Source organism: Gossypium hirsutum, chromosome A03 (assembly GCF_007990345.1).
Source record: "Gossypium hirsutum isolate 1008001.06 chromosome A03, Gossypium_hirsutum_v2.1, whole genome shotgun sequence".
Lineage (NCBI taxonomy): Eukaryota > Viridiplantae > Streptophyta > Magnoliopsida > Malvales > Malvaceae > Gossypium > Gossypium hirsutum.
This window is the reverse complement of record NC_053426.1, coordinates 73353219-73497397: the sequence shown is the minus strand read 5'-3', so window position 1 is coordinate 73497397 and position 144179 is coordinate 73353219. Positions and strand designations below refer to the sequence as shown.

The 144179-nt window shown below is 34.1% G+C and overlaps 3 protein-coding genes and 2 non-coding genes across 9 annotated transcripts; 3 read left to right on the top strand and 2 right to left on the bottom strand.

The window, feature by feature from the left end:
* Window positions 1-52627: 52627 nt before the first annotated feature.
* On the bottom strand, window positions 52628-52733 carry LOC121226357 (small nucleolar RNA R71). Its single transcript, XR_005924196.1, has one exon. It is a non-coding gene; the product is annotated as a small nucleolar RNA R71 (small nucleolar RNA).
* A 40214-nt stretch (window positions 52734-92947) lies between these two features.
* LOC107886339 (uncharacterized) lies at window positions 92948-100028 on the bottom strand. Of its 4 annotated transcripts, XM_041099032.1 has the most exons (4): window positions 98110-100028; window positions 95026-97504; window positions 93893-93971; window positions 92952-93226 (listed from the first exon to the last, which is right to left on the bottom strand). In XM_041099032.1, exon 1 carries the CDS (start codon window positions 99893-99895, stop codon window positions 98975-98977), a length of 921 nt encoding a protein of 306 aa, XP_040954966.1. In that variant the 5' UTR covers window positions 99896-100028; the 3' UTR covers window positions 92952-93226; window positions 93893-93971; window positions 95026-97504; window positions 98110-98974. The 4 variants fall into 4 exon arrangements, with proteins under 4 accessions (XP_016665736.1, XP_016665737.1, XP_016665738.1 ...); XM_016810248.2 differs by lacking the exon at window positions 95026-97504 and having other exon boundaries at window positions 92950-93226; XM_016810247.2 differs by having other exon boundaries at window positions 92948-97504.
* Window positions 100029-106821: 6793 nt separating this feature from the next.
* On the top strand, window positions 106822-110973 carry LOC107886340 (alpha,alpha-trehalose-phosphate synthase [UDP-forming] 6). Of its 2 annotated transcripts, XM_016810250.2 has the most exons (4): window positions 106822-107101; window positions 107560-109633; window positions 109730-110003; window positions 110467-110973. In XM_016810250.2, the coding sequence occupies exons 2-4, from the start codon at window positions 107592-107594 to the stop codon at window positions 110758-110760; spliced, it is 2610 nt and encodes an 869-aa protein (XP_016665739.2). In that variant the 5' UTR covers window positions 106822-107101; window positions 107560-107591; the 3' UTR covers window positions 110761-110973. The 2 variants fall into 2 exon arrangements, with proteins under 2 accessions (XP_016665739.2, XP_040954957.1); XM_041099023.1 differs by having other exon boundaries at window positions 106834-109633.
* A 14434-nt stretch (window positions 110974-125407) lies between these two features.
* Window positions 125408-125512, top strand: LOC121225235 (small nucleolar RNA R71). Its single transcript, XR_005923140.1, has one exon. It is a non-coding gene; the product is annotated as a small nucleolar RNA R71 (small nucleolar RNA).
* Window positions 125513-135381: 9869 nt separating this feature from the next.
* LOC107887622 (MACPF domain-containing protein At1g14780) lies at window positions 135382-141461 on the top strand. Its single transcript, XM_016811868.2, has 8 exons — window positions 135382-135770; window positions 135847-136088; window positions 139313-139505; window positions 139634-139708; window positions 139848-140031; window positions 140135-140304; window positions 140443-140507; window positions 140600-141461. The coding sequence occupies exons 1-8, from the start codon at window positions 135534-135536 to the stop codon at window positions 141222-141224; spliced, it is 1791 nt and encodes a 596-aa protein (XP_016667357.2). The 5' UTR covers window positions 135382-135533; the 3' UTR covers window positions 141225-141461.
* The last annotated feature ends 2718 nt before the right edge of the window (window positions 141462-144179 follow it).

Below are 144179 nucleotides of genomic sequence, written 5' to 3'. Positions count from 1 at the left end.
TAGTTTGTGAAATTACCAAAATACCCTCAATTTGTAAAATTACCAAAATAACCCTGATTTACAAAATTATAGAAATACCCTTGACTTTCTAAAAATTATAAAAATACCATTGGTTTACAAAATTACTGAAATACCCTTGGTTTATAGATTTACCAAAACACCCTTGTAGGATGAAATGACTAAAATACCCCTAATAGGTAAAAAGACCGTAAAGCTCCTGTAAGGTAAAATGACCGTAATACCCTTGTATGGTAAAATGAGGAATATGCCCTTATGTTCCATATGACTGATGTGCTTAGGATTTACATATATTGATATTGGATTAGTTAAGTTTGAGTGACAGGTGGTGGTTATCGTAGGTGATTGATTATGGAAACGTTTCAACTTCAACCCATAACATGTGTGTACTAACCCTCGTAGTAGCTTAGATTAATATCTGCTGAGAAGCTGAAATGCTAAAATATCGGCATTTTGGGAACTTGTAATGTTGCGTGTGGGTATAGATGCGATAAATATGATAAGATCGGTGTTTGGATCGATGGAACGGGTAAGAACTCAATTTTGTGCACGATGGTAAGTTGGGCTCAATGGGCAGGAATTGGGCCAAATGGGCTTTTCGGCCCATTTGGGTAAAATTGATAGAAAATGGAATTTGGAAAAGTTGCATGTTAACACGGTTAGTATTGTTGTAAAATTTGGGTTAAGCAGGCTTAGTGGGCTAAATCAGCATTCATAGGGCCCATTAGGGGTTTTGGGCCCAAAAGCCCGAATTTGATAAGTGGGTTAAAGATCATTGTTTATACACTCGAAAATATTGACAATTGTAATGAACATGGAAAACCCTGATTTTTGGTAAAATTATGAAAATACCTTTATAATATGAAAAATGACTATTTTGCCCTTGTGGGCAAGTGACTGACTTGGACTGTGTGGTTGACGGATTTGATTGTGAATATATGTTGGTGATATGAATGACTTGACTGTGATTGTTTGATTCAAATATGGGCATGACATTCTGCATACATGACATATTGTATGGGATATGGGTTATATTGATGGAGGAAGTGCTAAACGGGCTCTACCCCAGTTTACCGAAAAGGGATTTGCCCCAGTTTATCAGAAAGGGCTTTGCCCCAGTTATTAAAAGAGGCTAGGCCTCCAGTTATATGATAAAGCAGCTATGCTACCAGTGGAGAGTTTGGTTGGGTGGGTTGAGTTATTCCCCACATGGAGAGCTTGGTTGGTACGGGTGGAGAGTAGCGGATGGTGGGTCGAGTAGTCTCCCCAAATGGGCTTGCATACATTCATTGACATTACATGTGATATTGAAATGGGCTTGCATACATTCATTGACATTACATGTAATATTGAAATGGGCTTGCATACATCCATTGACATTACATGTGATATTGAAATGGGCCTAAGGGCCATACCGTTTACAGTAACGGCTTCGGCCCAGTGATATGATTTATGAAAAGGCTTCGGCCCAGTGATATGATTTATGAAAAGGCTTCGGCCCAGTGATATGATTTATGGAAAGGCTTCGGCCCAGTATATGTCAAGACTAAATAGGGCTTTGGCTCAGATTGTACTGATACCGTGTTATTTACTGTTTGTTTGTTATTGGGGTTACACACTGAGTTTTTGTAAACTCACCCCATTTCTAACTGTGCAGGTAATCCCTAAGCTTAGATGGTTTGGAGCTGCGAGGGACTCAGAGATGGCCATACTACTGTTTCTGTTTCTTTTAATTGCAATAAGTAGCCGATTTATTTCTTTATAAGTTTTATCTTATTAATATTATTATTTGGTTTTGGGTTGTAATAAGGTCATTTTAATTATTTTTGTAGGATTATTTTATCTTATACCCTATATTTTTCTGATAACAATATGAGTTAGACCTAGGGTGCGTTTCCAAAATGATAATTGTTTTCAAAATAACGCAACGATACAATTAATCAGTTTATCAAAAATATCTACTTAAATGAAATCCAACTCATTTTTTCTCAAAACCTAACCTAGCACCAAAGTGTGGCAATGGTTGTAGGCATGTCTAGGATTGGATCCAATCAAGAGCTTGGTACTTAAGCAGCCTTCTAGGCTCACCTCCTCTGTTTTAGATACCTACCTGGTGCACAGCTTCCATTCACTTTATTAACTTAGCAAAGACTATCTTTTAAAACACTAAGAAAGACGTTGAAAGAGGCATGGGTTTCTTCAAAACTTCAATGTGACACGTCGGATCCGGCTATAACGTCTGGGCCGAGTTTGGGGTGTTACATAATGACTAAGGTTAAATTAGTAATTGGATAAATAAACTTAAATTAAAATAAGGAAAAGTTGGTATCATCCTCCCCAAGTGTTTTCACCACTGAAATTTGAAGAAAAGAGTAGCCATTTTAGGGCTTAAAGTTTTGGCTGGCATAAATACTAGCATGGTATGTGTTTGCAACCCCGTTTTCAATGATTTTTATATTTTTGAGTTTGTTTTAGCTTAATCTAGCTAGCCTAAGGGTTAATTTACAAATTTTTTAAAGGTTGAGTGTTATGCCATGGATGTTTTGAGTAGTTTTTGATGATTAATGATTGATTATGAGTCTTTGTAGAAAAATAAAGAAGTTTTGGTTTTTGATGAATTTTATAGTTAGGGACTAATTTGTTAAAGGTATAAATTCTAAGGGATTTATTGTGAAATGATGGTTAATATGTGTTTTTCAAGGTCCCTTACATGTTTGATTAACATGGATTTAGATTAAAATGGTTAGATTTTAAGTTATAAGCTTAAAGACTAAATTGTGAAATGGTTAAAATGTTAGAGGCAAATTGGTAATTTTACATAAATATGAAATGTGGATTAAATTGAATGCTAGAGGTATTTTATTGATTGAAATTGCCTATTTAGATCAAGATAAACCACATTTGGACTTAGATAAAAGAAAATCTAAAGCTTCGGACTAGCTCGATCATATTTCTATGCCTTAACTATCGAAGTAAGTTCGTATGAATTGTATTCGATGTAAAGTTGTTTAAATTGAATGCTTGTTGTATTATTTTCATGTAAATTGCTCAATATATCAACGTAATAATGAAATGATGAATTGAAGTTTATCGATTCCCTGTTCAACCTTAGGAATTCTTAGGATACAAATGATATGTCATTAAGGATTTCATGTTTCGGGTGCTGATCTTTAATGTCCTATCGATGGCTGAGGTCCTACATTTGTGGCGTATTCTCCACAACTCGTGTGCTGCGTGTAGCTTACATTTTGACCCACAACTAGTGTAAGCAGTCCCATTTCATAGCTCGTGTGAGCAATGATGTAAAGAAAACGTTACAGTTATGTAAAGACACACTTCGTGTGAGCTTTCCCGTATATCCGATGTAATTCTAAATTGTTCAACGGGCAAGAAAAAGAAAAGTAAAACATAAGTATATAAATGTAATGAATCAAGACATTGTGGTAACGTTGATGGTGTAAAAGGCTATGTTTCTACATGGTAAATGTAACACCCCTTACCCGTATTCCGAGCCTGGAATAGGGTACGAAGCATTACCGGACTTAAGACGATCAATCATGTAAAAACCGGCCATAAAATTTCATCTAAATTAAAAACTTTCATACATATGTTTAACGTCCCTTATATGGGCCTACGGGGCCCAAAACATACATTCGAGGTGGTTCGGGACCAAACCATAAACATATGAAACTTTTGCAACACTTAGAAAATTTTCACACTTTGGAGAGTCACACGCCAGTGAGAGTTGGCCGTGCGGGTTCACACGCCCGTGTCTCCAGCCCGTGTAACTCTCTGTTTATAACTTTATCACCAAAGCAAGGGCACATGGCCTAGGCACACGCCCGTGTCTCGAGGTCGCGTCCTTCACACGACTGAGAGACACAGCCATGTCTCAGCCCGTATGGCCAATTCGAAGCTAAAATACATGATGCAGGGGACATATGGCTGAATTACATGCCCATGTGGGAAGACCGTATGTCACACATGGTCTAGACACACTCCCGTGTGTCTACCCGTGCAGACAATTTTGAGGCTATTTTTCAAGCCATTGGTCACCCTCAATTTCATACACACATGCTTATTTTCATTGGCCATTAACATGGTACATTAGAGCACTTAATCAAACACAAATAAGACATGATCAAGGCAACTTCATATCCACTCATGCAACTCAACACTATGCTTTAACAAGATTAAGCATTTAAGACATCTTTATAATTCATCCACATCAACAACATGATCACATCCCATGAAGCATTTAATCATGCATACACATGCTTAGGCTTACAAGCCAATAACCAATATAAGCCACATCTAATGGCCAAATATAATTAATTCAATAAGGGCCAATAAATTTGGCTAATCATATTACCACATATCATAAAATCCTAGCCCTTATCCATGGCACTCAGTTGAACATGCGTAACATATATTCATATTCCAAAGGCGATGGTTTGATAGTGTGATGCGGCCTCTGACGATCTCCAACCCCAAGCTAACCTGAAAACACTAAAGGAAAAGAAAGGAAGGGAGTAAGCTTTATATCTTAGTAAGACCGTATGAAAATAATAAGCAATTTATCAACTTGCTTCTCATAGTAATACAACCCTATTTGCATTTTTACTCATGTTCCAGTCAAGCTATTTTCTTGAGTCACAGTCACTAAATTATTCATATCTAGAGTTACGGAACTCAAAATCTGATAATTTTCCCTAAAACTAGAATCACATATCTTCTTACTATAAAATTTTCATAATTTTTGGTTTAGCCAATTAGAACAGTTTATTCTGTAAAGTCACCCTTGATTCACTGCCCGATAGCTTCGACTAGTCTTTACTAAAAATTAATTATCTCCTCATATGGAACTTGAATGATGTTCCCATTTATTTATCTTAAAAATAGGCTCGTTAAGGAATCTATGCATATAAATTATAACCCATAATTATTTTTGTACAATTTTTGATGATTTTACCAAATCAGAACAGGGGATTTCAAAATCGTTCTGACTGTGTCTCACACAATTTCAAATATCTCATAATATCAAATTCTTTTCTTACACTGTTTCTTTTATGTGCAACTAGACTCAATAAGCTTCAATTCCATATTTTATTCAATCTCTAATTCACTTTCTGCTATTTTTGGTGTATTTTCAAAGTTGGACTACTGCTGCTGCCCAAAACTATTTTATTACTATATTTCACTCTTTCATGATCATTTTTAAATGGCGATTTATGCCAATCCATTTCTCCTTTCATGTTCATTAGGCCACCAAGTAAAGGAATATACATTTCATTTCTCAATTTAATGTGGCCTCAAAGTCTCACACATAATCATCAATCACATTTCAACCATCATGGTAAGAATACATATATGTACATCATAAACATAAAACCATAATCACAAGGTCACCACAATTTCATTTTCATAGGCATAACTTACTTATTTGTATCCTTACCCAAAGTGCGTAATTTCATGTTCTCAATAGCATTTAAGCTTCAAATACATACTTGTACCTTTTCTACATGCTCATATATTTACCTTCTCGCTTTCATCGCAAGCTTTGAACTATCCATTGAACCACTTGGAATACCAGAGGATAATCAGGAAATCTTACACATATCGATGCCGATGCCATATCCCAAATATGGTCTTACACTGGCTCTCACATATCTGTGCCGATGCATGTCTCAGGCATGTCTTACACTAGCACATCTCGTAGCGGATGCATGTCCCAGACATGTCTTACACTACCTTACATCTCGAGGCTGATGCATGTCCCAGACATGTCTTACACTAGCTCTCGTCTCAATGTCGATGCATGTCCCAGACATGCCTTACACTGGCTCACTTAACAGCAATGTCTTGATGCCCGTATCTTAGGAATTTCCAAAGGTCCAACCGAGATTTCTCAAGGGTCACATTGTAGCCAAGCTCGTTCGAAGAATTGATCATACAATTCACAAGGTTCGTCATCATAAGAACTTCCAGTTCATTTCATCATTCTATAATTTACTCATCCCAAAAAGATATCATATTTCATCAATTTCCAATATTTCATAAATACACAAAGTAAAATCGAGATATTAAGCTTTTGATTATTTCATAGGGTATAATATTTTCTCATACACCCTACCACTAACACATAATTCAATACAATAATAATAAGGAGATTTTCAAGTATAACATTAATAACGTGCTTATTAAATCACACAGACTTACCTCGAATACGAAAACGGCAATTTTACCATTAGTCCATAACCTTGTATTTTTTCGATTTAAACCCAAATCTCGATTTCCTTGATCTATCATTTCAAATATAGCCCATTTGGGACTCACATTATTCAAATTGACCCAAAAATCATATTTTGGAAAATTTACAATTTTGCCCCTAAACTTTACCAAATTTACGCTTTTTCCCCTAGGCTCATAATATGATTTTTATTCAATTTTATTACTCTTTAAGCCTAGCCGAACCATTTTCATAACTATAGCAACTCAATATTTCAATTATTACACACATTTACTCTCTATTTTACAAACTTTATAAAATGGTACTTTTAGGTGTTTTCATGCTAACACCTTTCACAAAAGTTGTTTATTTCACAACTAAGATTCATTTTCTTCCATAAAAATTCAGAAAAATACATAAATATTCACATTCCAAACCCTATACTTTCAGCCATTTTGCAAAATAATCCCCCCATTAGATAGCTCATGCCACAAGGTTTCCAAAAATACAAAAATTATCAAGAATGACTAAGAAAATCACTTACTTGCAAAGGGTTTAAGTTGCTGAAAACTTGAACTTCAAACCCCATTTTCTCTTTTGTTTTTCAGTGGAGAAAATATGGAGAAAAAAGATGATATCTTTTCTCTTTATTTTATTTTATTCTTAGTCAAATAAGTCACCAAACTCACCTAACAATTTTGACTTTTTAATATCCTTGTCTCATGGCCAGCCATCACTTATTTAATGGCCTATTTTCACTTTAAAAACCCCCAATTTTAATTCTCTAAGTATTTAACACATTTGGGTACTAAAACAAAACTTTTACCCTTTATGCGATTTAGTCCTTTTTCGCAATTAAGCATGCAATCGCTAAAATTATTTCACCAAAATTTTCATGCACTCATATAATCATGCCACAACACATAAAATAATAATAAAATAATTCTCTGAATCCAGATTTGTGGCCCCAAAACCACTGTTCTGTCTAGGCCCAAAATCGGGATGTTACAGTAAACCAAATATCTTATAGTTGATTTCATATATACATATGAACAAGTGTACTAACTTGTGAATTTGACAGTGTTATATAGGCTTATACTAAGCTTATGGATTTGGTTGATTTTATACTTAATCTTTATATTATGCAATCAAAATGGTAAGTTCTGTTTTGGTTTATACGAGCTTACAAAGCATTCATTGCTTACGTAGCTATTTTCCTCTATTTTATAGAATATCGGAAGCTCAATTTGGTTGGAAGCTCGTCAGAGATCTATCACACTATCCAACAGTAAATTCGGTAGTTTTTGAGTATTTTGGCCAAGGATTATAATGGCATGTATAGGGTGTTTGTAAACGGTATTTTTGATGAATGGGTAATGGTGATTTGGATGTTTATGTTTTGAAGTTTATTATGTTTTGTAATTTGCAATGTCCTACCAAAGTATGTCATTTGGACACTTATAAAGTGTATGTATATAAGGTTCTTTTGGTATGATTGTAATGCCTTGATAATGTTCTTTTATGGTATGATTTGAATGGTTTGAAAATGGTTAAATGAGGTATGTTTTAGTACCTAAATGGACTAGGATTGTATGCATAAACTTAGGAATGTGAACATGTTTTGGTAAGTAATGTTTAGACTTTGAATGGCATATTGATTAGGTGATCTAGGATGCTTGAAATGGTATGTTTATGCAAGCTTTAGATGGTGTTTGAATCTTTTGAAAGTGTGCTTAAATGGTTTGAAAGGTTATGCATGAAATGGTTTTGAGATAGCTTGATTTTAGGTCACACGGCCTGAGGCACGAGCGTGTGACTTAGCCACATGAGGCACACAACCATGTGTCATCTAAGGATTTCAAAGTGTACAAGTCAGCCAGTTACACAGCCTGGCACACGGGCTTGTGACATGGCTATGTGACCCTCTGAGTAGTTACACAGGTGAGGACTCAGGTTGGGACAGGGTCGTGTGTCCCTATTTCGAAAGTTCAACGGCCTAGGGCCTTGTCACACGACCGTGTGACCCCTGTTTCACAATTTTTGCATATTTTTCCTGAACTTTCTAATTTATTTCAAATTAGCCCTGAATTGCTTCTAAGTTATTTTTAGGGCCTTGAAGGCTCGATTTAGGGACAAAGTGCATGTGATTGGATGGATTATTATATGATTAGGCTATTTGAATGATATGATGTTTAAATGTTATAATTGTATGTTGATGCTCTGTAACCCTAATTCGGCAATGGAAACGGGTTAGGGATGTTACATAAAACCCAAAAATAGAAATTGAAAAGGGGGTAGACAGTGAGGGAGTCATTTTTGAAATGATAAATCCCTTAGACGAAAATAGAGGGTAGCAGTTGCGACAAGGATGGAGACGTAAAGGGGAAGATGAAGGCAGTCGCTCTTGGTCACCAGAAGAGATTTCGTAGCCGAAGTTGTGGGCTGGAAAGGCAAAAGCTATCTTCCTGACTTAGACCTTTAATTCGTTATTTTTTATTTCGTAATCTAATTTAAGAAAATGATGTTGATTACTATTTTGTATCCAGATTCTATTCACCAACCCATGAGCTAAATCTTATAGGGTTGAGATTACTTGATGAAACTTTTATTTCCATTATTGACCACAACTTAGATTAATTTTAATTTACTATTTCAATTAATGGTATTTATGAATAATGTGTGTGTAATCTCTAGACATAGGTAAATATGCAGCATGATTATAAAATTAATCTAATTTTGAAAAGGTTAGGTTAGTTAGATCAAAATTGAATGATATGAGCGAGTACTCGAAAGAATACTCGTATCAAACTCTAGACATAGAACAACGTTCTGTATGAAAAGGAGAAGAACAGTAGAGCAACGTTCTGTATGGAAAGGAGAAGAACAGTAGTAGGAACCAAACTCAAAGCCTATAGACATATAGTGCCCTAGGTGAGGTAACTCAATGCCTAGCTCTCGAAAGAAGCAGACCACAGTAAAACTATTCCGAGCAATAGAAAAAGATTGAACTTGCCGAGGCATTATTTGTTAATGAAGGTAGATTCTTGGTAATCCCTGCCTTACGATTCAACATCGTATATCCTTTAACATTTGCTATAGTATCTCTATTTTCACATCCTTAGTTGTTACTTGTTTACATATTATTCACGTAATCATTCTTGTAATTGCCATTGCATACTTACTCTTTTCTTGCCATAGCATTAAACACACTCCTTTATAATAACTTGACCAATTTATACCTAACTGATCCTTGTGGAGACAATCTCACTTATCACTTTATTACTTGATCTGACGTGTACACTTGAACAATTCGCTTAGCATATTCACACGCAACAATGGCCAACACAAGCCATCTCCCCAATTGGGCTTAATAGACGACATATTAGTCTTTTAATCAGTTTGCTCATTTCCAATTAGACTACGGACATTTTTAGGTTCGTCTACTAATACAAGTTGTCTTCCCATACCAAGATCCTACCACGTAATACTACTTAGTACTACTTAAACATTTAGACAACCAATAATCAATATTTGCTTCCATTTTTCTTTGAATGCAAAAACCATATGAGGACAATATATAGATTATTAATGTAATTTATGAATAATTTTATTAACCAATCTGTTCGAAAAAATTACAAGTGTACTTAGATGAAAATACTACACTTAGGGCACCAGATTCTACGGTGTGTAGTGGTGAGGTAGGACCTTTTTTTATAAAATCGTAACTGTATGAACACTATGAAAGCATGTTCATACAAACCTAGAATTTTTGAGATCACACGTATACATATATATTTGGATGAGTAACCTGTGAAATCAATATTCTGAAATTACTATTGTAAGTTTTGTGATATTATGATGGTAAATTTGAAAAACCCATACTTTGAACTGCTATTTGATTGTGATTATTCTGTGTGGTATTATTTAATATGCCTTACCAATTGTTTGCACTAATTTTATTGTTATTGAACTCACACTAAGCGACCTAGCTCACCCCCCCATTTTATTTACATTCTTACAGATAATCCATTAGGTTAGGACGTGAACATGGCATCTAGAGGGTCTCTGCTCCGCTTAATTATTAAAATAGTTATATTTAGTACTTGGCTTATATATATTATTTAGAGACTGATTTATTAAATTTTCATCTGTGGCATTGGAAACACAAAAATATACACACTTTTCCATGCCTTCTTAACTCAAATTCATGCAGTTTCGGTAAAATTCTTGTCAAAAAATATATAATAATTATAAAATAATTAAATTATACTTAAATTATTAACATGTTTAATTTTAATTAATTCCATAAAAAATTTTGATTATTTTTTATTATTTTCGACAGATTTGCACAAAGGGTGAAAAACGGCTCGGCAGACACTGCTAGAGGCGCAAAATCGAGAAGCAATTTGAAGCATCAGGGAGAAATAATTTTTTAGCATAAGACTGTCCAAATTATATTTATCAATTTATAGTATAATTAATTTAATTTTAATCCAATTTAATTTGAGTTAAATAATTTATTGTTAATTAATTATGAAAAGGGGCCCAGTTGGGCTGAACTGAGAAAATCGATCCAATCGAGCACTGGCCAGCCCAAAATCGTCCCACATGCTGACCCAATCAGCTTGTTTGGCTAATTATTTGGCTTGCTAAATGGCCCTTTAAGACTCCTTCAATTTGCATTCAAACCCCTCCACTATTCATGCCTTTCAAGATTTTCCTTTACCTAAAAATAGCTTGTTTGAAATCATCAAACATGCCACATGTGTGGCCAGCCATGGGAGGAGTCTTTGGCTTCTGATTTTGGCTATTTTTAGCAGCCTTATCAACCTATAAGTACCCCCCTTGGCTGCTCACTTCAAACACATCTAAAACCCATTAATTTCTTCACTTCTCTCTCACTTTTCTCTCTTCATTGCCTTCTGTTGTTCTTCATTTTCTTTGCCCATTCCCTTGAAGATTTCACATCATGAAAAAGAGTCCTTAAACCATCACTTGGAGAAGCATTCAAGTTTTTGTGGAAGCCTCGGTTCAACAAGAATAAGTAGAGAAGAAGAAGCGGAGCAAACTAGTCAAGCTCGGAGAAAAAACGGATTTGATTCTTGTTCCCTATCCTTTTAATTTTGTTGTTGTTATGATGAACATGTCTATGAATATTTATGATTTTGATATGTTTAATTTAATTAATATGGCTTGAATTTAATTCGTGTTAGGTTGATTGCATTTTTTCTTCTTGAGTTATTAAAATTAGGATTGTGTTGTTATAGGTCTCAATAAGATTTTTGATTAGGTAAAACCATGACTAAGTTATTCCTGCATTACAATTGTAAGGTAACTAAAGAATTAATTATTTAAACGGATTGAAATTGTAATTAATTGACACAATACTTCATCAGTTCATGTTTAATCATCTCAGGTAGCTGAGGGTTAAATTAGCAATGGTATCTAATGATACATTAGCCTTCCATAACTTGCAAGATTATTGTGATTAAATTGTTTCAAGGTAGAAATACATTGTTACCTCACGTAACCTTTTAGATGCTTATGAGATTGAATTAATTGTTTGAATTGGCATAGAGATATGTACAAGAGATTATTTTAATTTTATAAGTATGTATGTGCGTTAACACATTTTCTTATTAAAATTTGTTTAATCAGTTGAATTGACATAGAGATATAGTCAAGAGATAAATGGATTTTGGTAGGTGAGTATGTTCATAAGTTAGCAAATTACCGAGTTGTCGTGAATTTATTCGTAACAATATAAACATGAGTTTAATAATTCTATGTTAAGAAATGTAATTAATCTAACACAATTATGTCATCTTGATTAAAATCATCTTTTGAAATCATGCATTGGAACTTTTATTTTTTTTATTTATTTTACTTGGTTAAAATCCCAGTTTTTAATCACCTCCTCAAATCAAAATATTTTTCTTCACCAAAGTGTTTTTAAAATTGCATTCATAAATAGTTATTTTCACAGTCCCTCTGGGTACAATAACTTAACATTTACTGGTCACTTTATTACTTGTTGCGATTGTATACACTTGCACATTTTCGTTGTTGCAAGTTTTTAGCGCCATTACTAGGGAACTGTTTAAAAAATTCATTATTTGTGAATTTGTTAATTTTGCATTTTGGTTTATTTTTCTCATCAATTTTAACTTAATTAATTTTTCTGTGTTTGTTTCAAGTGTTTATGAGTATTGATTGAATCATCGATTTACGCTCCGTAGACCCTGAGATTGAAAGAACTTTTCGACAGCAGAGAAGACAAGCAAGTCAAAGAAGGACCGAAGAGATGAACTTTGAAAATCTGAATAAAGGAAATGAAGCAAACCCTGCTAAAGATCATATCCTTATTGTTGATGATAGTGTAATACCGCTAACCTGAATCCATTACCACAACAGGATTACGGATTATTATCGAAGTTTACAATTTAAACAGACAGAAAAATTCAAACATTCCATAACATATAGTATTCATGTCAGAAACCAGTCATAATCGTACATATTGTTCCTAATACGAGCCCTTGAGGCCCAAAACAAACATTAGAAACTATTCGGGACTAAATTAGAAACATATGAAATTTTTCAGAAAAAGTCAAAATTTTTCAAACTACAAGCGTCACACGCCCGTGTCGCCAGGCAGTGTAGGCATTCGAAATAGGGACACATAGTCGTGTCCATGCCTATGACTGTACCCGTGTAACTCACTGACTTGGGCCACATAGCTAAGCCACTCACCCGTGTGCCAGGCCATGTAACCCTTCGAAATAACCCCAGACGCCCGTGTCCCAAGCCGCGTAACAGCCTGACTTGCAACCCTTTTAAAGCTACAGGGGACACACGCCGTGTAGCTTGGCCATGTGTCATACACGGCTGAGACACATGCCCATGTCTCTGCCCTGTGTCTCAGCCCGAGTGGACAAAAAATAGGTCATTTCCAAGTCATTTTTCTCACCCAAACTCACAAATCATGCACAAGCCAATTGTACCTAAAATCAATCATTCAAAACTCACTTTGCATATGCATATACAAGCTTAATCAACCTAAAATTTAACCATTCAACCAATATGCCAAAATGGCACCTCAATTCAACAAAACACTTTTACTTAAACACCTAACCAATTCAATCCACAACTAAACTACTAATTAAATAAATTCACTAACACATTTGTCATAATGATCTTATACCAAAAGTTCATAAACAACCCGTGCAAAAATGACCATTTCTCACCTAACATTGCACCATACTAATATAGCCGAAGATGCTTACTCCCAAAATACCAAAACCTAACCATTTTCAACATTATGCCACATTCATTCCACATCAACCCTTAATTGCTACTATATCATTCCCATAAACATTTCCTTACCATTATCTTAACCAACACAAAATACCATATAATCATAATAACATACCAACTAATTTATCAACCAAAATAATATATATACAAGCCACACATAATGGCTAAATTCATTAAACAAGATACCTATACATGCCATTATGACCATAATTTAAAATCTTCAAAATATACCGATATAATCGATGGATAGTGTGACGGATCTCCAACAAGCTTCCAAACTACATGAACCTCCGTTTAACTAGAATCATAAGAGAAAATCACACAAGTAAGCATAAAATTCCTAGTAAGTTCATAAATCATTAACATTACTTACCATTTCATTATAAAAGTTTAAAAGTGAATGGTGAACATATCCAAAATTACTTGGCACAAGCCTAAGCACCAACAACAATTCTCGAGTATCATTAGCATATAAATTAATCAAACTCATTATACAACAAAGAGCTTCATTAAGCTTTCCATGTAAACATTCATTCTATTATAAACATACTAAAATCTTTAATCAATATCTTATTATACCTTTCCCATGCTTTCATGAAACTATAAGTCAATGCTTATACAATCCTTCACTTTTTGTATACCCTTTGAACCACTAGAATATTATCGGATACACGGGAATTTCGCACACTAAGTGTCCACATGTGGTCGAACCACTACTAACTCATATCTCATATTAGTGCTCTCTTTCGAGCCACAAATGGGTCTGCTCACACAAGTTGTTAGTCAAGAAGTAGGGACACGGTGCTACTCACACAAGATGTCAAGTGACCGCAACACATGCCGAAAACTCAGCCACCGGTAAGACATACAAGACCAGCACCCAAAACACGGTAACTCCTAATGACATGTTATTTGTATCCTATATATTCCTAAGGTTCAAACGGGATCCAAAAGTCGCAAAAACTTTGTTGGATATTTCTGTAGAGTCATAATATCAAGAATATAACTTAAAAGCATTTAAATCAAATATAATTTAAAGCTAATTAAATATAAGAACTTACCTCAATCACGTACGGAGAAAAATAATCGATTAATCCAATAATTTATCTTTTCCCTGATCAAAATCCATACGTTTCTTTTCTTGATCTATATAATCAAATTTAACTAATTCAAACTTCATTCTATTAAATTTAATCCAAAAATCATGTTTTGGCAAAATTACACTTTTGCCCCAAGAATTTTGAATTCAATACAATTTAGTCCCTAGATCATAAAATTCATGCAATTTAATCCATACCCATGCCAGCCAAATATTAATTTAGTCCATAGCAATCCCTACATTTCCTTTATTTCACAATTTAACCATTAATATTTTTCTATTTTTCAATTTAACCCCTAATTGACAAATTCATCAAAATTTCTTTTACAAAAGTTCTTCAACTATCACCAAACTTTCATTTTCATCCATCAAGCATCAAAAACAACTAACTTAAATTCATGGTAAAACCCTAAAATTTTGACAATTTCGCAAATTAGCCCCTGGGCTAGTTAGATTAAGCTACAACGACTCCAAAAACATAAAAATCATTAAAAACGGGATAAAAATACTTACATGCACAAGAACAAAGGTTGGTCGAATGTTGAATGTTCAACAATAGTGGTTTCCTCCTCAAAGTTTCGGCTAGGAGAAGACGGACAAGGTAATTTGGTTTTTGTTTTATTTGTTTTCTTATTTAATTATTTATTTACTTATATAACCTTACTAAATCCCATTAATGATGTCCAAACTTGTCCACTACTAATTTTAATGGTCTATTTACCACTTAAAGCCTCTCATGGTTCAATTCCATATCAAATTGACACTTTTTTCCTAATAGAACACCAGTTTTTCTCTTTACGCGATTCAGTCCTTTTTTATCAAATTAAGCATGCACATGATAAAATTTGTTCACAAAACTTTTATACAACACTACTAACCTACTGCATACCATAAAATAATAATAAAATAAAATTCTCTATGTCAGATTTGTGGTCTCGAAACCACTATTCCAATTTCACTGAAAACAGGCTGTTACAACTCTCCCCCTTAAGAAATTTTTATCCTCGAAAATCTTACCCGAAAATAGATGAGGATATTGTTTTCTCATAGCTTCCTCGGGTTCCCAGGTAGCCTCCTCTATCCCATGACATTGCCAAAAAAACCTTCACTAAAGCTATACTGTTGTTTCTTAACTCCTTAATTTCTCGCGCCAAAATTCTGATTGGTTCTTCGTTATACGACATGTCGAGATGAATCTCAATATCTGCTAGAGAATTATATGTGAAGCTTCTAATCAGTACCATCGTAGCATGGACACATGAAACACATTATGCATCTTTCTAACTCTGATGGTAAAGCTAATCGATACGCCATTGGCCCTATTCTCTCGATAATCTTATGCGACCTGATAAATTGCGGACAAAGCTTCACTTTTCGATCGAAACAAAAAAATCCTCTTCCAAGGTAGTGCTTTCAAAAACACTCTGTTGCCGATCTGAAATTCAATATCTTTACATTTCAAAATTGCATACGATTTCTATCGATCTGAAGCTGCTTTCAAACTGTCACGAATTACTTTCACTTTTTCTTTAGTCTCTCTGATGAAATCAACTCCGTGAATCTTTTTCTCACTGAGCTCGACCTAATACAAAGGAGTTTAGCATTTACGACCATATAAAGCTTCATACAGTGCCATCTTTATACTTGACTGATAACTGTTATTTTATACAAATTCAACCAATTATAAATATTTCTCCCAGTTACCTTCGAATTCTAGTACGCAACAACAAAGCATATCTTTGAGTATCTGAACTACTCGTTTCGATTGACCATCTTTCTGTGGATGAAATACGGTACTAAAATTTAACCACAAACCTAAAGCTTCCTTAAATTTACTCCAAAATCATGACGTAAACCGAGGATCTCTTTCTGAAATAATTGAAACAGGCACCCCATTCAATCTGATAATCTCAGAGATGTATAACTCAGCTAATTTCTCAAGGGAGTAATCTGCACGTACTGGAATAAAATGTGTTGGCTTCGATAGACGATTAACAACAACCCAAACAACATCTTTTTTTATGGAGATAAGGATAGGCCCAATACAAAATCCATAGTAACACGCTCCCATTTCCACTTCGGTATCATCACTGGCTGTAACAAACCAGAAGGTACCTGATGTTTGACTTTTACTTGCTGACATACTAAACATCTCGATATGAAATTTAAAATCTCACACTTCATTCCTGGCCACCAATACATTTGTTGCAAATCATTGTACATTTCAGTGCTACCCGGATGAATGGACAATCTATCACAACGAGCTAAGTACAAAATCCTCTGAATGAATCTCTCGGTAGACAAACTCTGCCTCTGAATAGAAAGAAATCATTAAACCCATTTTGAAAATTTAAATCAAGAGACATCTCACATAATTTCCATTTAGCTATCAACGTATCATCGCATTTCTGAGCGTGACAAATCTGTTGTAGAAATAATAGTTTACCTTTTAACTCAGCTAAAATCGTACCATCAACGGACAATGACAACTGTGTCTTCAAAGCTCGCGAAGCAAACAGAGATTTTGTAACACCTTCACCCGTATTCAACTTCAATATAGTGTTACGGAGCATTACCAGAACTATAACACATTTAAACATATTTTTCATATACATTTTATCAAATCATATAATCATCATTCAATCTCAATCAATTTGTCCCTAATACGAGCCTACAAGGCTCTAAACATGCATTGGGAGTGGTTCAAGACTAAACCGATAACTTAAGGAACTTTCACAAACATTCAAAATTTTTATCAAAACAAGGGACACACGCCCGTGTGGCCAGGCCGTGTGTCTCACACGGCCACCAGACACGCCTGAGTCACAGGCTGTGTGAACATTCTAAATAGGAGCACATGGCTGTGTCCCAACTCATGTCTGACCCTGTGTAACTCTCTGACTTGGGTCAATGGCCAACACACACGTTTGTGTGCTTAGCCTGTGTGCTTTAATAACGGCCACACACGCCCGTGTGCCAAGCTGTGTGCTAGGTTACCTAAACCTATAGGGTATACTAACTTATGCCACACGGCCAAGTCACACACCCGTGTATGAGGCCGTGCGGAGCATACTGACTTGATTTTAATTTCAACACCAGGGGACACATGGCCGTGTGCTTGACCGTGTGTTACACAGGGCTGAGACACACACCCGTGTCTCTGCCCATGTTGACAAAAATAGGCTATTTACCTAGCCAATTTGCCACCCAAAACTGTACTTACCTACATCAATTCAATTACACCAATATATAGCATCAATAGGCATTTTAAAACATTCAATTCAAGCCTAATTCATGCATGATCTAAACCACTTTTCTCAATACACAAACTGTCCAAATACACCATATCATTTGTACTAAAATTACATATACAATTCAACTAGCTAAACCTTTTTCAAACATACATAATTTTGCACCAATTCACAAACACAACTCATCAACCATTAGCTACTTTAAATGTTGCATGCAACAAGCTATTCTCAAGCAAACATGAACCACATCACTAGAAGGCATTAATACATATATATACATCACATAATAGCCAAAATAAGCCAACTTATATGGCTAACAGAAAACCAAATACTTATTATTTACAACCCAACACAAATGATCAAAATCATGCTACATATACCAAAATGACTCAAAGTCCCTGTACATGCCATATACTGAAAATACCAAAGTTCATAGCTACCGAATGATAGGTGGATACTGTGAAACGATCTCTGACGATCCCTGAATCTGAGCTAGGTTGATAACATTATAAAACACGAGACAAATAAACAAAGTAAGCTATAAAGCTTAGTAAGCTCATATGACATAAATTTGATATAATCATAAACACATAATTCAACAATTGATTATAAGTATAAGAATTCACATCAACTAACCAACCTCTCAATTACTCATTCACAAAACTATATACTTTCTTCACCATTTCTTTGATTTAAAGCTAATATAGTTTATGCACATACCTTTACTATCTCGTACTAATCTCATACACATTCCTGTCTTCCATTTACCCATTGAACCATTTAGAATAGAATTTGGATACTCAAGGGTCTCACACGATAAGTACCTATACCATGGCCCGTAGCCGAATCATGGTAACTTATCTCCAAAGTACTGATATCATGGCCCGAAGCCAAATCAACCTATATACATGGCTCGAAGCCAAATTGGTATAACTCGCACCCGAAGTGCTATATCAAAGCCTGAAGCCAACTCAATGTATCCCCTAATAACATGTGACTAACATCCTAATCTATTCCAAAGGTTCAACGGGGATTTCAAATGTTGAATCACTATCATTCATATCCACAATCTCGTATTCACTATTTATGCAATATCAAAGCATATGAAATACATTATTATTAAAATTTATCAAATACGAACTTACCTCGAATGTGGAAATGATGAAATAAGCCGATTAGTCAATAACTTTAGTTTTCTCCCAATCTAGATTCGAATTCTACTTTTGTTGATCTTAATATATTCAAAATTAACTTATTTAATCATCTATTTATTCAATTCAATCCAAAATATACATTAGGGCTATTTTACATATTTTCCCCTAAACTTTCACATTTTTACTATTTAGTCCTTATTTCATAAAATCACAGATTAGTGCAATTCAATACTAACCCATGCTAGCCGATTTACCAATTAGCCCCTAGTAGCCCATATTTTTCAAATTTTCACACATTTAACCACACATTTTCACATTTTAACAAATAAATCCCTATTTTGCATTTTTACTCAAAATCAATTTACAAAATATGTAAATAAAACAACAAAACTTCATATTATATCATCACACATCAAAGAACACATATCTTCATCAATGACAACTTTCAAAATCTTTAACAGTTTTGCAAAATAGTCCCTGGGCTAGCTAGTACTAGATGTAGAAATCATTAAAAACCGAGTCAAAAATCACTTACATGCTTAATATAAGTATATTGCCGAACCTTCCAAAGAATAAAAATGGTTTTTTTCCTCCCTTATTTTTGGCTAGAAGAAGATGAAAGCACCCAAAATTTGTTTTTGTTTTACTTTTTAACTTAATTACATGAATTACTAAATTATCCTTTAATTAAAACATTAAAAATTCACTTATATATGTCCATCTTTGTCCACTTACAAACCAAATGGTCTAATTACAACATAAGGACCTTAACTTTAAGGTTCTATAGCTATTAGAACTCAAGTTTTACGCTTTACACGATTTAGTCCTTTTTATCAAATTGACCAATCAAACGATAAAATTTCTTAATGAAATTTTCACACAATCATCATATCATGTTATAAACATTAAAATAATAATAAAATAAATATTTTGACTTTATATTTGTGGTCTCAAAACCACTATTTTGATTTGACCGAAAACGAGCTATATAGATTTTCTACTCAGAGCATCAGCCACTACATTTGCTTTACCCAGATGATAATCAATAATCAGATCATAATCTTTCAGCAACTCAAGCCATCTGTGCTATCTCAGATTCCAGTCTTTCTGCAACATTAAATACTTCAAACTCTTATGATTAGTATAAATGTGACATTTTTTTGCCATACAAATAATGTTGCCAAATTTTCAATGCAAACACAATTGCTTCCAATTCTAAATGATGTGTCAGATAGTTTTTTTCACGCAAATTTAACTTTCTAGAAGCATAAACTATCACTTTACTTCCCTGTATCAAAATATAGCCTAAATGATTCAAAGATGCATCACTAAAAATTACAAATTCTTTACCCGACTCAGGCTGAACTAAAACTATTGCCTCGGTCAACAGTGCTTTCAACTGATTGAAACTTTACTGACATTTCTCAGAGCATTCGAACGTCAAATCTTTTTGTAATAAACATGTCATCGAAGTAGCTATCTGTAACACCCCTAACCTGTATCCATCGTCGGAATAGGGTTACAGAGCATTACCGAACTTATCACTTAAATAATCATACATTTCTTAAACATTTCTTATGTCCAAACAAAAGTCATCTAAATTCAATCATATAGCCCCTAACACGAGCCCACGAGGCCCAACACAAACATTAAAAACAATTTGGGACTCAATTGATATCTCATGGAAATTTTGGGAAAATATTGAAAATTTTCGAAGTGCAGGGGATACACACCCGTGTGGCCAGGCCATGTGAGAAGTGACACACCCGTGTAACAGGCCGTATGGACATTCGAAATACTATCACATGGCCAAGTCCCAGCCTGTGTCTGACCTTATGTAACTCACTCACTTGAGTCACAAAGCTAACCACACGCCCGTGTCACTAGCCCATGTACCATTTGAAATGGCCTCACACACTCGTGTACCAGGGCATGTGAAAACTGGAGGGTATACTAACTTGTTCCACACGGCCAAGCCATACGCCCGTGTGCTAGGCCGCGTGAAGCTACTGACTTGGTTTCTAATTAAGTACCAAGGGACACACGACCGTATGTGTTACACACGCCCATGTCTCTACCCTTGTGGACAAAAAATAAGCTCTATTCCAAGCCACATTTCTCACCCAATTTTGCATCAACCTAAACACATCAAATAGAATATGACCTATCTTCAATAAGCTTTAAACTAACCAAAATTCAAGCCTATATCATGTACTATCCACACAAACAACATGATATACATAAACACATATCAAAGATCACTTTGCAACATAACAAATATGCCTCCAAAGTATACCTAAATGATCAAACTCACTTAATAGACTTTGTACCTAATTCAACATGCATACCACATCTGAAATTCAAACATTTGGTACTCAAAATATGAATTACACAATTAAGGCATTCACCAAGCAGCTATACATCTCATACCAAAAGATCATCTATACATTTTTATGTAACCAAGTATATCAAAATAAGCCAAATCACATGGCTAAACACATATATATACAAAACAACACAGACCAAACCAAGCCATATTAAATGACTAATTACATAACCAAAACATACAGCTGGATAGTGTAATGAGATCTCCGACAACTTCCAATCCAAGCAAGTTTCGAAATCACTATAAAATACAGAAAAGTAAATAGAGTAAGCTATTAAGCTTAGTAAGCTCATATGGCTAATAAGTACAACTTACCATTCATTCACAATTTAAAGAAGCATAAGTAAACATAGGAAAGTTTCAATCAATCCAAAGGTTAGCACATAATCATAACCATGTTAGCCATTTATGAATACATCAACTATAAATTACTTGTCATACTTCTCACAAATAACTGAATTGGTTCGTATCATAGCTTACATCCTCGCACCATCATCTTTGCTCGTTGAACCATTTTGAATACTATCGGATACTTAGGAATCTCACACACTAAGTGCCAATACATGGTCGAAACCATCTCTATCTCATATCTCGTATTAATGCTCACTCTCGAGCTATCACTGGTTCTGCTCACACAAGCTGACGGTCAAGACGTAGCTACACGATACTGCTCACACAAGCTGATGAGTAACCTCAACACATGCCCAAAAACTCAGCCACTAGTACAACGTACGGGACCAGCACCGAGAACATGGTAACCCCTAATGACATGTCATTTATATCCTATCTATTCCTAAGGTTCAACTGAGATATCACACATCTCTAAATCTTCGTCGATTATTTTCGTGAAGTCATATTCATCAAGAATACAATAATAAAACATTTAACATAAAATTATTTAATGCTTATTAACATACGAACTTACCTCAAATTAATACGGAGAAAATCAAGCGATCGATCCACTACTTTGTTCTTCCCCCGATCTAATTTTGAACGAGCCTTTTCTTGATCTATATAATGAAATTTAACTTATTTAAATATCATTCTATTCAATTTAATCCAAAATTCATATTATGGAAAAATTACTATTTTGCCACTAAACTTATGACTTCTTTACAATTTAGCCCCTAACTCACCAAAATGCAAATTCATGCAATTTAATCCACATCCATGCTAGCTGAATTTCATTATAGCTTTTATAGCTACCCACACATTTCATTAATTCACACATTTCACCACATAATTTTCATATTTTACAAATAAATCCTTATTTGACATTTTCAACCAAAATTACTTTACAAAACTTGTTTATCTATCAACAACCATTCATTTTCTATCATCAAATATCAAAACACATACACATTCTTCAATGGTAAAACCCTAGAATTTTACAAATTTTGCAAATTAATCCCTGGACTAGCTAGATTAAGCTACAACGACTTCAAAAACATAGAAATCATTAAAAATGGGATGTAAAATGTAACAACCTGGTTTAAACCCTAGTCAAAATAGTGGTTTTAAGACCACAAATCCGTGTCAAAAAAAAGTATTTTTAATATTAATTTTCGTGTTTACAACATGATATATGATGTGTGTGAAAATTTTGTATGAAAATTTTACCATTTGTGTGTTCGATTTCATAAAAAAGACCTAATTGCAAAATTTGTAAAAGTGGCTTGCTATTTGTTAAAGTGTCAAATTGCTATGTCTTATTAAGTGTGAGGTGCTTATGTTGTTATTAAACCATGTGATTAATGGATGGACAAAAATGGGCTTATATTAGTGGGTTTTTAATGTTTTAATGATGGTTAATTTGGTAATTGTTAAATATGTGTTAATTAAAGAAAAATAAAAGCCATAATATTCATTATTCTTTGTTCATCAACCAAAAATACAAAGAAAAAGAAAAGAATTAGGGTTCGTCAAGCTCAAGCATCAATTAGGTATGTGTTTTTTTATCTATTTTCGATAATTTTTACGCTTTTGAGATTGATGTTTTGAATCTGTAAAGCCCATGTCTCAATTTCTAAATTTGATGATGAATTTGAGTTATGATATTGATGAAATTGTAAGCTTTTTTATTTTAGTTGATGGAAAATGAAATATATGTGTTGGGTTAATATGTTTTGTCTTTGAATTTTTGATGAATTTGAGTATTTTGAACTAATTTGTCAAAATGAGAAATTAGAGGGCTAAAATGTGAAATAAATGATATATATGGGCTTATATGAGTTAAAGGAAAATTCGGCTAAGCATGTGTATATGGAAATTTTGTATATTTTGTGATTTTTTGATTAAGGACTAAAGTGTTAAAATGTAAAAATATAAGGGATAATTTGTAAAATGCCCTAAATAATATTATATGGATTGAATTGAATGATTTGGTGAATAAATGAGTTAAATTTGAATTTATATAGATCAAGAACCAAAGAAAACGGAATTAGATCGAGGAAAGTCGAAAGCCATTGATTAGCCGATTTCATCTGTTTGAATAAGTACGAGGTAAGTCGATATACAAATAAATGTGTTTGAATTGAATTATTACTGCTTATATGTTAATGAATAGTGATGAATGGCTATTTGAGTTGAATATGAGAAATCTGAGAAAGTTTTAATAATGTGACGACATCCGAAAAGTCCCAAACGAACCATAGGAATAGTTAGGATACATATGTCATGACATAGGATTCCGATATGTGATTTCGTGTAAGACCACGTCTGAGATATTGGCATCAATTTGAGATTTACGTGTAAGACCATGTCTGGGACATCGGCATTCTATTTGAGTTCATGTAAGACCCTGTCTGGGACAGTGGCATCGATATTTGATTACATGTAAGACCACATCTAGGACGTTGGCATTGTACGAGCTTTCCGAGCTATCCGCGTATCCTATTTCATTTCGTACAGTTCAACAGGCACTCTGAGAAATGAATGAATATATGAAATGTGTATCTGATTTAGGTATGTTTATAATGTGTGTAAAGTTGAGAATGAGAAGTAAGTATATGTTTAATTATGATTAAAAGATAATATGTGATATTCATGAAAGTGAAATATACTATATGTGTAAGTGAAGTGAATTGGGTTTATATGATTTGTATATGAACAAATGAGTATGATGTGCTTCATAAAATGTCTATGTGAAATGGTTATGAGTCCTAAATGAATGTATTAAATTATACTTGATTCATGAGTTGTATTTATTTGTATATGGCTTACTAAGCTTTGGAAAGCTTACTCTGTGTGTTTTTCAATTGTTCTCTAGATTATCAGAGCTACTGCGAGCTCGGGGATCATTAAAGATCATCGTCACACTATCAAATGATATTTTGGTACTTTTAAAGTTATAAATATGAAAGTATGGCATGTATAGGCTAGTGAGTAAATGATATGTTTTGTGTTAAGATTATAGCCATGAGATTTGGCTTATTTTTGGTTGGAAATGTTGCTATGTTTTAGCCATTTAAGTTGGCTTATGATATGTGTAACATCCTGATTTTCGGACGTATTCGCGGTTTTCAATATTTTGTAAAGATTTTAAAATTTTGTATTTGGATGTGAAATTAATATTTTGAGTAGGTAAATGGGCTTATAGAAGGCCCATGTGTTGGCCAAAACCCAGTTGAATTTTTGAATTTTTGGACTTAAAAGGTGAGGGGTTCTGGCTAGATGGCCCTTGTATAGAGTTATGGGTAAATGGCATCACAAAAAGAGCCTTAGTAGAGTGGCAAGGGTGACGCCACTAGGCTCCTAAAAAGGTGGCGTGTGGAGCATTGGGGAAGGCATGGGATCGATTCCCAGTGTTGTCAAATAGATGCATTTATTTTTAAGTGCAGGAGGGGTAAGTGTTGGAGTCCAGGTGGATTCTGCTAGAGGAGAGTTTGGATCAGTCCAAACGCTTGGATTAAGGAGTGATAAGGGGAGAGATTTAAGGGATATGGAAAGGGGCTGAGAGTTGGTCGAATTTAGGGAATTGAAGAGGGAAAATTCGGCAGAGGGTTTAGGTAAAATTTCGGCACCTAGGGCTTTGTGAGGTGCCGTTTTCTTCTGCTTAAACACCTTAAGGTTTTTCTTTTCTCTCTTTTCCTCTCTAGCCGAAACTACCACCTCCCCTATTCTTCTTTTTTCTATTTTGCTTCTTCAAAACCATTCATCAATTCTGCTGTTCATCAATACTTTTTCCGAATCCATAAAAGCCGAAATCATGTGATCACTGCTTGTGCCGATTTCTTCAAAGCCAGGTCCTTCTATATTCTTTTGTTTTTATTAATCCACGATTATCTTTTCTTAATCCTAGATATCTGACGGCAATTTTACTTCAAGGTTATAGTTTCATATTGTTATCTTCTTCATCACCCAAAAGCCGAAAAACCATAGATTTGGGGGCTTATAGCCGAAACTTCAAGACTTTGGGAGTGGAGTTCTACCATCGTTTGATAGATAAATCTACACCAGATTGCGTGGAGATCAAAAAGGAGTAAGGGGTAAGTGTTCATCATCTCAGATCTGGTCATATGTTACAAAGTTAGGAAAAGCTGAAATCCCTAAAATCTAGGGAGGCTATCGATTTGGGCATGTGGCTCAAAGGGTTTTTAACTGACATTTTCTGTCAATGATTAGTGTCTTCTTAAGTGTTGGATTGAAGGCGTGGGTGGTTGGAGCAATTGGATTCGGAGCTAGCTATCGATTTTGGCAAAAAGGTAAGGTTTCAAAGGCTTTTAGGGACATGGTTTGAGCATGGATGAGTAAGTTTTGGGGTTTAGTAATTATGGTTTGTAAATAAGAACTGTGCTAATCAATTGTAGGACATCAAAAGTGATCTCAGTAGCAGTCGTTGCGAATCAGGTGTGTACCGAACACCCTTTCTTAGTTCAATTCGGCAAAAGCCGAAATGCCGAAATTCCGGCATTTCATAGGCTTGTGAGTATGCGAATGCTCTCAAGATATAGAGTAATTGTTAGACCTAGCACCGCAAAGTGGTAAGTAAGTTCATCTGACATTTTAGCGTACTTCAGAAAAAGGGGCCAGATGGGCCAAAAACTGGGCCCAATGGGCTTACGGACCAATATGGGTAAGAGATGGGCAAAGTAGCATGTTAGTTAGATGGTGGAGCCAAATTGCATAAAACGGCTAAAAATTTCTGAAATAACGTGTGTAGTTGCGTAAGTACGAAATTACCCCTAAAGAGCATAATTACCGGAATACCCCTAGGGTTTAAATTGGCTAAACTGCATGATTGATTAATACTGTATTGTACATGATATGCTTTATTAATATCTATTGCATGGGATTGGGGTATTGATGGAGGAAGTATTGAAAGTGGTTTATCCACGTACTGGAGGCTTTGCCTCAACTCACTGATATTTAAGCAGCGTTGCTGCAACTGTGAAGTGTAGGGTTGGGTGGGTTGAGATATTCCCCACATGGAGTGTAGGGCTGGTACGGGGCAGTGTAGCGGTTGGTGGTTTGAGTAGTCTCCCCAGATGGGTTTGCATGCATTACTACTGTTGTTACTTATGTTACTGAACTGGGCCTATGGGCCACACTGTTATTAAAAAAGGGGCTAAGGCCTTGCTACTGTATTCTGAAAAGGGCTTCGGTCCACTGTGTACTGTTATCTGGATAGGGCTTAGGCCCAATGGGCTTGAGCTGATTTGGGCTTTGGATGAGTTTCTGTATACACTGAGTTTTCCCAAACTCAACCCCTTTTCCTTCCATCCTTGCAGGTGAGCCCTAGTTGGTGGACTTGGAGCTGGGCGGGATTCAGAGTGGCCATGAAGATGGATTGCCGATTTTAAATAAGTTTAGCATTTAATTTGGATTATTTTTATTATGCTTAAAGTTGTAATAAGGCTGCTCTTTTTAATTAATTTTATTTTGGGAATTATTAAACTGGTTAGCACTAGGGTTCGTTTTATAAAAACTACTCGTTTTTAAAAGATCACGATGACGCACAAAGTTTCCGCAAAGTAGATGTTTTTCCAAGAAAATAAATACTTTAAGCAAACGTTTTTCAACCTTAATCATTTTCTTAAGATGGACATAACCAAACGGTTTTCTCAAAATTATACGAGATGTTAAAGTGTGGCAATGGTGGTGTGCATGTCTAGGATTGGATCCGAAGGGAGCTTGGTACTTAAGCAGTCCGATGGACTCACCTCTTCTCCTTCCTGGTTTCCTACCTGGTGCACAGCTTCCATTCACTTTAACCTACTTTTAAAAGTGTCTTTTACAACACCAACTAAGTTTTTCCAACCTCAGTAATATGGAATGTTTTGAACGCTTTGATGTGGCGCATCAGATCCGGTCATAACGTCTAGGCCGGGTTTGGGGTGTTACATTTAGTGGTATCAGAGCCAGGTTGCAACAACTCGGCTGTGGGTCGGGTCCGAAAATCTTTAAAAAAAAGTTTTTTTATAAGTTTTTCAAAGATGTTCAAAGTTTTTCTATTGAACGAGGTTAAATCAATAGTTTAAAATAAAAGTGTTTTCAAATCAAATCCTTTTATTTTCGGTAAACAAAAACATGGTTTTTAATTTTTTTATGGACTGATAAAGAAGTGGCACACTGAATCCCCGGCACCAATTCTGTAAGTGTTCTTTTTCTGCTTTAAATATTTATATGAAACTGGACTGGAAATAATACTATAGATAGTACTGAGCCTTAAAGATAGTGCTATTGATAATGTAGTATTAGGGCTACAAAACTGAGACCGTAGCTAAATTGTGATTGCGCGAAAATAACTCTGAAACTCTATCTGTTCATAAGACATTCTGTAATAAACAGTGAAACCAGTAAACTAATGTCATAAAATTCGTAATCAGATAAATCGTTATGAGTACAAGGGTTACTCGGGGAAGAGGCCGTGGTCGAGGCTGAGGTAGCACTCAAGCTGGATCTGCGTCATCTGAACACATGCCAGCTGGCGAGGCACATCCACCACCGGTTAATGAAAATAGGCCGTATGACCGGGCCGCAGGGGATGACGCTTTGTCTCAGGCCATGTTGAGGGTTCTGGAAAAAGTGGCCGGAGCTAACATCGGGCCCATGAATAGGGGGTCCATTTCTGAACGACTTCAGGCCAACGGAGCTGAGATTTTTAGGGGCATATCTGGAGTGGCCCCAAATGTGGCTGAGTACTGGTTGGAAGCCACAGAGCGGATCATGGATGACCTAGACTGCTCAGTAGAACAGAAGTTGAAAGGGGTGGTATCGTTGCTGCGGGATGAAGCGTATCAGTGGTGGATTACTGTGAGAGAGGGTACCTCAGCTGAGAGAGTAACATGGGAGCTGTTCAAACAGACCTTTAAGGCAAAATATGTTGGAGCTAGCTATGTGGATGCACGCAGAAAGGAGTTCTTGAATCTGACTCAGGGAAATAAGACCATTGCTGAGTATGAGGCGGAGTTTCTACGATTGAGTCGGTATGCTAATGGCATTGTTTCCACTGAATACGAGTGCAGCGTTCGTTTTGAGGATGGCCTCAGAGATGAGTTAAGGGTGCTCATAGCTCCGCAGAGAGAGCGAGATTTCGCTGCACTGGTAGAGAAGGCTAAGATAGCCGAGGAGGTGAAACAAACCGAACGAAAGAATCGTGATAGGGATCGGAATCGGTTTAGGAGGGATGCTGGACCAGCAGGTGCTGCAAATCGAAATGTTAAGAGAGCTAGGATGGAGGAACCGGTTCGAGCAGTTCCGGTGAACACAGGTAGACCACAAGCTTTTGGGGATTGCGGCAAAACGCACCAAGGAGAGTGCTGGAAGCATTCTGGGGCTTGTCTTCATTGTGGGTCTAAGGAACATAGGATTAAGGATTGTCTTAGGAGGGCCACTCAGGCTCAGGGGGCCGAGCAAGGGGCTGTGCGACCAACTCAACCTGTGAGGGATGGACCGCCACTGCCAAGAGGTCGTGGACAAGGTCGCGGTGGTAATGACTGTGGACGTAGGGCACCCGGCAGGGGTATTGGTAATGCGGATGCTCGTCAGCCAGCTTTGGTGTATGCTGCTCGTCACCGCGAGGAGGGTGACGTACCTGATGTCATAATTGGTACGTTTTTTATCTATGGTGTACCTTATACTGCTCTGATTGATGTGGGATCAACCCATTCATATGTCGCATATAACATTTTTGGGGCACTGGGTGTGCACTTCGAGGAGACTGTGTGTGGGGTGTCTGTGATAAGTCCTTTAGGTCATTCGGTTAAGGAAGAGAAACTCTTCAAGGAGGTGCCTCTGGAGATTCAAGGCAGGGTTTTCTGTGGGGATTTGATGGAGTTACCATTTGAAGAATTCGATTTGATACTAGGGATGGATTGGTTGACCAAGCATAAGGCAACTTTAGATTGTGCAGCTAAGAGGATGGTGTTAAGGACTGTCAATGATGAAGAGGTAATGATTATTGGAGAATGAAGGGATTACTTATCCAATGTAGTATCGGCGTTGAGGGCTGAGAAACTGATGCGCAAGGGATGCGAGGCATATCTGGCTTTGGTAAGCCAAGCTGAAACTGAGGATCTGACCGTGGAGACCATCAGAACTGTTAGGGAATTCCGGGATGTTTTTTCGGAAGAGCTTCCTGGATTACCTCCGAATCGGGAAGTTGAGTTTGGAATCAATTTGTTGCCTGGAACAGCTCCAGTATCTATTGCACCCTATAGGGTGGCACCGAAGGAGTTAGTGGAACTGAAGGCTCAAATTCAAGAGTTGTTAAATAGAGGCTTCATTAGGCCTAGTGTGTCTCCTTGGGGAGCACCGGTCCTGTTTGTGAAGAAAAAGGACGAAACGATGCGCATGTGCATCGATTATCGCCAGTTGAAAAAACTGACGATTAAGAATAAGTATCCACTACCAAGAATTGACGATCTGTTTGATCAGCTTAGGGGAGCTTCGGTATTCTCCAAAATCGATCTTTGTTCTAGATACCATCAGCTAAGGGTAAAAGAAGGGGATATTCATAAGACAGCATTTCGAACTCGATATGGACATTATGAGTTTGTGGTCATGCCGTTTGGGCTGACGAACGCACCTGCAGCTTTTATGGATCTGATGAATCGAGTATTCCAACCTTACTTGGACCGGTTCGTAGTCGTCCTTATCGACGATATCCTGGTATACTCTGAAACGGAGACGAAACATGATGAGCATCTCCGTATTGTGCTGCAAGTGTTAAGGGAAAAGGAGCTCTATGTGAAATTCAGCAAGTGTGAATTCTGGTTGAAGGAGGTAACCTTCCTTGGGCATGTGGTCTCTGCCGAGGGGATTAAGGTGGATCCTCGTAAAATTGAAGCAATTCTGGAATGGAAGCCACCTAGGTCAGTATCGGAAATTCAGAGTTTCCTAGGGTTGGCAGGTTACTACAGAAGGTTTGTGGAAGGTTTCTCGGTGATGGCGGCACCCTTGACAAAACTCATAAGGAAAGGAGTACCATTTGTCTGGACCGAGAAACAACAAAAAGCTTTTGATCGGTTGAAAAGGGTATTGACCGAAGCGCCAGTGTTGATTCAACCGGTGTCTGGGAAGGACTTTACTTTATATAGCGATGCGTCGCATGTGGGGTTAGGTTGCGTACTGATGCAAGAGGGAAAGGTGGTCGCGTATGCATCGTGACAGCTTAAGGCTCATGAGGTGAATTACCCTACGCATGATTTGGAGCTAGCAGCGGTGATTTTTGCGTTAAAAATTTGGAGACATTACTTATATGGGGAAAAGTGCATCATATACACAGATCATAAGAGCCTAAAGTATTTGTTGACTCAGAAGGAGTTGAACCTTAGGCAACGAAGACGGGTGGAGTTGCTTAAGGATTACGACTGTTCGATAGAGTACCACCCAGGAAAAGCTAATGTGGTGGGGGATGCGTTGAGTCAAAGGGTTGTTACTGATTTGAGAGCCTTGTCCGCACGTTTAAGTCTGTACGACGATGGAAGCTTGTTGGCAGAACTGCAAGTAAGATGTGCTTGGACTGAGCAGATTAAGGAAAAACAGTTGAAGGACGATTCATTAGCTCTTCGGTTCCAGCAAGTTAAGAATGGTGAGAACGAGGATTTTGGGTTGAACACTGAAGGAGTTCTGTACTTTCGTGGAAGGGTTTGTATTCCAAAGGACCCTGAATTGAGGCAATTAATTCTAAAAGAGGCTCATGGTGGACTCTGTGCCATGCATCCTGGAGGGAATAAGTTATATCAAGACTTGCGAGAAGTGTACTGGTGGCCCGGATTAAAATGAGAGGTGACTGAATTTGTTGGGAAATGTCTGACGTGCCAGCAAGTTAAGGCTGAGCACCAATTTCCTTCGGGATTATTGCAACCTGTGAAAATTCCGTTATGGAAGTGGGAAAGAGTAACACTGGACTTTGTGAGTAGGTTACCTTTGACACCCACCAAGAAAGATTCGGTGTGGGTGGTTGTGGATAGGTTAACAAAATCTGCTCATTTCATACCTGTTCGTACCGACTACTCACTGCAAAAGTTGGCCAAGTTATATGTGGCGGAGGTAGTGCGACTACATGGGGTGCCAGTGTCGATAATTTCTGATCAAGACCCTAGGTTTACATCTCGATTTTGGCGGAAGTTGCAGGAAGCGTTGGGTACAAGATTGGATTTTAGCACTGCTTTTCACCCACAGACAGATGGACAGTCAGAAAGGGTTATCCAGGTTCTGGAGGATATGTTGAGAGGTTGTATCATTGATTTTCGTGGAAGTTGGGAGGACTACTTGCCATTGGCGGAGTTTGCCTACAATAACAGCTATCAAGCAAGTATTCAGATGGCTCCATATGAAGCGCTTTATGGGCGAAGATGTCGTACGCCGACGTGTTGGACAGAGTTGGGTGAACGACGAGTACTTGGACCGGAATTGGTGGCAGACACTGAAAGCAAGGTTAGGCTGATAAGGGATCGGTTAAAGGAGGCATCCGATAGACAGAAGTCGTATGCGGATCTGAAGCGCAAGGAGATTGAGTTCGCTGTTGGGGATATGGTTTTCTTGAAGGTTTCCCCTTGGAAGAAAATTTTGAGATTTGGTAAGATGGGTAAGTTGAGCCCACGGTTTATTGGGCCTTACCGAATTGTTAAGCGGGTTGGGCCAATGGCTTATCAGCTAGAGTTACCACCAGAACTGCATCGTATCCACGACGTTTTTCATGTATCCATGCTGAGGCAGTATCGATCTGACCCAACTCATATCATACCAGTTACAGAGATCGAGGTACAGTCAGATTTAACTTTCGAAGAGGAACCTATACAAATACTTCATCGTGACGTCAAGGTGTTGAGAAGGAAATTAGTTCCACTAGTGAAAGTACTTTGGAGAAACCATGGCAAAGAAGAAGCTACTTGGGAGACTGAGGAGGCTATGCGTCAACAGTACCCTCAACTATTCTAATAAGGTAAAATTTCGAGGTCAAAATGTCTTTAAGGAGGGTAGAGTTGTAACATCCTGATTTTTGGATGTATTCGCGGTTTTCAATATTTTGTAAAGATTTTAAAATTTTGTATTTGGATGTGAAATTAATATTTTGAGTAGGTAAATGGGCTTATAGAAGGCCCATGTGTTGGCCAAAATCCAGTTGAATTTTTGAATTTTTGAACTTAAAAGGTGAGGGGTTCTGGCTAGATGGCCCTTGTATAGAGTTATGGGTTAATGGCATCACAAAAAGAGCCTTAGTAGAGTGGCAAGGGTGACTCCACTAGGCTCCTAAAAAGGTGGCGTGTGGAGCACTGGGGAAGGCACGGGATCGATTCCCAGTGTTGTCAAATAGATGCATTTATTTTTAAGTGCAGGAGGGGTAAGTGTTGGAGTCTAGGTGGATTCTGCTAGAGGAGAGTTTGGATCAGTCCAAACGCTTGGATTAAGGAGTGATAAGGGGAGAGATTTAAGGGATATGGAGAGGGGCTAAGAGTTTACCAAATTTAGGGAATTGAAGAGGGAAAATTCGGTAGAGAGTTTAGGTAAAATTTCGGCACTTAGGGCTTTGTGAGGTGCCGTTTTCTTCTGCTTAAACACCTTAAGGTTTTTCTTTTCTCTCTTTTCCTCTCTAGCCGAAACTACCACCTCCCATATTCTTCTTTTTTCTATTTTGCTTCTTCAAAACCATTCATCAATTCTGCTGTTCATCAATACTTTTCCCGAATCCATAAAAGCCGAAATCCTGTGATCACTACTTGTGCCGATTTCTTCAAAGCCAGGTCCTTCTATATTCTTTTGTTTTTATTAATCCACGATTATCTTTTCTTAATCTTAGATATCTGACGGTAATTTTACTTCAAGGTTATAGTTTCATATTGTCATCTTCTTCATCGCCCAAAAGCCGAAAAACCATAGATTTGGGGGCTTATAGTCGAAACTTCAAGACTTTGGGAGTCGAGTTCTACCGTCGTTTGATAGATAAATCTACACCAGATTGCGTGGAGATCAAAAAGGAGTAAGGGGTAAGTGTTAATCATCTCAGATCTGGTCATATGTTACAAAGTTAGGAAAAGCCGAAGTCCCTAAAATCTAGGGAGGCTGTCGATTTGGGCATGTGGCTCAAAGGGTTTTAACTGACGTTTTTTGTCAATGATTAGTGTCTTCTTAAGTGTTGGATTGAAGGCGTGGGTGGTTGGAGCAATTGGATTCGGAGCTAGCTATCGATTTTGGCAAAAAGGTAAGGTTTTAAAGGCTTTTAGGGACATGGTTTGAGAATGGATGAGTAAGTTTTTGGGTTTAGTGATTATGGTTTGTAAATAAGAACTATGCTAATCAATTGTAGGACATCGAAAGATCTCAGTAGCAGTCATTGCGAATCAGGTGTGTACCGAACACCCTTTCTTAGTTCAATTCGGCAAAAGCCGAAATGCCGAAATTTCGGCATTTCATAGGCTTGTGAGTATGCGAATGCTCTCAAGACATAGAGTAATTTTAGATCTAACACCGCAAAGTGGTAAGTAAGTTCGTGTGACATTTTAGCGTACTTCGAAAAAAGGGGCCAGATGGGCCAAAAACTGGGCCCAATGGGCTTACGGACCAATATGGGTAAGAGATGGGCAAAGTAGCATGTTAGTTAGATGGTGGAACCAAATTGCATAAAACGGCTAAAAATTTCTGAAATAACGTGTGTAGTTGCATAAGTACGAAATTACCCCTAAAGAGCATAATTACCGAAATACCCTTAGGGTTTAAATTGGCTAAACTGCATGATTGATTAATACTGTATTGTACATGATATGCTTTATTAATATCTGTTGCATGGGATTGGGGTATTGATGGAGGAAGTATTGAAAGTGGTTTATCCACGTACTGGAGGCTTTGCCTCAACTCACTGATATTTAAGCAGCGTTGCTGCAACTGTGAAGTGTAGGGTTGGGTGGGTTGAGATATTCCCCACATGGAGTGTAGGGCTGGTACGGGGCAGTGTAGCGGTTGGTGGTTTGAGTAGTCTCCCCAGATGGGTTTGCATGCATTACTACTGTTGTTACTTATGTTACTGAACTGGGCCTATGGGCCACACTGTTATTAAAAAAGGGGCTAAGGCCTTGCTACTGTATTCTGAAAAGGGCTTCGGTCCACTGTGTACTGTTATCTGGATAGGGCTTAGGCCCAATGGGCTTGAGCTGATTTGGGCTTTGGATGAGTTTCTGTATACACTGAGTTTTCCCAAACTCAACCCCTTTTCCTTCCATCCTTGCAGGTGAGCCCTAGTTGGTGGACTTGGAGCTGGGCGGGATTCAGAGTGGCCATGAAGATGGATTGCCGATTTTAAATAAGTTTAGCATTTAATTTGGATTATTTTTATTATGCTTAAAGTTGTAATAAGGCCGCTCTTTTTAATTAATTTTATTTTGGGAATTATTAAACTGGTTAGCACTAGGGTTCGTTTTATAAAAACTACTCGTTTTTAAAAGATCACGATGACGCGCAAAGTTTCCGCAAAGTAGATGTTTTTCCAAGAAAATAAATATTTTAAGCAAACGTTTTTCAACCTTAATCATTTTCTTAAGATGGACATAACCAAACAGTTTTCTCAAAATTATACGAGATGTTAAAGTGTGGCAATGGTGGTGTGCATGTCTAGGATTGGATCCGAAGGGAGCTTGGTACTTAAGTAGTCCGACGGACTCACCTCCTCTCCTTCCTGGTTTCCTACCTGGTGCACAGCTTCCATTCACTTTAACCTACTTTTAACATTGTCTTTTACAACACCAACTAAGTTTTTCCAAACTAAGTAATACGGAATGTTTTGAACGCTTCGATGTGGCGCATCAGATCCGGTCATAAATTCTAGGTCGGGTTTGGGGTGTTACAATATGTGCCTGAAAGGTTAATAATGTGATGTATTTGATGTCTTATGTGTGGCTTGTTTATGTGATGTTGAAATGGTTGTGTTTAGATGGCATGATATATGTATGTTTTGGTGAATTTGGCTGCCTATAAGTGTATTGAAATGATCTTATTTTGGTTGTTTTGTGTGCTTGGGATTAGGGTGGCAAATTGGCTTTGCAAATGGCCTATTTTTGTCCACAAGGGTATGTGTCTCAGCCGTGTGTGACACACGGTCATGTTACACGACCGTGTGTCCCCTGGGGTAGTCCTACAATTAAAAGTCAGTCTTGAGCATGACTTAGACACACGGGCGTGTCTGGTGGCCGTGTGAGGCACACAACCTTGGCATATAGGCGTATGTGGCCATTTCGAAGGGTACATAGGCTAGACACACGGGCGTCTGGTTAGCTGTGTGACCCAAGTTAGTTTCGACCATGGCCGAGGCACACGGGCATGTCTCCGGCCATGTGGTACAAGTCAGTATGTATGCCCTATTTTCACACGGCCTATGACATGGGCATGTTTGGTAATCGTGTAAGTCACACGGCCTGTTCACACGGGCGTGTGACCTGTGATTGCATAATTTTTATAAGTGTCAGGAAGCTTTTATATGTGATTGGTTTAGTCCTGAATCACTCTTAAGCATGTTTTAAGGTTTTGTGTAACCTTGTAAGGGATAAAGTGAATGTTTTTGAATAGTTACGATAACAAATGCACAAATGTATGTGAATGACGTGTAACATCTAGTAATTTATCGTAACCCTATTCTGGCAACAGATACGGGTTAAGGGTGTTACATAAAATACTTACATGTAAGTGAATAAAGGTTGGCCAAAAGTTAAGCTTTAAAAATGGCTATTATTCTTCCAACTTTCGATGGTGTAGCTCAAGTGAGAAGATGATACCATCTTTTCATTATTTTGATTTAATATGTATTTATGAAATTACCAAATTAATTTTACTTATAACTTTAAAATTCACCTATTAATTGTCTATTTTTCTCCAGTCAAACAAACAATGGTCTATTTACCTCATAAATGTAACACCCCTTACCCGTATTCTACGCCGGAACAGGGTACGAGGCATTATCGGACTTACCACACAAATAATCATACAATTTCGAGTCATAAATTTGCATCCAAATTAAAACCATTCACATTCTAGAGCTATCAACGAGCCTGCTCACACAAGCTATCAGTCAAGATGTAACTACGCAGTGCTGCTCACACAAGCTGTCAAGTATCCACAATATATGCTAGTACTCAGCCGCCAGTAGGGCGTACAAGACCAGTAATCAGATCACATAATCACATAACACATACTAACCCTAATGACATGTCACTTATATCCTACCCTATTCCTAAGGTTCAACGGGTTTTCTCGCTTGCTGATTCATCTTCGGACTCGTTCAAAAGAGTAAGCTCATCCACATTATCAAACATATAATTCATGCAATATTAAAGCAATAAAATACAATCATATTAAACCTTATTTTTAACATACGAACTTACCTCAGTACAAAATGACTAATTGTTCGATTTAGTCCACAACTTTGTTCTTTCCCCGGTCTAGGTCAGAACCTCGTCTTTCTTGATCTACAATATCAAATTTAACTCATTCAATTATCACATTATTCATTTTAATCCCAAAAACACCTTATGGCAAAATTTACATTTTTGCCCCTAACTTTTCAACTTTTTACATTTTAGTCCCTAGGCTTGTAAAATGCTTTTCATCCAATTTTTTCATTACCCAAGCCTAGCTGAATCTTTTTTGTGCTCATAATAGCCAACAGTTTTCATTTATTCACATTTTAACACACATTTTACAACTTTTACAAAAATCACTTGGTAAATGTTGTTTACCTAACATCAAACATTCATTTTCTACCATTAGACATCAAAATACACAAACATTATACATGGGTAAAATTTTAGACTTTGATTTTATTTCAAATTAGTCCTTGAAATAGCTAGATTAGGTTACACCGATCTCAAAAACATAAAAATCATTAAAAATGGGATAAGAACGGACTTATAATCGAGCTTGGAAGTTGGCCAAACCCTAGCTATGGAGACCTTGAAAAATTCAGCTATGGGGGGGACTAATTTGAGAAGATGAACACTTTTATTTTAGCTTTATTTGTCTTTATTTACCAAATGACCAAAATGTCCTTAATGCCTAACTTCAAAATTTTACCATCCATGTCCATTTTTGTCCAACTTAAATTATAATGTTCTAATTTCCATTTAAGGACCTCCAATTTCAAATTTCATTTCAATTAGACACTTCTAGCATCTAAAACACACATTTTGCACTTATTTCAATTTATTCCTATTAGTCAAATTAGACACTCCATCGATAAAATTTCTTAACGAAATTTTTACATAATCACTCAATCATACTGTAGACCATAAAGAAATAATAAAGTAAATATTTCTACTTTGGATTCGTGGTCCTGAAACCACTTTTCTGACCTAACCCTAAAACAGGTTGTTACAACTCTCCCCCTTTAGGGATTTTCGTTCCCGAAAATCTTACTAGAAAAGAGGTTTGAGTACTATTTTTTCATAGCTTCCTCGGGTTCCCACGTAGCCTCTTCGACCACATGTCTTTACTACAAAACATTCACTAGGGCTATACTTTTATTTTTCAATTGTTTAACCTCCCGAGCTAAAATCTTGATCAGTTCTTCACCATAAGTCATATTTGGTCAAATCTCAACCTCTATTGATGAAATCACATGTGATAGATCTGATCGATATCTTCGCAACATAGGCACATGAAACACATTATGGGTCATTTCCAATTCTGACAGCAAAGCTAGTCGATACGCCACTAGTCTTATTCTTTCAATAACCTCATACAAACCAATAAAATGCAGAATCAGTTTACCCTTGCGACCGAATCTAAGAATTTTCTTCCACGGAGACACTTTCAGAAATACCTTATCACCGACTTGAAATTCAATCTCCTTTCGTTTCAAATCCGCGTACGATTTCTGTCTATACGAAGCTGCTTTCAGACAATCACGAATCATTTTCACTTTTTCTTTGGTATCTCTAACTAGATCAATCCTGTGAATCTGTCTCTCACTGAGCTCGGTGCAGTACAACGGAGTTCGACACTTGCGACCATACAATGCCTCATATGGTGTCATCTTTATACTCGACTGAAAACTGTTGTTATAAGCAAATTCGACTAAAGGTAGATATTTTTCCCAACTACCTTTGAACTCTAATACACAACAACGAAGCATATCTTTGTGAACTTGTATTGTTCTTTCTGATTGACTGTCAGTTTGCGAATGAAATGTGGTACTAAAATTCAACTTTGTGCCTAAAGCTTCTTGCAACTTCTTCCAAAAATGTGAAGTAAATCTCAAACCTCTACCCGACATAATAGAAATAGGCACTCTGTGCAATCTAACAATTTCAGCTATGTACAACTCAGCTAGCTTATCAAGTGAATAGTCAGTAGGTACCGGAATAAAGTCAGCCGATTTCGTCAATCTATCAACAATGACCCAAACAGCATCTTCCTTCTTCGAAGTCAGAGGTAATCCAATTACAAAATCCATCGTAATTTTGTCTCATTTCCACTCTAGAATCATAACAGGTTGAAGTAAACCTAAAGGTACTTAAAGTTCGGCCTTTACTTGTTGGCAAATCGAACATCTCGATACAAATTTAGATATATCTCTTTTCATACCTGACCACCAATACAACTTCTTCAAATCATTGTACATCTTCGTACTTCCCAGATGAACAGATAGACAACCACTGTGTGCCTCATGAAGAATTTTTTGAATAAGCTCAGTATCTCTCGGTACACAAATCCTACACCAGAACATCACACATCCATCGGTCTCAATTTGATAGTCTAAATCACTAGTCGATTCGCACTTAACTCTTTTAGCTTGGAGTTCTTTATCACATTTCTGAGCTTTCTTAAATTTACTGAAGAAATATCGGTCAAGCGTTCAACTCAGTTTGAATCGAACCATCATCAAATAAAGTCAATCGCGTGTTCATTGCTCTAAAAGCAAACAAATATTTCCTACTCAAAGCATCAGCGACTACATTTGCCTTTCCCAAATGATAATCCATTACTAACTCATAGTCCTTCAACAACTCGAGCCATCTCCGTTGTCACAAATTCAAATCCTTCTGAGTCATCAAATACTTTAAACTCTTGTGGTAGGTAAAGATATGGCACTTCTTACCGAATAAATGATGTTGCCAAATCTTTAACGCAAACATAATGGCAACCAATTCTAAGTCATGCGTCAAATAATTCTTTTCGTACGGTTTCAATTGTCCCGAGGCATAAGCTGTCACTTTGCCATCATACATCAACACACATCCAAGACCGTTCAATGATTCATCACTAAAAATTACAAACTCTTTTCCTAATCAGGTTGCACTAATATTGGTGCCTCAGTCAACAATGCTTTCAACTGTTCAAAACTCTTTCGGCATTTCTCTGACTACTCAAACTTAACATTTTTCTGTAACAATCTTGTCATAGGTGTTGCAATCATCGAAAATCCTTTCACAAATCGTCGATAATACCTGGCTAAGCCCAAAAAGCTTCTAACCTCGGATACATTCCTCAGTGGTTTCCAATCAGCAATCCAGAATTTTACTCGGATCAACTCTTATAACTTCCGCTGAAACGATATGCGCCAAAAATCTAACTTCACGGAGCCAAAACTCGCTTTTGCTTCATTTAGCAAAAAATTTCTTATCTATCAAAGTCTGCAATACAATTCTTAAATATTCGACATGCTCAGCCTCATCTCGAGAATAAATCAAAATGTCATCAATGAACACAATCACAAACTTATCTAAATACGCTCAGAAAATCCGATTCATCAAATCCATAAAAATGGCAGGAGCATTAGTTAATCCAAAAGGCATAACAAGAAATTCATAATACCCATACCTTGTTCTGAACGCGGTTTTCGACACATCCGAGTCTTTAACTCTCAGCTGATAGTAACCAGATCTCAAATCTATCTTCGAGACTACTGTTGCCCTTTTCAACTAGTTAAACAAATCATCAATCCTCGGTATAGGATACTTGTTCTTTATCGTAACCTTGTTGAGTTGACGATAATCAATACAAAGTCTCATGGATCTGTCTTTCTTCTTAATGAATAATATCGGTGCACCCTAGGGAGAAAAACTTGTCTCACAAAACCCTTATTTGTGAACTCGTGCAACTGAGATTTCAATTATTTCAACTCGATTAGAGCCATTCGATATGGAGCTATCGATATTGGTGCAGTCCCCGGTGTTAAATCAATAGCAAAATCCAACTCTCTGGCCGGTGGTAACCCTAGTAATTCTTCTGGGAACACATGCAGATATTCACAAACTACCAGCACAGATTCGATCTTCAATTCAGACACCTTAGTATTCAGTACATACGCAAGAAATGCTTCACAACCTTTTATTGCATACCTCTGAGCAGACATCGATGTAATCACAATAGGCAATTCACATGACTTATCCGAATCAACTTGAGAGTTTCATTGTTTTGACATTTCAATTCAATAACCTTTTGTCTACAATTACCTACGCCGTCATGCAAAGTCAACCAATCCATTCCATGTATCACATCAAACTCATCAAATGGTAGAAACATTAAGTCAGCTGAAAAACAGTAACCCTGAATCATTAAAGGATAACTCTTGCAAACTTTATCAACTAAAACATGTTTGCCTAAAGGGTTCAACACCTTAATTACAAACTCAGTAGACTCAACAGACAAACTGTTACTAGATACCAAATTCATGCAAATATAAGAATCAGTCGATCCAGGATCAATTAATGCAACTACATTAGTATCATAATGAGAAAATGTACCAGTGACCACATCAAGAGAGGACGCATCCTCGCGAGTACGAATGGCATAAACTCTCGTAGGTGCTCTAGCTTCCAATCTCACAGTTGAATCTTTGGATACACCTCTGCTACTAGTCCCATTTCCCGTATTTCTCACTGGCCTCCCTCTAGCAGTAGTATTACTCGATATTGCACTCAGAAAATTATCATTTTCGGTTATTTTAGGGTAATACCGGATAAAGTGATCTTGGGAGCCACATCTAAAGAAAGCCCAGTTACTCATCCTACATTCATAGGGATGTCATCTACCATAATGTTGGCATTCAAGCTTATTAGACCTAGCATTTTCAATGCTCGCTATGGATGTAGTTTGGGCATTCGAACCTGAATATAGCTTCCAACAATCTTGGTTGAGATACCGAGTAGAAGCATTGGAGCGAGCATACAAGACCCTCGATTTCTTTGATGAGGATTGAAACCGCTTATTCATTAGCCTCTTCCTTGAATCTCTAGTCTCAAACTCAACTTTTCTCTTTTCTTTGCTCAAATTTTCTGCTTTGCAAGCTCGTTCAACTAGCACAACAAATTCCTTCAGCTCTAAAATCCCAACTAACAGTCTGATGTCTTCATTCAACCCATCTTCAAATATTTTACACATAATAGCCTCTATCGAGACACATTCCTGAGCATACTTACTGAGCCTAACAAACTCTTACTCGTATTCAGTCATAATCCTAAGGCCCTGTTTCAGCTCTCAAAACTCTTTATGTTTCTGATCAATGAACTGTTGACTGATGTACTTCTTTCTGAATTCCTCTAGGAAGAAATCCCAAGCGACCCTTTCCCTTAGTACCACAGATATAAGAGTGTTCCACCACTGATATGTCGTATCCCTTAAAAGTGACACAGTACATTTCAAGCACTCATCTGGTGTGCAAAAGAGCTCGTCAAATACCCAGATAGAATTATCAAGCTAGAATTCTGCTCTTTCAATATCATCATAGACATTTGCTCTAAATTCTTTAGCCCCTTGTTTCCTAAACTTATTGACTAGAGGCTTGTTTAGTATTACCAAATCCACATCTTGGGGAGCTATGGTAATCGATTAAGGGTTAGGTGGGGGTGGAGGATGTCGGGTAGTCGAATTTGTTTAAAAAAAATCGGCATACCACTCATTCATCCTTTGGAAGAAGGCTTCCCTAGCCTCTCCTCCCTGACTTATCGTCACAGGTCTACTTTCAGACGGCGTGGTCTCAGCGCATTACTTTCAATGTCATCAGCCACTTCTCGGTTAGGATCCATTTATTATATTAAAACACAATTTTAGTTGTCAAGAGTCGTCACAATATCAAAATTATATATGGCGTGTATAGCTAGAATCTTACACATGCTAAGTTAGTCGAGAACCGACTAAACCATAACTCTGATACCACTAAATATAACACTTCTTACCCATATTCGATATCAGAATAGGGTACGAGGCATTACTAGGCTTACCACACAAACAATCATACAATTCCGAGTCATAAATTTGTGTCCAAATTAAAACCATTCACATTCAATCATAAAGTCCGTAGCACGGGCCTACGAGGCCCAAAACAATCTTTGGAAGTGGTTCGGGACTAAACCGAGAACTTTAAAAAATTTTACAAAACCTAGAAATTTTATCCACTAAACAGGGGTCACACGCCAGCGAGGATATGGGACAAGCCCGTGTGGGCAGGCCGTGTGGTCACACACGCCCATGTCTCGACCCCGTGAAACTCTCTGGCTTGTAACCCATGAACAAATTAAGATCACACGCCTGTGTGCTAGGCCGTGTGAAAAATTAATTTTCATAAAATAGGTGCAGACTTTACACAGCCAAGGCACACGCCCGTGTTTGAGGCTGTGCCGTCCGCACAGCTAAGACACACACCCGTGTCTCTGCCCATGTGCTCAATTCTAAGCATTCTGTTTCTCAAAATTAAGGCGTAGGGGACACACATCCAGAACACACGCCCATGGGGCAGACCGTGTGTCCCACACGACCTAAACACACGCCCGTGTGTCTACCTGTGTGGAAAAAATAGGGGTTATTTACCAAGCCATTTGCCACCCTTATTAGCACAAATACATGGCACACTTAGGCAGCCAAACATCCACAATCATGGCTAAAGCATATCAATACAATACCATCCACTATCATACTCACAACATTTATCATGACCTAAATTAATCATGCTAATTTAACATATACAAATTATCATTAAACTACTTTCATGTCACCTATTTGTGCAAAAGATTATCATCTCACCAATAAATAACATTTCCAATACAACACATTCATGCTATGAATCTCATTCCATTATTCACCAAACATACCATGATCATATTACCAAAGACATTGGCACATATATTAATATACTTAGGCTTACAACCATGTTAGCCAAAATAAGCGAATTGCATGACTAAATACCAAATCAACTTAAACAAATATAAGCCAATACATTTGGCCAAATCAAATGACACATATAACAAAATGACCAAGTCCCTATACATGCCATACTTTCAAAATACTAGGATCATCAAATACCCAAAATAACAATTTTGATAGTGTGAGGCGATTCTCCGACGATCTCCGATCTGAGCTAGCAATATAGCTTAGAAAGCTTGTGTGGAAGAAATAAGCGACCTTACCATGCATATAACATTCAAATAATATAACATAATTAAATGTGAATTTATCATAGTCTCATGATTATAATTCATTCCAACACCAAACTTACCTCATTATAATCTTTTCAAGCAATTAATACACATGATCTTTACATACGTACTTGAACCATCTCCAAATGAACTTACACATATTCTCGTCTTTGACATACCTGTGAACCACTCAGAATAATAATGTCGGATACTCGGGATTCTTGCACACTAAGTGCCACATATGTAGCCAATGCTACCTCAAATATCATATCACAGAGTTGCTCACTCTCGAGCTATCAACGAGCCTGCTCATACAAGCTGTCAGTCAAGACATAGCTACGCAGTGCTACTCACACAAGCTGTCAAGTATCCGCAACATATGTCAGTATAATCAGCCGCCAGTAGGATGTACAAGACCAACACTTGGATCACATAATCACATAACACATACTAACCCTAATGACATCTTACCCTATTCCTAAGGTTTAACGGGATTTTTTGCTTGCCGATTCATCTTCGGACTCGTTCATAAGATTAAGCTCATCCATATTATCAAACATATAATTCATGCAATATTAAAGCAATAAAATACAATCATATTAAAGCTTGTTTTTAACATACGAATTTACTATAAACTGAAAAATATATAGGATTTTTCCTGTAGAATTTGTCACCTTTTTACTTAAATTTGTTTTTAAAACCAAATAATTGTTTAATAAGTTAATGAAATATATGAAAATATGAAATTGGGACATCGAAATTATTAAAATATGATTTTATACTTTATTATATAGTTTTCATATAGAAAATGGCTTCATTTATATTAATTTGAGCATATTATATTTTTAAGCTATAAAGTGGGCCATGCATGATTAACTTAAATAATAAAATGTAAAGTTATATTTAATAATTTATTTTAATATATTTAATTAATAAATTGGGTTTTAATTAATTAAGTAAATTGATTAATTAAAGTGGTTTAATTATGTTCTTTGGTCCTCTAAATTATCTACTATTTTTGGACAGTTTGAGAACTTTCTGTTGATTATAAAACCATCCAAATGGAGGACCAAGTCAACCCAAAATTAGGCTGCATATGAATGTTCATAAATCAAATTTTGGTTTAATTATACAAGGTCCTTGAAGAGTTGAAGAAATCGGAGATTTACCCGAAGATTTGCAATTGACCGAGTCCTGATCTTGATGATGTTGTGGCACTTAAATCAAGTAAAAATCAGCCACACTCCCACAAATCATGGCCGGCCACTCTTGGATGAAATTTCAAACGATGGACACTCTTATTTTTAGCAAACTAGCTCCTTTGCCTCACCTATAAATAAGACCCCATTTCTCACTTATCCATCATCCGTCACTCATTCATCATTCTCTCCTCTCTTAACTCTTTTAGCTTTCTTTCCCCCTCACGCCCATAATCATCTTTGCATAAGGATTTTTAGCAAATTAGCCTTTTAAAGAGCCCTTGGTTGGCCACCTTGGAGAGCCATTATCAAAGGAGCAAAGTGAAGGAACGAATGAGCCCTAGTCAGTCAAAGTTTTGGGTGACAGCCACTTTGATTTGGGTTTAATCTTTCTTTTCTTTAACTTAATTCAAGAATGTTTGCTATGTGTTTACTGTTCCTGTTTACAAAAATGATAGCTTAATTTTATTTAAGTTAGGATGATTGCTTTGATTAAATAATAATTATTTGATTCGAGCTTATAATGTTTGTGCCTCAATCGATCATGTTTTCAATTAAAATCAAGTCTATATTTCGCTCATACGTGATTGAAATGCACTTAAATTAGCTGAGCGATCCTAACCAAACGACGGCTAATGGACACATAATTGAAATGTGCATGCTCAATTTAGATCCTAACCCGATTAAATTGCAGGTTACATAACAACCCTAACCAGGCTCTATTATCTACATAGTTTTTAGATTTGTGTGATTAAACTGTTTCAAGCCTAACACGTCCCTATTACCTTGCACGAATACTAAGAAACCCTTAGTAAATAATGATCAGTAAAATGCTTATTTACTAAGTAAAGGATTCCGAAAGGACCTAATATGGTTTCCAAACTCATGAAAGATCGAGTTGCCATGGAATGTTTTTACGAATATTGATAAGCATGTTGATAATAATTTGAGTTTAATCAAAGTAATTGTCCTAGATTATTTATGTTATAATTGTTGCTTATTGTGTTAATTCTGCTAAAATCTATTTCATTCATATAATTTGCATACTTAGGATAAATTGCATTAGGGATCATTGCATTTAGTTTCATATACTTAATGTTTCATCACTTCTCACTTATATTGTTTTTATTTATCAAATTGTTAATATAATTTTACAAATTAAGTGACTTAGCACAAATACAATCCCTGTGGAGACAATAACTCAATACTTACTTATTACTTGATAACAACTGTGTACACTTGCACAAACCCAAGCGTTACACTTACCTTGGTACAAAATGGATAATTGTTTGATTTAGTCCACAGCTTTGTTCTTTCCCCGATCTAGGTCAGAACCTCGTCTTTCTTGATCTATAATATCAAATTTAACTCATTCAATTATCACATTATTCATTTTAATCCCAAAAACAACTTATAGCAAAAATTACATTTTTGCCCCTAAATTTTCAACTTTGTACATTTTAGACCCTAGGCTCATAAAATGATTTTCATCCAATTTCTTCATTACCCAACCCTAGCTGAATCTTTTTCGTGCTCATAACATCCCATATTTTTCAATTATTCACATTTTAACACACATTTTACAACTTTTACAAATAAGTCCCTATTTGACATTTTTATCAAAAATCACTTGGTAAATGTTGTTTGCCTAACATCAAACATACATTTTCTACTATTAGACATCAAAACACACAAATATTCTACATGGGTAAAATTTTAAACTTTGATTTTCTTTTAAATTAGTCCTTGAAATAGCTAGATTAGGCTACATCTAACTCAAAAATATAAAAATCATTAAAAACAGGACAAGAACGGACTTACAATCGAGCTTGGAAGTTGGCCAAACCCTAGCTATGGTGACCTTGAAATTTTTGGCTATAGGGGGGACTAATTTTAGAAGATGAACACTTTTATTTTAGTTTTATTTGTCTTTCTTTACCAAATGAGTAAAATGCCCTTAATGCCTAACTTCAAAATTTTACCCATCTATGTCCATTTTTGTCCAACTTAAAGTATAATGGTCTAATTACCATTTAAGGACCTCTACTTTCACATTTCATTTCAATTAGACACCTCTAGCATCTAGAACACACATTTTTCACTTATTGCAATTTAGTCCTACTAGTCAAATTGGACACTCTATTGATAAAATTTCTTAACAAAATTTCCACACAATCATTCAATCAAATTGTAGACCTTAAAAAAATAATAAAATAAATATTTCTACTTAGGATTCGTGGTCCCGAAACCACTGTTCTGACCTGACCCTAAACCAAGTTGTTACAATAAACCCCTTATTAATTAATTTCATAGCCATTTGATACTTTTAACTAACAGAACACAAGTTTTGCACCATATGCGATTTAATCCTTTTTTATCAAATTAAGCCTGCAAACCATAAAATTTATTAACGAAATTTTCATATGACTCTACTATCATGCTGTAGATATTAAAATAATAATAAAATAAATATTTTGACCTCAGATTTCTGGTCTCAAAATCACTGTTCCACTTTCACTGAAATCGGGCTGTTACACTATCATCAAGAATCCTTTGACAGCTCCTCTGTAATAACCAGCTAATCCCAAAAAACTTCTAACCTCCAATACATTTTTCAAAGGTTTCCAATCAAAAACTACTAAAATTTTACTCGGATCCACTATGATTCCTTCAGTTGATACTATATGTCCTAGAAAACTGACTTCCTAAAGCCAAAATACGCATTTACTAAATTTGGCAAACAAATGCTTCTCACACAGGGTCTCCAATACAATTCTCAAATGCTAAGCATGCTGAGGCTCATCTTGAAAATAAATCAGAATATCATCAATAAAAACCACTACAAATCGGTCTAAATACGGTCTTAAAATTTTGTCCATTAAATCCATAAATACTGCAAGTGTGCTAGTTAACCCAAATGGCATCTCAAGAAACTCATAGTGTCCGTACCTGGTGCTGAAAGCAGTTTTTGGCACATCCGAATCTTTAATTCGTAGCTGATAATAGCCAAAATGAATATCAATCTTTTGAGAACTCTGTAGCACCTTTCAAATGGTCAAACAAATTGTCAATGTGAGTGGATATTTGTTCTTGATTGTAACTTTGTTGAGCTGACGATAGTCAATGCATAATCTCATCTATCCGTCATTTTTCTTAACAAACAGAACTGATGCACCCCAAGGTGAAAAACTAGGTCTAGCAAAACCCCTATCAGTCAACTCTTGCAACTGTGCTTTCAACTCTTTTAACTTTGTAGGCGCCATTCTATAAGGTGCTATTGATATCAATGTTGTTCCCAGTACAAGTTTTATAGCAAATTTCACTTCTCTAACCAGGGGTAATCCAAATAACTCCTTTGGAAACACATTAGAATATTCGTAAACCACTGGCACTAATTCAAACTTCGATTTAGACACTTTGGTATCCAATACATAAGAAAAGTAAGCATTGCAACCTTGTCTCGTATATTTCTGCACTGACATAGCTAATATAACAATAGGCAACCCACTCGAATTATCTGATTCAATACGAAGCTTCTCACCATTCTGACATTTTAATATAATAAGCTTTCATCTACAATTTACCACAACACTGCATAAAGTTAGCTAATCCATACCCAAAATCACATCAAATTCATTAAACGGTAATAGCATCAAATCAGCTGAAAAATTGTAACCCCGAGTCATCAACAGAGAGTTTTGCAAACCATATCAACTAGCACATACTGGCATAGGGGGTTCGATACTTTAACCACGAATTTAATGGACTCAACAGGTAAATTCTTACTTGACACTAAATCCGTACAAACATATCAATTGGTCAATCCGGGATCAATCAAAGTAATTACATCAGTATCATAGAGAGAGAAAGTACCAGTAACAACATCTGGCACAGAAGCATTTTCGCGTGCACGAATAGCATAAGCCGTAGCTGGTGCTCGTGCCTCAGATTTCACAACAAAGTCTTTCGTTACACGACAGCTACCACTCACACTTCCAGGATTACGAGGCTTATAGAATATTATCAAAGTTTACAATTTAAAAAGACAGAAAAATTCAAACATTTCCTAACATATAGCATTCCTGTCAAAAACCAATCATAATCATGCATATTGTTCCTAATACGAGTGCTCGAGGCTCAAAATAGACATTGAAAACTATTCAGGACTAAATTAGAAACATATGAAATTTTTCAGAAAAAGTTCAAATTTTTCAAACTACAAAGGTCACACGGCCGTATGGCCAGTCACACGGCCAAAATACATGCCTGTGTCTTAAGTCGTGTGGCCTTTCGAAATAAGGATACACGGTCATGTCCCTGCCCGTGTTTGTACACGTGTAACTCATTGACTTGGGCCACACGACCAAGCCATGTGTGCCAAGCCATGTACCTTTTGAAATAACCCCACACACCCCTATGCCACGCCGTGTGCTAGATCGTGTAACAGCCTGACTTGCAACCCTTTTAAAGCTACAGGGGACACACGGCTGTGTCGCATGGCGACACACACCCATGTCTCTCCCCGTGTGGATGAAAAATAGGCCATTTCCAAGTCATTTTTCTCACCCAAACTCACAAATCATACACAAGCCAATTGTACCTAAAATCAATCATTCAAAACTCACTTTGCATATGCAGATCCAAGCTTAATTAACCTAAAATTTAACCATTCAACCAATATGCCAAAATGGCACCTTAATGCAACAAAAAAAATTTACTTAAACACCTAACCAATTCAAAAAAATTTTACTTAAACACCTAACCAATTCAATCCACAACAAAACTACTAATTAAATAAATTCACTAACACATTTGTCATAATGATCTTATACCAAAAGTTCATAAATAACCCATGCACAAATGACCATTTCTGACCTAACATTGCAACATACGAATATGGCCAAAGATGTTTACTTCCAAAATACCAAAAACTAACCATTTTCAACATTATGCCACATTCATTCCACATCAACCCTTAATTGCTACTATATTATTCCCATCAACATTTCCTTACCATTATCTTAACCAACACAAAATACCATATAATCATAATAAAATACCAACTAATTTATCAACCAAAATAAAATATATACAAGCCACACATAATGGCTAAATTAATTAAACAAGACACTTATACATGCCATTACGACCATGATTCAAAATCTTCAAAATATACCAATATAACCGATGGATAGTGTGATGGATCACTGACAAGCTTCCAAACTGCACAAACCTCTAATTAACTAAAATCATAAGAGAAAACCACACAAGTAAGCATAAAATGCGTAGTAAGTTCATAAATCATTAACATTACTTACCATTTCACTATAAAAGTTTAAAAGTGAATGGTGAACATATCTAATATTGCTTGGCACAAGCCTAAGCACCAACAACAATTCTCGAGTATCATTAGCATATAAATTAACCAAACCCATTTTACAACTGAGAGCTTTATTAAGCTTTCCATGTAAACATTCATTCTATTATAAACATACTAAAATCTTTAATCAATATCTTATCTTTCCTTTCCTATTATTTCATGACATTATAAGTCAATGCTTATACCGATCCTTCACTTTTCGTATACCCGTTGAACCACTAGAATATTATCAGATACGCGAGAATTTCGCACACTAAGTGCCCACATGTGGTCGAACCACTACTAACTCATCTCTCATATCAATGCTCTATTTCGAGCCATAAATGGGTCTACTCACACAAGCTGTCAATCAAGACATAGCTACACGGTGCTACTCACAAAAGTTGTCAAGTAAACGCAACACATGTAGGAAACTCAGCCACAGGTAAGACATACGAGACTAGCACCCAAAACACAGTAACTCCTAACGACATGTCATTTGTATCCTATATATTCCTAAGGTTCGAACGGGATCCAAAAGTCACCAAAACTTTGTTCAAAATTTTTGTAGAATCATAATATCAAGAATATAATTTAAAAGCATTTAAATCAAACATAATTTAATAGTAATTAAATATACGAACTTACCTCAAACACGTACGGAGAAAAACGATCTATTAATCCATTACTTTTTCTTTTACCCAATCTAAATCCGTACCTTCCTTTTCTTGATCTACATACTCAAATTTAACTAATTCAAACTTCACTATATTCAATTTAATCCAAAATCATGTTTTGGCAAAATTAAACTTTTGCCCCAAGAATTTTGAATTCGATACAATTTACTCCCTAGCTCATAAAAATGCAAATTCATGCAATTTAATCCATACCCATGCCAGCCGAATGTTAACTTAGTCCATAGCAATCCCTACATTTCCTTTATTTCACAATTTAACCATGAATATTTTTCTATTTTTCAATTTAACCCCAATTTGACAAATTCATCAAAATTTCTTTTACAAAAGTTCTTCAACTATCACCAAACTTTCATTTTTCATCCATCAAGCATCAAAAATAACTAACATACATTCATGGTGAAACCCTAGACTTTTAAAAATTTTGCAAATTAGCCCCTGGGCTAGTTAGATTAAGCTTCAACGACTCCAAATACATAGAAATCATTAAAAACGGGATGAAAAATACTTACATGAACAATAACAAAGTTGGCCAAATGTTGAATGTTCAAAAATGGTGGTTTCTTCCTCAAAGTTTCGGCTAGGAGAAGATGGACAAGGTAATTTGGTTTTTATTTTATTTGTTTTGTTATTTAATTATTTATTTACTTATATAACCTTTCCAAATCCCATTAATGATGTCCAAACTTGTCCACTACTAATTTTAATGGTCTATTTACCACTTAAAGCCTCTCATGTTTCAATTTCATATCAAATTGACACTTTTTTCGAATAGAACACCAGTTTTACACTTTACGCGATTTAGTATTTTTTATCAAATTAAGCATGCAAATGATAAAATTTCCTCATGAATTTTTTTATACAACACTACTAACCTGCTGCATGCCATAAAATAATAATAAAATAATTTTTTTGATGTCATATGTGCGGTCTCGAAACCACTATTTTGATTTTACTGAAAATGGGTTGTTACAGATAGGGATAGCTTTAAGGCAGTATGCCGTTTTTCATGATCTTAAGTTGGGTATTAGGTGCCCCGAAATCTAGGCACAACAATTCAAGCTGAAGCCAGTCATGATCTTAAGCTAGGAACGAGATCACTACTTTCCAACAAATGGATGATGAGTCCTTGTATGAGGCATGGGAAAGGTCTAAAGAATTATTGCAGAAGTGCCTTTTTCACAGAATCCCACATTGCATCCAACTTGAGGTGTTTTATAATGGTCTCAATGCTCACACGTGGATGGTAGTGGACGCTTCTGATAATTGTGCTCTCCTTTCTAAGCTTTATAATGAGGCTTATAAAATCATTAAGAAGATTACCAACAGCAATTACCAATGGCCAACCAATCGAGCAGCATCAGGAAGACGAGTCACTGGAATACCAGAATTAGACGCTCTCACTTCACTCGCATCTTAGGTATCCTCGATTTCCTCAATGCTTAAAATTTTTACCACCAATAGGTTTAATAGTTTTACAGCATAGTCATCGAATCAATTTGAAAATCTATCCTGTGTCTATCATGGGGAAGGACATTTGTTCAAAGAATGTCCATCAAACCTAGAATTTGTATATTACATGGGTAACCAGAACCAAAACTGAGCAAGGCAAGGACTACAATCCAATTCTTATAACCCATCGTGGCGAAACCACCCTAATTTCTCCTGGAGTAACTAAAGGGCTGGACCCAGAAACATATACGCCCAACCTAAACCGACCCAGCCACCTATTTTTACCCAAGAGTTCAGAAACAACCTCAAGTTCAACCATCCAAGGGCTTAGAAAACTTGTTGAAGGCATACATAGCCAAGAATGATGTTTTAAACCAAAGCTAAGTAGCTTTATTGAAAAACCTAGAAAACCAAATGGGCCAGCTTGCAACTGAACTCAGAAACCAACCACAGGCCTCAAAATTTAACTTTCATATATATGCTCATATAACTTAACATTTATCATTCTCATGTACTATAAAACATTTATCCGTACCTTTTCAAATTTTATTTCATCATAAGTAACATTCTACTCAGATACTTGAGTATCTATTTCAGAATCATTGGAATTAGCTCAATTGGAAAGCATCTCTGTCTATTTGTGAACCAATTTTCATCAGAATTTGGAGATATCACTCTATCACAGGTTATATAATGGCATGTATTTCTAGACTTCAGATATGCTACGTTCAGCCCGAGAATCGACTAAACTGTAACTCTGATACCACTAAATGAAATACATTTAACCTGTATCTATTGTCGAAACAAGGTTTCGGAACATCATCGAAACTTTCAAAACATTTTACAAATAATTTACAATAAGTATTATTCACTTTTCGAAATTATTTAACGTCCTTTAATTGGACCATTGAGACCCAATATGAGCATTAGAATCAAATCGGGACTTCATCAGGAACTCTAAGAATTTTTCGCGAAATTACAAAATTTTTCCAAGGTGTAGGGTTCACACGCTCATGTTGTCCAAGGGACACGCCCGTGTGACCCTGGGACATGCCCATGCTGCAGGCCGTGTTCGACCCCATGTAACTCTCTGACTTATGCAGACGGCCATGCCATACGCCCATGTGTTAGGTCGTGTGGTTAATTAAATTCTTTCGAAATTAGGTGTAGGTGATACATGATACTCGTGACAGGTTTTAAAAATTTATAATTAATAGCTCTTGAAACTAACTATTATCACGATGAAGGCAAATGTACCTATCGAACTGTAGTATAGCTTTAGTAAAACCGGATTGTCGAACCCAAAGAAACCAAGAGTACTACTAATTACTTTCTTTTTATTATCTAGCCTAAAAATTAAGGGATTTGTTTATATAAACTAATTAATTAAACTAAGGGTGCACAGAGAGAAAATTGGCGAAAAGCATTTTGGAAAACTTGATTGATGAAGACAATACCCAAGGAAAAATCCACCTAAACTTCACTTGTTATTTGACTCTGAATCAGAAGATTTATTCATTTGACTTGATCCGTAGAAATCCCTAAGTTATATTATTATCTCTCTCGAGACTAATAACGTCTAACCCTAGGTTAGTTAATTAAAATCTCTTTCTAATTAACACCCTAGTGTTGCATTAACTCGATCTATGGACTCCCTTATTAGGTTTCACCCTAATCCGGCAAAATCTTGTCACCCTATCTCTAGGCATGCAATCAACTCCGCTTAATTACGACAAACTTACTCTTAGACAGGGACTTTTGCTCCTCTGAATAAGCGCATTAACTTGAATCAATATCCTGGAATATTAAAACAAGAATTACGAACACATAATTAAGAACAAGTCAAATATTTATCATACAATTCAGATAATAATAATAATAACAAGATCCATCTTAGGTTTCATTCCCCTTAGGTATTTGGGGGTTTTAGTTCATAATTATGAAAGAAAACATCTCAAAAGAGTAAAGATAACAAAACATAAAGAAAACCCAAAGCTCCTGAAGGAAATTGAAGGGAGATATTCAGTCTTGATGATGAATCTGGCTTTTGAGATGGATCAATCGGCTTTCCTTTAGTAATTCCTTGCCTCCTACTCTGTGTCCCCCTAAGCACCTCCTCATGTGTTTAAATAGGCTTCAGAATGCCTAAGAGCCCTCAAAAGTGGCCTTTTCCCAATAGGACTATACTTGGGCTTGATAGGGACACGCTCGGGTGCGATTGCTTCAGACCGTGGTCAAGGTTGTTAAATAGGCACGGGCGTGTGGTCTACCCGTGTAAGTTGTGCTTCGATTCTACCAAATGGACATGGCCGTGTGGACTACCTGTGTAAGGAAGTCCAGGCCGTGTTGATTTCTCATGTTGATCCATTTTCTCCGTTTTCGTCCCTTTTCTCGCTCTTTTTACTCTCATATGCTCACCTAAGTATAAAACATGAAAATAAAGGATTAGGAGCATTGAATTCATCAAATCTAAGGAGAAATCATCCATAAATGTGCTAAGCATGGGATAAAAATATGTATAAATTACAGTTTATCAGCAAGTTTCACACGACCAAGACACACGCCCGTGTTCTAGGCCGCTTAGCACACATGGTTGAGACACCTGCCCGTATCTCTGCCTGTGTGCTCAATTCTGAGCATTCTATTTCCTCAAATTTAAGGTGCAGGGGACACACGGCCTAACCACACGCCCATGCACCAGGCCATGTGTCACACACGATCTAGACACACACCCGTGTGGACAAAATAAAGTCATTCCTAGCTTCATTTCCCACCCAAAATCACACCAAATTCCTACACCAAACTTACATCCAAATACCAACCAATCCAAGCATTGAATTCAAGCAATTTATAACATCTAACATGATATATTGTTTCATGCATTCATGCTTAAATCTTGCCTTTCTAAATCAATCAATAATAATCACTTATGTTATCTACATAAAGTAAACTTAAATACATATATGTACATGTACCAAAACATAATCATCACTAGCCATTCCAATGGCTAGGTTACAATAATCATTTAAATTTACATGCCAATATGACCAATATAACCTATAATGCCATTGTAACCATAATTGCTTTACCATATTGTACCGACATGTGCTGACGGATAATGTGAGTGATCTCCGCCAAGCTTCCAATTCGACGAGCTTCTGATTTACTTTAAAACAGGGAAATAAAACTAAGTAAGCATAAAATGCTTAGTAAGTTCATATAACATGGTACTTAACTTACCATTCATTCTATTTCGAAGTAACTATGTAAGCCATATTCAATCAATTTTACCTCAAGCCCTACACACATCCTCATTACCCTTGTTAATCATATATTCCATAATAACATCAAAACATATATGGGCTCAAGAACAATCAAGTTTCCAAGCACATATGCTTTCCACAACATGTATTCATTCAACATGCATAATTCATCTCATTATTACAAGTATAATATCATAATTGTTCATTTCAAGTTCAGATCATTTCATATCAAAACTTTACTCATATTACTCGGAATATCAAGGTCACGATTAGTACACCCAAGGTGTACAAGTCCATAGTCAAGAATAAACATATATTCATCAAATAAAGTCCATGTACAAATATCATCATCTCATGTTTTCATATATCATTTGTCATGTATCATCATTTTCTTGCATTTCAGACAGATACGTGTAATAACACATTTTATCATTCATATCTTCTCATATCTGGAATTTTCACCCTTTGGATTTATTCGGAATATCAACGGATACGCAGCAAGGTGTACAAATCATGATCCATTAATTCATGTCCAATGGTACCATAAGGTACTATCTCAGAGAGTGCACTCTCGAGCCATACATGTATACAATAGGATTACCAGTCCAGGCTAAATCATTTTTATGACGTATGCTCTAAGCAGCTTGATCTAGATTACCCGTCCGGACTAAATCCAATCCACAACATATGCTCGGGAGGACTTATATCAGGATTACCCATCCAGATTAAATCCTTTCTGTAATGAGGTCAATAGGATTACTCGTCTGAGTTAAATCTCGTCAGTAACAAATGCAAGACCTCATTCATTTCGGGAAATTACATATCCATCGATTTTCCATTTATTCAACTGGGATTTAAACATTTTTCTCAAGCATTATCGGGCATGTGATTATTTCTTACATCCATAACATTCATATTATTCAAATAAACACATTCTATATTCATTTCAAGCATATAAGTAAGATTCTCATCGTTTATCCTTTATCATCTATCGGGCATTATCAATTAATTTAAACATTTTTGTTTATCGAGCTTGATCGAATATGTAATCATTTCACATATTTATGACATTTATACAATTTACATAAACATAATTAATGCAAGCATGTAAATAAACACAATTTAGTTACACGAACTTACCTAGACAAATGTTCGTGTACGAAAAATCTACTAATCTGACATTTTCCTCTTTTCCTTGTTCTAGCTCTGAATTTGATCTAGATCTATACGAGTAAATTTAACATCAATTTATCATATTTCATATTCAAGTGGACTCATTTTTCAACCAAGGTAAAATTACCATTTTGCCCCTAACTTTTCCATAAATTTTCATTTTGTCCCTAGGCTCAAAAAATGAAACTTATAAGCCTAACCAAAATTCCATCACAAAATTTACAGCACATGTATTCATAAAAATTCAAAAGTTCTCATCAAATTTCACAACTTCACATTTTAGTCCCTAAATCATATTTTCATCAAAAATCACTTTGTAAAAGTTGTTTATCTATCAACAACTTTTCATTTTCTACCTTAAATTTCTAATTTTTAGCATATACATCTATGACCTAATTTTCATACCTTGATAAATTTTCAAATTAATCCCCCAAATAGATAGATTAAGCTATCCCGATTTTAAAAATATCAAAATTACAAAAAACGGGACAAGAAAACTTACCCAATTTGGCCAAGAAAGCTTGCTTTCTCTTTCCTAGGGTTTCCATGTATTATTTTAGGGAAGAAGATGATAAAAATGATCTTTATTTCTATTTAATTAATTTATCATCTTTAATAATTTTGGTTTCCAATTTTTCCCTTAGCCTTTTTCTAATTTTCCATGGATGAATCATCCAAAAATATCTACTAACTTTTCATTAATGGTCTAATTACCATATAAGGACATCTAGTTTTGAATTCCATAACTATTTGATCCTTCTAGCTACTAGAATTGAACTTTCGCATTTTATGCAATTTAGTCTTTGTCGTAATTAAACACTTAATCAATAAAATTTTCGTATCAAAATTTTCACACGACATGTCAATAATAATACGGACCATATAATAAAATAAAATTAAACTTTACTTTCGGATCGGATTTATGGTCCAAAAATTACTGTTCTGATTTCACTGAAATTTGGGTTGTTACACTACATTTCAAAGATATATGATGTCTATTTTTACTGACATGGTTGAGAAGTAATTGAAAGTATTTATGGATTATTTTCAGTGTTTGGAGACACTTATGATGATTGCTTAGCCAATCTAGCCAAGGTACTAAGGCAATGCGAAGAAACAAACCTTGTACATAATTGGGAAAAGTATCATTTCATGGTACGAGAAGGTATTGGTCTAGGGCATCAGATAACAAGACATGGAATCGAGGTAGATATGGAAAAGGTAGACATTATTGAGAAACTCCCACCTCCAACATCTGTAAAGAGTGTTAGGACCTCTTTGGGCCATGCCGGTTTCTATCGAAGATTCATCAAGGATTTCTCCAAAATTACTAAACCTTTATGCAAATTATTGGAGAAAGACATGATGTTCAAATTTTATGAGGAGTGTTTAAAAGCTTTTAATGATTTGAAAAGCTGGTTAGTTTCAGCACCAATTATAGTCACACCGGACTGGGATTTACCATTTGGACTGATGTGTGATGCAAGTGACTTTGCGATAGGAGCTATCATGGGCCAATGAAAGAATAAATTTTTTCATCCCATCTACTACGCAAGTCGGACTCTGACAGGAGGTCAACTGAATTATACGGTAACAGAGAAAGAACTACTTGCTATTGTGTTTGCTTTTGACAAGTTTCGATCTTATCTTGTAGGTACCAAAGTAACTGTCTATACAAATAATTTTGCAATTAAGTATTTACTTGCCAAGAAAGACGCTAAGCCGAGACTGATCCAATGGGTACTTCTACTTTAAGAGTTTGATCTAGAAATTCAAGATCAAAAAGGGGAAGAAAACCAAGTAGCAGACCACTTGTCCAGATTGGAGCCGTAAGAAGGGAATTCTTCACTTATACCTATTCAGGAGACATTTCTAGATGAACAAATACTGAAGGTGAATCATGTCTATAATACCCCTTGGTTTGCTGATATTGTTAACTATTTAGCTTGTGGTTTGTTCCCTATTGATAAGACGTATAATCAAAATAAAAAGTTTCTTCACAATGTGAAGTACTATTTCTGGGAAGAACCATACTTGTTTAAAAATTATGCAGATCAAATGATCAGGAGATTCATGGTAGAAGACAAAGTAAATAAGATTCTATATCATTGCCACTCAGCTCCAAGTGGGGGACACTTCGGAGGTACACGTACTACGGCCAAAATATTGCAAACCAAATTCTTTTGGCTAACACTATTTAAAGACGTGTATGCTTACTCAAGGAGCTATATCGATGTCAAAGGGTTGGAAACCTTACCAACAAAAATGATAGGCTTCAAAGAAACATCATTAAGGTATAATTATTCAATGTTTGGGGTATTGACTTTCTCAGTCCCTACGTCTTTTGGTCACAAGTACATATTGGTAGCAGTAGACTACGTGTCTAAGTGGGTTGAGGCCGAGGCATATCCGACGAATGATTCAAAGGTTGTGATGAAGTTTTTACAGAAGCATGTGTCCATAAGGTTTGGAACCCCAAGAGCTATCATCAGTGATAAAAGGTCCTATTTTGTGAATAAATGGTTGAAATGGCTACTCGACAAACATGGAGTAAAGCACAAAGTTGTCACAGCTTACCATCCGCAGAAAAATGGGCAAACTAAACTAGCAAACAAAGAGATCAAAGGTATACTCGAGAAGGTAGTTTGCCCGAACCGACGAGATTGGTCCAAAAGACCAGACAATGCTTTATGGGCCTATAGGACAGCATACAAGACACCTTTAAAGATGTCACCCTATAGGCTGGTCTTTGGGAAAGCCTGTCATCTACCCTTGGAATTAAAGCACAAAGCTTATTGGGTTCTCCAACAACTCAACTTGGATCTTAAGCTTGTTAAAGAGAAATAGATGCTCTAACTCAATGAGTTAGAAGAATTTCGAATGTTCTCATACGAGAATGCCAAATTACTCAAGGAAAGACTTAAGAGATGGCATGACAAGCACATTCAAATTCGAGAATTTGAAGCAGATCAGCAAGTCTTATTATTCAATTCCAGATTAAGGTCCTTTCTAGATAAGTTAAAATCATCCAGTCCATTTACAATTCACCAAGTTTATCCATATGGAGTTGTCGAACTTCAAAGTAAAGGAGGTAATTTTCGAGTCAATGCTCAGCGCTTAAAACATTACTAGGGAGATAAAATTGAACGGGATCAAATCTCATTCATTTTATCAAATATTTAAGTTTTCTTGTTTTTCTTTTTAAATAAATGATTTAGTGTATATTTTTTGGATTAGTATGTTTAAATAAATTCTAGCTAGGAGATTGGAGCTTAAGCAAGACCGTTTGTGACCCCTCCAATCTTTCCTAGGAATTAATTTAAACATAATCTGCCGAGAAATTATTCCCTAAATGGAAAAATAAATTTTTAGTTTTTTAAATAAAAGGGTCAATTTTGATCCAAATCTTAATTGCAACTCAATTTCAAATTTTCCTTAAGTCTAGGTACTTAATTGAATTATTTTCAAATTTTGGTTACTCTTTTTGTAAATATTAAAAATTAGATGTCTCTTTTTGTAAATATTTTTAGAAGCATCTAGAATAAATTTTTTTAATTTGATTTAGTAAGTAAGATGATAATAACTAGTATATAATTATATTTATTATAATATATATTAATTATTATCAACTTTGCGTAGAATTAGGATTGGTTTAAATTTGATCATATTTTATAGTTTTTCAATAAATTAAAAGCAAATAATAATTTAATATACATTATATTAATTATTAATCGTTGTTAACTTTGCGTAGAATTAAAACTTAGAATATTTTACCTATTAAATTGTTCTAAGAATTCTAATTAAACTCCTACCCTTTTTCCTATAAATTCCACCAACCTTCTCCATCATTCATCACTCATCAAACCAACCTTCATTCACCCGTTCCACCATCAATCCTAGCATCAAGGTGAAATTATTTTTCAACCTAAGACGGTCCAAATAATGTATATTAATTCATAATATAATTTATTTTAATTTTAATCCAATTTAATTGGGTTAAATAAATTATTGTTAATTAATTATGAAAAGGGGGCCAGTTGAGCTGAGCCGAGAAAACCGATCCAACCTAGCATTGGGCAGCCCAAAACCGTCCCACATGCTGACCCAATCAGCTTGTTTGGTAGATTATTTTGCTTGCAAAATGGCCCTTGAAGACTCCTTCAATTTGCATTCAAACCCCTCCACTATTCATGCCTTTCAAGATTTGCCCCTACTTAAAAATAGCATGTTTGAAATCTTCAAACATGCCACATGTGTGGCTGGCCATGGGGGGAGTCTTTGGCTTCTGATTTTGGATATTTTTTTAGTAGCCTTCTCAACCTATAAATACCCCATTGGTTGCTCACTTCAAACATATCTCAGACCCATTTATTTCTTCATTCCTCTCTCACTTTTATCTCTTCATTCCCTTCCATTGTTCTTCATTTTCTTCCCCCATTCCCTTGCCGATTTCACCTCTTGAAAAAGATTCCGTCAACTATCAGTTGGAGTAGCATTCAAGTGTTCGTGAAAGCCTCGGTTCAACAAGAACAAGTGGAGAAGAAGGAGCTGAGCAAACTTGTCAAGCCTCGGAGAAACGCCGGATTTGAATTTTGTTCCCTATCCTTTTAATTTTGTTGTTGTTATGATGAACATGTCTATGAATATTTGTGATGTTGATATGTTTAATTTAATTAATATGCATCTTAAATTTAATTCGTGTTAGGTTAATTGCATTTCATCTACTTGAGTTATTAAAATTGTGTTTGCATTGTTATAGGTCTCGGTAAGATGTTTGATTTAGTAAAACCATGACTAAGTTATTCTTGCATTACAATTGTAAGGTAACTAATGAATTAATTATTTAAATGGATTGAAATTGTAATTAATTGACACGATACTTAATCAATGCATGTTTAATCATCTAAGGTAGCTGAGGGCTAAATTAGTAACAGTATCTAACGATACATTAGCCTTGCATAACTTGCAAGATTATTGTGATTAAATTGTTTCAAAGTAGAAATACATTGTTACCTCATGTAATCTTTTATGTGCTTATGAGATTGAATTAATTGTTTGAATTGGCATAGAGATATGTACAAGAGATTATTTTAATTTCATAAGTATATATGTGCATTAACACATTTGCTTATTAAAATTTGTTTAATCAGTTGAATTGATATAGAGATTTAGTCAATAGATAAATGGGTTTTGGTAGGTAAGTATGTTCGTAAGTTAGCAAATTTCTGAGTTACCGTAAATTTATTCATAACAACATAAACATGAGTTTAACAATTCTAAGTTAAGAAATGTAATTAGTCTAATACAATTATGTCATCTTGATTAAAATCATCTTCTGAAATCATGCATTGAAACTTTTATTTTATTTTTATTTATTTTACTTAGTTAAAATCCTAGTTTTTAATCACCTCCTCAAATCAAAATATTTTTCTTCACTAAAGTGTTTTTAAAATTGTATTCATAAATAATTCTTTTCACGGTCCCTGTAGGTACGATAACTCGACATTTACTTGTCACTTTATTACTTGTTGAAATTGTGTACACTTGCACATTTCCGTCGTTCCAGGCATGGGACGTAATTTTTTGTTTTCCTATATATAGCCTGCATGAAATTTATGGTGTTTTAGGATATCGAAATATAATTATGAATTAGTTATGCATGAACCCCGGTCTCTACTTAATATATATGTAAATATCACTTTTTTGCTGCTAAAGTATATTTAAAATTTTGAGTTGTAAATAAATCAGTAATTAACTAAGTTTTCTTCCAAAGATAACAAATATTTTAAAACGATTGTTTTCAAAACCTTCTATAGCTTATTGGGTCATTTCTGTGGCTAATGTAATTTTCCAAATTCGGGTCTAACATCTAGACCAGGATTGAGAAAGTTAAAAGTAGGTGCATAACTATTTGAAAATATTAAGTTAATTTTATTTTTTAAAAATTATATTGAAAAAAAAATTAAAATGAAAGATTTAAATAATAATATAATTTTATCCAAAATTATTCAAAATAATATAAAATTATTATATTAATAAGATTAAATTTATGAAAAACATAAATATTTTTGTACTTTTTTTATTAATATATCAAACAATTTTGTAAATTTAGTATCTATAATTTTTTTCATACTTAATTTTTTAATTTATCTTAATTTATCATATGACACCTTAATTTTGCAATAATTGTCTAAGTCGAGTTTCAAAAAAATGTGAAATTTTAATTTATTATTTAAAATAAATAAAATGTTTAAACATAATTGTTTACTAATATTTTTATATTTTTATTACTAACAATCAGGTTCTGCATGATATAACTTAATTTAAAATCTTGAAATAAAATGAATTCATGCTTATTCTATGAAAGAATATGTAACCAATTTTTTTTCCTACTGCATGTATTTCTACTATATTTTAAAGTTAAGTAAAAAAATATAAATGTATCATGAGTTAGAATGCTAATTTTCAATCAAGGATAACTTAAGGAACTTTCTTTATTGTTGGTATATTATTAGTCTATATGTTTTTAAGGATTGTTATGATTGGCTTAATCGGGGTGAATTCCCGACTACTATTAATGATACTATTATTGTTCTAATTTTGAAGACGCAAAATCCTACACTCGTGAAAGAACTTCATCCAATAGCTCCATGTAATAGTGTGTACAAGTTGGCTGGGAAAGTTTTGGCTAATTGATTAAAGCTTTTGTTGCCGAGACTTATCTCACAATCTCAATCTACTTTTGTATCAAGGTGGCTTATCATAGATAATGTTATGGCCGCGTTTGAGCTTATTCACCATATGAAAAACAAGAGTCGTGGTTCTTAGGCGAATGTAACAGCCCGATTTTGGGGTTAGTCAGAATAGTGACTTCCAAACCACTAAATCGAGGTTGAGGAATTTATTTTAAATATCATTTTATGTATTGTAGCATGATTAGATAAGTACATGAAAATTTTGGTGAGCTAATTTTAGCGATTGCTTACCTAATTGTAAAAAAAGACTAAATCGCTCAAAGTGCAAAAGTCCTATTTTGTTAGATTAGAGTGTCAATTAGCTAAAGAACCTAAATTTGGGGGCCTTAAAGAGCAATTAGACCCTTAGAGAATAGGGTGGCCTGCCATAGGGGGACAAATTGATGGGAAAGTTAAAATTAAGTAGTGTTTTGGTCACCAATTTTGACTAGTTTTAAATAAAATAAAACAACAAATTCTTCATCTTTTTATTTCTTCTTCTTTAACCGATTTTCATCTTCAAAAAGGGCGTTTTGAGAGCTCAAAATATTAGCCATTAACATCTCTTACAAGTAAGTGATTTATAAGGTTATTCTTGATGATTTTTTTATTTTTGGACTCCTTGTAACATAAGCTTTCTATGAAGGGGATTATTTTGCAAAATGGTTGAGAGATTAGGGTTTTGCCATGAAAGCATATATGTAGTTTTTTGAAATTTTATGGAAGAATATGAGTATTAGATGTGTAATAAACAACTTTTATGAAGGGATTTTTCATGAAAACCCTAATAGGGACTATTTTGTATAAGTTGGAAATTTGCTGACAAATGTGAGAAATAATGGAAATTTTGGATTGCTTCTAGTATAAAAAGTAATTACCTAGGCTTATAATATGAATAAATTCGATAAAAATCAATTTTCAAAAATAAGGGTAAAATGGTCATTTTGTGAAAGTCTAGAAGCAAAATAGTCATTTTCCCCAATTATGAACTTTCAGGCGCCTAAATTGATATGCTGATGAAATAAATAAATTTTATTAATTTAGATCAACAGAAACGTGATTCGAGTCTCGATTGGGGTGAAAACAAAGTTTATGAGGATTAAGCTCGTCTTCATCATTTTGTATCGAGGTAAGTACATATGTAAATAATGTGTTATTGAAGCTTACTTTGGTATATTTTAATAGCATACATATGTAATTAGCTTATTGTTGTTATGTATCTAAATTCTAATTGTTGCCATAAATGTTTAAATGACATGTTATGCGAGTAAATTACAATGTGAGCAAATGCGATGCTATTCGATTAGCTATGAAGCCCCATTGAACCATAGACATAGCATAAGATACAAAGGGGCATGTTATGAAAATTATGTGGTCTGAACTCATGAGTTGAGTCTGAGTTCATGAGATAAATGTTGTAGGTAACGTGGGTCCGGGTACTGACTTTGTGTACAGACCCGTGAGTGGCTCAATGAGCATACGTTACATGATAGCTATGGGTCCGGGTCCTGACTTGATAAACAGGCCCGTGAGTAGCTCAAATGTGAGTGTTTCATAGCATGAGGTAGCCCTAATTTCTTATATGGCATTTAGACGCAAATTCCTTGCGTATCCATATGTATTTTGAGAGTCCAACGGGTAACTCGAAGATTTAGTTGGTGAACACTTTGATGAGGTATGTATACCAAACTCATGGTTAAAACCTGAGTAAAGAACTAGGTGTATTAAGTATACATGAATGAAAAGAAGAGTAAGATAGAGACGTTAAGTGATTTATATCTTTTAAGCATGACAAGCTACTTTTGGATGAATGTGATTTTCTTATAATTACACTTTATTTGTATATATGTACTTACTAAGCTCCCACGCTTACCCTCCTTTCTTTTCTTTTCTTATAGTACAGTCAAGCTAGCATAAGGGATCCAGTGACATCAAAAGCTTCGATCACACTATCACTCAAGATCTTGGTATAGCTAGTTTCATTGTTTTATTTTCTGGCATGTATAGGGACTCGAGTCTTTGTTTAGTGTTTTGTTAGTTAGCCATAATGTGCTGGCGCATATGGTGAATATGGTACTCATTTTGTATAAGGCCATAGATGATGGTCAATACTCATTCTGATTTATAAATAGAAGATGATATTTTCATGGATAAATAAATTGCATAAATGAAATGTTCTCCATTGCGGTTATTTTGGCTATGTGATGTGCCCTTATGTTAGAATAGAGTGATTTTTATGCAGGTTACATAAGTAAAGGTGACAAAAAAGCTTGGTAAATAGCCTTATTTTGTCTACATGGGTAGGCACACGGGCATGTGTCTAGGTCATGTGTGATACACGGTTTACCACATGGGCATGTGATATGGCCGTGTGTCCCCTATACGTAAGAATTGTAAGTCAGTATGCATGGAAATAAACACACGAGCAGAAACACGGCTGTGTATCTTAGCCATGTGAAGCGCACGGCCTAGCACACGGGCGTGTGCCTTAGACGTGTGGCCCTTAAGGATTGCTAACGTCAGAAACAGAATGTCCAAGTTTTTACACACGGGCTAGGACACGGGCGTGTCATGGCCGTGTAAAAGACACGGGCCAGAGACACGGGCGTGTTCCAGGCTGTGTGAAAACCCCTATAGGTGTACATTTAAAATTAATTCCAACACGGGTATAAGTTACGAGCATGTCCCTGTATTGCTTAAGCTGTGTGAGCCACACGGGCCAATAGCGCGACCATGTTGAAATGTCAGACAGGCGTGTTGCCCCTCCCACACGGGCATGTGCCCCTGTGTTAAGAGTTATTTTCAGAGCTCTTTAAAGGACTCAGATTGTTTCTGAATGGGTTCCAATGGATGTTTTGGGCTTATTAGTCTATTATTAAGGAGTTTATAAATAAAATTGAAAAAGTTTTAATTTGACCATGTTTTAGTGTTATGAAAATGTCTATATGCATAAGTTTAAGTTAGGTAATGCCTCATATTCTGACCCGGTTGGGGCACGAGTGTGGGATTTTATAGTGAAGTTTCTCTGAAGATCGAAATTAGGCATATGATAGGGTGGATTGTTCTTTCTTGAGATTTATCATGGATCGCATGGGTTTTCATAGTAGATGGGTGGAATAGATGATGCTTTGTGTCTCTTCAGTTAGTTATGTTATTTTTTTTAATGGTAATGAGGTTAGACCTATTGTTCCTCATAGAGGTTTTCGTCAAAGCGATCCCCTTTTGCCATACTTCTTTATTTTGTACACTGAAAGATTCAGTTATCTAATATGAATGGCTGAAATGAGAGGGATTTTGAATGAAATCTCTATTTGCTGAGGAAGTCCGACAATTTCACATTTGCTATTTGTTAATGATAGTTTTCTTTTCTTTCGGGCTAGTGAATCAGAGCCTAAGGTTGTCAAAAATATTTTACTTCAGTACGAGGAAACATCTGGGCAAGGCATAAATTTCACTAAATTTGGCATCATGTTTAGTTCCAATTGTAACATCTCGAATTAGGGTCTAGTCAGAATAGTGGTTTCGAGACTACAAATTTGAAGTAGAAATAATTAATTTACTATTATTATGACGTCTATGATATAATTTCATGCTTATGTTAAAATTTCATGAAGAAATTTTATGGAAAAAGTGTCCAATTTGACATTTAGGACTAAATTGCAAAAGTTACAAAATGTGAGTTCTAGAAGCTTTAAGTATGAAATTGCCATGGATTGTTAATTAGAGGTCCTTAAATAGCAATTTTCCTAATTTCTATTTTTATGGACAAAAATGGGCATGAATAGGAAAAATTTGAAAGAAAAGCCTTAAGGTCATTTTTGTCATTTGGTTAATAAAAGAATTAAAAAGGAAAATGAAGTAAAAATCTTGTCCATCTTCTCCATCAAGTGCCGAAAATTTTAGAAGCCATAGCTAGGGTTTTTCTTCAACTTTCAGGCCCGATTGCAAGTATGTCTTAGCCCCGTTTTTAATGTTCTTTATGTTTTGAGATCTTTGAAGCATGATCTAGCTATTTCTACCATTATTTTGAGCTAGATTTCGTGTTCAAAAACTTACCCATGTGTAATATGCATGTATTTTGATGTTTAATAGAGGAATATGAAAGTTTGATGCATGATAAACATCTTTTACTAAGTGGTTTTTCATGAAAACATCTAAAAAGGACCTTTTTGTAAAAGTTGTAAAATAGGTGCTTAAAAATATAATTTGAAAGTAAATGTGGGCTGATATAAGTATGATATAAGTTCGACTAGTCTTGGGTATAAAAGAAAATTAACACATTTCATTGTACGAGCCTAAGGGGTAAGTTGTAATTATGTTAAAGTTTAGGGGCAAAATTATAATTTTTCCAAAGTATGATTTATGGACTATTTTGAACAATGTGATAATTAATAAGTGAAATTTGCTATTATAGATCAAGAAAAACGGAGTCCTAACCTAAACCGAAGAAAGAACAAGGTTGTGGACTAAATTGAATAGTAGTCATATTTTGGGTACCGAGGTAAGTTCGTGTGTAAATAATTCAACATTATGTTGTTATGTATCTAATGCTTTAATATTGTATAAAATGTATATTTGTTTCTATGGATTTGATTAATGATGACTTGATGACAACTCGACGAAAAATTGATACTTTGAAACCCCGATTGAACATTAGGAATAGTTAGGATACAAATGTCATGACATTAGGTTCATGTACGATCCCATGTAAGACCATGTCTGGGACATGGCTTTGGCATCGATATATAATTTCGTGTAAGACTATAGCTGGGCTATCGGCATCAATATGTGATCTTATGGAAGACAGTGTTTGGGACATGGCATTGGCATTGATCTATGGTCCCATGTAAGACCATGTCTAGGACATGGCATTGGCATCGATATGTGATCCCATGTAAGACTATATCCGGGATATGGTATTGTCATCCTACCATGTGTATGAGAGTTCCCGAGTATCCTTTAGTAATTCTGAGTGGTTCAACAGGTAATCCAAAGACTATGTCAGAGAGATGACAAGGTATGATCATGTTGAAAGGGTACAGGTACATACACAAAGCTCATAAATATTGAGATTATGAATCGATGAGACCTCGGTAAGATGTGAATGAATGAATTATGATCATAAGTCTTATTGTACATTATGCAAATGACATGACTTAAAATGTAACTATGATACTTGATGACATTATGATAAATATTATTATGTTATGTGTATAATAATGTATGGCTGATGTTGTTAATTATTTACATGCAAACTTACTAAGCTTTATGCTTACTCCCTTTCCTTTTCCATTTCCTTATAGTGTCGCCAAGCTAGCTCGGAGATCGAAGGACGTCAAAGTTTGATTCACACTATCAAACTAATCTTTTGGGTATAGTGAATTTAAGTATTTTGAGTATGTCATGTATAGGGACTTGGTCTTTTTGTTATATGATATATTGGTTTAGCCAAACATGTTGGATTATGATGATATTGATTCATTTTGTATAAGGCCATGAGATGTGGCTCATATTGATTATTGGGTTGTAAACCTACTCATATATGCATGCATATGCCTATGCAATTGTGATATGGTTGGTTGTTATGAGAATGGGATGAGATGTGTTATGGCTATAATTGTTTATTGATGGAATTGTGATTGAATGACATGGTGACAACTAAGGCATGAGTATGTTAAATAAAAGTAATCTACATCTCTTAGTGCATACAAATTTATAAAAATTGGCTTGACCAAGTATGAAGTTTTATGCATGTTTTACTAAAGATGAAATGATCATGATCATGTCTTGTTTATGTAAGTTTAAGTGCTCAATTATGCCATGTTTAATTGCCTTTGAAGTCATGTATGTGTTTGTGTAAATAAGGGTGGCAATTGGCTAGGAAAATAGCCTCAAAGTTTCCCACACGAATAGACACGCAGGCGTTTGTCTAGGCCGTGTGTGACACACGGTCTGCCCCATGGGTGTGTGATCCGACCGTGTGTCCCCTGCACCCTAATTAGGTAAAACAGAATGATCTGTAGTAAACGCACGAGTAGAGACACGGCCATGTGTCTCAGCCGTGTGAAGGACACTATCGTAGGACAGGGATGTGTGCCCAGGCCGTGTGAAGTCTACACTTAATTTTGGAGTTTAATTCGCTATACGGCCTACGCACACGGGCGTGTGTCTTGGCCGTGTGACCCTAATTGTATTGATGACGTCATAAACAGAGAGTTACGTGGGCGTGTCCCAAGCCACACAAGCGTGTGACCCTGTTTTCATGAAATTTTTTCTAAGTCTTCCAAGTATTTTCCAAAGTTCTCGGTTTAGTCCCGAACCATACCCAATGTATGTTTTGGGCCTGTGGGCCTGTATAAGGGGCGATATGAATGTGAATGAAAAGTTTTAAATTTGGACGGAAATTCATATCTCAGTTTTGTATGATTGTGTGAATTTATGTCTGGTAACGTCTCGTACCCTGTTTTGGCGTCAAATACGGATAAAGGGTATTACACCAATACTAAACAGTAAGTTCGATAGTCTATTTTTGCAATTACTAGCGTCACCACACCTCTTAATCATGGGAGGTACTTGGGTCTTCTATCTTTGATTGGTCGTAATAAAAAGTAGGTCTCTGCATTTATAAAGGTATGTTTGACAAAATGTATCCTTAGTTGGAAGAATATATTTCTTTTAAGGGCACGAAAGGAAGTGGTTATTAATGCAGTGGCTCAAGCTATTCATGTTTATAATATGAGTGAATACTTGTGATGATCTGCAAAAATTGATGAACTTATTCTGGTGGGGTTCGAATGATGGTCGAAAAAGAATTCATTAGGTGGCTTGAAATAGGTTGTGTGTTCCAAAAAAGTTTGGCGGGTTGGGTTTCTACAGTCTCTATTGTTTCAATTTGGCACTACTAACTAAACAAGGGTAGAGGTTCTTCATCTAGCCTAAATCTCTTTCTTTTAGGATTTTCAAAGCTAAATACTTCTCGACTAATGATTTTCTTGGTTCAATAAAGGGTGCTTCTCCCTCTTTTATTTGGAATAGTATTCATATGGCTAAAACGATGCTCCTTGAAGGTACTTGATGGAAAATAAGAAAAGGTAACATGGTTAATACTTTTAATGATCCATAGATTAATGATGATGATAATTTTTTTGTTGACTCTGTTCCTCTGGATAGGTGTGCCCATATTAGAGTATGTGATTTAATTCATCCTAATCGAGGCTCGTAAGATAGGGATATGGTGGAAGGATTGCTTGTATTGTATGACAGCGAGTGGGTTTTATGTATGTCGTTAAGTTGGTATCCTATGGAGGATATTTATACATGGCATTTTGGTTCTAATAGATCCTATTTTTTCAAGTTTGGCTATCAGGTGGCTCTTCACTTATTTTCTAACACTATTGATTTTCATGTCAATGGCCTTTGGCAAACTCTATGGAATGAGGCTTTGTCGTTGAAAATAAAAGAATTCTTATGACGATTGTTACGAGGGTTTGTGCCTTGTAAAAGTAAGCTTTTAGCTCGATAGGCAAATATTGGTCCTTTTTGCCTGAAATGTTGTCAAGTCAATGAGGATTTAGAGTATATTTTTTTTCTGTCCTTGCGCAATTGTTGTGTGGCATGAGTTAGGACACACACTAGTTGTTTCAGTAGAGGATTTTTTCATTTAGATTTTGGCTGAACAACAAGAGGAAAACAGATGGCGTGTGTTGGGGATAATTTGGGTATTTGGTATAGTAGGAATGAAGTGGTGTGGAAGCAAAGGGTTATGACGACAAACCAACTTGTGTAATATGCTGACAAATTTTTACAATTTTGGAAAGGGGCTTGGTTGGTTCATTCTTCTCAATCAATTATGTGTGTTATGGTTAAAGGTGGGGATATTTGTTGGCACAAATCAGTATTAGGGAAGTTAAAATGTAATGTTGATGGAGCCATTTTCACAGATAATGGGTGCATGGGATGGTCAACAGTTTTGCGAAATAATGAAGTGATTTTTTTCAATGCATTTCAGGTTTTATGAAGATCACTCTTGGTCCTTTTTTTTTGTTAGAAATTATTGTTGTTCGAGAGGCTCTCTCTTGGCTCAAGTCCTTGCATGTAGAAAATGTTATAATAGAGACTTATAGTTAGCATCTTTGGCAAGCCTTTTATCATGATTATGAGGATGCCTTGGACACAGGTTTAGTTCTTAAAGACTGTGTTGCTATTGCCTTTGCTTTTTAATCATTTTCATTGTGTTGGATTTGTAAGAACGCTAATAAGATTGTTCATGTTTTGGAAACAGGAGTTTTATTGAGAGTGAACTATATGGATTGCACTTTTGTCCTTTTATTATTTGTATTGTAAATGCTGAGAAATTGTCTACATTGGATGTTAATAAGGGGAGCTAAGTTTGGATGTATTGGGTAAACCTGATGGCTTGGAGTTGGGTACTCTCTTTGTTATATCCTTTTCCGCTTTAATTAATTTTTCTATTAATAAATTTAATTTCTTAAAAAAATACTTTTCTATCTTTCACCTAATTTTTCCTTTCTAATAAATAAATGTTTTAAGTGACATTTGAGTTCACATAAATTCTTCAATTTAAACCCCAACCCCACACCCCAAAAAAATGTGGCTCAAATCAAAATATCTCGTTAGGAGGATTTTGATTAAATGTTGGTCACTTTTTACATTAAATTATGAAAGAAAAAAAAAATTATTCAGTCAAGACTTTGAATTGAAATAAGAAAAAAAGAACCTTTAAAAATGTATTAATAATTGATATATTGTTAATATAAAATTTTAATTCTTAAATATTATCACATGTTTTTAAAAATACTTTAAGCAAGTAAATGCAACCTGCCGGTGAAGTTTTAAAATTTTATTAATAAATAATGAAATAATTTTCTTGAAAATAATAGAGTTTTTAAACTCCATTGATGATAGATAATGAGATATCAGTTAATTTTGCAGATGAAAAATAATTGAAGTGGGGGAAAGAACGATTCTGTTTCAAAGTATAAATATCATTAAAACTATAATAAAAGTTTGTAAGCATAAGAGAAATGATGGATCACCTAACTTTATCCAATCCGGAGGCTCTCGACATCAAAAATGAAAAAGAAAACAAAGGTAATGGACTTAATTATATGTTCTGCCAACTTTAATTAATTCTTGGATGGAAAGGTGACTTCAATTTTACTTTATCATTCCAATTGTGTCAAATTCACTGCACGCCGCGACATGAAAACGCCTCAAATCATAATAAACGGTCATCATGGAGTAAAATATATCTCCTCGAATTATGATAAACATTCACTATTATTCTTTTTTTTTTTAAGTAAAGCTGACCATGTTTTTTTATTCAAATATTGTAATATCTAATTTTTTGTTGATTAATAAAAAAATATAAAAAATAAAAATAAAAACATTTTATAATATTATATTTTTTTAGTTAAATTTGATTATTAATATTTTAAAGAGAGACAATTTTTCTAATAGAAATGTTTATTAAAATATTAATTTTTAATGACGTTGGCATGATAATCTATGTATATTTTATGTTGACATGACATTATTTGCCTTATGTATCACCTCATCGAAAATTTTAAAATTATAAAAATTATAGGGGAAAAATTTTAGACCAAACAGAATCCATCATATATCTTTATTGTTTATCTCTAATTAGATTAATTTAAATTAAATTAATAAGTAAATAAATAAATAAAAATTAAATCCTTTTAGAACTCTTTTATAAACAAACCATACTCTTTAGGAATTATTTTATCTCTAATTAATGAAATTAATAAGAGATGAATAATAAATAAAAAAATTTAGTTCTTGTAGAAAATGCAAATGAAGAAGTTAAGTTCTCTCTTTTATTCAAATATCTGACACTATAAAAGGAGATCACCTCCAAATCATTTAAAACACATAGACAAGTTCAAGAAATTTAAAAATTCTCAACAAAAATTTCTTAAGAAACTAAAGAACTTGAAGTCCTGATGAACGTCATATCAATTCTAAAGAAAAGCTACCTTCCGATCTTGTTCAACCAATAAAAGGATGTCAAAATTTGTTCTTGAAGAAAGTCATATTTCGATCTGATTCAATTGAAAAAAGGGGGTCTAAACCTATTTCAGAGCAAGTCAACACGACACTTGAAATCACTCGCATCCATCCAAGATCAAGCTTAGATGACTCTAGGATCAAAGCATAACCGAAGAAAAGAATAAAAGAAGTTTTCTTCATAAAGAAATCCAAAGATTGTAACTTCTTTTCAAAGTTATAAAGAAAATTTTACTCCAATTTTTCAAGTCAATATTCGACTTGAAATTTGTATATGCAAAAATTTTCAAAAAATTATAAATACATGTAAAGTTCATAAAAATTTTAAAAAATGAAATACATGTGGATTGTTAGGTGTGCTACTATATTTAAAAATTTAACATTGTAGGTAGTATTTTCATTAAAAAAAACAATTCCACATTTTTTTAGAAGTTGATGGTCAAATTTGAATCTTTTTAAAAAGTTGAAGGCTAAATTTAGCTAAAACAATAAGGGTCATTGATAAAAATGTAAACATTAAAGGCTAAATTTATCATTACGTAATACTATAACTTACTTTTAAAAAATAAGTTTTTTTATGAAAAGAAATTGAATAAAATCAACTACATAAGACAACCATTGTCTTTATCTTCTTGTAACAAATCAATTATTTCCTTGGGAGCCTCATTAAAAACTTGTAAGCTAGATTTCCAATTCAGACTAAGTTTGGCAAGATGGTCTGCCACCAAATTCTGAGTTCTTGGAATATGTATAATCTTCCACACTCCTTCCGCCCTCATAATGCGTTCAGCCCTTTGGAGAACAGTGATTCCGGAATCTTCCAAATCCAAGTTAGACATAGTTTGAACAACTTCCAAATTATCAAACAAGATCAAAATTCGCCTGTATCCCTTATTAAGTAAAATGAGAATTCCATCAAGAATGCCCCAGACTTCGCTTCAAACGGAGAACATACGCCTAAAAATTGGGTGAATCCCATAATCCAATTTTCTTCATGGTCACAAGCCATGCCTCTTGAAGCAGCATATCCAGAGTCACTGGCCACAGCTCTGTCCGTGGATAGAGTAACCCACGTAATATCCTAGAGATTAGCAGTATTCGAACTGTATTTGTTCCTTTTATTGGTTTCCATGCATGCTTCATATTGTCGCACTCAGCAACTAGAGCTCTTAACCACATCATTTGCTATCCAGGAAAGGTTTTGGAAGATAAAAAGATTTTTATTCTTCCAGATGGGCCACGCAATTAATCCAAATAAACATGGCCAAGAGAGTCCACTACCCTGTAGTCTTTCAGGAAAACAAAGATTAAGAGAAAACCAATTAGGAAAAGGGGAAGAAAAGAACCTTTGTTTAAGTTGTTCTAGAAGAGCAAGCATCCACGCATCCTTTGCAAAGGAACAATCCAGGAGAACATGAGACATATCTTCAATCGCATAACCACACATCGTACAAGAAGAACTGCGCCCAATCCCCCTTCTTACACGCTTCGAATTAGTAAGGAGTCTTTGCTAAGAAGCCAACCAGAGAAAGACTTTAACTCTCTATGGTCCTGGATATTTCCAAATAGTCTTCCATAGTTCAGCTGGAGGATTCCAATTAGGCTCTTTTAAGGCCAAATAAACATTCGAATAGAAAAAGTTCTTAAAGTTGACCGAGCCCAGACTGCCCTATCAGGTTCAGAAGCTGGATTCGGAGGGGGAATACTAATAATCCTGCAAATAACATCTTCAGGTAGCCTGTAACACCTCTTACCCGAGTCTGAGGTCGGGACTGGACGCGAGGTATTACCATACTTAACCACATGCATATAATCATTTTCGAGTCACCAAGACTTGATCAAATTTAAAACTTTTTCAAACCTTGTTTAAACTCTTTAATGTGGGCCGATGAGGCCTAAAACTCTTATTGGAAACAATTCGTAATCATCTCGAATCTTTAAATCGACTTAATAAAATGACTCTTGAAACAGGGTACACGCCTATGTGTTCATTATAACACAACCGTGCAGATGGCCCATGTGACACATACGGACTAAGCCTCTAAGGACACACTCGTGTCCCACGCTCGTGTGAATTAAATTCTAAATTTTAACCTACAGGCTTTTCACACGGCCTGACACACGCCCATGTCCATGGCCCGTGTCCCTCACACGGCCATGACACGCCCGTGTCCTAGCCCGTGTCTAAAAATCTTGACATTCAGTTTCTGACGCCAATAATCCTTAAGGGTCACACAGCCAAGGCACACGCCCGTGTGCTAGACCGTGTCCTTCCCACGACTGAGACACACGGCCGTGTCTCTGCCCGTGTGTTTATTACCATGCATACTGACTTGAAATTTTTACGTGCAGGGGACACACGGCAGGACAACACGACCATGGGCTGGCCGTGTGTCACACACGGCCTAGACACACGTCCTTTGTGTCTACCCGTGTGGACAACATAGGGCTATTTACTAAGCACTTTGCCACCCTGAAACATAAAATAACAACATCCATCATGTTAAAGATCATCATAATATGATTCTTCCAATCTAACAACCACATCTAAGGCCTTTACACATTTCATATTCACTAAAACAACCAACAAATTGCCCATTCATGAAATAACCTCTTGTATTCATATAACAACTTTCAACTTTAGCCATTTCTGTGGCCTTATACAAAATGAATCAAAATGCTAAAATAAGACAACACATTTGGCCGATTAACAATGACACAAAATTCTAAAGTTAGGATCTTATACATGCCATAATCAAAATAAATAAATCTAACTATACCAAGTGCTTCGATTAATAGTGTGTTCGATGCCTCTGACGTCTGTTGGTCTACGAGCTAATTAGGCGGCACTATAAGAAAATGGAAAGAAATAGGGTAAGCATAAAGCTTAGTAAGTTGCATGAAAATAAATATAATGACAACTTTACCAATGTTCATCATACTCATGATACAAAAATAGGTATAAGCACAACTTACTCATCACTATCCAATACCATTCACATAGCATATACAAAGTTCACATCTCATACATTTCAAATAGGTACCTGTACCATCAACAACATGGTTATACTTTTCTCGTTTAACTTAAACTGTAACTCTCGCCGTTGAACCATTTGAAATACTATTGGATATTCACTAAGCCTCAAACACAAGATATAGTGCCGATGCCATGTATTAGACACAGTCTTACACTGGCTCATCCATCAAGTCGATGCCATGTCCTAGACATGGTCTTACACTGACTCTCACATATCCGTGCCGATGCCATGTCCGAGACATGGTCTTACATTGACACATTTTCTAGCGGAAAGACATGTCTTACACTGGCTTACATCTCGAGGCCGATGCATGTCCCAGACATGTCTTACACTAGCTCTTGTCTCAATGTTGATGCCATGTCCCAGACATGGTCTTACACTAGCACACAAATGACCCGAGTGTCAGGCATGAATAACTGATTTATTTCCTATGGTTCAACGGGAGTTCTACTATCTCAATATTCATCATACATAATTATTTCCACAAACAAACGATTTATGCCATATCAAATTAAACATAAATAATAACAATATAGTTGTATTATTTACATACAACTTACCTCGGTATACCAAATGTAGACTACTTGTTCAACTTAGTCCACTTACTTTGCTTTTCCCCGGTCTAGGCCCGAATGTTGCAATTCTTGATCTATAATGATAAAATTCACAAATTTAATCATTTTAATAATCTAGGTACTCAACAATTTATAATTGGGCAAAATGACCATTTTTTCCCTATACTTTTACAAAACGACCATTTTACCCCTAGTTCTGAAAATTAATTTTTATCAAATCTCTTCATATCTTAAGCCTAGTTGAACCCTTTTTACTCTTATAGTAACCCAAAATTCCTATTATTTCTTACATTTATCATCTAATTTTTCAACTTATGCAAAATGGTTCCTAATTAGGGCTTCTATGAAAATTTCTTCACAAAAGTTATTTATTTCACAACCATGACTCATATTCTTCCATAAAATTTCAGAAAACAACATGTCTAATATCATGAAAAAACCCTAGACTTTCAACTATTTTGCAAAATAGTCCCCTTGTTAGAAAGCTCATGCTACAAAGACCTCAAAAGTACAAAAATATTTAAGAAAAGCCTCTAAAATCACTTACTTGCAAAGGTTTTAAGTTGCTGAAATTTTGAAGCTCCAAGAAATCTATAATGGCTGATATTTTCTATGGTGAAGAGAGGAAATTGAGAAAGATGATAGCTATCTTTAGGTTTATTATTATTTTATCCCTTTTTTTTGTCACCTAACATTTGACCATCCCTTAATTTAAGGCTCCATGTCCAGCCACTAATATATTATTGGTCTATTTTCTCAATAAAGACCTCTAATTTAATGTTCCAAGACTATTTGACACTTTTAGCTATCTAAATAGGACTTTTGCACTTTATGCGATTTAGCCCTTTTTTCGCAATTAGGCTCACAAATGTTAAAATTACTTCACCAAATTTTTCATGCACTAATATAAACATGTTATAACTCTAAAATAATAATAAAATATTTTCTTCGAATTCATATCAGTGATCTCAAAACCACTGTTCCGACTAAGCTCAAAATCAGGCTGTTACAATTCTCTCCCCTTAGGGATTTTCGTCCCCTAAAATCTTACCGGTGAATAAGTTCGGATATTGGTCTCTCATGGTCTCCTCGGGTTCCCATTTGGATTCCTTGACTCCATGTCTATGCCACAAAATTTCACGAGTGCTATACTTTTATTCCTCAATTATTTGACCTCCCGAGCCAAAATTTTAACTGGCTCTTCGCCATAAGTCATGTCTGAGCTAATCTTAACCTCTGTTGGCGCGGTCACATGTGAAGGATCCGATCTACCTTGACGAAACATGGACACATGAAACATGTCGTGAATCTTTTCTAATTCTGAGGGCAAGGCCAATCGATATGCTACAAGTCCAATTCTCTCGGTCACCACATAAGGTCCAATAAACTATAGACTTAGTTTACCCTTCCTTTCGAATCGAATGACCTTCTTCCACGGGGATGCTTTCAAAAATACTTTATCCCTGACTTGAAACTCGATCTCTTTCCGTTTCAAATCCACGTAGGATTTCTGTCTATCCGAAGTGGCCTTCAGACAGTCGCAAATCATCTTAACTTTTTTTCGGTCTCTTTAACTAAGATAACCCCGTGTATTTGATTCTCTCTTAACTCGGTCCAATACAAGGGTGTTCGACACTTACGCTCATACAAATCTTCATAAGGCGCCATTTTCAGACTTGACTGATAACTGTTGTTATAGGCGAATTCAACTAGCGGCAAATACTTTTCCCAGCTGTCTTGGAACTCAAGAACACAACATCGCAACATATCTTCTAAGATCTAAATGACTCTCTCCTACTGACCGTCGATTTGTAGGTGAAATGCTGTACTAAAATTCAATTTCATTCCCAGTGCTTCTTGCAACTTCTTCCAAAAGCTCGAGGTAAACCTCGGATCCCTATTCGAGATAATCGAAAAGGGCACCCCGTGAAGTCTCACTATCTCCGAAACATACAAAACAGCCAATTTCTCAAGGGAGTAGTCGGTACGCACCGGTATAAAATGTGCTGACTTGGTAAGTCTATCAACAACGACCCAAATGGAATCTTTTTTCTTTGGCATCAAAGACAGCCCTGACACAAAATCCATGGTTACTCCGTCCCATTTCCACTCGGGAACCATCACAGGTTGAAGCAAACCTAAAAGTAATTGGTGTTCAGCCTTCACTTACTAACAAACTAGACACTTAGAAACAAATTCAGAAACGTCTCTTTTCATCTCCGACCACCAGTACATTTTCTTCAAGTCGTTATACATTTTCACACTACCTGGATGGATAGACGAACAACTATTATGTGCCTCTCGTAAAATCTTCTGAATAAGCTCACTATCCTTGGGTACACAAATTCTGTTTTGGAACATCATGCAACCGTCAGTACTACTACTAAACTCTGATTTATTTCCCGTTTCACACTGAGCCATCTTAGCCTGCAATTCCTTATCTCTTTTATGAGCTTCACAAATCTCTTGCAGGAACATCGGTCTAATTGTCAACTCTTCCAGTACCGAACCATCACTAGTTATGGCCAACTGAGCATTCATAACCCTCAGGGCGAATAATGACTTCCTACTCAAAGCGTCGGTGACTACATTGGCCTTCACCGGGCGGTAGTCTATTATTAACTCATAGTCTTTTATCAACTCCAACCATATCCTTTGTAGTAAATTCAGCTCCATCTGAGTCATCAAATACTTTAGACTTTTATGGTCGGTGAATATCTGACATCTCTCACCATACAAATGGTGTCTCTAAATCTCTAATGCGAATACTATCGTTGCTAGCTCCAAATCATGGGTCGGGTAATTTCTCTCATGCGGCTTAAGTTGTCTCGAGGCATATGCAATCACTTTACCTTCTTGCATGAGCACACACCCCAATCCTTTTAAGGAGGTGTCGCTATATACCACAAATTCTTTCCCCGATTCTAGTTGCACTAAATTGGGGCCCCGGTCAACAAAGCCTTTAATTTCTCAAAACTCTGCTGGCACTTCTTTGTCCATTCAAACTTGACATCCTTTTGTAACAATCTTATCATCGGAGTAGCTATCATAGAGAATCCATTCACGAATCTTCTGTAGTACCCAATTAAACACAGAAAGCTTCGAATCTCTATCACATTACTCAGCAGTTTCCACTCAACAATAGTCAAGATTTTATTCGGGTCAACTCTAATTCCATCTTCTGACACGATGTGTCCTAGGAATCCGATCTTCTTAAGCTAAAATTCACTCTTACTGAACTTTGCATACAACTGCTTATCTCTCAAGGTTTGTAAAATCGTTCTCAGATGCTCTGCATGTTCATTCTCATCACGCGAGTAAATCAGTATATCGTCGATAAATACCACTACGAACTTATCCCAATACGGTCAAAAAATGCGATTCATCAAATCCATAAACACCGCAGTGCCATTCGTTAAACCAAAGGGCATAACAAGAAACTTATAGTGCCCATACCTTATCCTAAACGCGGTTTTCGGTACATCTTGCTCCTTAACCCTTAGCTGATAATAGCCCGACCTTAAGTCTATCTTAAAAAACACGGTGGCTCCTCTCAACTGATCGAAAAGATCATTGATCCTTGGTAAGAGATACTTATTTTTCACGATTACCTTGTTGATGTAACGCCCCGTACCCGAGACCGTTTCCGGAGTCAAACACGAGGTGTTAACGGACTTAATTCATTACTTAAACAGCTCATACAATTCATTTTAAAATTTCCAGACAAGCTGGCTAACTGCATCACAGTTGCTTTAAAAATCATATCTTGAGTTTCGAAACTCGAAATCCAATTCCGTAAATTTTTACTGAAACTAGACTCATATATATATCTACTAATTTTTTTATAGAATTTTTGGTCAGGCCAATTAGTACAGTTTATTAGTTAAAGTCTCCCCTGTTTCAGGGTTCAACAACTCTGACCTCTGGGTATTACGAATCAGATATCTCCCTGTACAGAGCTTAAATAACTATTCCGTTTGTCTCTATTAAAACTAGACTCAATAAGGAATCTGTACATATAAATCATGACTTCTAATTATCTTTTTAAAATTTATGGTGAATTTCCAAAGTCAGAACAGGGGATCCAGAAATCGCTCTGGCCCTGTTTCACAAAAATTTAAACATCTCATAAAATATAGCTCATATACCTGTTTCGCTTCTTCCATATGAAAATAGACTCATCAAGCTTCAATTCCATAACTTATTCATTATTTAATTCCATTTCTACTATTTTTAGTGATTTTTCAAATTCACGTCACTACTGCTGTCTGAATCCATTTTATGGTAAATTTTACCTATTTCATGGTTTCCATGGATTAGCTAGCAAATTTGACATACATAACACCAAATATGATCATGATTAGCCATTCCAATGGCTAATCATTACCAAGCATTTCCATACCACTCAATAACCATATCATAAGACCATATATACAAAATGATTATAATACTATACATGCCATACTCAAAATATACAGGCCATTATGCCAAGATGATATACGGATAGCGTGAGCGAGCCTCCGACTGTTCCCGATTTCCGAGCTGGCTTGTCAAAACTACAAGGAATGAAAATGAGGGAGTAAGCATAAATGCTTGGTAAGTTCACATGCAAATAGCAAGTAACATAACTATATAAGCAAACATAAAACATCATTTACATAATCATCACCGAGACATTCATATCACATTTTCTAAATATCATTCATCATCTTACGATCTTACCGTTGTTGTATCTATTTCCAACCCAAGGGTTAAGAACATACCTGTCTAAAGTGTCCATTTCACAACACTTACCAATACGTCCCTTTCATCTCGAGTATTCCTCCGCTTGTGTAGAATTTTACCCGTTGAACACATCGGAATATAATTCGGATACATGGAAAGTTTGACACATAAGTGCCACATATGTAGCCAAGCTACCATGTAACCCGCCCATAAGCGAACTCGGACTCAACTCAACGAGCTCGGGCGTTCGCATTCATAAGTGAACTTGGACTCAACTCAACGAGTTCGGATGCCTAGTTACATCTCTCGAACTCGGACTCAACTCAACGAGTTCGGACATTTGCATCGATAAGTGAACTCGGACTCAACTCAACGAGTTCGGACATTCGCATCCATAAGTGAACTCGGACTCAACTCAACGAGTTCGGATGCTCAACCATCCTAGTGACATGTCACTTGTATCCTAATCTATTCCTAAGGTTCAAACGGGCTTTTTCCTCGAACACTTATCCTTGCCGTCTTCCGTAGAATGCCGAAATCAATACTCGGTAACAATTATATTTAACAAGTAGTTCACATAATTTACATATTATTTGAAATTAACTACAAAGCATACATTTCATAATAAAATTCAGCATAACATATAATTAACATCAATAACTTAAAAATAACCATTATGCTACATTATTTACACATGAACTTACCTCATATGCGAAAATGGCTACTTTTACCATTTCGTCCACAACTTGGTATTTTCCCCATTTTAGCCCGAATTTCAGTTTTCCTTGCTCTATCATTTAAAATATAGTCTAATTAGGACTCACATTATTCATTGACCCAAAATCATATTTTGGAAAAATTACAATTTTGTCCCTAAATTTTTACATATTTACACTTTTGCCCCAAAGCTCGTAAATTAAACTTCAGCCTATTTTCTTATGTTTTATGACATGCTGATCATTTTTCCCTTCTATGGCAACATCAAATTCTCACTCTAACATGTACTTATGACTATTAGGTATTTTTACCGATTAAGCCCTTTTGCTCGTTTTCGCTTAAAACCGAGTAGTACAAGTTGTCTAACATAATTTAAAACCTCATATTCTATCATAAAACACCAAAATACACAAATTTCACCTATGGGTATTTTTATGAACTCTAGGTTGAATTTTTGCTAACATAAGCTTAATCGAGCTACCGGGACTCCAAAAACGTAAAAATCATTAAAAATGAGGCTAGAACGGACTTACAATCGAGCTTGGAAGCTTGAAAAACCCTAGCCATGGTTTCTCCTTGCTATATTCGGCCATGGGGTTGAAGATGAGCAAAATTGGCTTTTAATTTTGTATTTTAATTCATTTTACCCCTAAATGACCAAAATGCCCTTACTACTAAACTTTCCAAAAATTCCATCCATGTCCAATTTTTGTCCATAGACTTAGAAATTGGTAAAATTGCTATTTAAAACCTCCTAATTAATATTTCAAAACAATTTCATACTAGAAACTTCTAGAATGCAAGTTTTGCAAATTATTCGATTTAGTCCCTAATTTCAATTTAAGCACTTTATGCATAAAATTTCTTCACGAAATTTTCACACAATCATGCAATCATATCATAGACCTTAAAATAATCATAAAATAATTATTTCTATCTCAGATTTTGTGGTCACGAAACCACTATTCCGACTAGGCCCAAAATTAGGATATTACAACTCTCCCCCCCTTCAGGGATTTTCGTCCCCGAAAATCTTACCAGAAAAGTGGTCTTCACTTTTAATCTCATATTCGGAGCCGAAGAACTTGCGCTTAGACTGTACCTCCAATACATCTCTTCAATTTCTCATATGATCTAAAAGCTTACAGTCTCAACTCTCAACTGTTCTTAAACTTTCAACCCTTCTCAGTTTCCCATGATATCATGACATAAAACCCGGATCTCAACTTGATTTAATGGAGACCGGAATTCCAAGAAATCCAACAATCAAAGAGACCTGAAATTCCATGAATCTGATAAGTAGGAATTCATTCAATATAGATATGATTTATAGATCTCGCCAAACATTTAACAATAGGATACATCACATTTTCCTCTTTCCGCTATGGAAATAATTCTGATATGGCCTCAAGAATAATCCTTCTCATTTCCATCCCAATATCAACACTGATAAGGATAATTTTGATAGATCCCAATGCTCGGCTTTATCCCTTTAACAACTCCGATTTTATGTAACATCGAATGCTCTAAACTATCACATTACCTCACTGTCTTGAAACACATCACAATTCATACAACAGTACATTACTGAAAGTCAGGAAGTCTTTGCTCAATGTAGACTAGTCTAGTTCAGACGCTTCGGTTACCAATATTCTCATCTATCCGAACTCTGTCAACATGTAATAAACTTTTCAGCTTTCACAAGATGGAAACCTTATCATTCGTAGTGACTTAAACTAATATCCAACTCTTTTCTAATAAATATACACTTCTCGTTCAAACTATTTACTCTTTTATCCGTACAAAATGAAATTCTATTATCAGACTTGGGAAAAATAATCCTGACATAATTGTCACATGAAATCTTTCAAAAAAATAATTTACCATACCGACTGAAACTCGCGCTTTTATCACCTATGCCTTTACTGATGTCAAATCCTTACACAGAAATTAGAAAAAATCCCAATACTAAAATCACCACATTACTAAGATCAAATTAGAAGTATAGTCATATTTTACATGATTATCACGAGTTGAAGAACCCACTTCGAACATGAGTCATAATTGACAAATTATGGAACAAAGATAACAAGAAAACCGAATAAAGAAATCCAAGATAGAGAAACCCGGAATAAAGAAATCCAGAATAAAGAGATCCAGGATAAAGAAAACCAAGATACGATACTATGCCGGAGAATCGAAAACCAAACTCATAGAGAAAATACGGAATACCCCGATAATTCTTCAAAGAAAGAAAGTCCAGAAGAAAACATCATTTAATCCCACTGAAATCAAATATAACAAGATCAATATATCTTCCCATACATATATATCAGATGAAGCATCAAGTAGAAGAAACAGAATCATAATATCATACGTATTCTCTCATCAATTCTTATCAGACGAAATGAAATAGAATACCCGATGAAATAGAGCAATATAAATTATAAACCAGTCAGACTACCAATGCTTTCATCCAACACCAGAATTAGAAGACATTCCCATATAACAAGAATTTCTTCAGAAGATCAATAGCCATAGAAATATTTCTGAGAACGGGTAAACACATAGAACATCTCAAAAGAGACTGCTAAATCTGTCCAGTCATAATTGTCACACTCAGATAGTTCACATTTCACTTATCATTTCCCCAACTAGTTCTGCCGTCACAAATTTCATATTAAACCATTCACTAAAGAAGGCCAGTTTTGAATAAATTTCGATTTACACTTTTCTCGACCTTGCACCTGAGTAATTCGGTTTACCAAGGAGAATTCCGTTTCTAACTGGGACAGTGCATAACTCCAATAATTTTTACGTCAATCCGATACTTTACTGGCTCTGACTTTACTTATCAGCTCATTTTCAATCTCTAATCATACTTATAATTATTCTATCACTGTACTCTTTGGGTTCTCAACCGGAAACTTATTCAATACAAATCTCATGAAATTCCATTATAAGTACCACTTCGGTAAGGGGGAGGGGTTGTAGGACCTCTGACTCGACTTTCTTATACATACACATATGACACAACTTCCATCATCATAGTAACATCATCAAAATCATGTCATTCATTCATGTTGGCTTACACCAATTTTCCTATTGTCCCATTTAGACAATATACTTATGCATACATTCTATGTTTTCTAGACAGCTTTACTTATCCATTCATTTAATTAAATTAATTCATGCTCATGACATTATATAAGGCCAAACAAACATAGATATTTGCACCACAATCACAACTTTCATTTCGTGCATCATCATGTACATATCATTACAATCATATAATTCAATCCAACAATTTAATTAACATAGATAAGTTCATTTCATTATAATCCTTTATCTCATAAAAATTATATATCATTAACATTTATCAACATTCGACGTCCAAATCAAGACAAGGACATTTTCACTCGTATCATAATATTATGACCTTTATTCATACCTCTACTACTTTCTATTTATTCCATTCATCTTATCAAGTAAGCCACATACACTACATCATATGAGCATTAAGCAAATATGAATATTTATCACATATGTATCATAAACTTTTATTCATACTTTTCTGAACCGAGACTTATCATAATCATAATTTTACTCAAATACCTTCACATAACATTGAACATGGTCGGCGCAGCTCGGTTGGAGAGTACCCTGTCTAAATAAGACGGTACTCATACGCGTCGGAAGACATCACACTATCACAGATCAGTGGCATGTATAGCTAAACTTTTACACAAGCTAGGTTAGTCCGAGAACCGACTAAACCTGCTCTGATACCACTAAATGTAACGCCCCGTACCCGAGACCGTTTTCGGAGTCGAACACGAGGTGTTAACGGACTTAATTCATTACTTAAACAGCTCATACAATTCATTTTAAAATTTCCAGACAAGTTGGCTAACTGCATCACAGTCGCTTTAAAAATCATATCTCGAGTTTCGAAACTCGAAATCCAATTCCGTAAATTTTTACTGAAACTATACTCATATATATATCTACTAATTTTTTTATAGAATTTTTGGTCAGGCCAATTAGTACAGTTTATTAGTTAAAGTCTCCCCTGTTTCAGGGTTCAACTACTCTGACCTCTGTGTATTACGAATCAGATATCTCCCTGTACAGAGCTTCAATGACTATTCCGTTTGTCTCTAATAAAACTAGACTCAATAAGGAATCTGTACATATAAATCATGACTTCTAATTATCTTTGTAACATTTATGGTGAATTTCCAAAGATAGAATAGGGGATCCAGAAATCGCTCTGGCCCTGTTTCACAAAAATTTAAACATCTCATAAAATATAGCTCATATACCTGTTTCGCTTCTTCCATATGAAAATAGACTCATCAAGCTTCAATTCCATAACTTATTAATTATTTAATTCTATTTTTACTATTTTTAGTGATTTTTCAAATTCACGTCACTACTGCTGTCTGAATCCATTTTATGGTAAATTTTACCTATTTCATGGTTTCCATGGATTAGCTAGCAAATTTGACATACATAACACCAAATATGATCATGATTAGCCATTCCAATGGCTAATTATTACCAAGCATTTCCATACCACTCAATAACCATATCATAAGACCATATATACAAAATGATTATAATGCTATACATGCCATACTCAAAATATACAAGCCATTATGCCAAGATGGTATACGGATAGTGTGAGCGAGCCTCCGACCGTTCCCGATTTCCGAGCTGGCTTGTCAAAACTACAAGGAATGAAAAGGAGGGAGTAAGCATAAATGCTTAGTAAGTTCACATGCAAATAGCAAGTAACATAACTATATAAGCAAACATAAAACATCATTTACATAATCATCACCGAGACATTCATATCACATTTTCTAAATATCATTCATCATCTTACGATCTTACCGTTGTTGTATCTATTTCCAACCCGAGGGTTAAGAACATACCTGTCTAAAGTGTCCATTTCACAACACTTACCAATACGTCCCTTTCATCTCGAGTATTCCTCTGCTTGTGTAGAATTTTACCCGTTGAACACATCGGAATATAATTCGGATACATGGAAAGTTTGCACATAAGTGCCACATATGTAGCCAAGCTACCATGTAACCCGCCCATAAGCGAACTCAGACTCAACTCAACGAGCTCGGGCGTTCGCATCCATAGGTGAACTCGGACTCAACTCAACGAGTTCGGATGCCTAGTTACATCTCTCGAACTCGGACTCAACTCAACGAGTTCGGACATTTGCATCCATAAGTGAACTCGGACTCAACTCAACGAGTTCGGACATTCACATCCATAAGTGAACTCGGACTCAACTCAACGAGTTCGGATGCTCAACCATCCTAGTGACATGTCACTTGTATCCTAATCTATTCCTAAGGATCAAACGGGCTTTTTCCTCGAACACTTATCCTTGCCGTCTTCCGTAGAATGCCGAAATCAATACTCGGTAACAATTATATTTAACAAGTAGTTCACATAATTTACATATTATTTGAAATTAACCACAAAGCATACATTTCATAATAAAATTCAGCATAACATATAATTAACATCAATAACTTAAAAATAACCATTATGCTACATTATTTACACATGAACTTACCTCGTATGCGAAAATGGCTACTTTTACCATTTCGTCCACAACTTGGTATTTTCCCCATTTTAGCCCGAATTTCAGTTTTCCTTGCTCTATCATTTAAAATATAGTCTAATTAGGACTCACATTATTCAAATTGACCCAAAATCATATTTTGGAAAAATTACAATTTTGTCCCTAAACTTTTGCATATTTACACTTTTGCCTCAAAGCTCGTAAATTAAACTTCAGCCTATTTTCTTATGTTTTATGACATGCTGATCATTTTTCCCTTCTATGGCAACATCAAATTCTCACTCTAACATGTACTTATGACTATTAGGTATTTTTACCGATTAAGCCCTTTTGCTCGTTTTCGCTTAAAACCGAGTAGTACAAGTTGTCTAACATAATTTAAAACCTCATATTCTATCATAAAAAACCAAAATACAAAAATTTCACCTATGGGTATTTTTCCAAATATGAACTCTAGGTTGAATTTTTGCTAACATAAGCTTAATCGAGCTGCCGGGACTCCAAAAACGTAAAAATCATTAAAAACGAGGCTAGAACGGACTTACAATCAAGCTTGGAAGCTTGAAAAACCCTAGCCATGGTTTCTCCTTGCTATATTCGACCATGGGGTTGAAGATGAGCAAAATTGGCTTTTAATTTTGTATTTTAATTCATTTTACCCCTAAATGACCAAAATGCCCTTACTACTAAACTTTCCAAAAATTCCATCCATGTCCAATTTTTGTCCATAGACTTAGAAATTGGTAAAATTGCTATTTAAAACCTCCTAATTAATATTTCAAAACAATTTCATACTAGAAACTTCTAGAATGCAAGTTTTGCAAATTATTCGATTTAGTCCCTAATTTCAATTTAACACTTTATGCATAAAATTTCTTCACGAAATTTTTACACAATCATGCAATCTTATCATAGACCTTAAAATAATCATAAAATAATTATTTCTATCTCGGATTTTGTGGTCACGAAACCACTATTCCGACTAGGCCCAAAATTAGGATATTACAGTTGAGCTATTGATAGGCTATGCACAATCTCATCGACCCGTCTTTCTTTTTCACAAAAAGTACCGGAACACCCCACGGTGAATAACTCGGTCTTACAAAACCTTTATCTGTTAACTCTTGTAACTGAGCCTTCAACTCTTTTAACTCCATTGGAGCCATTCTATACGGAGCAATCGAGATAGGTGTCGTACCAGGGACCAACTCAATGCCAAACTCAATTTCTCTAATTGGAGGAAATCTTAGCAACTCTTTTGGAAATACATCCAGATACTCACATACCACCGGCACTGTCTCAATTTTAACTTCTGACTCTTTGGTGTTCAACACAAATGCTAGGCAAGACTCATACCCTTTTCTCAAATATTTCTCGGTAGTCAATGACAAAATTAGTATTGGTAAGTTATCTGGTTCACCTAATTCAACTCGAAGAGTATCCCCATTCTCACATTTCATTTCAATGAACTTGCTACCACAATTCACTATCACATTATGGGCAATTAACCAATCCATGCCTAGAATTAGGTCAAATTCATCAAACGGTAGTAGCATGAGGTTAGCCGAAAAATAATAACCTCTAATCATCAAAGGGCAATCTCTACACACTTTATCAACTATCACATGCCTGCCTAACTGGTTTGACACTTTTATCACAAATTCAGTGCACTCAACAGACATATTCACACTGGGTACTAATTTCATGCATACATAGGAATGAGTAGACCCCGGATTAATCAAAGCAATAACAAAAATATCGTGAAGAGAAAAAATACTCGTAACCACATCTGGTGAAGATGCCTCTTCGCGAGCGCAAATGGCATAAGTCCTTGCAGGCGCACGGCCCCCAGACCTCACAGCTGAATCTCTAGGGGCACCTTTACTGCTAGCCTCATTGCCCGAGTTCTTCTGTGATCTACCCCTCGTAGGAGCACTACTCGCCCTCATGTCTTGCTTTTTCTCTTTCTCATCTAATTCAGGGCAGTCTCGGATGAAGTGGTCCAAAGATCCACATTTGAAGCAACCTCTTTCATTCACTCGGTATTCGCCGAAACGACGTCTACCATATTGTGAACACTGCGGCCTGTTTGGCCGAGTACTACCAACACTTGCGACAGAACTGGTTTGTGCTTTAGACGTCGTATGTTGCTTATTATTGCCCTTATTCAAGAACCGCACTGATGCGTTTGATCGGGTAGGAAACTCTCTCGGTCTCTTAGATGAGGTCTACTGCGATCTCCCAATTTGTCTTTTCCTTGAGTCTCGAGACTTGATGTCGGCTCTTCTCTTCTCTTAGGCCAATTCATCGGCCTTACATGCTCTCTCCACGAGCACTACAAATTCCCTTATCTCCAAGATGCCAACTAATAGACGAATGTCTTTGTTCAAACCATCTTCAAACCTCTTGCACATAATGGCTTCTATAGATATGCACTCCCATGCATATTTACTGAGTCTCACAAACTCACGTTCGTACTCAGTCACCGTCCTACGACCCTGCTTCAGTTCTATAAACTCTTTTCTTTTCCGGTCTATAAACCTCTGTCTAATGTACTTCTTCCGGAACTCCTCCTAGAAGAACTCCCATGTAATCATTTCCCTTGGTAGAACCGACATAAGGGTGTTCCACCATTGATAGGCTGAGTCTAGTAGAAGTGACGCTACGCACTTCACGCACTTCTTAGGTGTGCATGAGAACTCTTCGAATACCCTAATGGTATTTTCTAACCAAAATTCTGCTCTCTCTGGGTCATCATCAATCTTAGCCCAAAATTCTTCAACCCCTTGCTTTAGTATCTTATCTACTGGGGGTTTCTCCCTCTTAACCAAATCCACTCCTTGCGGAGCTACAGAGGCATACTGAAGAATCAAAGGAGGTGGAGGAGGTGGAGTGTTCAGATTCGCACGAATAAACTCCGTATACCAAGCGTCCATTATGTGGAGGTAAGCCTCTCTAGCCCCTCCGCCTTGACTCAGTGTCATGGGCTCACTGTCTACTGACGCAGTCCCTTCAATAAGAGCCGACACATTACTTTCTACGTCATCTATCGTAGCTACTTCAGAATCCATTCACTATATGAAAAACATAATTTATAATCGTCAAGAGTCGTCACACTATTAATATACAACTATGGCATGTATAGCTAGACTCGTACTCATGCCAGGTTAATCCTAGAACCGACTAAATCATAGCTCTAATACTACTAAATATAACACCTCTTCCCCGAGTCCGAGGCTGGGACTGGGCACGAGGTATTACCATACTTAACCACAAGCATACAATTATTTCCGAGTCACCAAGACTTAATCAAATTTAAAACTTTTTCAAACTTTGTCTAAACTCCTTAATGTGGGCCTACGAGGCCTCAAACTCTCATTGGAAACCATTCGGAATCATCTTGGGTCCTTAAACCGACTTAATAAAAATGACTCTTAAAACAGGGCACACGCCCATGTGGAAAGGTAACATGCACATGTGTTCATTATAATATGGCGGTGCTGATAGCCTGTGTGACACACATGACTTAAGCCTCTAGGGACACGCCTGTGTCCCACACCTGTATGAATTAAATTCTAAATTTGAACTTACAGGGGTTTTTACACGGCCTGACACATGCCCGTGTCTATGGCCCGTGTCCCTCACACGGCCATGACACGCCCGTGTCCTAGCCCGTGTCTAAAGATCGTGACATTTTGTTTCTAACGTCAACAATCCTTAAGGGTCACACAGCCAAGGCACACGCCCGTGTGCTAGACCGTGTCCTTCACATGACTGAGACACACAGCCATATCTCTGCCCGTGTGTTTACTACCATTTATATTGACTTGAAATTTTTACGTCCAGGGGATACACAGCAGGACAACACACCCATGGGGCTAGCCGTGTGTCACACATGGCCTAGACACATGCCCGTGTGTCTATCCGTGTGGACAACATAGGGCTATTTACCAAACCCTTTGCCACTCTGAAACATAAAATAACAACATCCATCATGTTAAAGATCATCATAATATGATTCCCCCAATCCAACAACCACATCTAAGGCCTTTACACATTTCATATTCACTAAAACAACCAACAAATTACCCATTCATGAAATAACCTCTTGTATTCATATAACAACTTTCAACTTTAGCCATTTTTGTGGCCTTATACAAAATGAATCAAAATGCTAAAATAAGCCAACACATTTGGCTGATTAACAATGACACAAAATTCTAAAGTCAGGATCCTATACATGCCATAATCAAAATAAATAAATTTAACTATACCAAGTGCTTCAATTGATAGTGTGATCGATGCCTCCGATGTCCGTTAATCCACGAGCTAATTAGGGGGCACTATAAGAAAATGGAAAGAAATAGGGTAAGCATAAAGCTTAGTAAGTTGCATGAAAATAAATATAATGACAACTTTACCAATGTTCATCATACTCATGATACAAAAATAGGTATAAGCACAACTTACTCATCACTATCCAATACCATTCACATAGCATATACTAAGCTCACATCTCATACATTTCAAATAGGTACCTGTACCACTCACAACATGGTTATACTTTTCTTGTTTAACTTAAACTGTAACTCTCGCCGTTGAACCATTTGAAATACTATCGGATATTCACTAAGCCTTAAACACAAGGTACAGTGTCAATGCCATGTCCTAGACTTGGTCTTACACTGACTCTCACATATCCGTGCCAATGTCATCTCTGAGGCATGGTCTTACACTGACACATTTTGTAGCCGATGCATGTCCCAGACATGTCTTATACTAGCTCCCGTCTCATTGCCGATGCCATGCCTCAGACATGGTCTTGCATTAGCACACAAATGACCCGAGTGTCATGGCATGAATAACTGATTTATTTCCTAAGGTTCAACAGGAGTTCTACTATCTCAATATTCATCATACATAATTATTTCCACAAATAAACGATTCATACCATATCAAATTAAACACATATAATAACAATGCAATTGTATTATTTACATACAACTTACCTCGGTATACAAAATGTAGACTACTTGTTTGGCTTAGTCCATTTTCCCCGGTCTAGGCCCGGATGTTACAATTCTTGATCTATAAAGATAAAAATTCATAAATTTAATCATTTTAATGATCTAGGTACTCAACAATTTATAATTGGGCAAAATGACCATTTTCCCCTATACTTTTACAAATGACCATTTTACCCCTAGTTTCGAAAATTAATTTTTATCGAATTTCTTCATATCTTAACCCTAATTGAACCCTTTTTACTCTTATAGTAACCCAAAATTCCTATTATTTCTCACATTTATCATCTAATTTTTCAACTTATGCAAAATGGTCCATAGTTAGGGCTTCCTTGAAAATTTTTTCACAAAAGTTATTTATTTCACAACCATGACTCATATTCTTCCATAAAATTTCAGAAATCAGCATGTTTACTATCATGGAAAAACTCTAGACTTTCAACCATTTTGCAAAATAATCCCCTTGTTAGAAAGCTCATGCTACAAGGACCTCAAAAGTATAAAAATATTTAAAAAAAACCCCCAAAATCACTTACTTGCAAAGGTTTTAAGTTGCTGAAATTTTGAAGCTCCAAGAACTCTATAATGGCTGATATTTTCGGTGGTGAAGAGAGGGAATTGAGAAAGATGATAGCTATCTTTAGGTTTATTGTTATTTTATCCCCTTTTTTTGTTACCTAACATTTGACCATCCCTTAATTTAAGGCTCCATGTCCAGCCACTAATATATTATTAGTCTATTTGCTAAATAAAGACCTCTAATTTAGTGTTCCATGACTGTTTGACACTTTTAGCTATCTAAATAGGACTTTTGCACTTTATGCGATTTAGTCATTTTTCACAATTAAGCTCACAAATACTAAAATTACTTCACTAAATTTTTCATGCACTAATATAAACATGTTATAACTCTAAAATAATAACAAAATAATTTCTCCAACTTCATATTGGTGGTCTCGAAACCACTGTTCCAACTAAGCCCAAAATCGGGCTGTAAATAGCCAAACACGAAACAGCTCCAAATATTAGCTTCCATCTGAATGGACAAATTCCCTAACACGACAGTCAAGGTCAAGGTTAGTTTAAGATGGAATTTTAGAAATTAAAGCACCCCATACCTGGAATCCAAGGGTCTTTCCAGCACCGGACAGTAGATCCATCTCTAAGAGACCAAATTAAGTTTTCACGAAATAATAGCCATATCTTATAGAGAGCTCTTCATAAGTGGGAGCATTGATTCCTACTAATTGAATATGGTAGTTGTTCTTTCCAACTGTATTTGGATCGAAAGAAACGAACCCAAAAGGCATCACTCTTGGAAACAAGACTAAATCAATTTTCATAAGAAAAGACTTATTTTGATCATCCAAGTTCCTAAATCCAAGACCACCCTTAGCCCGAGGCTGACAAATAGAGTCCCAACCTACTGAAGACATTTTAGAATTTCCTTCAGTATGTCCCCAAATAAAATGTCTTACCAATTTCTCAATATCTGAGCAAACACCTCCCGGAATCATCATAGACTGTATGAAGAAATTGGGAATGGAGAGGAGTACTGATTGCGCCAAGATGATTCTTCCTGCCATAGATAACATTCTAGCATCCCAACTCTGAAGTTTTTGCCTTACCTTATCCACAATAAAGCTGGGTGTATTTTTGGTAACCCTCTCATGAAAGAAGGGAACGCCTAAATACTTACCTAAATTTTGAACTTTCTGAAAACCAAACATTTGAGTAATTTGAATGCGAACATCGCTTGGAGTAATCTTGGAAAAGAAGATATTACTCTTACTCTTCATAACACTAATTCTATGCCCCGATATAACACAAATTTGATTAAGGATGGAATCTAACAGCCGTGCTTGGTCCAGATGAACTTTACACAGGATTACTAGGTCATCTGCAAAAAATAAATGAGAGATTGCAAGATCATTACGAGATAGCTGAATAGGGTCCCAATTATCATTCCTCATTTTCATATGAATAATATGCTCCAACCACTCCATGCAAAGAACAAACAGATACGGCTGTAGAGGGCATTCTTGACGAATTCCTCTAACCAGTTTAAACTTACGAGTAGGCACTCCATTCTAGAGGATCTGCATAGAAGATGATGATATTGCTGACATAATCACTTTACATATAGAAATAGGGATTCTGGCTGCACTTAGCGATGAAACAATGAAATCCCAACTAACTCTGTCATAGGCTTTTTCCAAGTCTAACTTTACAGCCATCTAGTTCTTCCCTTTTTGTTTACACCGCATAGAATGAATAACTTCCTATGCGAGAATAATGTTCACCGATATGTTCCGACCAGTAATGAATCCAGTTTGCTCTTGTAAGATAAGCTTAGGAAAAACCACCTCAAACCTGTTAACGATCACTTTCATAATCAGTTTGTAAAGCACAGAACATAAGTTGATGGGCCAAAATTGGTTGAAATCCTTAGGATTCTCTTTTTTGGGAATTAAAACAATCAGCATATTATTCAGCTTCTCCTAAATCTTTCTTCCAAAAAAGACCTCTTTGACCAATTGACACACGTCCCTACCAATAATATCCCACTGGCTTTGAAAGAAGATAACATGATACCCATTGCTACCAGGTGCTTTCAGCGGTGCCATATCAAATAACGCCCTTCTGATTTCCTCATTAGTGATATCTGCTTCCAAAAAAGAAACCTCTAAAGGATTAAGGTTAGGAAAACCAAAACTAGGCGTACCTCTTAAAGTCGAAGGAGTTTCTCCATATAGCCTTTCAAAGAATTCCACCGCCTTTGATTGCAAGGTATCTTGATCAAAACACCAATCTCCATCATCCAAGCGTAAGGAAAAAATATGGTTAAATTTCCTTCTCTTAATCATGCGACTATGATTAAATTTCGTTTTTCGATCCCCAAATAAAGCCAGTCACAACGTGCATTTTGTCTCCAAAGTAAATCTTCATGATCCAGAAAGTTCTCCAACTCATCCCGAATTTTCAATTCTTTCTAAGCTAACTGACTAGATGGAAAATGGTCAATGGCCTTTTGAATATTATTAAGGGATCTCATAAAATGACGCTTACGTGCACCCAAAAAACCATACACATTCATGTTCCAAATTTTAACAGAAGAGGTCAAATTATTGAGAGAATCAACCATATCACTCGTAAAATTCCACTTATCTTTAAGGAATGTGGGAAAAGTGTTGTGTTGTGTCCATCCCGCTAAAAAACTGAAAGGTCAACCTTTAGAAACGTTCCGAACCGGGTCATTGAAAAGTAAAAGTGGCCAATGATTAGACTTAGTACGAGTGAGGTGTTGAACTGAACACTGTGGAAGTTAACATCCACTCATCATTTGCTAAGGCTCGATCTAATCTTACAAAAGTGTCACCTCATTGCCAAGTGAATGAAGGTCCACTAAAACCTAAGTCCTGTAAAGCACAAGAATCAATGAAATTTCCAAATAATTCACACTATTTTCTAGGATTAGAGGGACTTCTCTTGTCCTTAGAAGATATGATAGCATTAAAATCTCCCATGATAAGCCAATGAATGGATTGGGCTGGGGAGGCAGATTTTAACCCTTCCCAAAGAAGCTTGCGTTTCATCCTGTCAAGGTTACCATAAACAAAAGAGATTGGAAAAGACTTATTGAAAATTAAATTATCAACACGAAGAAAAATGAATTGAGAGTGACTACTAATGATTTGAATATAAAGAGAATTTTTCCATCCTACCCAGATGCCACCTGAAAATCCAACGGCTTCAACCCGATGAGAAAAATTAAAGCCCAATTACTCAATAATAAAATTGGCTTTTTTATTGTTTACTCTTGGTTCAACTAGGCAAACAATATCTAGACTATATTTCGAATTATATTCACGAAATGCTCTAATAAAACTTCTACTAGCAACCCTTGACAATTCCACGAGAAAATTTTTAAATTAGGCATCATCAAAATAATATAATAAGAATATAAAAATAATAAAAGCCCAAAAAGCAAAACCCACGTAAATAAAAAATCAAGAGGGACAAACCAAAAACCTTCAATAGTCATACTGTTTAGGGATTATACACCCATTCATCTTCTCATCGTTTCTGGAAAATAAACCAGTACCAAAATTTTCTTTTGAGATACTCGATATACTCTCAGCAAGATTCTCTATAGATTTTTTAAAAAAGACACGAGGGGAGCTAGCGTTTTTGAACCTTACATTTGTCCCACGAAATCTTTTATTCTGCTTATTCGATCTGCTCCTGAACTTCATTTCTTTGCTCGAATCAAGAAATCCCTTCTGATCCAAGAGAGTGTTCATGGAAAGGGGTTCTTTATTTTCAAAGAAAACCACAGTTGTGTGTTTTTCGGAATCTAGATTGCCAACTTCGACTACCTCTTCTCCTCTAACTACCTCCTTTAAACTTGGTATACTCTGGAGCACTGAAGTCTCCCTTTCGTCATGCAAGATAACCTCATCGATGGCCTGCTCAGGAACAACTACCGGCGCTGCAAAGGGACGACTATTGCTGTTGGGAGCAAACGAACCCTACTGGTTCCCTTCAGCCTGGGCTTCATGATCCAACATGCCCTAGACCTGCTTAGGTGAAGAAACCCCCACGCCCAATCCAGAGGTAAATACCTCTGAATTCTGCACAATTCTATTACTGGTCATATGGGCCGAACTTATCCCAAAAATTGTTCTTTATTCTTTTTGTTATTTGGGCCTAGAGAAATTTTGGGGCCCGACTCTTTAAAATTACCGTTTGAGATTTTTTTATTGATTTCAGCTGCCTTTTTCTCGAAAATGTCTTGCGTTGACCTTTAATTAATAATTCTTTCCCTTTAGACCTCCGCAAATCTGCCAATTCCCTATCCTAAAATTCATTAGTCAAATCCCCGTTAGCAAGGCCACTGAATCGGGAGCCTACCTTCTCCTTCTCCTGAATTTCGGTTAATTTCTACGGATTATCCCTTACTTTGCGCCTTGATTTCCTTTCTACAATCATCCACGGCCCATAGTTGCCATCTTTCTTTTCTGATCCTTCAACGTTCGATTTTTGAAATTCTGGTACTATCTCATGCTAGTCCATGTTTACCACCACCGTAGATTCTGGAATTTTGAAGTTACACATGTTTTCCACATGTCCATACCTTCCACAATGAAAATAGATAGTAGAAAGGGACTCATATTCTACCATTTGTGTTCGGCCATTTACCAAGATTTGAGACACCAACGGCTTTTCTAAGTTGACGTATACCGCCATTCTAGCGAACAACCCCCTCGTCCTGCTATCAGTATTCATATCTAACTTGACCACTTTGCCCACCAATTCTCCAATTTCAGTAATGATTTTACGGTTATATAAATAACTAGGAAGAGCAGGGAGTCTAATCCATGCCACTACTACACTTGGGTAAGCCTGTGTAGAGTCAAAAGCCCTCGTCCAAGGCTGAACAGTCAAATATTGGCCGAAAATAGTCCACGATCCTTCAGAGAGAGCCTTATCACAATCCAATTTGTTATGGAATTTGACTAGAAAATAGTCGTTTTCAATGTCCATCATGTGAATAGGGCCTGAAGGTCTCCATATGCTGTAAATTTTGTTCTGCAAAATCAAAAAACCAATGTTACGACCTAGGAGTTTTAAGATCACATTATTATTCATACCCTGAATAAGGATTTGATGAATTTGGTCCGAAAAAGTAATTGAAGGCATGCCATTCACAACGGATTTCTGAATGTCCCCTTCCAAAAAATCAATAACTTCCTTCCCATCCACATTGGAATCACCCTTTGAAGATTGGCTGACGAGCATGTCTCTCCAAGAAGTAGGTTGATCTAGAGGCAACTCGATCAGCATGTCATTACTCGTTGCTTTCTCCTTGTCTCTGAATCTAACTTTCTTAGGGATCATCTCCTCCACAGTGGATAGTCCAGGATCAACATTTTCACAGAGAGAATTCGACATTTTTTTCTTTAAAAAAAATAGGTTTTTGATCATTTCTCAACTGAGTGACCAAGTTTATAAGTAACATTAACTCAATCAAAAGCTTTATTATAATGAAAAACAATGAGTAAAAATATTAAACTTTATAAGATAAATTTATAAAGTGATATTTTTTAAGGTGAGTAAAAAATTAAAAAATTATATTAAAAAATGATATCTCCAATATTTGAATTCTTTTTATAGAATTAAAAAAATTATTGATAATGTATGAAATGCTAAATTTCAATAATAAATACATTAAAATATCAAATAATTATGACTTATTTTCCATTATTTTTTGTTTTTATTATATTTAAATAATATTTTTGTTGTATTAATTTTTTATGTTTTAATGCATTATTTGGGTGTAAGTTAAAAGGTTAAAATATATTAGTAATTGCATCATACATGTATGCATGTGGAAATAATATATTTATAATATATGTGTGGTTAAAAAATAGCATTTAATAAATAATTAAACATATGGTTTGAAATTAATAATTACATATGAAATTAAAATAAAACAAGTTAATCTAAATTGTGAGTAAATATAAATTTAAATATGTAAATACATTAGTGTAAGAATATTAAATACATTTCAATTGCTTTCCATCTTGTATTGTCAATTGCTATGACATGCTGAAATGTTATCAGGTTAGAAAGCTTTATTTAACGTGTTTTCAAAATGTTATTATATTATCACGTGGGTCAAAGAAAAATTCAATATTAAAAATATTGTTGTAAATTATTTATTTAACAATTGAATCATAAGAAAAATATGGTAACTTGCTTATAAAAAAAACTTTTATTAAACATACTTTCATAAAAATGATAAAGTTAAAATTTTAATATGTTTGATAGAAATGTTATCTCTTTTTTTTAATATAAATTTTATATAAAGCAATGAAAATACAAAACATTTTATAATAATATTTATTAATTTTAAACGATTAATTTTTTTAGTATTTTTCATAATTGAGTTGATTTCTAGTTAACTCTAACACCAACTCTTTTACATACTTAAATAATAGCATAAATTTTGATGCAATAAAAGCATAATCAAATTTTTTTATTTTTAGTTTTTTATTTAATGCATTTTCACTTAATTCAATAAATATTAACATAGTAGTTTTTTAGTAAAATAGTCGTTTAAATATAATTAAAAATTAAAACTTTATTTGAGTTAATGTTAAAAGTAGTGCTTTAAAAATTAAACCAGTTGGTCGAATTGATTAGTCTGGGAATTAGTCGATACAACGATTCAAAACAAGGAAAAAACCAATTGACTCTTGAACTAGATCGGATTGGTTGACCGGCAGTTGAACCAGTTTTTATGATTTTATTATTTTCATTTTAAAATTTTTATAATATTTTAATAATTTATTTAATTTTAACCAGACATACCAATCAAATGAAGAATCGATAACCTAATCAACTCAACTATCAGTTCGATTCGAAAAACATTAAATGAAGATTAAAATATATTTTGATGTAATAAAGTACACAGTAGTTTCATTATTATTTTGATATTTTTTGGTTAATTATTATTATTATTATTATTATTATTATTATTATTATTGAGAAAGAAGTTTTAACATTGTCATTAAATTTACATTTAAAAAAAAACATTGTCATTAAACTTGGATTGAGGTAATATTATTTAAAAATACAAGTAATAAACTACATTCTTTTAATTCAATAAAAATAAAAATATCAAAAATCTCAATTAATCGAATCATTCACTATTCCTTTAAGCTCCACAAGTGTTTTTTCAATGATCTCAATTGAAATTAACTTAACTAACTTGTGTTAGAAGGAATTAGAAAATTTTAAACATCTAGGAATGAACCCACAAGGGTTGAAAGTGGTGATTGGTGAAATGTGGAAACTCTCCACTTATGCTACTTTGCCACCTTGGACTTTTCTTTGTATTTGATGTGATATGGATCTCTTTTTAATTATCCCAATAAGAATAGAATCAATTCTTAAACATGCCATAAACAACTCCTCAACTCACCCAAAAGCCACAAGTTCTCCTAATGCCTCAGTTGACAATATATTTTATTGATTCTACCAAAAAACAATTTGCTGAATAATTAATAGATGCATTGCAATGCTAATTATAATATTACCCAATTCGTACATTTCATCTTTTGACTAAAATCAAGTTGAGATTTTAGAGACCGCTTCTCGTAAACCTGTAGCAATTAATTTTTTTGAAACTCATCCACACAACTTGTAATTTTTTTTTATAAATGAATTTTAAATATTATCACGTATTATCTTATTTTTATTTAATTTTAGTTTTTCAATATATCTTTTCTTCTACCCGTTTATAAAATTTAACAAAAATAAATTTTAGAACATAACCTATTTTTTTAATTTAAAGATTCAAGAGAAGTTATAAATAAATGTAGGTATTCTATAAAAAAAAGAACTTCACCTACAAACTAAAGAGGCTTTCACACAATTGGTAAATACAAATATTTTTTATATTCTGAATACCTAAGTTCGAGATTTCATTATGTATAATCATATTTATTGATCTCCTAGTTTTATCATGTGTAATTATCATTGCAGGTTTTACTTCACTTCGTAAGTTTTAGTTTAGATTATAATAATTTCTAGTCTAATTATATGCTTTACTTTATAATTATTTAGATAATTTTTTTATATTGTAATAATTTAGTACTTGTGATTATTCAAATATATATTTGTATTATGCTTGAATTGTATTATTAGCACTTTCAAAAAAAACTCCACTTATATATAAATAATTTTTCCAAAATTAACAAATACTTATTTTTAGTGTTGTGGTTGTGTGTTAGATAAAGTTCAGGAATAGATAAGGGCTTTAAAAAGCACATAATCGCTTAGGTGGGTTTTGTTTTCTTTTGGGGGGAAGGGGGGGGTGGGGGTGGGGTGGGTTCTTTCAATGCCTATTTCATTAAAAGCAACACAAACCGTGCCTAAAGCTTTAAAACTGACCTAATTTAATAGGGATAAGCAATTAAAGAGAATTTTTATTTTTTGACACAGTGATAAATGGAGTTTTTGTTCTTTTATTTCAATCATTAAAATTTTTAAAAGGTATATATTTTATATTTTTAACATTCGTAATATAAAATATAACACCATCACATTATCATATTTTAATAAAATTAAAATTTAGAAATAAAATTAGGATATATATTACACTTCTAACATAAAAAAAACAGTTTAAACCTTGAATAAAACATCGTAAAGAGGAACAACGATAAGCATTAAACATAAACTATAAAATAGATATTGAAAATATAAAAATAATAATAATAACAAGAACTAAAAAAATCAGAATCAAGTTGAAAATTTTTGACAAGTTCATATTTTGAATGTTGTTTTATCCTTATTTTTAATTTTAAAAAATTATCATGTATTTAAATTCAATGTGTAATTTAATACGTAAACTTTTATTTGGTGTAATTATACACTTTAAACATTGATTTTAGTTCAAATGTGTATTTAAAATTTTGATTTTGATTCAATTGTACATATTTAAAGAAATTAATATTTCTATTTATTTTTATATTAGATAAATATAATTATTGGTTGTGTAATATGTAATAAAATGGTGTTATATTGATATTGATATTAGGGTTTTATAAATATTGAAACAAATTAGAATGTCATATATAAAATTACACAAGATTAAAATTCATATGTAATTTTGAAATTTATTTTATAATTAATTAATTTACTTGATATTTTTATTTATACTAAATTATGAGATATCTACGTATAAATTCATATTATAAATTTTAAAAAATTTGATATAAAAATTAAATATGGCTTTAATTCAAATGATGAAGTTAGATTTATTATAATCTTGATTTCAAATTCTATAATATATAATTTTATTTAAAATTTTTGTGAAAATAAAATTATCTTTAAAAATAATATACTATTTTATAAAAATAAAAAACTTTTATCGATGACACTAAACTCTTAATATTACCATAGAGAAATATCATCCACAATTTAATTCACTCTATAATTAAAAAAAAAACGCGTTTCTCAAAAACTGATTGGATATTTCTTTAAATTTATGAGTAAAATTAAAATATGCTTAAAAGACATGTGTTCACTGTTCATAGCAGTCGTGCATCTTATCTTAGTAGTCTCTTTTTTCTGTAATTTTCCTAATGAAAATCATTAAACAAGACCCGCTTTCCCATCCGTTAGATCTAATAACTCTAGAAATCAAAGGGTAAAAATCTTCCACGTGGTCACTTCCATCATTAGCCATCGACCGCCGTTGTAAAGGGCACTAGTACTATTAAGAACATTATCTTTAAATTTCACAAAAAGGAACTGTGCAAAGCTCGTTGCCGGCTCAGGGTTTTGTCGTTTCACAGTTTTTCTTTTCCATTTACTTATATGGTTTCTGCTTTTCAAATTCGGACAAATAAAAAATGTTCGGGACACGTGTCACGTGTATTGGTGGCCACGTGAGACTGTTCAATTATCCGTGCTTATCCACTTAAGTCGGCACTTTATTTAATTAAATTAAAAATGCCTTATGAACCCCACTTGCTCTGTTTAGCCTTATTATTATATGTGTTGCTTGTAGGTCCTACATTGCTGACGTGGCGGATAAGTCAATGTGACGTCCAGCTGTTATCGGTCCTTTTCCCCACCTTTGTATCGTATCGCCCCCGATAACTTATTTTATTTTTATTTTTTATTGTCCGTTGATTAGAATTTATTTATTTTGTTTCAAAAATCAAATTTTCGCAAACGACAATGATAACGAAGAAAAATAAAAAGAAAACTGCTTTATTTTTTAAATGGATTTTTTAAATTATTATTAAAAATTATGCTATTAAATTAAGAATTAATATACCGTGTATAAAAATCATATTCCGTAAGTTAATCATTAGGGGCATTTAATTGGTGGAAGTAATATTATATTTTGGGATGATATTATAATTTTTAGATTTTTAATATTCTATTCACCCCATAATTTTATATTTTTAAATAGTATAAATATGTGGGATCTTTATTAAATTATCTAAGATTTTAGACGAAATTTAAATTTTAATGTAAAATTACATTTTATCTTCATATTACTTTATAGTTTATTGTATTGATAAGTTACTAATTTTTTTAAAAATTATTTGTTGAATGCTGGAGGAACATGAATTTTTTCATAAATTTTGAGTTTTGATGTTCATTAAATCACAAACTTGAATTTATTTCACTATTTTTTTTCTTTTAGGAAATTGTTTCATTAATTATAATTACTAGTTTCTTTATATGGTTTTATTATTATTATTGGAAATAAAAGCATCTTCTCTTCTTATCTTACATAAAAATTTACAAATAAAGCTATAATAGCTCACATTACTAAACAAAACTCAGATTGCTCTAAATATTAATAATTAAAAAAAAACCTAGACTGTTTCAAAAATTATATATTGGAGTTTTATATTATTAATTTTATTTCATTTCTCTAAAATTTTTAAATTATTATAATTTTACAAAAAAGTTAAGATTAATAAGTTATATTTTGTCAACTGAACACATGAACACTATATTCTAACTAAATAAATTAAACAAAGTGATTTTATATCCTACACGTAATTTAAGATTTGATGAATCAAATATATTCTTTGTTTTATTTTATTAGTAATGCTATAAATAAAAATTCTTAATGAAAGAAATAAAATATTTTAAGAATCTTTAAAAAGAATAATTTTATTTAGCATTGGCTAAATTTTTCTAAAAATTTCATTAAACTCATTAACGAGATATCAAATCAGATATTAGTTTACAAAAAATATGCACCATTGATATATTAAGGCTTAATGCATTATCTGGTATCGAATTTGATTTGTTTTTTTGCAAGTATGATACTTGTATTTTTTTTATTAGATGTGATAAGTTATATACTAGAATTAATAGTTTTACCTTTTTTAATGTTTAATTCGAGTAAGTTGATTAGATAAAAGGTAAATGCTAATATTTTCATATTTGAATATTCATGATTTTTAATAAAACAAATTTCATGTTAATTGTAAATTTAATTTGTTAAACACAAATTGATGGTTGTGGTTTTTTTTTTAATTTTAAGGTTGATTTAACTAAAGTTAATTGTTAATATTATTCTTTAATTATGAATTTTCATCAAATCAATCCTTAAACTTAAGAATTGAATACTGAAAAGTTAACAATATTACTTAAGAATATAAATATATATTATATTAATTAAATATAAAAATATATTAGAAAAAGGTTTAATTCCAGATACAAATTGATGTATATTAAATTCAATAAAAAATCAATATATAACGTTTTTTCAATTGATGAATATATATATAAATTTAGACATTAAGAAGACATTAAATATAAAACTTTTAGATGAATATAACAGGTGGTATTTATTTGTAGAAAAAAACAGAGCACGTAAAGGTGTAAGTCGTATGCGTACGGTTTGTTTGGGGGGAGATCTTTTAAGTTCTCAACGTTAGAGTGTATTGTCGGATAAGGATATTTTGCGTTCCTTGCTTGTTTTTTTTTTGTTATCCCACGAAATCTCGTGTAAAATCAGTCAAAATGTGAACACATATCTCGAGAGAAACCTACTTTGCAATGCTTTGTGTTGTCAATGAAGCATGGAAATAACGACACGTAGCCTAGTAAGACCTACCCTGGCGAATTATTTCATGCCACGTGGGATTTCCCTCGACCCATTTTACAGCTAATCTAAGACAAGATCCCTGAGTTTAGTGGGTCCCACCTCCGCATGTTGCCTCGTGGCGGACTAACCTAAGGACAAAAGGATAAGAACTTCAACTGCATATTTTCTTCTACTTTCAACCGTTGGATCAAACCACAATCTCATCCTATGGTCAGTGTTTAGTACATTATTTAACCACCATAAAAAAACAGAAAAAAGAAAAACCCCGAATACTCGGTATATTTAAAGTCTTTTATCAGTCCAAGTTCTGGAGTTTGGCTACAGAGTGTTGTCTTTGGTAATAGGGGGATTTAAGATCAGCTTGAGCCTCTCAACTCAATCAAAGCTAAATAAATTCTTTTTCAATATTTTTTTTGGGGGTTACACTGTTTAGCTTATTAAAGTTTTAAGCTTTTTTTTTTTTTGTGAATTATCAATATTCCTATCTACCCAATAGGAAAAGGAAGAAGGAATTCTTCAATATTCAACAACAACTACTGCTGGTAATTTCTTCAACTGTTCTTGATTTTTTGTGTTTATTTTTTTTCTCCTTCTTGAAATTTAAAATTTTCTGTAGTTGTTGTTGTAGTAAGTTTGACTATCTCTAGTGGAAATTCTTTTGGGTGAAGTATATTTTCTTAGCTGTGTAATCTTGAATCTATTCCATTCTTTTTTTATTTATCTAGATATCAACTTATTTCCACCATTTGTATTTGATTCACTTTGTCTAAGCTTATCTTGAAATTTCTTTCCTTGATTCGCCCCTAAAAAATTTGCACCCCCCTTTTTTTTATTTTTCTCATTTCTTTGCACTTAAATCTGATAAGGGCCTAGTTTATTTACCCTGAAATTCACCATCTTTGTTCTTTGGATTTATAATTTTTTTTCTTGGTTTTTTGTTGTAAAATGAATCCCCCTTTAATGGGATTTTTGTTTTGTTTTGTTTTGTATGTGGGAGTAGTGAAGCACTCTTTTGATTAGCTTTTTAAGAAAATGGTATCAAGATCATACTCGAATCTCTTGGAGCTAGCCTCCGGTGAGGCTCCATCTTTAGGCCGAATTAGCCGTAGGATTCCCCGGATTATGACGGTCCCGGGGATCATTTCCGATGTCGACGATGATCCATCAGAGAGTGTATGCTCTGATCCATCCTCCTCCTCCACCCAGAAAGACCGAATTATCATGGTAGCTAATCAGCTGCCGATAAGGGCACATAGGAAATCGGATAATAATAAAAATGGGAGTAGCAGCAGTAGCACCACCACCACCAGCAATAATTGGATTTTCAGCTGGGATGATAATTCACTTCTCCTTCAAATGAGAGATGGTTTAGGAGATGATGATGTTGAGGTGATTTATGTTGGGTGTTTAAAGGAAGAAATCCACCCAAATGAACAAGATGAGGTCTCCCAGATTCTTTTAGAGACCTTCAAGTGTGTGCCCACTTTTTTGCCCCCTGATCTTTTTAGCAGGTATTATCATGGCTTTTGTAAGCAGCAATTGTGGCCTTTGTTTCATTATATGTTGCCTTTATCTCCGGATCTAGGAGGTAGGTTTAATCGGTCTTTGTGGCAAGCCTATGTATCGGTCAATAAGATTTTTGCGGATCGGATCATGGAGGTGATTAACCCGGAGGATGATTTCGTTTGGGTACATGACTATCATCTCATGGTCTTACCAACTTTCTTGCGGAAGAGGTTCAATAGGGTTAAATTGGGGTTTTTTCTTCACAGTCCATTTCCTTCGTCAGAGATATACAAGACATTGCCTATTAGGGAAGAGCTTTTACGTGCCTTTTTGAATGCGGATTTAATCGGGTTTCATACTTTTGATTATGCAAGGCATTTTTTGTCGTGCTGTAGTCGAATGCTTGGTCTTACTTATGAATCCAAGAGGGGGTACATAGGTGTTGAGTATTATGGAAGAACTGTTAGTATCAAAATTCTCCCTATGGGGATACACATGGGTCAGCTGGAGTCGGTTTTGAGCCTTCCAGAGACTGAAGCCAAGGTTACAGAGCTTCTTAAGCAGTATTGCGATCAAGGGAAGACAATGTTGCTTGGGGTGGATGATATGGACATATTTAAGGGTATTAGTTTGAAGCTGCTAGCAATGGAACAACTACTTTTGCAGCATCCCGAGTGTCAAGGGAAGGTAGTGCTGGTTCAGATAGCACTTCCAGCTAGAGGCCGAGGAAAAGATGTGAAAGAGGTGCAGGAAGAGACATATTCAACTGTGAAGCGGATTAATGAAACTTTTGGGAAGCCTGGGTATGACCCCATTGTATTGATTGATGAACCGCTTAAGTTTTACGAGAGGATTGCATATTATGTTGTTGCAGAGTGTTGTTTAGTAACAGCTGTAAGGGATGGAATGAATCTCATACCCTATGAGTATATCATCAGTCGACAGGGGAACGAAAGGTTGAATAAGGTTTTGGGTTTGGAGCCATCTACACCAAAGAAAAGCATGCTAGTTGTTTCAGAATTCATTGGCTGCTCCCCATCTCTGAGTGGGGCAATTCGAGTAAATCCGTGGAACATTGATGCTGTAGCAGATGCAATGGACTGTGCCCTTGCTATGGCAGAAGCAGAAAAACAGCTCAGGCATGAAAAGCATTACAGATATGTGAGTACACATCATGTTGGTTACTGGGCTCATAGTTTCCTTCAGGATTTGGAGAGGACTTGTCGAGAACATTCTAGACGGAGATGCTGGGGTATTGGTTTTGGGCTAAGTTTTCGAGTTGTGGCTCTTGATCCGAACTTTAGAAAGCTCTCAATGGAGCACATTGTATCAGCTTACAAGAGGACTACCACTAGGGCGATTCTTCTAGACTATGATGGCACTTTGATGCCACAGGCATCGATTGATAAGAGCCCATCATCCAAATCCCTTGACATCCTAAATAGCCTGTGCAGAGATAGAAACAACATGGTTTTCATTGTCAGTGCTAAAAGCCGAAAGACACTCACTGAATGGTTTTCTCCATGTGAGAAACTAGGAATTGCTGCTGAGCATGGCTACTTCTTGAGGTGAAGTGAACCAGCTTTGATCCTTGTAATTTCTGTTTTTAGCCTTTATATCAAAACAGTTGTTTCGACTTTAAAGTTGTATTTTTATTGTTTTAGGCTCAAGGGAGACGTGGAATGGGAGACGTGTGTACCAGCCGTGGACTGTGCATGGAAGCAGATTGCAGAACCTGTGATGAAGCAATACATGGAGACTACTGATGGATCCTACATCGAAGATAAGGAAACTGCCCTTGTCTGGTGTTATGAGGATGCAGATCCGGATTTTGGATCATGCCAAGCTAAAGAACTTCTTGATCATCTCGAAAGTGTGCTGGCCAATGAACCTGTTACGGTAAAGAGTGGGCAGAATTTTGTCGAGGTTAAGCCACAGGTACAGAAATATATTTCCAAATATGGTACAATACTTTTCTTTTTTATCAGTCCACATTGAGCCGGAAATCAACTTATCGAATCAGTGATTGCCAAGCAAAATGAGTATGGTTAGGTCTACTGAAAAGCTTAACCCTTGCTACTGTTACTGCTACAGTCTATACTTAGGTGTCGTTTGATGTTTGCTTAAAAGAGAAAAGGGTAATAAGATCAAACGTGAACTCATATTTGGATTATTTGGATTATCGAGTAAGGTCGTAACTTTTTTATTGATGTAACTTTGCGAGTCACTAATACTAAGCATTGGTTTCTTTCTCGTATCAAATTGCTTTTAACTTTTATCGAGAGCCTTAAATCGGTTAAGTGTGTTTTTCAGTAAATTAACCTCATTGCTGCAGAGCTCTCGATGTTTCTTTCTTCATGATTTACCGAGCATGTCTTCATTTTCTTTTGGGTATATGCAGGGTGTAAGCAAGGGTCTAGTTGCAAAGCGCCTACTCTCCACAATGCAAGAGAGGGGTATGTTGCCTGACTTTGTTCTCTGCATAGGAGACGACAGATCTGATGAAGACATGTTCGAGGTTATCATAAGTTCAGTATTGGGGCCGTTGATCGATCCCAGAGCAGAAGTGTTTGCTTGTACTGTGGGTAAAAAACCAAGTAAGGCTAAGTACTACCTGGACGATACGGTGGAAATCTGTAGGTTGATGCAGGGTCTGGCTTCTGTTTCAGATCAAATGCATTCGGTGTTGGCTTAGCTAGCGAAGGGAAAAAACGAAAGGTGCACTGCTCTTCTTTGTGTTTGTAACTCTAATATTTGCTCACTTTGTTTTGCAATGTACATCATCTTAGTGTTACTAAGAGAAACTGCTTGCAAGCGGATACTTTTTCTCTGTGTTCTTTGTTTTTTCTTAAGCTGTAAATATGTGCTTGCGTGATGAAATCCGAGTTTCCCCAGTTTTTGCCCCTAACGTTTTTTGTTTTTTTTTTCAAATTTTTTCTTTGAATCATTTAGCACATTCCATTGTTTTTTTCTCTTTAAGGAAAGTGTTGAATGTGTTTTATGGTAAACCAGTCATGCACATTTGTAATGGAATATAAAATTCAACGACGTGTAAATTGGGCTTTTATGTTAAAACGTTATTTCCTACAAAGCAATCTGGACATTGTTGTCATTGTTTGTTACCACCCAAATAAATAATTTGGGTTGTTTTGCATTTGTTTCATGTATTTGTCCACGATTGTTGTTCTGTGTCCACGCATATCAAAGTATGAGCCTTCCAGTATGTATTTATCATGTTTCTGGATTTTATATTAAAAAAATAAAAAAGGCTGTTTGACCCAAATTTGACTGCAACATTGATGATATTGACAAGTGAAGAAAAACAACCTTGAAAATTAGGATGTCAATGAAGCGGGTGGATATTGTTAAAGCTATTACCTTTTTACAGTTATAAAATTTACGGCAACTTTCTTGGATAACATCTTGTAATATTTTAAAATTAAGTAAATATTTAAATATAATTTTTTATAAAATATATAAAATTTTATAATTCATTATTATATTTTTACTCTTTTAATAATTTCTTATGTACAAAAATAAAATAGTAAATTAATATAATGGAGCTCGCAGCAATTTTCCAAGAGAAAAATCCACTTGTCTTGTTTCGCATTCACATTTCAAAAAAAAAAAAAATCACAAAGTAGATTAACAAATCTTTTCAGCAAAAGAAAAAATTAGTGTAAAATGGCAAATGTGATTCCAAGACCAAAGACCAAGACCAAGACCAAGAATCCAGGGTTGACTAGTAGTGAAGTGGATTACCATTATAAACCAATAAGTCTGACTGCAACCAATGGGACCATCCCATTATTTCAGCTCTTTATGCCAAGTAATACCCCAACAACGCGTTTTTCTCCATTTGTTTTCTCCAATCATAGAAGCAACAACAATAAGCCTGGAAACTAGTGCACTTTGTTAAAGTAAAATATATATTCTTTTATTTTTATTCATGAAAACACTTAATTTTAAATAAAATAAAAGTGGGTTACAAAAATATCATTGAGGTAATTTTCTATGAATTCAATATTTCATCAATAAATTAATAACATCAGTTTAGAGTATCAAATTAAAAATGGACATTTATATCTCAACTCAATTCGATGAAGTAACATAAAAAACTACTGAAGGGAGTATAGTCAGATTTGCGAAATACCCTAACCACTGAATCACCTCATTTGTCAATCTACTCCTCCAACAAAAACATAAATCCAAAACAAGATTCAAAAATGTAATTGAGTTATTAAACATTCTATTTTAATCACATTATTAAAGATCTAGATTTAATATTTTATAACCGATAGAGCTGTGCCATGTGTGAAAGTAAAATAGAAAACATGGTTTCTTTCTATCTGTTTTCTCAAATGAGTAAAAATCTATTATGCCACTCCATCATATTAGCAATTTAAAATAATATGTATTTTTATTTAAAAATTAAAATAAAAAGTAAATCATATTTTGTTATCATTAAAATATAAAGGTTCACTTGCAGGTTGAGTTTTACCTTGATTGACATGAGTATTATTGCTAATGTAGGTAGGAAGACATGAATTCGAGTGAGCTGAAACGCATTATAAATTGAGAATGAGCTATAGATAATACTAAATATTATGTAAAAAAACAGATATAATCGAAATTATTAATATATATTTATATTTATAAAGATTTCTTGTCTATGGTGTGAAAAGTTCACTGATGACTACAAAAATAAAACAATTATTCACACATGGACTTGAAATCGTCAAATACCCCCATTTCTCAAATTTAGGAGTCTTAAAATTCTATTCACAATTCACACATGGGTAATCATTTTTGCCTGTTTTTATTTTCCTTTTTCCTCTTATCATTATTATTTTACTATGAATGAAACCACAGTAAGAGAATATAAGATTGTTACTGAAATTTAAATTTCTTTTTTTTTTTTATAAAAAGTAAGCATTGTTTAAGGATTAAACAAAAAGTGATATTATTCAGTGAAATATTATATTTTGGAAGTGGTTGTATAAATAAATATTAAATACTTTAAGAATTATTATTTGATATATAAATGGTAAAAAAATTTTAACTCCACAAATGAGATTAAAAAATCGCCATGTGTTTCATTTATATATATATATATATTTTATTTTTAAAATATTGATTAATGATACTTACCAACCAACCTATAAATGGAATTAAAAAAACTTTGGCATGCAAGAAATTTTAATAGAATTACTCATGTCTTTCTAAAGTACTTAGATTTGGTTGCCTTCGTAATTTGTAGTATATTATGAGGAAACTCCAAGGTGATGTATCTTGACTTATTTTTAGTCTTGTGTGGATAATCTAATCTTACCTGTCTCAAAGTTTGACTTCTTTTTTAACAACAGAAAATGAAACATAAGAACAACAATAATAATACATTGCCCTCATAATCAGTATAGAAAACGACGATGTTTATACATTAAAAAGAAATAATAAAATCAAAATCAAAATCTAGGACATATATCATAATTTTGTTGATTTTGTTTATATAATTAAAAAGAAAAACATTTTGACAAAAGCCTTGCAAATGATTAATGACTTCAAACTTTGATGTTTTACGCATTTAATCTGGAAATTAGTGTTTCTGAATTTTTAATATAAAATTTCATGTGATCAAATGAGAACAGTTTGAACAAATCAAAGAATAGCTGCTGATAAATTCGTGTTGCCAAAAATTTCGCAGGGATCACGTGGTTGTTATACATAACAAAAGAGCAAAAGAAGAGACCCCATTAATAAGTTCACTTCTTACATTAAAAGAAATATCCTCACTTTAATGATGACCAGAAACAGGGCTAATGATTCAATTCTGAAACCTTCACTACAAAATTTCTGAAAAGAATTGCTTAGGACAAGGTGATTTCATCTTCCATCGCTTCTTATGAATTTAGTGATCAACTCCCTAAATTTGAGCATAGTCGCGCTATGTCCCTACATGTCATATCTGACAACATCTTATTTGGCTTCCTCATAACTTTATCTCTGACCTATTTGGTAGACTCATGCCACACACTTGGCTCCGCTATAAAATCCCTCGTTAGTCATCATTAGGAGAGAATTCAAATATGTCATAAATTTTGGTCGTCTTATTCCAACATAACAACAACTTTGGTGTATTTAAAATTTTGGAATTTACATGTTTGACTTTTTAATGATTTGAGTTGTGATTTAATCTTTTTTATGTAGCAAATGAAGAATTAATTCATGCTACAATCCGCTTTAAATCATCTTTATCCATTCGACTAATTTAAGGAGAAGGGAGAAATTTAAAGTGTTAGAAATGTTTATCATTATCTTTTATCTGTTGAGGGAGTTTTGAAGTCATTGAAAGACTTATTTATGAAGTTTGTTATGTGATAAATATTCAAATAATTAATGACATAATTTTATCTTTTAAATGAGAGTTTAAATCTTATCAAAAAAATGTTGGATGATCACTTGAAGACACCTATAAATAAATAGCATCGTGGCATCACTTGGTCTGCAATTTTTAGTATATTTAACATTTTTATTTTGTTTATTCAAAAAAACATTTTTATTTTGCTATTTTATTGGGTAAAGTTGTGATACTCTTTTGAATATTATTCGGAGAGGCTTATTAATTGTATTGAGGTAGTTGGATAAGTGATTTGTAACAATTGGTGTCAATGTTGAAGGTTGCAAGTACTTCTTTTTGTGAGGATAGATTCCCCTTAAGTCAATAGGTGATTCAGACAATTGTTAAATAAAATTATTCACTAAGCAAGGCTTCGGATAGTAGGACTGGTGAATCTAAATTGCGTTGGCAAATATCTTGTGTTAATTCTCTCCTTATTTTGTTCCTTTTTTCACTTTGTATTTAATCTATTCACTTTGATTCTGTTGCAGCAACAACTAGAACAAAACTATTTTCTAAGTGTAGACTAAAGGCTTTTTCAAATCCTAATAACAACTAATGGGTTTTGACACCATTAGGTGTGAAGCACTCAAAACTTCCATCAACACATCTTATACCAACAATTGGCATTGTTCATGGGAACTCAACACAAATGTCCTATCTTTACCCCATAAAAGACCTTTGCTCACAAAACTCATGAACTTACTCACAACACCTAAGGAAGCTACCTATCAAACCAATATTATCAAGTTAGACAACTTTAGAACCATGAAGACCTACATGATTATTTCCACAACATATTATATCTACATGCTTCCTCTTCCAACTTGCAAACTCAAGCCAATCACCAAGATCAACAAACTTCTTTATCGGAGACTTGTTCCCACAACTATGAAAAGAGAAATTTCCCTAAACAAAACCCTCGCCAAACGCAACTCCAGCACAAATGCCAACCCCAACCAAATAATCTTTAAAAGCACTTGAGCCTCTCTTTAGAAAAGTGATTGTCCATCCTAAAGGATGGGTTTTAGCTCATGCATCATAAAATCCTCAACTTGAAAAGGGCAACAATTCTTATGCCCCCTATTAATTGACCAAAAGTAGAGCTATCGAACCCCAAAAAGAACATAAAAAGTAGAAAAAAATTTCGACGACTATACACATCTCATAGCCTTAAGGGCCTATATCTTGAGTTGAGCAATGAACAAAGGAGTCCTTAGTCCACCACCACCATTAAAGAGGTCAGACCCCCAAAATGGCAATCCACTTCAAAGTGCAAGTACCGCAAATATATTAGGTGATGCGTCATGAACTAACTAAAAATTTGACTGATGCAAGTGCACCTATCAATTAATAGTATAGTTACGATGTGCAAATATATTGCTCTCACGAAGACTAAAGAACAAAACACGAAAATAATTGAGTAATAACCAAGAAGCGAAATAATACCTAGGAAACAATTCACCTAGATTTCATCTGTCACTATCAATCTACATTACGTAATTTCTTTACTTAGTAACTTGATCCGTAGAAATCCCTAAATTATGCTAATATCTCTTTCGAGAGTAAGAGCAACTAACTCTAGGTTGATTGATTAAAATTTCTTTCTAATTAAAACATTTATTTCGCATTAACTCGAGCTATGAATTCTCTTATTAGATTTGACTCTAATTTGATAGATTTATGTCATCTTATTTCTAGGATTGCATACAACTCTACTCAATTATGCAAAATCTACTCTAAAACAGGGTCTATTCCTCCTCTAATTTAAGCACATCAAACATAGATCAACAATCTAAAAATATCAAACCAAGAATTAAACATACATAATTGAGAATAAGATCTAAGTATTTATTTTCATAAAATAAAAATCAAATGACAGAATCCATCATAGGGTTAATCTTTCCTAGGTATTTAGAAAATTAATTCATGATTGCAAATAAAAACATCCAAGATACAATATAACCACAAGAAACAAAAAAAAACTCATGATAGCTTCCTAAGAAATGAAATGCAAATCTTCAATCTTGACGGAAATCTACTTCAAAATTGGCTTCAATGGTGTTTTTCGAGTTGTTTTCTTGAATATTCTACGACGACTCCATCTTATTTTTTTTATTTTTGTCATATATACGTCTTACAATGCCAGAAAAATCTAAAAATCAATTTTTTTTGCTGTTCAAAGTGTAAATTCACACAATTGACAGGACCTACCACATGGTCGTTTGGCTAGACCGTGTGGAATGGGTCAATCCGTGTGGCTCCTGTAGCTTGTTCCTATTTTTTGATTTTTGCTCGTTTTTGCTCCAAAATGCTCTATTAAGCATAAAAACATGAATTTGAAGGATTAATAGCACAAAATTTACAATTAACATCGAATAATCATCCAAAAACGCATTAAGAATGAGGTTAAAACATGTTATTTTTAGCACTTGTCAAATATCCCCACAGTTATATGATCATGTTATTATTCATTCTGATAGCTTGGAAGTTGTTCAAGCCATACTTGGAAACCATTCTTCAGTCTCAAATTCCGCATTAATTAGGAGAATCCATAACATTCTATCTCAAGAACATCAATGGGTCTGCAGTATATTCCAAGGGAACAAAATCAGGTTGCGGACTATTTAGCTAAACAAGCTTTGATCGAGAAAGGAAATTTGCAAATTATCGATGTCCAATCCGAGAAGGCTCATATATTAATTGATAGGGATAAGTTTTCTGTTAAATCTTTTGATTAAGTGATTTTCTTGTAATGATTTAGCTTTCTTTCCACCAAAAAAAAAAATCCCCACACTTAAACGTTTGATTATCCTCAAGCAAAGTCCTCAACCCACATTAAAGTTAACTTCCTTCAATTTATTGTTTTCACCGACAATGTATTAGGATAATTTACAGATAATCATGCATTGGAATTCACACTAAAATGACACTAAACAACACAAACAATCCAAGAAGAGAATTTTAAGTCTTAAAAACATTAGGCATCTCCTCTATCTCAATAATTACCTAAAATTTAAACTCAACAAGAATTAACATCCTCACTAAGGATTCACTGAAAGCACTCAAAGTGTTTAAGGTTCAAGTAATTTGCACTCAACAATTGAACAAAAAAATGTTATTACTATTGGAAACACAAAAATATATAGATTTTTTAACACCTTTTGAGCTCTAATTCATATAGTTTCGTAGTAATTTTTGTTGAAATTCATACTTTAATTATAAAGTAGTTAATTTGCACTTAAATTGTTAACATATTGAATTTTAATTTTTTTTACAAAAAAACTTCACAAATTTGGTTTATTTTCGACAATTTTGCACAAAAAGTGAAAACTGACTCGACAGTCACCTTGAAAGGCTTGAACTGTTGGGGTAATTTTCTGTATCAAGTGAATCAATAGCAAGGGTAATTATTTTTTCCAACCAAGGATGGTCCAAGAATGACTATTATACATATTTTATAATTAATTTTGATCTAAAATTAATTAGGTTAAAAATTAATTATAAGCCTGAAGAAGAAAGTGGTTCAATTGTGCTAAGTAAAAAAGGATTTATCCAACAAGAAGGGGGTAGCCCAAACCGTCCATATAGCTGATCCAATTAGCTGATTTTAGCTAATTTTCACTCTTGTAAAACAACCCTCGAACTTCTCTTAAATGCCATTCGACCCCATCCACTTTTCATGTATTTTACTTTTTATCCCAAGCTAAAAACAGTAAATTTGAATCACTCAAATTTGCTCAATGCATGGTCAGCCAAGGGAGAGGGAGTGGCTGATAATTCTTTGTTATTTTAGCAACCAATCCCACCTATAAATACCCCTATTCCGTTCCTCATTTCACACATATCTCTTTATTTCTCTCTTTTATTTCCTTCATTTTTTCCCATTTCATTTGTCATCTTCCATTGAATTGCATTCTTTCGCTTAAATTACTAAAATCATGTTTGTGTTGTTATTAGGCCTTGGTAGATTGTTCAATTAAATAAAACCACGCTTAGATTATACTTGCATTACAATTGTAAGGTAACGAATGAATTAATTATTAATCGTATTGAAATTGTAATTAGTTGACACAATATTTAATTTGTGCATATTTAATCTTCTAAAGTAGCTGATGATTAAATTAAAGATGGTATTAAACGGTACATTAGCCTTGCATAACTTGCAAGATTATTGTGATTAATGTGTTTCAATATAGGAATATGTTGTTACCTCACTTAACCTTATACTTGCTTATGAAAATTGATTAATTTGTTTAAATTAACATTGGAATATGTTCAAGAGATTAATTGATTTAGTAAGTATGTATGTGCATTAGACAAAATACCAAGTTGTCGTGAAAATATTCGTAACAACATTAACATGGGTTTAGTATTTCTTAGTTAAGGAATGTAATTGATCTAACACATTTATGTCATATTGATTAAACTTATTTTTTTAGAAATCGTGCATCAAAATTTTTACTTTTTATTTTTCTTAGATTACTTAGTTAATTTTTAGTTTTTAAATCACTTCTTCAAATCAGCATATTTTTCTTTCACCAAATTGTTTAAAGTTGTGTTTCGTAAATATTTTCTTTCACAGTCCCTGTGTGTACAATAATTCGACATTTACTTGTCACTTTATTACTTGTTAACGATTGTTACTCTTGCACATTTTCGTCGTTCCAACCATATGCTTGCTTAAAAATCAAATCTCCACCACTATATAAATGAGATGACACACCAATCAAGAGGTCTTACAAAGTTGTCATGGGGCTTAGGTTAAGGGTATGGATAAAGTCAAAAAAGTTGGTTACAATCGAAATTTGAGTTAATAAGTTACCAAACTAGAAAAAAAAATCAGTTGTTAAATTAAAAGAATTCATATCAACAAGAAATAAATAGAGGAAATAAGCTTTTCAACAAAAAATGAAACTAACAATTCAAGCCCAATCGAATTTTTTAATTTTTTTCACTTTTTTTTCATTTCATTTTTTTAAGAACAAGAAACTCAACAATACAAATGATGAAACATAGTTAGGCAACTAACCAAATCAAATCTCGACAAAAAGGGAGTCAATAAAAGGATAATTTTACAACGTAGACATGGGTTATGGGTTAACATAAATGGGTGAGAAAAAAAAATGTGTTAGGATCAATGGTGTTTACTAGGGATAAGACAATAGGTAAACTGATTAAATGTTAGATGTGTTAAATCCTAAGTGCCTCTATCATCTCAGTATATTAAATCACTAATGTGGTATCGACATGTATAACCGAAGTAAGTTCTAGAATAACAAATTAAGTTGACATACGCACAACCAAAAATAAAATGAGCACAAAATAAAATATATGCTCTATAGGCTCAAAAGTTCACAAAAAATTATGGTTTTAATGTCAAACTTGCAAATTTCAAATTTCAAAATAATTCTTCAATTTAAGGAGACAACCTAAAACAATAATTTCTGAAAAATGACTTATCGTTCTTGACCCTATCGTGTCTTAAAGTATAAATCAAATAATACACAAAAAAAAATCCACAAATTATTCCAAAACAAAATCACTAAAAACTCCAAATTAAACAAAATTAACTTTAATGATAAGTTTGAGAGAATTACTTAAACACAAACAATAATTTAGAGACTCTATCGTATAAACATATAAACATCCTCCCTACATTTAAGATGTGCATTGCCCTCAATGTACAAACAAATATAAACCAATAAGAAAAATACCAAAAGGGAAAGAAAGAACTAAAACTGTCCTGAATCTGGATGAATTTTTCAAAATAGTGAAATCGAAATCGTAGGAGATTCTAAATTAAGTCCATATTTCCGAGCACACTAATAAGAAAATAAACAAAAATAAAATAAGATAAAGAGATGACAAAACAAATAGAAAAACAGCCGAAAAAAGTGCATAATAAAATCAAATAAAACATATAAATATGAAAAATAAAATAAAAACAAATAAAAAAACAAAAACTAAATAAAATCACTTTGATTGAAGTAGGATGGAAACAAAAGAAGAAAAAAAAACTAGCTTTAAAGTAAAAAAAAAAAGGATGTACATGGCTACGTGCTAAACCATGTGAGCCATACGACTAGCAAGACCGTGTATCTCTCTAAGGCCATGTGGCCTATTCGAAAAATTTAAAATTTTGCTCCAGTGTAGTGTGTCATACACAACTATGTGTCATCACCCAGACCGTATGTTGTTGTCGTTTGCTTCTCCCACGCCTGTGTACATGAGTGTGTGTAACAACCCATTTTTCAGTGGTGTCAGAAATAGTCGTTTTGAGGCCACAAATCTAACAAGTGAGCCCGTAAATATTATTATTTAATATTTACGAGTCCAATGTAGCAATATATTGAATTTTGATTTGATTATTTTTAATAAGTGAACAAATATTTAAGTACAAGTTTGTCCCTAAAGTTAAGTGGTTTTGGAAAATAAGGTTTCGGGACCTCATTTTCGTAGACCGAGCCTATAAATATTTTTATTAAATAGTTACGAAGTTACAATATAGGTATAGTATAATTTGGTCCAGAAATTTTAGTGATTTGATTGTTAATTAAAGAAAAAAGACTAAATCATAAAAGATGCAAAACTAATCGCTATTAATTATTATGGGTTAATTGAGCATAGAAACATATTTGAATGGCTTTATATGGTAATTTATCCATAATTATTAGACAATGGATGGTTTAGGTGATGTTTTATGAAATTTTATTAAATGGTAAAGGGAAAACATATAATTACATAAATAAATGAAATTAAAACATAAATTAAAATATGAAGAATTTTTGTTCATCTTTTTGGGAGAAGGCCAGAAGCTTAAACAAAGTTTTCGGCCAAGGTTTATTTCACATGCATGATCAAGAAATGACCCAGTCGAATTTGAATCGTGGAAAAGCTAAAGTAATGAAATAGGCGTCGACTTTGTCCCTACAACCGTTTTTGTTTAGGTAAGTTTGTAAATTAATTTAATTTAATTTAATTGCCATTTTGGTAATTATATATATGTCATGATCGAGTTCGTTGGTTGAAATACGAGTAAGACCATAGCTGAAAGATGCTATAAGATCATAAATCAAATGAGTAAGACCATAGTTGAAAGTCACTATGACATTATACCGAAAATGAATAAGACCATAGTTGAAAGAGACTACGTCACTATACTAGAATTAAATAAGACCATAGTTGAAAAAAATTATGGCAATATGAAGGAAATGAATAAGACCATAGTTGAAAGACACTATGGCATCATTCTAGAAATAAATAAAATTGTTGCTGAAAGACGCTATTCCATCTTTGAATAATTATTTATCAAGTAATATGTATCGGATGATAAATGTGTTATATAATATGAACATGAGATGGATGATTGAATTTCAATTGTTAATTATGAACATTATATGACATGATATGATTTAAGTTCTTATATGAGTAAAATGGAAATAATATATGCATTAGCTATATGAATTAAATTTCTCCTTTCAATGATATGATTTAAGTTCTTATGTGAGAAATTGAACTTGATTTGTTGTGTCGTTATATACGAGCTTACTAAGATTTGATTTGCTTATCTGTTGTTTCATTTCCTTGTAGATCATTGGAAAGCTTGATCGGTTGGAATCAAGTCGGAACACATTCACACTATTTATCCTTGATCACTGTAGATGATTAGGTCATTTTGGTAACTGGGTTATAAATGACATGTACTAGGAGCCTTTAAGTTGTTTTGTTTATAACAATGTTGTCTATAAGTTGGATTGAGTTAGTTTTATGGTTGCATATAAATATTTTCTTTGCATCTTTGGTCTAAATTTGTGTTTAGAAGTTATTTTGGTCAATTAATAATTGCCTTATGTGATTAGTTTGAGTTATGGTAAATGATTGTGACAAAATGGATGAATTGATATGTCTTTAAGGTAATGACTTGTAAATTTGAATGTGCGTTTGTTTGGATGTTTAAATTGTGGTACCAATGAAGGTAAATTTCTTAGGATTATGTTGAATGTTATGATGTGATTTTGGTAGGTTTGAATGTGATTTGAATAGGTGATAATGATTGCAAATGGTTTGGCTTGGTAGTTTAGAAGTGGTGTTTGAATGTGGCTTGGATTTGAGGTTTTTCAGGTACACACGGCCTGTGATAGAGGCTGCCATACAGCCATGTGTCACACACAGTCATGTGTCTTATTAATTTTAAGGTCAGGTTTTTCCACACGACATCAGGCAGTTACGCGGCCTGGTGACACGATCGTGTGACCCTACATCAAACCGAACACAGTCAATGACATGGTCATGTGACCTTGAGTTACACGGTTTAGCCATAGGGCCATGTCCCTAAGCTACACGGTTTGGGCTTTGTCACACAGCCGTGTGACCCATGTTTTCAATTTTTTTGAAATTTTTTATTTTATTTCAAATTAGTCCCTAATTATTTCTAAAGTAATTTTTAGGTCCCGTAAGCTTGGTATAATACCTATAAATGTATATATGCTATAAATGATATGTTGTTTTAATTATATGTATTTAAATTAAATAATAAATGATTTAATATTGTTAATTGTTTCGATATGTGTTGTAATACTTTGAAACCCTAATTTGACGACTGAGATAGGATAGGGGTGTTATAGTGTAGGTCACACGGTCGTGTCTCCAAGCCTTGTGCCTTCACTCAGACTATGTGGGTCAAAAATAATTTTGAAAAAAATAGCTCCAGTGTTCACATGGACTATGAAACGCTCGTGTGTCTAGGCCGTGTGTCACACACGGACGTGTGGTTCACCCTAGACCATGTGGACCACTTTTTTTCTTTTTTTTTTAAATTTTTTGAATTTTTTAAAGTAATAATAAAAAATAAGTACACTAAGAACATAACATAATTAAAATAAAATAAAATAAAAAACACACTTAAGTTGCCTCTTGAAGAGCACTTATTTAAAGTCTAAGCTTGACTTCCCTTTTCAAGCTAACGGTTAAGGCGGATATTGGAGTTAGAGCTCCTTTCTCTTGTTATCAATATCGCCACCAAAATAAAGTTTGAGTTGATGACCATTTACCTTAAATATGTCATATTTAGGATGTGTTACCTCAATGGTTCCATATGTAAATACATTCTATACCACAAATGGGTTCGACCTTTTTGACTTAAGCTTTGCAAGGAATATTTGTGGATTTGACTTGTTTAGTAGCACTTTGTCTCTAACTTTGAATTGATTTTTCTTCTTTAAATGCACACCATGGCATTGTTTTGTTACTTCATTGTATTTTCTCGATTTCTCATCAACCATTGCTCGTCATTCATCTAATTCATCAAGCTACACCAATCTCTTTCACCCGTCCTTTGATTTCTGTCACTTTGAAATGGATACTATTCTAACACATATTCATAAGTGATTTCTTGTAAAGAATGTCGAGTTGCATGATTACTAACATTATCAGAAAAATGAGTATCATTTTGCTCATTAGAAACTTTCACAAATTCACGTACTTGAAGAGTAACCTCTTCATCACCTACCCTCAACACAAGTTCACCATTACCCACATCAATAACAGTTCTAGTAGTTGCTAAAAAAGGTTGACCTAAGATCATGGGTACCTCAATATCCTCATCCATGTCCAATATAACAAAATTAACACAGAATATAAATTTATCGACTTTAACAAGGACATATTCAATAATTCCCCTAGGATACTTAATTGATCTGTCAGCTAATTGAATACTCATCCTAGTGGAATTTGATTCCCAAGATCAAGCTGTTTGAACATTTTATAAGGCATAAGATTTATACTAGCACCCAAATCAGCCAAAGCTTTTTCTACATTTAAGCTATCAATAAAACAAGAAATAATAAAACTCCATGAATCTTTAAGCTTGGTGGGTAGTTTGTTTTGGAGAATAACTGAGCAATCCTCATTGAGCTCAACAATTGACAAGTCATCTAACTTCCTTTTATTTGTTAACAGCTCCTTCAAAAATTTTGTATATTTTGGCATCTGCGAAAGGGCTTCTACAAAAGATAAGTTAATATGTAATTTCTCAAAAATTTCAAAAATTTCACCATATTGTTTGTTCATTCGGTCTTTCTTCACTTTTGCTAGATATAGAATTTGTGGTTTGTATTCTCTAATCATTGCCTTATGCTCTTTCTTGCTTTCCTCAAACCCATCATTTTTTTCAACAATTTTTAGATTCAGATTCTTTTCAGGCTCAACTAACCCTTCCACGCTTCGAACAATAATTGCGTGGACTTGCTCCTTTGGGTTGGTTTCAGTGTTACTAGGTAAGTTAGCCTACTATCTCTCTGAAATCAGTATAGCAAATTGTCCCTTGAATTGATGCTTGTTGATTTTCTGAGTTTTCTCAATGTTCAAAATTTCGAACATTGAAATAAATTTAGCTAACATCTCTTTAAGGTTTGGTTTCTTTTCTTGCTGATAAGGTTGCTGAAAACTCGAAAGGGGTTGTGACCTTTGATTACATTGGCCACCCCTAAAGAAATTTGGATGATTCCTCCATCCTGCATTATAACTATTACTATAGGTGTTATTTTGAGGTCTAGAATTATTACCCATAAAGTCGATTTGTTCATGCCTTTATGTTAGATTTAAAGGGAAAATATTCTAAATTAATCATCCCCGCTCCAGTCGTATCACATTGCATTATTAGATTCACTTGCTTAGAAAATTCAAATAATCAATTTTCTTACCAAGAGCTTCAACCTGTCTCACGAACATAGAAACTGCATCAATATCAAAAACTCCAACAGTCTTAGCAGGTTTTACTCTCGTAATTTTCCACTGATAATTATTCAGTGCCATCTCCTCAATAAACTCTTGGGCTGCCTTATGTATTTTGTTATTTAATGTTCCGTCAGCTACTACATCAATCATCTATCTAGTTGAGAGATTCAAACCATTGTAAAAAGTTTGAACTTGGAGCCACAAAGGTAGTCCATGATGAGGACACCTTCTCAGAAAATCTTTCAATCTCTCATGTATCGTAAAGTGTCTCAACATCAAATTGAACAAAAGAAGATATATCATTCCTCAACTTAGTTGTTTTGGTTGGTGGACTTCAACAAAAATTTCTCAGTTATCTAGAGCCCAAGTCATGATAGAACCCCGTGTAAGTGAATTCAACCACTGTTTTGCCTTGCTCCTCAAAAATAATAGGAACAATCGTATGTATATGGTATCATCAGTAACGCCATTAATATTAAATGTGTCATAAATCTCTACAAATTCAGTCAAATGAGCATTCAAATCTTCATCTTGCAACCCATCAAACTGAATATATTGTTGCACCATTTGAATTGTGTTCGACTGGTTACCAAGATTATTATCCATCTCCTCAGTAATGTCATTTTTTTCTTGATCGTCTATTACAATCTATTGACATTGCCTCGCTTTTCGGACCTCTCTACAATTTCTATGAGTAGTCTTTTTTAATTTTATTGTAAAAAATTATTAGTTCCAATGAATTGACTCTAGCCATAAACCAAAAAAACTTGTAAGAATCAAACAAAAGAAAAATTAAAATATAAAAATTAAAATTAAAATTAAAATTAAAACAAAAAAATAAAATAAAAATAAAAAGGCTAAATTAATAGAAATTAAATTTTCCTAATATTTTAGTCCCTGACATTGGCGCAAAAAACTTGATGCGTCGTTAATTAACTAAAAATTTGACCATGGCAAGTGCACCTATCAATTAATAGTGTAATTACGGTAGCAAAGATATCGTTCCCACGAACACTAAAAATACAAGTAATTACTGTCTTTCTATTATTTAATAGATAAATTTGAGTGATTTGATTAAAACTAAAATGAACTAAATTAATTAACTACGAACACGAAAAAGAAAAAAAATGGAAATAATCGAGTAATAACCAAGAAGCGAAATAATACCAAAAAAAGAATTCACTTAGATTTCATATGTCACTATCAATCTAAATTACGCAATTTATTTACTTATTAACTTGATCCATAGAAATCCCTAAATTATGCTAATATCTCTTTCAAGGGTGAGAGCGACTGACTTTAGTTGATTGATTGAAATTTCTTTCTAATTAAAACCCCTATTATCACATTAACTCGAGCTATGGATTCTCCTAGTAGATTTGACTCTAATCCAGTAGATTTTTGTCGTTCCATTTTTAAGATTGCATTCCACTTAATTAAACAAGATCTACTCTTAAATAGGGTTTATTCCTCCTCTGATTTAAGCTCATAAAACATGGATCAACAGTCTAGAAATATCAAACCAAGAATTAAACACACATAATTGAGAACAAGATCCAAGTATTTATTTGCGTAAAATAAAAATCAAACAACAGAATCCATCATAGGGTTTATCTCCCCTACGTATTTAGAAAATTAGTTCATGTTTGCAAATAAAACATCTAAGATACAATATAACCATAAGAAATAAGGAAATTCATGATGGCTTCTTAACAAATAAAATGTGAGTCTTCAATATCTGCTTCAAAATTGACATTAATGATGTTTTCCAAGTTGTTTTCTTGAATATTCTATGGCGGTCCCTCCTATCTTTTTATTTTTTTCATATATACATCTTAGAATGCCAGAAAAACCTAAAAATCACATTTTTCTACTATTCAGAGTGCAAATTTGAGCAATCGACACGGTTTACCACATGGTCGTGTGATAGCCCGTGTGGTTCAAATGACCATTTAGCTAGGCCATATGGAATGGGTCAAACCGTGTGGCTCTTGTAGCTTGCTCCAATTTTTCAATTTTCACTCATGTTGCTCCCAAATGCTCTTTTAAGCATAAAAACATGACTTTAAAGGAGTAGGAGTATAAAATTCATAATTAACATCGAATAATTATCCAAAAATGCATTAAGAATGAGGTTAAAACATGTTACTTTTAGCATTTATCGTTAGGTATAAAATACAATAGTGTCTATATCTAAAAAAAATGCAATTGAAACAGTTGTCAGAAAAGGGAAATTGAAATAGTTCGTCGAACAACCAACTTCCAACTAGGAGTGAAACAGAATGGAAGCCATACAAAGGAAAATATAATGGCAATCAACCATATCCAAAGTGGGTGAAGTCTCATAATACCCATGTAAGAAGCAAGGAAGTGTAACAGCCTAATTTTCAGTGGTGTCGAAAACAATGATTCAAGCTCACTAAATCCGATGAGTAAGTTTGAAAATTTGATAAAATAATATTTATGAGTCAAATGTGATTTTAGGAATATTTTTAAATTAGTGAATTTTGTGAATTAAAATAGTGTAATAGGTAAATTGAGTCAAAAACGAGGCATCGAGACCTCGATTTCATAAATAGAGCTGTAAATATTTATATTAATGATTTAGTATTTAAGTTTCGTTAGAAAATTTTAACGTTCTGATAGTTAATTAATTAAAAAGGACTAAAGTTAAAAAGGTGCAAAACTTGTTAATTAAAGGAATAATGGTTAAATAGTATAAGAGATAATTAAGGGAGGACCAAATGGGCAATTAGACACATGGGTAATAAGTTGGACGGCAAGTGTATAGAAGAAAACAACAAAACTAGAGTGAACAAGGGGCAAAATTGGAAAATAAATAAAATTTCATAGTTAAAATTGGACTAAATTGAATTTCTAGACATTTCTTCATTTATCTTTAGCCAAAAACACCATAGGAGGTCTCCAAGAAGCTAGTTTTCATAGTTTTACTCAATGTAAGCTTAATTCTTGATTATTTCTTGTAATTTTTATATGTTTGAGACTTTTACAACTAGGTCCAACTATTGATTTCATTAGTTTTTGATTCTATGGATAATTTTAGAAGTTACCATTGATGAGTTCTGGGTATTTATGATGAATTAACATAGAAGTGAAGCTTTAATTTTATTATATAATGATTTTATTAAGTGATTTCAATAGAAATTTATTTTTAGGATCTAATTGTGAAAAAAATAAGAATTAGGATTTGGTGCTAAAATTCTGAATATCAAAGGTTATATAATAGTTTAGAGTGATGAAATAAAGTTTTAATTGAGAAAAATTAGTTCAATTGATAGGTTAATTGATTAGGGACTAAAGTGAAAAAACTGTAAAATCTGGGGTAAATGTGTAAATTTAGAAAATTGAAGAGAATAAATTGCGAAGTGAATTAGAATTAAATTAAATGCTAATGAATGGAAAATTTTATATTATAGACGAACAACTCAAAGAAAGTTGTGGAAAAGAGAAAATAGTTTATTAGTCCCTAAACTTTTTACAACTTCCACAAATCACCCCAGGTAAGTTCATATGGTTGAATTCTCCTGATTATTTGTTAATTTATGAATGATATACTATGTTTATTGTTAAATTATGATTATTATAAAAATATGAAAATTTGGATCAAAAGTTCAAATTAATAGAACACAGGAATTGAGTACTATCATTTATTGAGAAGTGATGAACTGACGAATAAGATCATGGTTGGACCATGGAAAAGTGTTAAATGTAAGACCATAGCTGGACTATTGCATTTCAGTGAAAAGACCATAATTGAGTTATGGCATTTTGAACGTAAGACCATGGTTGAACCATGGCAGTATATGTGAATAAGTGTAAGACCATAGCTAGGCTATGGCATCCTAAAGGCAAAACCATAATTGGATTATGGCACAATGAGTGAAAGATCATGGCAAGGCCATGGTATTATATGTGTAAGACCATAGTTGGACTATGGCATCAAGAAAACGATGTACCCATATCCGTAAGACGTTCTCTAATTTGACAAGTATTGGTAAGTGTTATATAATTTTATTGTGAAAGAATCTATGAAATATTTGATATTGAGCTCAATTATGAGTATTCATCAAATTGAAGTTGTGAATAGCAGGAAATGTTAATGAAATGTTCTATTTAATGTTTACTTATAAATGGTTTGATAAGATTTATCTTTAAAGCTTATGAACTCACTAAATTTCTATAAGCTTACTCTTGTGTGTCTAAATGTTCCTTGTAGATTAACGTGAGTTTGGAGGATCGGATCAACACATCGAATCACACTATCTAGATTTCTCCAGTAGATTTTTGTAATACAACCTATGGTTTATATGGCATGTATAGGATTAGTTTAGAAAATAGTGAAACTTGACATATGGTTGTGAATGATTCATATGTTTATGTTTGTATGCAAAAACATAGTAGTAGTTTTAGTATTTAATGAATGGAGTTATTATGGTAAGTGTATGCAAGGGAGTTTTGTGATGGCTTAATAAGTTTAAAATATGATTTTTGGCTTGTATTGGTTGATTGGTTGAATTATATTGGTATATGAAAGAGTTGTATGCAGGTTGATTGTAAAAAAAAAAGTGAGAAAAGTGGCTTTAAAATGGCCTATTTTCATCCACAGGGGTAGAGACACGAGCGTATGTCTCAGCTGTGTGTGACACACGGCCATACACATGGTGTGTAGTCTAGCCGTGTGTCCCCTACAACTTAAAATTTAGAAATAGAATGCCTAGAATTGAGCACACGGGTAGAGACACGAGAGTGTGTCTCAGCCGTGTGTGCTACACGGCCTAGGACACGGGCGTGTGCCTTGGCCATGTAAAAACTTCACCTTAATGTTTTGCAAGTCAGAGAGTTACACCGGCTGGGGACACGGCTGTGCGAACTATTTCATATACCACACGGCTTAGGACATGGGTGTGTCATTCGACCGTGTGAGCCACACGGCCTACCCACACGGGCGTGTAACCTCTGTATATGAGAACAATTGTAAAATTTCATGCAAAATTTTCTGAGTTCCCAATTTAATCCCGATTCGTTTCTAATCCTTAAATTGGGCCTTGAGGGCCGATTCAAGGGATGATATGATAAATTTTGGAAAATGAATAGTAAATGACATGATTTATTTATGATTGCTCTATAAACTCCAGTAATGCTTTGTAACCTTGTTCCGGCGACGGATATGGGTTAGGGGTGTTACAGGAAGTCTCAAAATACTAGCACACATAATGAACATATTTCTAATCCTTTGTTTGATTTCCTTTAACATGAGTTAAATGGGAAAAATGAAGGAACTTGCAAAAGAAAGGAAAAGGCCCCATTGAGAGCGATTTGAACATAACCACTCATGTTGTTGCAAAAACGAATGCCTACTAAGTTTCTGTTAGAGCCTTATGTTGGAAAAAAATTTGGTTCGAAAATGGTTTTCTTGCACAACATAAAAATAAAAAATTGAAAAACCAAGCTGGTTTATGATATTTATAGCAATAATTTTTTTCCCGAAATAATATATATGCTTTGAGCGAGACGAATCCTAGACGTTTCTAACATTTAACTGAACGACCTTTTCTGCTATTCTCATACCACAAACTCCTTCGTGTGTGGCCTCGAACAATTTTGATTCAAACACAAAACCATAAATAATTTTCTTGACTTTCAGTAGGAAAGTAAATCTCTATAGAAATCAATAGAATTGTTATTCTCAAAAAATATAATTTATACTTAGAAATAAATTCTCACTATTTCTGGGTAGAATAATAATATCTTAAACTTGTGTGTAACTTGTATATTTTAGCCCTACGGTGCCATCTAATTATATGGAGAGGAAGTGGTGCCTAGTTGAATTAGTAGAATACCAATAATACTTATTTAATAATAATAATAAAACAAATCCCCTAGTTGAACCAGGAGAGAGGGGAAACTAATAAGCTGTGTTTCCCCTTATATGTATAATGATAGGGATTCAGGCCTCTCATTTATTGGATGCAATTATATGTGCTTCCTATACTTTTAAGTTAACGTTTTATAATTTAATCCAACCCAATATATGTTTTTCTATTTCCCAAATAAATATTATTTTAAATGAATTAAAATTTCAAACTAAATAATTTTCTCAATCCAATTCTAATTTCGTTAAAATCATGACAACTTTACTATAAAAGAATCTATGAGAAAATATATTTAATTTCTACATTCAACGAATTCAAAATGACCAATTAATTTAATTCCATTTTTGAATTTCAATTAATTAAATAATAATTCGGAAAACTTAAATGAATTCTCAGTTATTTCCATTGTAACATCCCGAGATAGGGTTTGGAAGCTTAGACTTTGCAAGCAGAGGGCTCGCCAGTGGTACAGCGAATTAGTGTCCGCTAGAAGACTTTTAGTAGAGTTCGCCAGTAAGATCGGCGAGTAGTGTATGCCTAAGGATGTGGTAAGGAGTATTCGGCATTTGATTTGGCGAGCTGGGGTTCGCCAGTTGACTTAGTGAATTAGGGTTCGCTAGTATAAGTTGAGTTACACTTAAATTAGGAAGTTGACTTGTTTTCCAATTAGGACACTATCAAAGCATGTAACCTTTTCCTAAGACAAGTAGGGTATACTAAGAGTATTAAGCACTTAGTGTCTATAAATTAAGCCCTTCTCATAGAGAGTTCTCTCATCGATTATTCTTTTTGTCAAGCCTTTGTTCTGAACCAAAATTCTCAGAAATCAAGGTAAGCCTTTATTTTGTTAGGGCTAATTATCTAGAAAACTAGGTTCGCTCGTATGTTGAATATTGTGTGATTTGTTAAGTAATTTGTGCATGTTTATTTATGTTCTGAACCAGCTGGACCATCTACCAGCAAGGACAAAGAAAAGCAAAACTTATTTAAATTCTCAACTAATCGGTGAGTGTTCTGAGATTACTATTTATGTACGAACCATTGCGTTTTTAAGAACTTACGGATTTAAAAAAAAAAAAACAAACTAGAAAACTTTTCTGTAAACTCTATTTTTAAAATATGTGATTATGTTTTTAAAAATATGTTTTATATGTGGTTCTACGCGAGCTTATGTTTCAATAAATTTGAAGATAAATTTTAAAAACTTGATTTTACAAACAGTGTTTTTTCGAGTTTTCTATGCGAGCTTTTTATGTGAATCCTGTGTTGGATATATTGGCATGGGAAAGGATTGATGATTAATAAATACGTATTAAAATTTGGAAGCAGCCTTTGTAGTTCCTTGCAATAATATTGATCTCTCCAATTATTTGTCTTGGTTGGATAGGCACATTTTTCGTCGTCAAAACAACATATAAAACTACTTCACAATTTTCGGAATGTCTTTTAATTTTTTTTTCTTATTTGAGGGTGCTACAGACGAACAATCATTTTTTAAACAAAGATTTTTTATCTAACCGTTGTTGGTTTTGTTTTTTTCATCAAAAAGTTGATAATTTATTTATTTATTTATTTTTACATAAGTTCGTTAACTAAAGACCGTTGAACATCAGTTAGCTTTAAGAATATTTATCCCGAGAGTTTTTTTTTTCATTCTTTTCATACATAGCACAAATTTGATATTTAAAAAATGAGATATTTTAAATTGGAGCTTAATTTAATTATTCATACAATTATATATAATTTATTCTACGAGATAATTCTAAAAAAAGTAAATTATAAAAATAATTATTTTTGTTTGTTTCAGATTACATTTTAATTATTTATATTTGATACGTTTTAGTCACTTACGTTATCGTTTTGTTACGAAGTGTCACTCTACCGTTAAGCTTCGTTACCTCCCTAACGACGGTCCTACGTGGCAGTCCAAATAGGTTTTAAATGCCAACTTAGATGTCCTACGTGACAATCCAAATTAAATTTATTTAAATTAAAACCTATTTTCATCTCAGCAACTGGACATTCAAGTTGGTATTTAAAATCCATTTGGACTATCATGTAGGATTGCCGTTAGGGAGGTAATGGAGTTTAACAATAGAGTGACTACTTCATAACAAAACGATAATATAAATGACTAAAGCATAATATTTTAAACATAAATGACTAAAATATAATATGAGGTAAACAAAAGTAACTATTTTTATAATTGATCCTTTTTAAAACTCTCTTACTTCCCGTAGAATACGGTCTTTTTTCTATTGTAAGAAATACATCTTTTCTTATAATTGTAGAATAAAATACATTTAAAAAAATATATAGTGTCAGCTCATATAAAAATATAATTTAATTTATAAATGTCAGTCAACTTATTCGAATATGACTTAACTCATGACTAAATTTTTGAGGGATTAAAACCATTAAAAAAACTATATTAAAGATGTATTAAAAAGGGTATAAGTATAGGCGGGGAGTAAATAGGTTAAACATGGAAAAAGAAAAATCGGTTGTGTGTACGCAACATGTTGGAGTCTATGGTTTTCTTCATAATAGTTGAAGTTGAATCTTTAGCATCGCCCTCTCCATTGGGTTAATATTTTATGACACAGTAAGCGTCAATCAGGCTTAGCTCGTGTGAAAGGATATATACACAAGCAACGCTATAGTATATATATTAAAAATCTTTTTTATATAAAAAAGTCTAACACTGTCCCCCTATCCCTGTACTCTTTGGATTTTTGTAATTCAGTCCTTTTACTTTTAATTATAAGAAATTAGTCCCTCAACTTGTCTGGTTTAATAAACAACATTTTTGAATATATGTTATTAATTTAATTTTAAATTTTAAATTGGATATTTGAATATTAAAATGCCACATATTAAAATTTAACAAAAGTTCTTTAACGATATTAACAATTGAACATTGATTTTTTTTAACAATTTCATTATAAGTCTTATCATATATATATATATATACATAATGCTTAGAATTACCTATAACTCCTCCCCAACCCATAAATATGAGGATAATACGCTTTAGTGCACTCGAACTCACGTCCTCTTGCATTAAAAACAATGCTCATGTCAATCTGGTTAAGACTCAATCAACCAATTGAACATTGATTTTTAAATCAAGCAAGTAGAGGGATTAATTTTTTGATACAAAAAGTAGAGGGACTAACCTACGAGGCACTGACATTTTCTGCAAAGCCTGAGGCCTTGGATCATGAGGGTTAATTCTGAGCTCCACCTAAGAAGACTATGTGTGGGATAGTTAGTTAAGTTATTTGGTTCAATGCTTATAATTATTGATTCTTTCTAGAATTATTGATATAACTTTTAAAAGTGTCACTGTTACAATTACAATACATTCACAAGTATAATACAAATATCAGAATAGATATATATTTGATTGTCTATGATATAGAATCAAACTAGTACAAAACACAATAAGCCAAGAATTGAGTAAAATCCATATATGACATAAGGACGCAATGGGACAAATACCTAGACATAGCAATTGCAACTTGAACCTGGATACTCAAAGACTTAGGGCTTCCACCTTAACCTCATTGGCAACTCTTAATATAGTTATTTAGTTATAACTTCAAAAAGGCATAATGATAAATTTAGCCTTCAACATTTACATCTTTTATCAATTTGACCCTTATTCTTCTTCTTTTTTTAACTAAATTTAGTCATTAACCTTTCAAAAAGATTAAAATTACTTATTTTTAAACAAAAATGATGACTAAAACATCAATTTTTTAACGATGTTAGCATGGCAACCTACATGGTGATCCACACATACTTCATGTTGATATGCCACTATTTATCTTATATGCCACACCAACAAATAATTTAAAATTTATAAAAGTATTCAAAAAATAAAATAAAAAATTTTAAAATTATAATTTTTTTAAAAAATATCATGAAATATACATGGATTGCCATGTTTACAAATTTAACGTTTTCATTAATATGTCCATTAAAAAAGCAGCAATTCAATTGCTTTTGAAAGTTGATTGTTTCTGAAAAGGTGATGATAAAGTTCAACTTTTTTGAAAAGGATGAGGTTCAAAATTCAAAGAATAAAGGGCCAAGTTGATAAAAGGTGTAAATGTTAAGGGCTAATATCGTTACTATGGCAAAAATAAGACTAAATTTCAAAAGTACAGGGATCGGGGCATAATAAAACCGGAAAAGAAAAAAAATTCAAGTCAAAGTTGGAACTAAAAACCAAGAAATGGAATGAAAAGGAAACTTCGTAGAGTTTATTTGATTACAGTTTGGAGCATTTTAGAGCGTTCCCACCCGAAGTATATTATGCCCAGTCTCAACTCAACATTCTCTAAATAAGAGCCAGGAATATTTCTACGGCCTTCGATATTATTCATTTCTAGCCTCTTCTATAGCTTATTAGCAAAGGAAATAATTAAGGAGATGAATAATGGAATAGTGGAGAAGGCTATTAGCAGCCTGGGAAGAGGCTTCGATTTAACATCGGATTTTCGACTCAAGTACTGCAAAGGCAGAGAAAGGTTGATTCTACTCAATGAAACCGAGAAAAAAGAGATCACCATACCTGGTTTTGGAGCTTTCAAAGATGTTTCCATTGATATCAAATGCGACAAAGGCGATCGCACTCGTTATCAGTCTGATATGCTTGATTTCAATCAGGTATGTAAATTTCTTTGGTTGTTTTCATTTATTATTTAGATTTACATATATAATATTATGATGATTGTGGATGTAGATGGCGGAGTTTTTCAACCAGAAATGCAGTCTAGGGGGAAAAATCCCATCCGGGGAATTCAATTCAATGTTCGGATTCCAAAGCGGGCTGTGGGCGAAAGATGCAGCCAAAACCAAATGCTTAGGACTTGATGGATATTTCATAGTGTTGTTCAATCTCCATATCGATCGATCTCCTCTCGTGCTTTCTGATCAAGTTCTTAATGATGTTCCTTCTGCTTGGGATCCTCCTGCACTGGCAAGGTAACTATCTAGATACTGCTCTTTTTTCTCCTCAATTTCTGGTATTAATAATGTTTTTTTAATTATGCATAATACTTGTTGGTTTTTTTTTATAAATTTTAAAATTATACATGAATTTTAGTCAAACATGCAATATTACACATATATAAAATTTTGATTTGATTCAATTTTCACAAATTACTAAAACAATTATCAATATAATACCATTTTAAGTTTACATATTGCATACACAAATGATTATATTTATCTAATATAAAAAGAAAGTGATACATTTATTTCTTTAAATCTGTAATTGAATCAAAATAAAATTTTCATATATTCATTTGAACTAAAATTAAAATTTCATGTGTGCGATTGCACTAAATCAAAATTCATGTATTCAATTGCATATGAAATCTAAGTTATGTGTAGTTTTGAGATTTTTTTTTCTAAGTTATTGAAAATGAAAATAAAAATATTGGTTTTTAATCTACCCGATTATGTCGGGTCAAAAAAAATATCATGATATATAATTAATCTTTTTAAGAAAATTATATTTTTTAAGATAATGGAAATTATTAGAAAAGGAGATGTAGTATTTTTAAAGATATAGATTTCAAGAGAATGGAATTTTTTAGAGAGTGAACGATTTTTTTTATAAAAAGAAATATATAAATGAAAATTAAGTAATATAATTATCCATTTATTTGATTGATTTTTTTTAAAGAATATGATTTTTTTTTATAAATTCAAATTGAGTTGATATCATGACTTGCAAACTTATTAAGTCCAAATTTATTTAAAAAATATATTAGTTTGTTAGGTTTAAAAATTTCAATAGATGATAAATTTTAAGTAAAGAATTACATAGTGTAATAATAATAATAATAATAATAATAATAATGTTTTAAGAGTGTGCAAAAGGACAAAAAAGATAAAAAAAAAAGCATGTGAATTAATTAAGACTGTTTAAACAGTTTTAGATAGACTTCATGAGATTTACTATTGCAAATGACGTTATAGGATTAGATTTCAAACTTTTATTATTTATTCTTTAAAGAAAAAAAAAAGCTGAAAATGTCGTTTCATTTTGTAAATATTTCTTAAGCGGACTTCTATATTCAATTTCCAGCCACATTTATTGATTTGGTCTTTAAAGTTAAAGTGAGAAGTTTTGACTTTATGAAAATTATAGTAACATAAATTATTAACCATTTAATAGTAAATTGCAGAGTAACATTCTAATGACAAAGTTAATTGGACAGTTATGAGAAACTAACTGAATCTTAAGTAAAATGATAAACGGATTGTGTTTAAATATTTAATTAATATTTATTAGGGATTTTATTTTGGAATAATCTCTACCTTTATAAGAAAAAAAAAACATGTTGTCTCTGATTGTCCTTTCTAATTATAATTTTATTTACTTTTAATTTTGGTTTTGTAATGTTAAGGGATGTTAATTAGTGCTTTTTATTTCATTTAATGAATAAAGAATTTCAAACTAAAATTTTGAAAATGCTGGACTTGTTATTAAATTGGACTAATGAATTTTCTTTTAAATTTCTAATTCTTTATCTTTCTTTAAAATAAATTACAGAATATCAAAAGAATTGGTAATTTTATATTTTATAATTAAAATTTTATATTATAATATTACACAATTCTATAATGAAAAGTGGCATGATAGATTTGTCACATGTTTCTTTTTTATTAATTTATTTTGGTTTGCATTTTCTTATTTATTTAAGTTTTCATTTTAGTTGATTGAGATTTAATTTAATTAATATTATTATTTTTATAATAATAATAAAAATATTAATTTAAATATATTTAAACGCGTTTTACTTTAAATTTAAAAGTTTTAGAGAATTATATATAAAAGTAGGTAATATAAAAAAAATCTAAACCTTTAATATTTTTAACCCAAAAACCATTGTAAAAATAATTTAGTCATTGAGAAAGAAAGTAGTTAATTTCTTTTCTGCTCATACAAAAATGTCAAGGAAAAAGTTGACTTCTATAACTAAGTAATCGGGGGTCTTTGTCAAGATCTTGTCATTCATAAATCATGTTAATGGGAAGTGAAAGTAAAAATTTAATAATATTAGCAAAGAAAAAGAAAGTAGATAAAAATTTTAGGTAAAAATTATGTCGACAATTGCAAGTAATCCTTAGAAATAGATGTTAGGTTATCAATTGGCCATGATGTCAACGGTTTTTAATTAAATAATAATAAAATGCAATTATTAAATTGTCAAAGTTTGTTGTTTAAATGATGGATGTGTTCGCCCCCCAAAAAAAGAAAAAAAAAAAGAAAAGAAAGATCAATTTACATTTATCATTGGATGTTAAATTAATATCTTTTTCATAAATTCAACACCCTTCCCAACTTCTCTACTACTCTTCAAAAAAAATAAAATAAATGTAAGCATTTGTCAGTCACTCAGTTGATTTATACTTTTTCCCACATTTATATTAAAATATAAAAATCAATTATTAAAATTTTAAGTGTAAAAATGATATAAATTTTAAATATATTTTTTGTATTTATTAAATATATAAGATTTATGTTGTAGTTTCATGTCCATCCAAAATCCAAAGTTCAACTCCATTAAAAGATCATGCTCAAGAATCCACTTAAATACAAGAAACTCAGAGACTATGCTAGGTCTCAAAGTCAAAAGTCTACATGTTATTCCTCCATAATTATATGTTAGAATTTTCTGGAGAGCATATATATTTTGGGATTTATTGTTTTATGAATATGCTAATGTTGATTCAACTAGTTATTGGTATGATGACACTTAATGTTGCTTAAAGTTTTATTTACATCAAGTCGTAGATTCAAGTTTTGGATAATCCTACTTTCAAATTTTAATGAAAAAATTGTTAATTTTTAGAAATTCTAATTTTGTTTTACTTTGAAACGTAATTATGAAAATCTTATTAATAAAGAAGAATTTTCAAAAATATTCCTTTTTTTATTCAACTTACAAATGTTAGGAATCAAATTAAAATCTAAGTCTATTGATATGCATACCATCTCATTATCTGGTTACTGTGGGATGAAAGAAAATTTTCCTTTTCCCAATTTGGTTCTTGAAATGAAGGTTGAATTGTGAAGAAATATTTGTCCACTGATTAAAATACATTGAATTTATACATTAAATAGTTTGGGAGAAGAGTGTGAACTGCTTTGCTTGATGTGATTTTTTTTTTTGGGGGGGGGGAATAATTGGCAGATTCATAGAGAAATACGGGACGCACGTGATAGTGGGATTAAGCATTGGTGGCCAAGATGTAGTCCTGGTCAGGCAAGACAAATCGTCAAATTTGCAACCTTCACAGCTCAAGAAACATCTAGATGACCTTGGTGACCAATTATTTACAGGCACTTGCTCTTTTAACCCCAACATCAAGGACCAAAGGCTAAAGGTGCCTCATCCTTGTTGCGTTTTTTCTCCCTACAAATTATTTATATCATATAATTTTATTGTGTTTTTGTTTTGAATACTTGAACAATATTAATTTCTCTCCGAATTTAATTTATTTATGCTGTACAGGTACCACAAGCTTTCAATATCTTTGATCAACTACCTCTTGCATTCAGTAGCTACCCCTCCGTCAGTACCAAAGATGTAGGTTTAACCATACATTAATTTCAATTTTCCTTTTATATGTTTGGTAATTTAATTACATTAAGGAGAACTGATATTAATATTGTTAACTTTGGTTATAATGCTGGAAAAGACTAATCTAAGGGAAGAGCTTTTGCAGGGAATCTCTGTTATATGTTCCAAAAGGGGAGGTGACCCAGAAGCTAATAGCCATTGTGAGTGGCTTCCCACAGTTGCTGGAAGGCCTGATGCCATTCACTTTAACTTCATTCCCATCACTTCTCTGCTTAAAGCTGTCCCTGGCAAAGGTTTCTTATCCCATGCCATCAACTTATACCTTCGTTGTAAGTTTCCATTCTCATATTCAAATATACCTCAAACACTCGCAGTTTAAGAAAAAAAAAAAAAACGGAATGACATTTTCAATTTTTTATAATGTAACTGCAGACAAGCCTCCTATAGCTGACCTACAGTACTTTCTTGACTTCCAATCACACAAGATTTGGGCTCCCATTCACAATGACCTTCCATTGGGTCCTTCCCCCAAAAGAGCTTCTTCATCACCAGCCCTTCATTTCAATTTAATGGGTCCAAAGCTTTATGTGAACACTTCTCAGGTACATTATATATATTAAAACCTCTGCATACATTCATATACGGAATACAAAACTGAACTAGACTGAAGTACCGAATCGATGGAATTGAAAATCAGTAATCTATTTGATTCAATAAACTGAACTGGTGTCTATCATCAGGTCATAGTAGGGATGAGGCCAATCACTGGAATGCGTTTGTATCTTGAGGGCTTCAAATGCGATAGGTATCTCTGAATAACTATGAAATTTACAGTGATCAAATAACCTTTTTTTCAACTATAAAATTCTGAATTTTTTTTTTCTTTTCGTTTCTCAGGCTAGCAATTCACCTTCAATATCTATGTAACCTACCAAAAACATTCGAAAACAAGATGGACGACATGCAATACTGGCAAGCATCGGAAGATAGAGACGATCCTGTACGGTTCTTCGAAGCCATTCATCGCAAAAAGTTTTCCCATGTATGCACTGCCCCAGTCAAATACAACCCGGAATGGACCACCGCCGCTGGAAAAGACGCCGTTTTCATCGTCACCGGCGCACAGTTGAACGTAAAGAAACACGACTCCAAGAGTGTTCTCCATCTCAGACTGTTGTTTTCCAAGGTGTCTGGCTTTTTCATAGTGCAGTCAAGTTGGGCGCAAGCCGACTCAGGGTTTTCACAAAGGTCGGGTTTACTTTCAGCGATAAGCCAATCCCTAACGGGCAACGCTTTGAAAGAAAAGGAGGAGGTGGCGGTTGTGGTGGATTCCGCAGTGTACCCAACAGGGCCACCGGTGCCGGTTCAAACACCAAAGCTATTGAAGTTCGTAGAAACGTCGCAATTATGTAAAGGGCCTCAAGATAGTCCAGGATATTGGCTGGTTACAGGTGCCAGGTTACTAGCGGAGAAAGGGAAGATAAGTTTGCTTGTAAAGTTTTCTTTGTTAAATATATGTTAGCTAACATATGATCCTTTGGGGATTAATTTAAATCTCTTAGAGAATTTTTTTTTTTTTCAATTTTGATTTCTTTATCTTGCCTCGGGAGGAGAAGGGGGGGGGGGTTTCACATGAAAATGTATGGAAAATTGTAAATGTGGCCGTGTTTAAAGCACTTACTAAGCATACTTCGATTTTGATGTGCAAATACTTACTTGAATTAATTAATTGTTTATGACAATGTTTTACAATATCTAATTGATACTTCCCTCTTCTTATATATATATATGGGTATAAAATAGGATTAAATATAAAATTGGTACTTGAATTTGTACACTTCTCCTAGATTGATACTTATGACTTTTTTTGTCTTAAATTGATACTCGAACTTTTTTTTTCCGTCAACTAAATCGATACTTGAGCCTAATGCTGCTAAGTTTGAGTTTAGGACAAATGGCGGAATAAGATTGTAACACGTGACATAAATGATGTCATAATATAATTTTTTTCAAAAAAACTTTCATTTTTCTTTTTGACTTTTATCCCTGATTTTTTTTTAAAATTTTGTATCGTCTCTTCTTTTTCTTCTCATTCCTCTTCTTATAGCCCTAGTTTCTACCATCATGAGTTACCGCCATCCATGGCTTTCTCCGACTTATCCGACTATCAAAACACTTCTCTCTTCCTCATCTTCTCAAAATCTTGCCTTGTATTTCTAAGAAAATATCTTAAAAGCCAAAAAAAAATCAAAGCTTAATCCTTGAGCTTTTGAAAATCCTAAAACTACTGACGAAAGGCTAAGAAGGCTTCGGGTGAGGTTGAGAGCGAGTTGAGGAGCCAAAGGAAGCAGTAGCAGCGACACTACCAAGGCAACAACAGAGAATTAGTGCCCCTGTTGTTCATTAAATCCATAGGATTTTTAGGGTTTTCCAAATTCTTTTATTTTATTTATTTTTTCGAGTTCTTGCTTTCTTTCTAGGTTGTAAATTTTTCATTTAATCACACTTTTACACATTTTATAACTTTTTTACAAATTGGTCCTTTTGACATTTTCATCAAAAATCACTTAGCAAAAGTTGTTTATCATAACCAAACACACATTTTCTACCATTAGACATCAAAATACACACATATCTAACATGGGTCAAACCCTAGACCTTAATAATTTCTCAAATTAATGGTAGAAATAGATAAATCGAGTGATAACGACTTCAAAAATGTAAAGAGCATTAAAAACGAGGCAATAACGGACTTACAATCGAGCTTGAAAAGATGAAAAAACCTTAGCTATGGTTCCCCTTTAAAATTTTTGGCCAAGGGTTGAAGATGAGCAAAAATTGGCTCTTAATTTGATTATTAATTCTTTTATTAACTAAATGACTAAAATGCATTTTCTTAAAACACTAAAATTCTCTTACCTCATGTCTATTTATGTCCAACTTAAAGTAAAATGGTCTAATTACCATCTAAGGACCTTCAATTTAAAATCTCATAACAATTAGACACCTCTAGCATGTAGAACTCAACTTTTACACTTTTTACAATTTAGTCCTTTTTGCTAAATTGAGTGCTCAAAAGTCAAAATTGAGTGCTCAAACGGCCGTATGTCTCCTGTAGGTTCAAGACATGTAAGTTAGGCTATTATACGGCTTAGCATACGGCTTGCCACACGAGCGTGTGAGATCATTTCAAAGGGTACACGGCCTGACACACGAGCGTATAGCTTGGCCGTGTGACCTAAGTCAGTGAATTACACGGGTATGAACACAGGCTGGGACACGACCATGTATCCCTATTTCGAATGTCCACACGGCTTGAGACATAGGCGTGTCTGGCCACATGGTAGTGTGACCCCTACAGTCCAAATTTTTCAAATTTTTCCTAAAATTTTCAAATGTTTCTGATTTAGTCTTGAATTGTTTCTATAGTATTTTTAGGGCCTCGAGAGCTCGATTAAGGGACATTATGGATGTGTTTGAATGAAATTTGATTATGTTTGTATTAATGTATGATTTGAATGGTTTAATATTTTGTTTGTCTGGTAATGTTCCATAACCCTATTCCAACGACATACGATTTAGGGGTGTTACAGAAGTATTTAAGGTGTAACATCTAGACTTAGTGAAATCTTGATTCTGGGTGTATAGGTCAAAAGAAATTTGGTTGGCACGATCCTACTCCCCTAATTAATGTTTTGGAGCGTTAGTATGGCGCATAGGCAATAATGGAAATTTAAAGCAATGAATATGCTCCGTAAAGTATGTGTACATGTAGAATGAGGAATTGGAAAAATATGTCAAGGGTTCATGAGTGGTAGAGGATGTCGCCAAGGTTACATCACGCCTAGTTAATTTAGTCAATATGTAGATTATACACTAACGAGATAGTTAGAAATGAACGATCGATCAAATAAAAAATATGAAAAGATTTTGGACTCTTATACACATTTCCTTACAACTGTAAGCCATCAATGAGGGAAAGTTTGAAAGTTGAGTGACACGTGTCAAGTTTCACGAAAAAAGCTTCTAAAGGAAGGAAAGTTATCATCTCCTCTCTATTTAAAAAGAGCACGATTGCTACCTTGATATAGTTGTTGATCAGGGGATTGTAAGACTGAAGATCGGAGTTCAAGTATAGAGTTGTTCATTCACCTGTGGTAAGTGTTCTAGACTCACATGAGTTTTTCCTGCTAAAGTGAGCTTGCTTAAGTGTAAATAAAAAGGTGTAGAATGACCTTCAAGAGTCTACATGTAGATGTGCGAACTTGGAGGCCAAGCTGCTATTGAGGTTGACAAGTGAGTCTCTAGACTAACTCTTACATTTATGTTTGTACTCTAGATATTTCTGTGCTAAGTGACTATAGCATGAAATTGAATCTAATAAGTAAAGAAGTGTATGTATATAAAATATGTTTGAAAGCATGGTTGTGTCTATCATAAGTAAGTCACTGCGTAAAGGGTCTATGCATGAAGTTTA

What these genes read in the sequence shown, in the direction of transcription:
- LOC107886339 (XM_016810247.2), bottom strand. Translation starts at nt 99,895, where the DNA reads ATGATCAAAAACCTATTTTTTTTAAAGAAAAAAATGTCGAATTCTCTC.
- LOC107887622 (XM_016811868.2), top strand. Translation starts at nt 135,534, where the DNA reads ATGAATAATGGAATAGTGGAGAAGGCTATTAGCAGCCTGGGAAGAGGC. An exon ending in ATATGCTTGATTTCAATCAG is followed by an intron (nt 135,771 to 135,846) that starts GTATGTAAATTT and finishes TTGTGGATGTAG; the next exon opens with ATGGCGGAGTTTTTCAACCA. An exon ending in TCAAGGACCAAAGGCTAAAG is followed by an intron (nt 139,506 to 139,633) that starts GTGCCTCATCCT and finishes TATGCTGTACAG; the next exon opens with GTACCACAAGCTTTCAATAT.
- LOC107886340 (XM_016810250.2), top strand. Translation starts at nt 107,592, where the DNA reads ATGGTATCAAGATCATACTCGAATCTCTTGGAGCTAGCCTCCGGTGAG. An exon ending in GAGCATGGCTACTTCTTGAG is followed by an intron (nt 109,634 to 109,729) that starts GTGAAGTGAACC and finishes TTATTGTTTTAG; the next exon opens with GCTCAAGGGAGACGTGGAAT. An exon ending in TTGTCGAGGTTAAGCCACAG is followed by an intron (nt 110,004 to 110,466) that starts GTACAGAAATAT and finishes GGGTATATGCAG; the next exon opens with GGTGTAAGCAAGGGTCTAGT.